This window comes from Bemisia tabaci, chromosome 10 (assembly GCF_918797505.1).
Source record: "Bemisia tabaci chromosome 10, PGI_BMITA_v3".
NCBI classification, from domain to species: domain Eukaryota; kingdom Metazoa; phylum Arthropoda; class Insecta; order Hemiptera; family Aleyrodidae; genus Bemisia; species Bemisia tabaci.
Genome location: NC_092802.1, coordinates 32,786,625 through 32,930,803, shown reverse-complemented (window position 1 = coordinate 32,930,803; position 144,179 = coordinate 32,786,625). Strand labels below are relative to the sequence as shown.

Here is a 144,179-nt window from a genome sequence, read left to right as displayed (position 1 = left end):
ACAGAATAAACACTGATCAAAATAAACAAGATCTGTGAACGTGGCGTTCTTAAGTATATTTCCAGCTATCAGGAAAGCTCAAGAAAACCTAATTCGGACGCATTGTGGTCTGGTTATGACCAAAATCCGGTTTCTAATCTAACAGACCTCGTATGCCTACGCAGATCTGCATGACTTAATTCGCTTTTGTGGGTGAAGCGTTTAATAGGCATTTAACAAGAGACCCTATAAAAAAAAAAGACTTCTTCGCGGAGTAGATATAGTGAAGAGTCTCTGTTCAGTGCGACTCTGCAGGATATCGGGATAAATAATTTTTAATATTTTTAACAATTATGTAAGGAATTTCTTATTGTCTTTATATTGCGCGGGGATCCTACAAGGTGTTGGAAGGTATCCTTTGTTGACCGCAAAATTTCCCTCCGAGGGTCTAATTGTGAGAAAAATGTCTGGTGCTTGTGACCCACGTTCAGAGTCCCGAAATTCTCGTTAAATGGGTTGAATAAAATCGCTCCGTTCGGACCATTCATATATACCATACAACTGTTCGCGAGAAATTCGGGACTCAAAACGAGAGCCACGTTTTCCACGTTATAGTAGAAGCCTCACAAAAAGGAGCAATCTCTGTCCTCGAAGCAGGCGTTCAATAAATCTGGACAGGCTATAAACGAACTTCGGTTACAGCTGATGTCTGCTCGCTTTGTAAAATCTACATTAAGATTCAATTTTCTGCCGAGTTCCATTTGTCTGTAAAAAAATTTCAATTATGTTAAAATGTATAATATGAATAAGTTTTATGAGACGAACGTTCACTGCTATTTTTAATTCGCATAGGAATTACACCCGCGAATATCTTATCCCCCTATTCCCCGTGATTAGGCGTGGTGCGTGGATGAGGGTCCACGCAGTTTAAAAAACTTACATTTTATTAACAAACTGAGACCGAAAAGTTCGGTGATATGGAGAGATCGTCGTGGTGCGTGGATGAGGGTCCAGTTCCCTAGCGGGCCGATTATTGCAGAGGAGTGGGCCTAACATCGGCCGGGGTGGGTAAAGGTAGGCAAAGGGCCTTTGCAGACATTCTGACCCCGGTGATAGAGGTCTAGCTTGCTTCGAAAACAACTGATCCTTGGTGGAGATTCGTAGAGCTTGGGAGACTACGCACCCTTCGGGCTTCCTAATTTCAGCTCTACGGGAGAAAGCCTCTGCGGAAAGGAGGCTGATGGGTCCGCAATCGACTCCGTTTTTTTGTTGCGGTGTTATAACAGGGTACTTGGACCACCGAGCCGTACTCTCGTGTCGCAATACTGGTATAAACTCAGCGATATTTGACAACACTGTGCAAATGCTGTCACCGTGGTAGAGGCTGTCGAAGGCAACTATGCAGTGTGCCGCAAAATCCACGCATAACAGTAGCCAGTGGTCTCGCGTTTCTAGATTCACAGGTATTATAAGGGTTTCTAGATCTAGAGCGTTCGTGCCTTTAACGGCATATTGATGTTTATAATGCAAGCAATTTTTCTTCCAAAAGTTCTTCAAGATCATTCGAGTGATGCCTGATGGACCTCCTCAACGATGTCAGCAGGTCGGCAGTAGACAGAGGCTCAGATTCTGCTAGGGCCTCGATGTGGGAGATAAGCAGCATCCACTCGACGAATACCTCACTGTAGGGCATCTTCTCCTGCTGTAACGCGAGCGACGTGAAGCGGCAGTACTCTAGAGCTGGCACTAATGCCGCGATGTACTCCCAGTCGTCCGGGCTAAAAATCCTTGCAACTTCCAGAATCGAGTCGTCAATGACAGGACTAACCACGCTCTGCTACCATTATGAGCCGATGCATATCTCTCAAAAAACTAGTTGGTGGGAAGCGTGAATAGAGTTGAGTTAGAGGCAACGGACCAAAAGAAAAAAATATACTACAAACTAAATTTAGGTATTGCAGGCAAACTGAATCAAAACAGAGATACTTTAGAGAGAGACGATAGATAGACTTTATTCATGCCTGAATGGCTTCAGCAGAAAAGACATTATCACAGATATAGATTACTTGGATAGGCAAATATCACAGGAACACAACTTTGGTTTAAATGGACTCATGGTGTCGCACACTCGCGTACACACATATACAAACTGCTAATCAAGGAATTAGCCTGATCAATAAATCTTGGCCGCAAAAGGTGAGAGAGAAACTAGATGACTTTGGCTGAAGGCCCAGAAGAAGAAAATACCATCAGACTCAGCTGGATGACGAAAAGTAACAGCGAGATAATGGGTCAGCAAATCAGCACATCTAAGTAGGTCATCGAATAAGGCGGTAAACGGCAGGAAAAGATTAACAGGAACTAGAGATCAGGAACTACAAAATCAGGAACTAGCAAGTGCTCAGGAGCTAGACAAAAAAAACCCCAAAATGGGGTTTGGAAACTGCTGTTTAGCAACTGGCGGCTGCTAGCATTGCCCTTCAGGTGCAGGTCTCAGGCTTCCAGGCTACGGGGAGTTGCTCAGACGGTGAGGAAACACGATGATTAAAACTTCGCACCAAAAACTCTCGGTCGGCCGACACAGGGATCAGAGAGAAAATTTATTTATTTATTATATTATCCTGGATTCGTTGCAGCACAATAAACTCGGAATCCTATCGGGTATCATTACTCATGATGGCACTTTGGCGCGTGGGATGTATCGCGGTATGTGTTAACTTATCGATCGTCTCGAATAAATCGACTTTACTTTCTTCTCCTTCCTTATCAAGCCATGCGCTCAATTTCTCTATTAGAATGTCTGTGGAATTCCTCGAATTCTTAAAATTCTTTTGTGCCTGTGCGAGATGTCTTACTTTTAACTCTGGCATTTGCTGGGTAAAATTTTTTGCCTAAATTCTCCCCACTTCTCCAGCACTATAGACCCTGTTATGTATCTCAAATGAATACCAAAACTTACGATCCATAGGTGAGTAATTACTTTGCTTGATGTGGTCTGGTGTATGTGTAACTAGAAATTTCCAAATTTCAGGCACACGCTAACACTATTGCATATGAGAGACTGACACTAGGTGCACACACACTTATTTCATACACTGATTTTAGTTAAACATTTTTTAAACGTAAATAACACCTCGAAAAATTCGAAAAATCGGGAGTGATAATGAGACGGGCTGATGTCAGCGGCATGAATATTTTAAAAAGAAGATTGCATTGGAAGCTTTATCTAGAAAAAGACGTTTTTGTGAAGCCAAATGTGCAAAAAGCAAAAGAATAGATGATAAAAGAAAACTTTTCTGGTCCAGCTGTTTCAAAAGTCTGGCCATTCTGACAGTTCTGAGTTTCCTCACTGCCAATTTTACTCTACCTATCACAGCACCTGAAACAGAAGAATTGCAACCATACAAAATTCCAGTACTTCATTATTTTTCATAAGCGTCCAAATAGTTAAAATTTCAAAGGTACGCCAATGCGCATCAATTCTCTATCTCTGTTAAAAATATTTTCGTGATTTCTTACAATGAAAGGAAGAAGGCAGTGCCAACTCCCAAGTAGGTTGCCCAAGTAGGTTGCCAACTCACTTATGAAAGGAACGTTTCAATTTTCCAACTGCAATCAAATAAAGGAACACAGAGTAGAAATAAAATACGGTAATTTAAATAGATTCTCAAGAAGTGGTATTTACGGGCTTGAGGAGAACTCAATGCGTCTAGAATTGCAAGTTGGAGGGTATGCGCCCCACATCGAATGGTGTTTGACCCCTTTCCTGGTCATCGCCTCCTCTAATTGTTTCAGTAATTCATCTAGTTCTGAGTCATTGATGGCTCCAAACTCATCCGATTCCTCACCCTCATTCCCTGCGAAAGCTGCAAAAATAATAAGAGACAGCGCCTACCTACGCTCATATTTTCTTGCCTACTTTGACAAGGGATGCAATTATGACCAAACAGTTGAAGGGCATCGACTTGCCAGCTCTGTCCCAAGAAAATTAGGCATGGACAAGTTAACTTTTAAGAAAATAGTTGACACACGATGTTAGAAAGCTTATCGACTCAGTGCAATAGAAAAAAGAAATGTGTTTTAAATTAATTGCTCTCTTGTGGGGTTTTTTTTTTTTTTTTTTTTTTTTTTCTTTTTTCTTTTTTTAAATTTACTTTTTCATTATAATGAGCCTTGCTCAATAGAACCTGGTCGAGATTCATTATTCGCAAAAAAAATATGCACAACTACTTGAGGCAATACAAGGACACTAAAACCTTAAATCGGTTGCCGATGGGTGAATAAGGTGGTCACTATTTTTCATTTTTATTTCTTCCAGGATCAGGAACAAGAAGACAAGGGGAAGGATTTCAAATCTGCAGCGTGGAATATTTTTTGATCCACAAGTCCCAGAATAATTTTAGGGCCGTCATTAGCTTCGTAGTTGTAACAGCTATCAGAACCCCCTAAACTTTCAGTGCTCCAAAATTCGCCCGTGATATGGTGGCGTTGAGAATTTGGGACCGCAAAAATTCGGTAATTTTTTAAGGATTTCCAAACTGCAACGTGGAGGGCCGTTATTAACTCCGGAGTATGTTGAGCACACTGGTTTTGACCCGTGAGTAATTCGCTCGTCCGAAGGTGGTTTGTACGCATGAAGTAATATTCAGCAAAGGCCATAAACGAAGAGAAATTAACCGTCATTCGACAGTTTTCAGAGCAGTAAGTCTGTCTAAAATCTTCTCTTAATTGACTGAGTGTTCGTTGGTTACCAGTCACAGGAACACATGGTCTTCCGCAACTCGACACTGGGAAAAAAAGTAGCTTGAATCAAATCATAATCCGCTTGAAGCAAGCTGGAAAAAATCTTAAATTTGCCGCCAAGAAACGTATAGCTTGAAATAAGCATGGCCGTGCTGCTTGAAATTAGCTACCCGGCGAAATCTTAATTATTTTTCGTTTAATGCTTGGATCCAATACTAAATACTAAAAGTTTTATTCATTTTTCATAAAATTCCGTAACGTCGGGATAAAACGTTACTGATTCTTCGACATGGATCATGTTGAAGTCGTCGTGCGTTGCCGCGGGTTTTGTTCTCGGTTTGCAGCACTGTTAAAATGCGCGGCTTTTGGAGATCTCCTGGAATGACTTGAGAACGTAGGAATGTATAACTTAATGCCCGTGTCGAAAATGAAGACGGAGTGGTTACAATCCAATGGAAACTTAATTCAAGAAGTTGGCTGCAAACTTAATTTAAGTCTAATTTTTTCAGCTATTTCCGAGATTCGTGTCATGCTTGAAACCAGGAATCTTGAATCGAGTATACATTATCTTGAATCAAGAAACAACTTCTTAGAATTAGCAGCCATGGTGGCTTGATGTAAGACGCAGCAGGTTTGACTCAAGATTTTTGTGCTGCTTAAATGAAGCTAGCAGGTGATCCAAGCTATAAGGTAGCTACAATTAAGAATCTCGAATCTTGAATTTAGCAATTAATTGCTTGTTTTAAGATAAAAATTCTTGAATCAAGCTGATTTTTGTCTCAAGATTCCGAGACGGCTTGACCGTAGCAGACTTTTTTTTCCCAGTGTAGAGTCCAGACTCTTGAAAAATCATCGACAAGAAAAAGGACTCTTGATTCAATCAGATTTAAGCTTAAATCTAAAAGAAATTTGCTCAAATTAAGAGGCTTGGTTTTTGATTCATACAAAAATCTGATCGAATCAAGAGTATTTTTTCTTGTCGATGTTTTTAAAAGTCTGGACGTAGATGTGTTTTTTTCCCAGTGTGCCTGAGGAACGACTGCGAATCGATGATCACGACCCTTAGCTTCGTTTCCTCGGTTACCAACGAGGCAACCCCGCTTCGATCCGTCGCGACGCCGCGCCGCGCCGCGTGGTGCAGAACAAATGGAGCAGCAACCAGGAGGCCTGACGTGTGATGCAACGCGCGTTATCAATTAATTCTCGCAGCTATCCCGAAAGCTCGTAATCAAACCCGGTCCGCACGAAAATTATGAGCCATGCCGCCGCTTCGCGCAAGTTACGAGCGTCTCTCCGCGCTCCGCTCTGCGTCGCACAACGCATCGAGTCAATGGGGAGTTCGGACGAAATCTGGAAACTTTGCAAGCTCCTAACTCCTTTAATGCACAACTTTGAGGTTCTAAAAGTGGCTCTATTAGTTTCCTCGTGAAATGTTCTTCTAGACGCACCTCTTAAAATTCAAAATGTGACGACTTGAACATCGAAATTTGCAGTTCTAGTTAAAATTTTCATGTCCTACCTCTCTGCTTGACCCGATCCACTGCGCATCGCGTCGCACACTGAGAAAAAAATATGGTTATAATTCCCATATTAGTGGTGTTCAATATGAACTCTTAATTAGTAGTTGCCATAACCAACAATAGAGTTATTTTTACCATTAAATGTTAATTTTACTACCGCACACTTGTAAAAGTACGATTGCTCTAGTAAAAATATCACTATTATTGGTTATGGCCACTTGTAATTAAGAGTGCATATTGAACACCACTAATATGGTAATTAAAACCATAGTTTTTTCTCAGTGCACGACACAGCATTTGCTACCCAACTCCTCGTCAGAATCCTGGGACTCACAATCCAGTCGTCAAATGCAAATCGTTTGTTTCCAAATGGGAGCAAAAACATATATTTGTGATTCTTGAAGTGCTGTGCACTTCCGATAGGAATTGTTTGACATCATATTTTACGTAGTTCAGAACTCCTCGTCAGAATCCTGGGACTCCCAATCCAGTCGTCAAATGCAAATCGTTCGTTTCCAAATGGGAGCAAAAACACTTATTTGTGATTCATGAAGTGCTGTGCACTTCCGATAGGAATTGTGTGATATCATATTTTACGTAGCTCAGGATATTGTTTTCATCTGGATTTATTTCAATTCGAAATTTCCAGTCCGAAAAGTCTCTCTTTTTTCGAAGATCTCTTGACCGAAGATCTCTTTCCAATTTTTCCTTCTGGATGTCGATTTCTCCCTTTCGTCAAATGTTCCGCATACCAAATGGAGGCATACCTCCCATTAGCGAGAACATTGTGATCGTTAGCTGCAGCACTATCATTATCCTCTTCATTGTCGGCCGGCTCCATTGCATCTCCGAGTATTCCCTCTAGAAGATCGGAATCTTTACAGCCTGTTTTGTCTTGAATTTGAAGAACCTGAGACAAAAATTCAACTAATTTTTCGGAATTCAGACCATCTGTTTCCTTTAAGGTTTTTAAAAGATTATCCATGGGATTTCTCATTTCACCATAAACTTTAGAATTGCGGGTCCATGTTGACTGCATTCTGCTGGGAAGATTCCAGCTCGCTGGAGGGTCAGTTTGATAGAGAGGATTCTCAGAGAAAATATGAGGATAAACCTCTACCTCTTCCGGCAGAACATCCACAAAGTCCTCATCCGAGTGGGCATATACAGAATCCTCGCACCTACACTTTCGGAGAGGCATGGGCATTAGGAAGTTGAACTCACTGTATGCTACCACATTTAAGTCAAGAAAACAATTTGTAGCTTTCTGAATTACCTTGTCATTTGCTATCCATTTTTTTCTTGGGTTTGGCGGAACTGCTTTTTTCTTATCATGTGAAGATGTTTAGGTCCACCTCGAACTGTGCTGTTATATCATTTAGAAATAACAAGGGAACAACAAAATTAGTCTGATCACTAGCGAAGATTTTGAGACAAAAGTAACATACGCAATGCTTGAAGTATTCCACTAGGTTTGTAGGCGTCAGTGCGCATTTCGAGCTGGCAACACGCAGCCCGCCGCGCTGCAGCGTGCCATAAACTTTCTATACACAAACTGAAGTCTTTGCTAAATATTTAAATAATTATCTAAATAATTGTCTACTTGACCGAGCAAAAAAAAAATTCCATAAACAACTTAAAATAAATCAAAGAATTCACGCGGAATTTTCACATTTTCACACGCTCACACAATGTCAACGGCCACAACTAGGCCAAAATGTCGTCGTTGTAATTGAAATAGAAAGCTAATGACTGAAAGTTGTACACCTAACTATACTCTCTATGGCACTTGATCAGTAAACAGTAATCATGTGACATAACATTATATGATCCTGTAACTTTATACTGTAAAAATTAGTTCTCAGAAAAAATTTTTTTGGAGGCATCTTGAAATAGTGCCGCAGGAGGAGTGCCGCCGATTGAAATGTCCATGATTTGTGATATGCGTCGAACAGATGAATGTCTATCTTCCCGAACAATTACACTGACCGTATTAATGTTTTCCGCAGTTAAAAACGTCAAAGGCCGACCAGATTTTGGGAGAACTTCAGCAGACTTCCGACCGTCTTTAAACTTTTTATGCCAACGGAAATCGCGGCCCGACACTAACACTCATCTCCGTACGCGTCTTTCATCTCATTCAGCGTGTCCGTTGCTGATAATCCGCGTCTAACACAATAACGAATGAAAAAGTGTTGTTCTTTTTCAACTTCCTTATCTTCTTCCATATCGACCGCACAAAAATTAGAGCAAAATGCAACAAAAATCACTAAGAGACTGCGATAAACCCGCGCGCACCTGTTTCGTCACAGTGTGACGTGTCACCGACTGAGGAAACTTCCCGAGTTTACGGGGTAAGTCTAGCCGATCGGGCTTCTTGCCCATTGGACCCGTATGTACCCTAGTCGGTCGACGATTACGGAAAAGTGTTTACACAGTGTGCTATTCATGGTTACTAAGTGTTTCTGGTAAAATGATGTATCAAAATGTATTTCAAGTGACAACTTTTGGCAAGCGAAAATTTTCAATAAAAACCGTAGGGGTTAAACCTACTTTCAAAGTTTAAACTTGCACAACTTTCTCAATTTTTGACCAAATGAGTTGATCTTGGTCTCAATCGGTAGATAATAAGTTGATCTTTAAAATGAAACCAAGAACAGCTATCTACATACATTGGTTTTCAAGTTACAGCTTCAGTCTACGTACTTTATGAACAGCCTTTGTAAAATTTTGGTTTCCTTGGCGACCGAGGGGGTTCCGCTTCCGTAGAGTCATTTTGAATTAAGGCAGGATTGGATGGGCTATTTTCGTTTGAGTGCAGGAGCGAATGGTGAATTTTTTGATTGCATTCTTTCCAGGCAATCTTTTCCTTCCATTATTTTTACATTAATCCTCATGCGTTTCTAAGCAGCGCTGGCAACGGTTCAGCGATTTAACGCGCTCAACTCTGACGTGAACAGGGTAACGTTTGAATCCGTCGCAGATATAAATCGAATGTGCAAATTTGCAAATTGGACAATCTCGATTTTTCGAATTAGTGTCGAGAAAGACTTCAGTTTGTGGAAGCTGGGTCTTCGGTTTTTCGTCCTTTCTAGAAGTTTGTGTCAGCTCTGCGATTTTTGCTTGCTCGCGTAAAAAGTCTATGAATTCTTTAAATGTAGGGACAGCCGTACCTTTAACTTCATTTTCACAAAGTCTTCTCACGTGATACGGTAACTTTTTCAAGCCGATGTTAAGCAGTATGAAATCATCGAGCTTTTCGAACTTTAAGTTTTTCAAAGCTTCAACTGAGTCGTTCAATGAATGTATTAAATTATTCAGGGACGTTGTATTTGCGGTTTGCATAGGAGGGTAAGTCAGCATCGTGTCCAGGAGATCAGATTCGAAAGCCCTGATGTCTTGATAATGATCGACCAAATTTTTCCAAACTATAGCGTAATTTGCTTCAGTTATTGGAACGTTCTTAACGTAACTTTCGGCGTGACCCTTCAGAACTGAACTCAAGTACGTAAGTTTTTGCAATCCGCTTAAGGATTTTTTATCATGAATCGACGACTTAAAATTCTTATAAAAAACTTGCCATTGTTTTCGCGTGCCGTCGAAAGTTTTAAGATCGATTTTCGGAAGTCGGACTTCTGAACTGGCCTTAGACGATTCGGCAGTTTCTGATGCCTTTACTACCTTTTTGCACTTTTGAACGGTTTGTGCAACAATATAATGAAGATCCTCGTACGCTTTACATTTCTCCTTATAAGAATCTGAACATAACTTTTCTTCGGCTTCAGATTTGGCGTCTTGCATAGAATATTCCCAAAACTTCTCTGCATACTTTTCGAAGTCTGCAAAATGTTCGTCGATTTTTGATGTCCGATCCAAAAAGTCCTCAGCATTAACAGATTTTAAATCCTTTATTTCGTCGTGAAAACGCTGAATTCTACTGAAAAGTTTTTCGAGTTGAAGCTGAGTAGCTTTCAGAGATGACATCGTGATCAAAATGAGCAAATATGAAAATACCCAAAAAAAAGGAAAGAGAAGTGAGACTTAAAAACTAGTCGCTAAGTACGTATTAGTTATTTCAGAGCCTAATATTGATATTTCGGATCTGATAACTAGAAAGAGAATCCGGCTCGGAGGACCTTTTGATTAAAGGAATAGTCCTATTGAATGTAAAGTATTTTTCCTCTCAAATTTTTTTAGAGTGTGGACTCTGGATCAAGAAGACTTTTTTTTTCCAGAGTAACTATACTTTCAACGTTGCGTTTGCACTCGCATGCTGAGTTGCCACCAGGAAACTGTTTAACTTTCCCAACTGAAAATCTTACCGATTTTTCGTCGTAATTCACTTATCAATCAGTATCTTTTAGTATCTCCTGATCTCACTAATGGAATTGCACCAGGCCTAGAAATGTTAATTTCTTTTTTAAATTTTTCGCGTGATGAGGATTTTCTGACGACTTTCTGAAGACAGGTGTACCTATTATTTCCTACACTGAGAAAAAACTATGGCTTATAAACCTATTAGTGGTAAATATGGAACACCACTAATAGTAGTACCTCTACATATAATAATAGCACATATGCCTTAGTTATGGTCTCTGTACCTTAATTAGGTACAGAGACCTTAGTATGGTTCACAGACCGAGAATCATTAGTTTATTTACGACTATTATAGGTGTTCCATATTTACCTCTAATAGGTTTATAAACCATAGTTTTTTCTCAGTGTAGTGAATGGGAGATTGGTCTGAACCGGAATTCCTCAATCATTCCCTCGTCAAAAATCGAGTCCTTTAAATCAATTTGGCAACATCGGAATGCGTGCCTCCACTTGGGAAACTACACATTGTAGCGTGTGAACTCGACTAAAGTCGAGCGTTTTGTCGTAAAATTAATCCCACTCGTTTTTTATAGCTGTTTTTGTTATGCGTTCGTTATTTTCCGAAAATTCTCCTGTCCACCACCCGATAGACAACTTTTTGTCCCTCGATTAATCGGCGCTTTTGAACGAGCTAGATTCCGATGAGTCCGTCGATGTATGACTATCTCTCAGGGACCATTGGCGTGGCGGGGTCTGCGATAAAACAATTAAGCCGCCGTTTAAACCTGTGATGAAGAATCGGTCATCAACATGATCGCATCAACCAATTTACGAATCGATTTTGTTCCATAGCTTCCAATGGGAAAATATCGTTAGCTGGGCGACGAAGTTACACCTCCCTCTCTTCGACCATGCGCTGAGTTTTGATTTATAGTGAATTTTCCTCCTCCTTCAGGCGTCCTCTAGGGTGTCCCTTATTTTTTAAATTTGCGAATTTCAAGTTGGTCAACCTCTCAAAAGTTTCTATGTGATGTAAAAACACACCTGCTTTTTTGAAAAAAAATTAAAAACAATTTTTACCCGCCGCCCAAGGGGCGAAAAGGGCGCATCCCGAAAATAGGTCATTTCACATTTTTGAAGAGTCATTTCCGACTGAAAATGTCGAGTTATGAGCCTTTGGGCCGAAATTTCATCCGTTTTGCTTGAAAATCAACCGTTTAGTAGATACAGGAGCAAACACCATGGGCGCCAGAGTCGCGTGAGCGGGGGCGCGCAACCCCTCGTTGACCCCGCGACGCCGCTGGCGCGCGGCCTCCGATGCAGCTATGAGGGTCAGTTAACGACGCGTGCGCTAAGAGATTGCACAAAAGTAACAAGCTTAAAACACTTTAACCTTCAGCAGTTTGATAATTCAAGCTGCAAAAATTAAATAGAAATGATTATGACACTTTATTACATAAAAATAGCACAAGGAAACATAAGGAAACATAATAAGACAGACATTAGGAACATATTGAAAAATTTCCAATCACATATCATGATTAACGTAATCTTCAGCGCAATGAATAAATTAACCTGCTAAAGATTCGAAGGAGTCCTGTTTAGGTTTCTTGGATCTCGCGATCTTCCGTTTAAAATTTGAGGATACTTGTAACAAATCTTGGAAGTCATCCTCCTTTGTTGTTATCTTTCGATTATAAGTTTGAAGTAATTGTACCGCTCGTTCGGCGTGATCGTTGACTACCCGTAGTGCTTTGACAGTCTCCCTTGCACTCAAATATTCACTATTATTGCGCCAATTTTGGACATCGTCCTCTAAGAAATTGGCAGAAATACCCAAGATTTCAAAAAATTTCATTCCGTTTGTCGTAAATAATTCAGGAAGAGGTGGGCACTCCTCAGCAAACATTGCGAGCCGAGCAGGAGGATCTGGAAGACCCTCTGAATTTTTAAGATTAAAGACGCATTTTTTCTTCTCTTCAAGGGGCACACGATCATCAAACAATGATAGCGGTACGAGCGTCTCGCTAACGTACCACAAATGGTTCGATAACTTACGAAGTGCAACCGTTGCACTATTTTTGTCTATTTTCTTAAAACTAATGAGATCTTCAATTAATTCAAGATCATTAAGGGGAGCACCGATTGCAGAGGGCGCTCGGTACCAGCATTTGGCATACACTTTTAAAATGAAATAATTAACACGAAGCAGTCCTTTTTTCTCGAAAGGTGTCAATTTGAATTGATCCTGGAACATCCAGATTTTCAAGGAATAAATTGCCACGCTCATCCAGCGCGTCTTATTAAACGCTCCCGGGGCCATGAACTTAATGCCTTTGGGTGGCACTCCTCCAACGAAAATGATGATCAGAACTAGCATTTCTCGAAAATCATCGCGAGGTTGAAATGACTGAAAAAAAAGAAGATACATACGCATAAGTTTATAAGTACCGGCAAATATAATTAAAGATTTTCACTCTTTATATTGTTCACGAAAAATGTTTGACAATATTTAAATGCAAAATTTTTACCTTTAACTGTTCGGTCGCAAACGTGATGATGTTATCTAATTCATCTCCTGAAAAGGTTTTAAGAAGATCTTTTGCACTTTAAAGCGCGACTTGTCAATCTCATTCCATGCTTGCTGAAATCGACCAAAAAGAGTGATATCAGGTCCTCCAGACGGCTGTAAATTAAGTAGATATACTGCCATCAGGATGATTTCAAATATATGATGGCGACAAGCTAACTGCAGGACTTGGTGGTCAAGTTTCTCTTGTAACAGAGGAGCTGCTCCGTTTACGATTCCTGAAAGCAGTTAAAAATAGTTTGTTGTACCATATCAACTTATTTTAGTTGTGAGTCAGTATAAGATAGACGTAGTTCAATTCATGACAATAAAGGATCGCCAAAATAAAATAAAATAATAATAATAAAAAATTAGTATAAAAGACAACTCAGTTTGAAGAAGAGAAATGTTAGTTATGAGCTTCTTACCTGAATTAACTGAGGTGGTGTCAAAGGATAATGCCTTAATGTTAGGACCTAAGTTCCAACTTTCGACGGCTTCAAATACTACGTTGGCAGTGGCTAATCCAGCACCATGTTCAATTTTTAGAATGCCTAATAATTTGTCTGTTGTTTTTCCTGTTACAACAACAGCTATCCGGTCCACTCTATTCTTCCCAATGAGGTCAGGGACAATTTTCCCATCCCAATGGAGTGTTAACACGTTGTCTGCTTGAAATGTCTGTCTGATATTTTGCGCAACATAAGATCGATTTTTAGCACGTTTCCTGGAGAACAAATTAAGGAAAAATATATTTTAAACTGAAAGTTAAAGTTTTTTTTCTTTCTTCATGATTGCACTGTTTTTAGCTTATCATAAGGATACTTTTCTGTAGTGTATCAATCATTAGTTAGTTAATTATTTTAATTTACGAATTATGTTTCAATATTATCCATCCCCTTTTTTTTCATTAAAATTTTGAACTTTAAAGAAATATCATTATTAGAAAAAAATAGTTAGAAAAGTATAGAATAGAGATGAGCTGGAAACCTGTGCACTGTTGATTTGTTGATGTTAAGTTCACCAACATCCACACCCAGACTTTGAGCTGTGCTCGCAACGAGCAGAACTGTGTCTCTACATGAGACTCCCAGAGCATCATAAGTCAAGGCTAATTCCGGGACGATTACATTTCTTGTGCCTCGTCGACTTTTGCCATCAGAGTCTTTTTCTGCTTGCTCTTCATCGGAAGAGGATGTCCTTAAAGGTGATCGATCTATGAAAAAATTAAAAAATTATGATAAGTGCGCGAGAATGCATATTGGGTCGTTCAGAGCTGAATCAGATAATTTAAGAGGAATACGTTCTAAAATATTAGGAAAGCAGCAGAATATGTATCGAAAATTCCGTAATCATAAGAAAAACTATAAAATAAATCAAAACTCACCTTCTATTTCGTGTCTCGTTTCATACGAGGCTTTGAACTTCTTCTGACGTTGAATTCGTTCTTCGCTGCGAGATTTCTTTTCTTCTGCTAACTTTTCGAGTTTGACAAGATTCTTGTCGGTGGCTGGCATTATGACTCCCTCCCGATCCGGCCTTCTCTGAGCTTCCAGGAATTTCCTATCCTCAACGTTTGGCATGATGCTTAACGCATCGGAAACGGCGATATCAAACAGTTTATTTAGAGCAGCTGAAAAATTCGACTCGTTTTGGATTTGCCTGTCCGTTCTTCGTAACCGGTGTTTGCGCAACGATTCCCATTGCCCATACAATTTCAAAATTTTTCAAACACATGCACTTCTTTGATAATCGGCACCCGACTCTTTGCATTCCAGAAAGGAATTACCTTCCTCGCAGTTGCCCACGCACTTTCTTTAACAGATCTAGATTCCACGCGCACATTATAAAAAAACACTTCCAACACTTCCTTCACCGAGGGTAACTTGGTGTTACGAAATTCATTCCGAACGCGGCCGACCAGATAAATTAATTCACGGCCCACACATTGCCCTCTAGTCTCTATTTTGGAATTTGACATTGTTAATTATAACAAATTAATTAAGTCACGAAAAACCAAATTGAAAACCCAGACATTACACAAACAATGAATTGCGCGGAATGACTAACGTGTCGAGCACGCGTGCTCCCGATGAAAACTGCCAAAAAACGCGGGGGCATTGTCTTAGTTGCACGTGCACCCTGTAGCCTAATTAATAATCAATAAACAATCCTAGAAAAGCTTAATAATTAATATTATATCAATAAAACAAATGGCAACCCTGGTGCGGCCACTGCCAAGGAGAAATGGAGCTTCTTCTTTTTCTTCACAATGACAGATTTTAATACTCAGCTGATCGATGCCACGATGCAACATCATATTTTGCCAGCTCTGATCCCTCATGTTCGCACGCGGAATTTGTAGCATAGAGCGCCGACCGGCGGCGTCGCGGGGTCAACGAGGGGTTGCGCGCCCCCGCTCACGCGACTCTGGCGCCCCATGGTGTTTGCTCCTGTATCTACTAAACGGTTGATTTTCAAGCAAAACGGATGAAATTTCGGCCCAAAGGCTCATAACTCGACATTTTCAGTCGGAAATGACTCTTCAAAAATGTGAAATGACCTATTTTCGGGATGCGCCCTTTTCGCCCCTTGGGCGGCGGGTAAAAATTGTTTTTAATTTTTTTTCAAAAAAGCAGGTGTGTTTTTACATCACATAGAAACTTTTGAGAGGTTGACCAACTTGAAATTCGCAAATTTAAAAAATAAGGGACACCCTAGCGTCCTCTTACTGACCTACTAAGTGCAATGTTTGACTTGGCGATCTAAGTTTTTTACGTACTTTAGATCTATTGTTAATTATATGAGGTTGTCTTTGTTGTGTCCTTTCAGCAACTTCCAGCTCTCAATGCTTTTCCTTCCTCCCATGTACGTGTCTATTTTGTTACAGCTCCTCTCCCAAGATTCGTTTAAATTTAAAATTTGATTCCCCCCTGCAGATGAATCTGCTTTCTACGTTCTGATGGCTTTAACCATCTTGAGAACGATATCATTTCGCCTGATGTCCTGCCTCATTCCTAGAGATCGGAACCTTTCGACATTGAGTCCTGCAGGTAGATCTCGACGCATATTTCGGCTTTGAAGCCATGCATCCGACATCACCCAAGGATGTTCCTCGTCGTCGCTTGCCACACAGGACCAGTTCCTGGACCTAGTGGTGTTTGTTTCGCCCGGGCCATTTTCTTTGTACAGCTGGAAGCCAAATATGATTGACGCTACCACAACTGAAACTGAACCTTCTTCTAAAGATGAAGGGGCCACAGTGCGTTCTACCCAAAGGTAGTTTTCTTCGCGAATGGACCAGTTCCTACAGGACCCAGTGGTGTTCGTTTCGCCCGGGCCATTTTCTTTGTACAGCTGGAAGCCAAATATGATTGACGCTCCCATAACTCAAACTGAACCTTCGTCTAAAGATGAAGGGGCCATAGTGAGCTCTACCCAAATGTAGTTTTCTTCGCGAATGTTTGGTCTTGTATTTACGACCTGCGTCGTATTACCAGCAGCTGAAAGTTTGCTGAAGATAACGACTTCATTCATGAAGGTGTTTGTTTTACCGTTTAACTCGGGAAGGTTGCGCAGGTACTTTATGTTTAGACGCGTGTTGTCGAAGGTTTCTTTGAAACCATTGGCGGTGATCCCATAGCTGTTCAATTTCGCTTGGACCTCTGGCCTTCGCGGTCCTAACATTAAGATGTTCCCAACTAGATTCTCGGTTAAGAGACTGAGGATCTCAAGAACTCAATTAATTAATATTAAGATATATAATAAGGTTCCAAGGGATAGGGGGGAATCAATTTTAAAATGTAAATTCGGATCTTTATATTTAACATGTTAACACAGGCCTTCGGGTGAAATCCTGTCCCATTTCATTCCACCTTGTCAAATAACTAAAATAAATAATTGGTTTATTTAAAAAAAAAAAAAAAAAAAAAAAAAAAAAAAAAAAAAACTAGATTCTCGGTTAGTCGAGATAGCTCTGGCACTTGAACTGGAATGTCCGGTGTGTGCACATCGGTTGTCGAGGCTGTCATCAGCACGTCTCCGTAAACACCCTAACAAGGCACTTCTTCGAATAAGTTGTGCGTTTGTTGAGTGAAGGCTGGGCTGTGATTTCCACCTCTACCTCCGGCTCGCTGAGTTGGTAAATCTGCTACGGATGGATAGGTTTCTTTTCCCATCTTATCAGTCACGCTTCCTATACTACGATAAAATTCGTAGAACGGTTGAGGGACGTGAAATTCGATATCTCGAAGAGCTTTTAGGTACTCTCTCTCCTCGTTACTGAGGGACTGAAGTTGCAGTTTGGATTTTACATCCAGCAACCTAATCCCCAGCTGGGCTGTTGAGTAGTAACCTACTTCAGGCAGTATGAGCTTCCCGTCCAGTGTGTTGTCATCTACAAGTAGCTGATCATATACTTCTGATGCTAGCGAATCGACCATTGCCAGGTTTACATCGAAGGACTCTTGAGGTTTGATCTCCTGAACACAGATATCCTGAACGAATATGGATTCAGCCAAGATCGAATCATTACGTTGTGGTGTTGGATTCCCCCTGCTACTATGCATTATTATAATCAAAATTTCCTTATAAGCGGCAGTTACCTATCGATAAGTGCAGGATTATTTTGTGTACCCTGCGCTTTTTTTTTTAGCCGCGGAAGATTCTATTAACAATCCCCGAACCTGAAGGAACTTGTGTCGAGAGGCTGGCTGATTATTGAAATCTACAGACAAAGCGATAGGTAAAAATTGTATTAGTGTAAATGGATGGTTCCCACCAACTAAGTGAGAAAATAAAGGCCTAATTAAAGGGTATCGTGAGTTGCCGTTAGTGCAGTGTGTCTATTACTCACATTGTAACCACCCGCCTCCACCAATAGGATCCCGCCATACGATATAAATGCCCATGAGATAATGTGAACGACGATTTAGAATCAGGCTGAAATAACGGGTACCGTTACCAGGCATTCATAACGCTCACCCATTCCGTCCTGTTAAAGAAAAACACTGTATGAGCCATCAGGTGTCGCCAAATTTCCTTTGGTAAAATACGAATGCACTTGCAAACCTGTGTTTTTATTTGCCTGAATTTTTCACAGTTACTTGTGCAATTCAATCTACCGTGTCCGAAAATTTCAAGGGGAAATATCCCTATATTTCCTCCGAAAACAATGTTTCATGGTGGGAAAGTTGGCCACGTCGGATGTTCATACGGCGTTTTTCCTCAGCGCGGGAGCATTGTTTTCCGTTTCAAGTGCATCGTGCAACGTGCATGATAGGCGTATTCGCGCGCTAATGGTTGTAATCCTCCCGCTATATTAGTCGGCGGGCGATGCCACGATGCGCTGCAAGGTCGCTCTTGGCGTGACTTTACGTTTTCTCGAGTTTGGAAGCGACCTCATCATGTCACCGCACTCGTGTCATCGTTTAACTGACTGGGCGCTGCACCAGGGTCGCCTGGTCCCCACGAGTTTCAGCGGGCTCATAATTGGAGTCGATAGACAAAGCACTTGACAATCTAGAGAAGGAGAAAAGGGGGCGATCTTATCGATAGAAACGGGTGGTTGCCATGGCCAACGCTATCAGACCCTATGTCTAGTTCATCATTATCCCTCCTAGTTGTTGTCGTGTTTGTCTACAGGTTTGTCTATCAATTTCAGTCATCCGCCCGCAGGGTCGCCTTGTCTTGCTAGGCTCCTCGTATACGCGCTCCAATATTGAAAGCGAAACGGGAGTAATCATATTCCAGTGAGCATTTCAGCAATTTATTGATGTGATGACAATTGTGACTTAAAATAAGTCGTAATAGTTTCAATGAATTGATATCAAACCCCGTAATCAGCGATTTAATGAACCATGAAGCGATGTTTCGAACATATTTTACTGCTAAACCCTTTCAACTTCTGTGTCATGATCGGAACCTTATTATAAACGATAAAGTTGTCTGCTAAGTTGTTTGAAGTGAATTTTTGAAAGCGTTGCTAAATTTTAAATTGAATTACTCAAGTCATATTCTCAATTCAAATTGATGCAACAGAGTTAGGTTCAGAGGTCAACGCTGGTTTCTTAACTCTGCTGTGTAATAATCAGACGAATCTAAGCGTTGGCTTCCTTCAGTAACTTCTGAAGAATAGAGAAGGTAGCAATGCGGGATCTTTAGAGTATGTCTTTTCTGGAGCCAAACTCTCTCTAACTGGGGCTAATTCGTTACCAGTTATGCTCGTTGAAGAATGTTGTTTCCGATTGTGACAGTGCTCAAATCTACATACATTCTACTCGCATATGCAGATTCAGAAATACCATAGACGAAGGTAGATCGAAGAGAAGGAAAGTGTTTCAGAACAGGTCTCAAGCGAACCTCGATATCACACCCGAAGAAGTGAGTTGAGCAAACCGGGAGAAATGAGATGAAGCTCCGTTTTATCCTGAAGAACTCCGAAACCGTGATTTCAAAGACTGTCACATTAGCGCGTCAAAATTTTATTGCTTACAAGTCGAATTCCGTCATTGATATTTACGCGCACTGAATAACGAAACTGGCTCTCTCGCAAGGACCCAAACTGCCGTGCTAAGGAAGAACGTCGTATGAACAATTTGCCGTTGCCAAATCTCTCCCGACAAAAATTTAATTTTTGTGAAAAGTTTTACATATTTTTCCTTGAAACTTTCAGATGTTTTAGATTACATTTTAAGCGAAATTGCCTGAAAAAATTGAGGGGAAATTTTTCGAATTTTTCTAGTTAATTGATATTTTATGGAAGGAAATATGGCAACGTTTGGAGGCTCATACGGCGTTTTTCCTTTGCACGGCAGCAAAGGTCTGCTCCAGGCACCATCGTGCTGTGAATACATCTCTGAACATACCAAAAATTTTATTTCGCCTCATTCCACTGCTGTCGCCGCTCTTGTATCATATCGACCGCGGTCTCAGAATGGTATCAGTGGCGAGGCGTAAATGATCGATTATCGATATTTCCCCATCTAAAGCTATAGTAAAAGATCGATTATCATAGTTTACGTTGCGAACACCTAGTTTATCGATCCTTTCCCTTAGGTTTTAATGGAAGATGAATCGATGTATCGCAAAGCACGCCTCGCCTCTGCATTCGATGCTTCACGGCTGTGCTTCTCTATTATTGTGTTCGGAATTGAGCTATGCGCATATCGTTGGAACGAACTAAATTGCTGTTGAGAACAGACCTGCGGGCCGATTATTGAAATTGATATAGACAAAACTATAGACATAGAGGACTTACGGAGTATGGAGTTACCCTATTGGTTGAAATGGGTAGTTCCTATTGACTTAAAGAGAAAATGATGGACCAACTGTTGGGTCCCTCGTGGGTTGCTGTACTTACAAGTCTATTATCTACTTTCGTTATCCATTGCAACGACCCGCTACCACCAATAGGATCACTCCATATCTCTTATCTTCAGCTTTGTCTATCAAGTTCAATAATCGGTCCGTAGTCAGGTCATTGCTAATGTTTTCTGCTTGAAATCGTGTTTTTGGGAGCTCGTTTTTTTCTTCTTTCAACCTCCTATCTTTTATCTAGGGTTGTTTTCACACTAAAGTGAGCAGGAAGTGTATGAGCCATGGTTAGCGCACGCTCTCATGTGTTTCGTGGGTCGTCCCCGAATATAATAAATAAATATATTTTTATTCGTTCGTGCAAATGGACGGCCGTTACAAATGTTCCAGAATTGAAAGGAACAATGAGGGGGAAACCCGTAGGAAATGCTTTTGCTAAAATTTTTGCTTTGCATTAGAAACTTTCATTTGTAAAATTTATTTCCAGCGCTGTTTTGAAATCCGTTTCCTCTAGGGTTGAAGTGGCTTTTTCCTCAACGCAGAGATTTAACGCCCTATCCGTCGCATTTATTTATAATAATATAATTTACTAAAGAAAAAATTCGCTTCCGAATTCCAATTTTTTATCAAAAAGTCAGTTCGAACTTTCCCCCGTAATAAGCATCCATGTAATTTCAAAACTTCAAACGTGTATTGCCTTGTCCTTCAAGCCCCTCAATTCTGGATCAAGTCCCTATAGTTACTATCACCAACTCGATTTTGTTCAGCAATAGAAAGGAGTTTGCACGCAGTTAAAGCACCCAAGTCTGTAATATCTGTCAATTTTTTCCACTGTTTGCCAAAGAGGTCAAATACCCTCGTCCGAGCTGTACAGTTTCTGAGAGGAACAACATTAATTTCTCCATTTCGTTGCGGGTGATCTACGGACTCGAACAAGGGAGTCAGAGTTTCGTGCAGTTAATTGGACATGAGTGAATCCCGAAGAGCCTCGCTAATTAATAATCTCTCACGAATTTATTGCCGCCGTCCGCTCGCGCTCTATAATCAAGCGTCCAGTTTACTTTCTTATCCCAGCGTTGAAGTCTCTCACTAACGGACTCGTGCCGGCCTGTCCGTTCGGTGTCGGTGTGTGATTTTGAGTATTCTTCATCAGTGGTGTGACGTGAATGATCGACTATCGACATTTCCCCATTTGAATCCGTAGTAAAGAATCGATCATTAAGGTCACCCTGTCTATCGATCCTTTTCCATAGGTTTAAATGACAGATCAACCGACATATCGCAAAGCAAGCTGCGCCACTATTCTTTATGCCGTTGACTGACGGTTTCCTCTACTGTAGAGTGGCAGTTCCGTTTCTTCCTCGACGCATTCTTCATTCCACCATTATGGCTTCGATATTTGAAAAAAAAAGCGGGCTGATTATTGAAAATACTAGATACAGCGATAGACAATGCTTCCTTTAGTAGGATCTCTTTTGTCTTCCTTTGTCTATTAGTTTCACTAATCAGCCCGCCGGACATAATTTACAGAAGCATGATTCAAACCGCTATTTGTCTATGAATGGGTTTTGCTGCAATGTAAAAGTTGAACTTTCATCGAATATTTCTCGGAGGAAGAGTCCACTTGTCGCATATAGACCACCTAAACGCTACTCGTTTTAAAAAGGGATCCTACGTATCCAGTTGTTTCTATTGGAGTTCTTTCCTAAACGATTCCTATGGAAAATTTTCACGAAAATAGTTTATTGCTCCACCGGAGAGTATTCATTGAGCTGCGTTTGCAGCGTACGGGAAATTGTAAAAATAAGATTTAAAAATGAGAAAATCTGCCCCCCTGTTGTCTTTTCCCATTTATTTTGGCAGATTAGGCTATTTGGTCATAATATCGTCTATTAACTGTTTATTCTATATGAACCAATGATATTCCTAGTTGTCTTTTCCCATTTATTTTGGCAGATTAGGCTATTTGGTCATAATATCGCCTATTAACTGTTTATTCTATATGAACCAATGATACTCCTATTATGTTCTGTTCTCTCACTAGTTCCGTCTTAAGCATGCGATTCACAAGACATCAGGCACTCGCAAATTCTCCGTTCTGTTTGAAATATCCGGAATTTACGCTCAGAAAATATTCCCCGGAAGTTTTTACATATTTGCTCCTTCTAAGACGTCATTTTTTTTTTTAAACTTGCTAGTTATCTCAGCCTAGTATCTTCTCCAAGATCGCGTAATCCAAAATCTTATGTACCTAACGACGCCGATCTGTTCCACAAATTGTTTCGCGGATATGATTCTGCGACCGTAGACCCAAGCACCGCATTTGCAGGTGGGTTTTTTATCCTCATACGTGAGTGTCGAAAGTACTCTAAATCATACTTTTATTAGGTCCGAACCTGAACGCGTACGTAAACTACCGCTCTACCTGTTGCGAATTAGTTACAGCCCGTTTTATTGGCCAATTATCCTATTAAATCTTCAAACAACCGCTGCTGCCGCCTCGTGGCTGACTCGAGTGCGAATTGTGTTTGTTAAGAAAGTAAGAAAAAATGCTACAATTTTAACAAGTAACTGCACTAAACTTTTTTTTTGAGTAACTACCTCTCAAACCAGATAGGTAAGGTGTTTCTTTTCGTGCTTGTAAGTGCGTAATTACACACTTGGATGTTGTGTCGTAAGTTCATCGGTTTCTTTTTTTTTGTTATGTTCTATTACTCCTCGAGCGATGTATTTTTTTCTATTTTATTTTCATCGAGTGTTTTGACCGATGATTTTCTTCTTACTTTCTAATCAAACTTTTTTTTACGAGTGTCCTCGAACTGGTAAGAAAGCTTCAAAGCTTTCAAAGTTACCTTTTGGCAATTTAAGCCAGGTACGTAAGTTTCAGGTCCGTGCAATGTAGAATTATTCGAGTTCTCGTTACCACTGAACGTTTTTGAAAATCAGCAATGTGCTTAACGCAAACTCATTGCGGTTGACGCGTGAGTCACTAGACAGCAAGTTGGAAGTCAACTTGCTCTGAAATCAGCGTAAAGCTGAAAATCTCAATACAGAGATATCACACGCTGTTTGGTGGTATACCATGCAGTACGAGGTTTTTCCCTACGTACTGAGATTTTCAGCTTCATGCTGATTTTTAACGCACGTTGGCTGACAACTTCCAACTTAGTGTGCATTAGCTAAAAAGCTAGTTAAAACTTTACTGTGATTCATCACAGTATTTGAATTCAATGTAAGGAGATCTCGAACTCTTGAGGAATATTATGTAGTTTATTTAATAATTGAGAAGGTGAAATTTTGGAATGACTGACGTTCCTCGTCTCTGTGCGACCCACAGCGATCGCGCACTACTTCATTAATCTTCCTCAGGCCTAGTTTTTTTAAATCCACATCCTATCACCATCCGTTGTGAAGCAAGCTTTCATAACTCCTCCAGCCGTAGCAGGCGTTTATCCTCTCAGAGACAGTTCGTTGCTCTTAATCCTCCACGAAATTAGAGTGAAGACTTTCGTCAATCATAGCGCCGTCACGTCGTGAAGAAATGTTTTACGGTGTTTTTTCCCGCTTTACAAGCAAGGTCGCTTTCAGCTCACAATTTGTCGGTTGCGGCGCGGCGCCCCCGAGCATGTCTCCGATACGTGTAGCAGGATGTTTTCTTTTTCAGAATTTATTCGGTTTTTTCAGTCGCACCGTTCAAACTATTACCATTATGTTCTCGTTATTAAGCATTTCACATATGGATTGCAATTTGCCAAAAGGAACCACTAGCATTGCAATGTTGCTAAGATTGTGCAACTTCTTTTGTCTTGGAGGAAAAACCCGATTATTCATTAATAGTTTCTATTTTACTCGCTAAAAACTGTAAATTTAAGACAAAAATTACCATCTAAATTTCATAGTTTTTCACAACTTCCGCAATTTTATTGCAAAATATGAAGTTGCACAATCTTAGCATCATTGCAATGCTAGTGGTTCCTTTTTGCAAAATACAATCCATATGATTTCATGTATGGTCTCATGTATGATCTCATGCATAGAGGTTGTAGGATTCACAGGACGAAACGAGACATGTATGACCTAATCTGTATGATAGCAATGTACACGGCTCATGTACGAGTACCAACAAGTTGTGAAAATAAAATTAAAAAAAACCAGCTGGAAAGGAACATAGGGAACATTGGGAACATAGGACAAACAGGACAGTACAAAATGAGTCCGACGCAACTGAGGACGGATAGGCTCGGTTTGGTTCCATTATCGTTTGCTCCTAGTTATAAGTAAGGATATATCGCTTGCCTGAAATAAGATAAAAACAGAAAAACGAACTATCTACCTTGCACATGGTTTCTAACTTCAGATCATAATGGTATGCGTGACGATATCGGATAGTTCTAAAGAAGTGCCGATCCAAGGGACGGTATCGATATTTTGTGTATTTGCCATCTTTGCTTCTTTATAAGGTGCTAAGCGTTTTCTGACACCAAAAGTTTTGAGGATAGAATAGTGATTGGCTCTATCCCCGGCTGTAATCAGTACCTGAAATAAAACCCATATCGGATAGTTAAATTTATTTTTGTGCTACGCTGATTGTGAGTGCAAAATCTTGCTTCTACAATGATTGTGAGTGCAAAATCTTCTCCTCGCTCTGTCTTCTCCAGAGATACCACTTGTTTCTACAGCTAGAAATTCATACTATGAGTGAAAATCCTCCCAACTGGGTACCAATGCGGGATTGTGGATCACTTGTTTAAAAGAAGGAACAATGACTACATTCAACTTTCAAGTAGGAGTTTTTTTTTTTGAAAAATCACGTCGAGGTCACCATTATGTGGATCACTTGCTTAAAGGAAGGAACAATGACCACATTCAACTTTCAACTAAGAGTTTATTTTATATCAATAGGTTAGGAAAGCTATCAGCTGATGATTTAACAGGATTGTTAATTACCTTTTTACTTTACTCAGTGGCACATGAAGGGAATATCCAATCGCTACCTCGAGAGTCCACCTCCATATCTTTTCTAACACTCCGTGCACGGATAAGAGATCGAATACATTAGCAGGGTTGCCGTGGTACCAGTCTTGGACTCTCCGAACTAAATGGCAACCCTGCGAATGTACTTGCTTCCTATCGGTGCATGCATAGAGATTTTGACCCCATGAAGGTGGATTCACACCGTAGCATGGGACATCACCTCCATTTCGGCCTAGACTTTACAGCTTTTTGGCGCTTGCGAATTTATTTCAGAGAAAGCAAGTTGCACCACCCTGTTTCCCGCGAACATCAACACGAGGAGAAGCTGTTAAATAAGAACTCCGTGACACATGCTAGGATTCCTTTACGTTACAAGCCCCCAAAGGGGGACATTCAGGATCTGTTAGATCACTTTTTCATACTGTACTTTGCTAAGATGCAGTAATTGCACCCTCTGAAGTTTCATGGAAAGGATTGCTGCCCTTCTACTAAACAAAATTATTTGATGTTAACAGAAAGCTGTGTAGAAACAACTTATTCTTCATGATAACGACATAGAAAATATTACCAGCATGGAGAGCCGCGGATAAGACATAATTTGGGGGTGGCGTGCCCCGGCGTTGTATCGCATTGCGGATAAGGCTCAGGGCCTGGTCATGGCGCCCCATGTCTGGGTTGACCTGGAAACAATCAAGAAATGACAATTGATGAAAACAAGTGAACAAATCAAACATTTCACTCCCGCATAATGAAGCATAAGGACTTGGGTACATGTCCGCCTCTGCGTCACGACGAACCACGCGTTTATCGCATTGTTACCGATGACAGTATCAGTTGCTGAATAGTTTCTGGATTTCTCAATGCGTTCGATACGCCGGCACATCTCATTGTACTCATACGACTTGTCGCCGAGAGTAATGCATCTGGAAGGTTGCCCTCGTCTACCACATCTTCAGAACAGAAAGTCACTAGGGTTGATTCTGGAGAAAGGGGTTGCTCCTAAAATCACATTTTGTCTCCTCCCCTCCCCCATCTTACTTTAACTGTTCCACGGAATGTCCTCGGTATTTTGGAAAAAGTTCAGCCTCTACAGACAATTACAGACTCCAGGAGGAAGTAAAATTCTCCTACTTGCAGAAATTAAAAAATTTGTATCCCTGCCATGGCTTGTATGTTTGTGTCGCACCTTGCGTTCACGAGTGTTGAAAAATATACTCGATAAATCGCTGAGGTGCTTTGATAATCCCATGATTTATTACAAGGCATTATCTCATTTTTTTAAAACTGAACGTCGCATCTATGAGGATCCGTATTCTTATTATTTTAACCTCCGAACAAAGAATAACAATTAAGCTTGTAATATTTTAAGCTACTCTGATTGTGGGAACATTTTCTACATCTCCAATGTCCAATCGTGGAGAATATCGGTGTTTTCCTCTAAGCCTGTTTTTTGCCGTTGATCGATTGCGCATGAGGGTGCACCTCCAGCACTTGCTGTAAAGTAGAGCGTCATGATCTTCGCGGTGTATGACGTTATAAAACGAGCTTTTTAAAGCATGATATCTCAGTTAATATTGAACTTCGAAAGTTACTGTTCGGACAGAACTCACAATTTTCAGCTAATCTACAAGAATCAAGTTTATAAATTATCAATTAAATTATCACAAGATTACATCACTAATAGTTTGCGTAGAGAATCGGGTAGATGTAGAGAATCCAAAACTTTTCTGAAGCACGCATCATCTGATTACTGAAGCAACGATCGAAACTGACCCTAAGTATCTCGACAGCTCTGTCGTCTTTAAAGTTGGGCGATGCCACACAAAATAAGCTCTCCTTCTTTCAACATGCCAGCATTTGTAGGTGCATTTGGCCTTTGTACTTATTTGCTGGCTGTGTATAATTATTCGAAAAGTATGACGGATATGTCTCCGCCTTCCTCGGGCATTTTACCTCTACAATGTAATCACCTAGAATGCCGTCTGGGAAGGCTCCGAAAATGGGTTGGGTTTGTAGGACCTTTAGAAGACTATAAACTGTAAATGCATGTCCGTCCCGAAAGCCAATTCACACGGGTCGGTCATTCCTGTGAATGTGTCTTGAGACTCTTTCTTCGCTGTAATGGTGGAAGTTGTAAATGCATTCAATTCCTTTGGGATCATTAAATCGCTATTAGCCCAATCTAAATCATTTGGGCCATGGTAGGGCGAGGGAGTGAATCTCAACGTAAAGGGCATTGACTATAAGTTAATTAATAAGACGTTTCAAAATGGCCGTTAAACTATTACCAATAGTTGTGAGTCAGCGGATTTTGTGAGCTTTGAATCTTTTCCTTCCTCACTATCATTATTAGTTATTGTGTCGCCGAAAGAATTGTTCTACTTTCGGTTCTTGATGAAGAAGTGAATATAAAGCCGAAGCTTTTTTTTTTTATATAATTATTTATTGGTGAATATACAAATTGTAACCATTTTAAACAGAAATTGGCACGAAGGCCTATATGTAGAGTCTAATTATGAAAAGAGTATAAAAACATAAGCAAAGATGGTACAAAGTTATTAAAAGAGGAATATATATTTAAAGTGATAAATTAAACTTTAATTATGCATTAAGTGGGGATTATATCACCGGAATCGCCTTGAGACATATATCCCCGCAATCGCCTTGAGGCATATAAAGCCGAAGCTAGGTGATTGATAAATACTATGAAAGGATGGATATTAGTGACACTCCAGGTTCGAAGTAAGTCGACGTCGTTGTTGCGTGAAACAACACCCTTCCATCCAATGGACAATCAGGTGGGAACGTAAGACAGATGATGGCTCCGCCGAATCCTCTTTCGCAAAAGCGAACTACGCCTTTGCCTACGAGAATCGGAAATGGAAGGTTTATTTCAACTAATACCTGATCCAAAGACCATGATTTTTCCCATGTTAAGGTGCCATATAGACCTGTTTCTTTCATACGATGTCCTGGAAACCTCTTCTGTACCTGTTGAATACATCTTTTTCTAAATTAGTGCCTCGCTCCATCGCATATGTTGCTTTAAATTTTCCGCCTCCTAAGACTCTATTTCGTAAAACACTATCACCTTTTTGGCATCGTGAGGCCTCCCAAACTTTCGATGACTCTTACACACTCGTAATAGGAATGACGAACGTATCACAATCTCTTTAGGGAATAATTAGCAAATGAAATAAAGTCACTATTGAAAATTATACCTGTTTCTTTCATACTATGTCCTGGAAACCTCTTCTGTACCTGTTGAATACATCTATTTCTTAATTAGTGCCTCGCTCCATCGCATATGTTGCTTTAAATTTTCCGCCTCCCAAGACTCTATTTCTTAAGACACCATCACCTTTTTGGCATCGTGAGGCCTCCCAAACTTTCGATGCACTCACCCGACTAAACCGTGCGTCATCCCAAAGAGGTGAATAAACTTGTGCCTTAGTCATCTTTGCAAACTTTCGTCAGTGCCAAGCTCCGTCGCATATGTTGCTTTAAATTTCCCTCCTCCAAAGACTCTATTTTTTAAAACACAATCACCTTTTTGGCATCGTGAGGCCTCCCAAACTTTCGATGCACTCACCCGACCAAACCGTGCGTCATCCCAAAGAGGTGAATAAACTTGTGCCTTAGTCATCTTTGCAAACTTTCGTCAGTGCCAAGCTCCGTCGCATATGTTGCTTTAAATTTCCCTCCTCCAAAGACTCTATTTTTTAAAACACAATCACCTTTTTGGCATCGTGAGGCCTCCCAAACTTTCGATGCACTCACCCGACCAAACCGTGCGTCATCCCAAAGAGGTGAATAAACTTGTGCCTTAGTCATCTTTGCAAACTTTTGTCAGTGCCAAGCTCCATCGCATATGTTGCTTTAAATTTCCCTCCTCCAAAGACTCTATTTTTTGAAACACAATCACCTTTTTGGCATCGTGAGGCCTCCCAAACTTTCGATGCACTCACCCGACCAAACCGTGCGTCATCCCAAAGAGGTGAATAAACTTGTGCCTTAGTCATCTTTGCAAACTTTTGTCAGTGCCAAGCTCCATCGCATATGTTGCTTTAAATTTCCCTCCTCCAAAGACTCTATTTTTTGAAACACAATCACCTTTTTGGCATCGTGAGGCCTCCGAAACTTTCGATGCACAAACCCGACCAAACCGTGCGTCATCCCAAAGAGGTGAAGAAACTTGTGCCTTAGTCATCTTTGCAAACTTTTGTCAGTACCAAGCTCCATCGCATATGTTGCTTTAAATTTCCCTCCTCCAAAGACTCTATTTTTCAAAACACAATCACCTTTTTGGCATCGTGAGGCCTCCCAAACTTTCGATGCACTCACCCGACCAAACCGTGCGTCATCCCAAAGAGGTGAATAAACTTGTGCCTTAGTCATCTTTGCAAACTTTTGTCAGTGCCAAGCTCCATCGCATATGTTGCTTTAAATTTCCCTCCTCCAAAGACTCTATTTTTTGAAACACAATCACCTTTTTGGCATCGTGAGGCCTCCCAAACTTTCGATGCACTCACCCGACCAAACCGTGCGTCATCCCAAAGAGGTGAATAAACTTGTGCCTTAGTCATCTTTGCAAACTTTTGTCAGTGCCAAGCTCCATCGCATATGTTGCTTTAAATTTCCCTCCTCCAAAGACTCTATTTTTTGAAACACAATCACCTTTTTGGCATCGTGAGGCCTCCCAAACTTTCGATGCACTCACCCGACCAAACCGTGCGTCATCCCAAAGAGGTGAATAAACTTGTGCCTTAGTCATCTTTGCAAACTTTTGTCAGTGCCAAGCTCCATCGCATATGTTGCTTTAAATTTCCCTCCTCCAAAGACTCTATTTTTTGAAACACAATCACCTTTTTGGCATCGTGAGGCCTCCCAAACTTTCGATGCACTCACCCGACCAAACCGTGCGTCATCCCAAAGAGGTGAATAAACTTGTGCCTTAGTCATCTTTGCAAACTTTTGTCAGTGCCAAGCTCCATCGCATATGTTGCTTTAAATTTCCCTCCTCCAAAGACTCTATTTTTTGAAACACAATCACCTTTTTGGCATCGTGAGGCCTCCGAAACTTTCGATGCACACACCCGACCAAACCGTGCGTCATCCCAAAGAGGTGAAGAAACTTGTGCCTTAGTCATCTTTGCAAACTTTTGTCAGTGCCAAGCTCCATCGCATATGTTGCTTTAAATTTCCCTCCTCCAAAGACTCTATTTTTCAAAACACAATCACCTTTTTGGCATCGTGAGGCCTCCCAAACTTTCGATGCACTCACCCGACCAAACCGTGCGTCATCCCAAAGAGGTGAATAAACTTGTGCCTTAGTCATCTTTGCAAACTTTTGTCAGTGCCAAGCTCCATCGCATATGTTGCTTTAAATTTCCCTCCTCCAAAGACTCTATTTTTTAAAACACAATCACCTTTTTGGCATCGTGAGGCCTCCCAAACTTTCGATGCACTCACCCGACCAAACCGTGCGTCATCCCAAAGAGGTGAATAAACTTGTGCCTTAGTCATCTTTGCAAACTTTTGTCAGTGCCAAGCTCCATCGCATATGTTGCTTTAAATTTCCCTCCTCCAAAGACTCTATTTTTTGAAACACAATCACCTTTTTGGCATCGTGAGGCCTCCCAAACTTTCGATGCACTCACCCGACCAAACCGTGCGTCATCCCAAAGAGGTGAATAAACTTGTGCCTTAGTCATCTTTGCAAACTTTTGTCAGTGCCAAGCTCCATCGCATATGTTGCTTTAAATTTCCCTCCTCCAAAGACTCTATTTTTTAAAACACAATCACCTTTTTGGCATCGTGAGGCCTCCCAAACTTTCGATGCACTCACCCGACCAAACCGTGCGTCATCCCAAAGAGGTGAATAAACTTGTGCCTTAGTCATCTTTGCAAACTTTTGTCAGTGCCAAGCTCCATCGCATATGTTGCTTTAAATTTCCCTCCTCCAAAGACTCTATTTTTTAAAACACAATCACCTTTTTGGCATCGTGAGGCCTCCCAAACTTTCGATGCACTCACCCGACCAAACCGTGCGTCATCCCAAAGAGGTGAATAAACTTGTGCCTTAGTCATCTTTGCAAACTTTTGTCAGTGCCAAGCTCCATCGCATATGTTGCTTTAAATTTCCCTCCTCCAAAGACTCTATTTTTTAAAACACAATCACCTTTTTGGCATCGTGAGGCCTCCCAAACTTTCGATGCACTCACCCGACCAAACCGTGCGTCATCCCAAAGAGGTGAATAAACTTGTGCCTTAGTCATCTTTGCAAACTTTTGTCAGTGCCAAGCTCCATCGCATATGTTGCTTTAAATTTCCCTCCTCCAAAGACTCTATTTTTTGAAACACAATCACCTTTTTGGCATCGTGAGGCCTCCCAAACTTTCGATGCACTCACCCGACCAAACCGTGCGTCATCCCAAAGAGGTGAAGAAACTTGTGCCTTAGTCATCTTTGCAAACTTTTGTCAGTGCCAAGCTCCATCGCATATGTTGCTTTAAATTTCCCTCCTCCAAAGACTCTATTTTTTAAAACACAATCACCTTTTTGGCATCGTGAGGCCTCCCAAACTTTCGATGCACTCACCCGACCAAACCGTGCGTCATCCCAAAGAGGTGAATAAACTTGTGCCTTAGTCATCTTTGCAAACTTTTGTCAGTGCCAAGCTCCATCGCATATGTTGCTTTAAATTTCCCTCCTCCAAAGACTCTATTTTTTGAAACACAATCACCTTTTTGGCATCGTGAGGCCTCCCAAACTTTCGATGCACTCACCCGACCAAACCGTGCGTCATCCCAAAGAGGTGAATAAACTTGTGCCTTAGTCATCTTTGCAAACTTTTGTCAGTGCCAAGCTCCATCGCATATGTTGCTTTAAATTTCCCTCCTCCAAAGACTCTATTTTTTGAAACACAATCACCTTTTTGGCATCGTGAGGCCTCCCAAACTTTCGATGCACTCACCCGACCAAACCGTGCGTCATCCCAAAGAGGTGAATAAACTTGTGCCTTAGTCATCTTTGCAAACTTTTGTCAGTGCCAAGCTCCATCGCATATGTTGCTTTAAATTTCCCTCCTCCAAAGACTCTATTTTTTGAAACACAATCACCTTTTTGGCATCGTGAGGCCTCCCAAACTTTCGATGCACTCACCCGACCAAACCGTGCGTCATCCCAAAGAGGTGAATAAACTTGTGCCTTAGTCATCTTTGCAAACTTTTGTCAGTGCCAAGCTCCATCGCATATGTTGCTTTAAATTTCCCTCCTCCAAAGACTCTATTTTTTGAAACACAATCACCTTTTTGGCATCGTGAGGCCTCCGAAACTTTCGATGCACAAACCCGACCAAACCGTGCGTCATCCCAAAGAGGTGAAGAAACTTGTGCCTTAGTCATCTTTGCAAACTTTTGTCAGTACCAAGCTCCATCGCATATGTTGCTTTAAATTTCCCTCCTCCAAAGACTCTATTTTTCAAAACACAATCACCTTTTTGGCATCGTGAGGCCTCCCAAACTTTCGATGCACTTACCCGACCAAACCGTGCGTCATCCCAAAGAGGCGAATCAACTTGTGCCCTAGTCATCTTTGCTAACTTTTCACAGTCATCCTCTGTCATCACGGAGGATAAGTATTGAATGAATCTCTCTCCCGAATGCTCATCTACTCTTGTAGGTTCCTACCTCTCTCTTGTATCTTAGTACCAATACGTGGACTCCCCAAGATCCGAGTTTCACGTGAAATAACCAGTGCAAACGTACTCACTAAATTATGAAAACAAGGTGGAGAAAACCAAGGGTGTTATTACAGCGGTGGATGATGTCAAAAACCGGACTTTTCAGAAACTAATATCGCGGGTAACATTGAACGCAGGAATTTGCTGTTTAGACGGATCATAATTTTTAGCTGGTCTACAAGAATCAAGCATCAAATCACGATTCTGTGACCAGCCACCAATGTATACCTGAAACGCTAATATCTTAGTTAGGATAACAATAAAAACACACCAAAATACAAAAAACAAATGGGTATACAAGGCTAGAGGAGACCAGGGCGTTTCGGGCCAATTACATGGTCATTCTCAACTGGAACAAAAGGTAAAAAATTTAAAAAATAAAACAAGAAAATGAGCATGCAACTGACGTAGGTAGGAATCAGTGCAAACTGAAAAACTGAGTAGGAGTTCAAAACTTAGTTAGGAGTTGACCAGGTTTTTTTCTTTTTCTTTTCTTTTCTTTTTGTCAAGATAAGTCATTTATTTAAACAAAATTGATAACAGAAAGTATTCAACAACATGGTAATAACTATAGTAATAGATGTTAAGTAGAGATATAGCTTACGTATATGGTATTTTTTTTTTTTCTTTCTTTCTTTCTTTTTGTCAAGATAAGTCATTTATTTAAACAAAATTGATAACAGAAAGTATTCAACAACACGGTAATAACTATAGTAATAGATGTTAAGTAGAGATATAGCTTAAGTATTTGGTATAGTAGAATAGTAAATAGCAAGTTGCAATTAATAGTGGTTGACCAGGTTGTGTCGCCACCTTATTCCCAGTCCATACAATCTGGATTAATGTTGTGTTCCCGTTACACAGAGGAGTTCAGGATTGAATGATGAAAGCAAGGTGGAAGAAACCGAGGGTGTCACTATCGCGGTGGATGACGTCATAAACTGAATCCTTCAAAGCCCAATCTATCAGCTTCAATCTATGTTTATATTGATTGTAAAAAGTTGCTGCGTGGACAACTCTTTACTTTCAACCATTCTTCAAGAATCAAACATCAAAACACAATTCCGTGGCCAGCGCAACTGACCCATTCTTCTCAACTCTATTACATACCGTTGCTCTAGAGGGGAAGTTGCCAATAACTTACGACCCGAAAAGCTCGTTTAAAATCTGCCTCTTCGGTTTATCGTTGATATTTAATTTTAACGTTTTCCGCATCCGTGCAAGATTCCTGATTCGTGAAACCGAATTCCAACCTGTTTACTAGCCCATCGCCCCAGCGTAGGGAATTATTAGCCGTCGAAAAAGATGCCGTTGTGTTACACAACGCCCCGAGCATTCCGTCCGTCCAGCAATCCTCACGGAAGCCTAGGCCAATAATATCAGCGCTCCATATTAGATGGCTATCGGTCAACCGGCGTCCTTTCTTCGGAATCTATTACCCAGTTATGATTTTTTTAAATTTTTTAATCGCAATTGAGGAATTTTCGAAAGTTGTTACGTCATTTTCTTGCGGCTCCATGCTTTAATATTTATTTACGGTGGAATATTTCCCTGAGGTCGGTATTTGGATGGGGCGTTGACTTTCGTTTTAAGCCCTAATTCTGATTGATACGTACATTAAACCGTTTTTATAGCGCAGCCTCACGCTCTGCGACACCCAATCGCTGTTGCCCCCTATCGTCTTAGAGACCATCAGGCAATTGGCACCTTCTGATCTCCTCCTCCACCCCTTGTCACCAACCTCTCAGAGGACGTCCACGCCGTCGCCTTCCGGGAGGAACCCAATCGAAAACCTGCTTGGGCAACCGATTGTCTGCCATCCTACCAACTGCTTGGGCCTGATATCGTGCACGATGTCCTGCTTCTCCACACCCATCAATGCGTTCAAGTCTATTGACCAGGGAGTTTTCGCGAGATCGATCAAAACATTTTCTCTGAATGTTTAGTTGTCTGTTGAGTACACTTATAGTTGCCATCTGTGCATCCAGCATTACCGCAATTTGAGACAGTTCCGTTATATTCTCATATCTATGTTGATATTTGATTCTTATTGATCAAATATTTTGAAACTAGATTTTACAGATATGACGTTTGAGGTGAACTCAATACTGGAGGTTGGCTTGGACGAAGCTAGGCTTGAGATAGGGATGGCCATCGTCGTTGCTTGGGTTTTGAGGGTGGTGAAGCTTTGCTAGCCAAGTACAAATTGTGTTCAACAAATCTCCTTTGTTCAAGTGCTTCCTCGCCCAACCTTTCCTTCGCCGGCTTGGATTTTTTTGAAAAAAAAAAAGAAGAAAAAAAAAACTAAGTGGATCAAAAGCGCATAAAATCCATAATCTCCCATAAAGCTCATTAATACCTAAATGAGCAAAGATTATTTTATTATAATTCGAATACACTTAAAAATTTTTATTTGTTATGAACATCTATACTTATTAATAGTTTCATAAGTAACAGTTAAACATAATCGGAGGTAAAAAAATTTAAAATAATGAAACTTTTTCAAAACGATAATTTTTAAGCTTTAAATGCTCTCATCAGACCTGCTCATGGGGAGAGCCAGAAATAAATAATCGATTGTGAGATCGATCACTTGGTGGATTTACTCGATGATTCCAGCAATCTGGCATCCATTGACGCTTCCAACCCAAACGTGGATCAGAAGAAGGGTTAAGACAATATCCCATAGTCTCCTCGAAGGTTTTTTTTTCATTATTTTTCCGGCCTGAGTCAAATTCTAATTTTATTTTGTATCACATAGTAAATACAGTGGAAACTAAGTGAAATCAAAACTTGTCGGGCTGAATAAGCACCTCGTAGAGTATTGAGTAAGCTGTACGCAAGCATCTCCGGTTGCTTAATTGGACATTCTGTGCCTGACCTTTTGATAGCAGAAAATCTCAATGCGACCACTGGGCTACGCCCGAAACAACAAACGCAGCTTTGCGTCCGAGTGATGTCACGAACGCTAAGCTGCAGTGATTAATCGGAACAAAAAGTTGAAAGAGCAAATGTGCAGTTTTCAACCAAAACCCCGTATGAACATTCCGATTTTGCCAATTTTCTTTCAATTGACTACTTATTTATGTGGATGATTGTTCCCTTTTTTCTCTCGAATTTTTTAAAGATTAGTGTTTTAGCTGTGTTTAAAATTCCCTGACAAATTCTATGTGAAATCGTCAAATGCTCTCCTAGAAATTCTTTCCCTATCAAGAAAAGTTTTGTTCATTTCTGGGTTGTTATACGATGTTCTTTCTTCGCGCAACAAGATTGTACCATTTCGATGCACTCAACGCAGGACGACATTTCAATCCCTTTTTTTCGCGCTCAATCTGTTCTGTGTGATGTTGCAGCGTAATGCCAAGAAGATTTACGCTGCAAATCGTTCTCAGAAATGATTATTGTGAAATGCGAACAGAGTTTGTTTTACTGAACCTTTTCAGCAAAGAAGATTCACTTATTTGTGGCATCTCAACGTGCCATTGACCCAATTTTCCATAACAAAGTGCGTTTACATAAAACGGATAAAGCCTGAACATACTCGAAGGTTTTGTAATCGGGTTTCACTTTCACACTCTACCGCCCATCTTAGTTACATGCACCTCGGAATCTGTAGACTACGCTTTTCCAATCGTTCTTTACGTCGAGTTTCTTGGGGATTTTTGTCTTTTTAAAATGTATCACGTTTCGCTTAAATGTATGGACGTGAATTTAAGTGGGCGGGGGTCACTGGCCGACGTAAGGAACCTACCATACGAAACCTTGCACGTCCTCTCTTCATTTCTCTAACTCTTTTGAGTCTTATTCCAATGGATAGTTCACAAAGTACGTTACGCTGAAAATCGGATACTGTTCTACTGTTCTCCCATTCCTTCGTTACACTGGAAAAAAACACATCGTATCCAGAGTCTAGTTCAATCAGAAATCATCATTACTGAGTCCCATTTGAGGGGAGAAAAGGACGGTAAGGTTAAAACCGACGTTGATGTCTTTCACAAAAGGGTGTACAGCTGCGTTATGAAACCGTACACTAGAAAAAAAAAAAAAAAACACATCGGATCTAAAGTCCAGATTCTTGAAAACATCGACAAGAAAGAGGACTCTTGATTCAATCAGATTTAAGCTTGAATCAAAAGGAAATCCTCTCCAATTAAGAGGCTTGGTTCTTGATTTAAGCTTAAATCAGATTGAATTAAGAGTATTTCTTCTTGTCGATGTTTTTAAGAGCCTGGACTTTAGATCCAATGTGTTTTTTTTTTTTTTTTTTTCTAGTGTACGGTTTCATAACGCAGCTGTACACCCTTTTGTGAAAGACATCAACGTCCGTTTTAACCTTACCGTCCTTTTCTCCCCTCAAATGGGACTCAGTAATGACGATTCCTGATTGAAAAACGGCACACGCTGATTTCAGCATTTCTACGAAACATATAGTGCAATCCTTGACTCCTGTAAAGCACCCTCAGCGCAGGCTCAGCTCCTGCGTTCCCTTAAGCGTTAAGCGTTACGTATTTGCGCTTTATCGTTACGTACTCAATGAACGACCTATTCTGCCGTGCACTAAAAAAAAGTAGCTTGGATCAAGCATGATAATTCTTGAATTTGCCGCCAAGAATTTTCTTTATCTTGCTTTAAGCTGACTTTTTCTTGATTCAAGAAAAATAATGCTTGGGTTAAGAAAAAAGTAGCTTATATTAACCAGCAAAATTCTTGATTTAAGAAGAAATACTTCTTGGCGGCAAATTTAAGATTCTTTTTTTTCCAGTGCGCTAATGAAAAACGCTTATTCTCTGGAAAACTTGCGAATATTTTCGCTCCAATTTTTCAGATAATTTTGTTCGCAATTTCACCTCAAGTTCCTGAAAATTTCGAGGAAAAATATTCATAATTTTCTTCATACCTGAACATTTAATCGAGGGAAATTTGGCAACTGTCGAATGTTAATACGGCGTTTTCCTTAGCACGGCAGTATTGGAACACAATGTTTAGACCATTTGGTGGACCCACTGGAGACGATTTCGATTTTGAAAATTTCTCATTTTCACGAAAAAATTGAAAATCACGCTTTCGCAACCAAGTTACAGAATAAACGCCGTACTGAGTATCGTATTGCTTTCCCTAGAAACATCAATGGGTGGTAGAAACGCGACGTTATTGCTTCGATTTCTCGCGAGAATTCGGCAGCCATGCGGAGGGACCACGCCCTTCAGAACAGCACGTGTTGCATCACGCCGTCTGCACCCTGCACACGACAACTAGCCCTGTCGAACCAGAAGCACGTATCTTCAATGAATTTCGCCGGTGGATACGTGGTTCTTGTGAAGGATGTCGGTGGCTTCAGTAGTGGGTTCGATTTTTAAATGTTTGTCAATATCATCGTATTTCGTCGAGTTACAAATTACTCTCTCAACCCGCTGACTCATCTAACAAAAAACGGTTGAAAGAGTGACAATCGAAGTCCTATTCTGCCGTGCGAGGGAGGAACGCCGTATGAACCTCTGTGCCTTGCCAAATATCTTTCGGTAAAATACGAATTTTCTGGGAAACTTTAATGAATTATTATTTATGGCTTTCTCATTATGATTATTACTTGTCGACAGCACATTAACGAATGACCAATGAAAAATATATCTAACCTAGAAGTGTAAGTATCAGCTGTTTTTACTTAACAAAACTCACTTTGAAATAATGAATAATCATTTATGGTTTTCTCACTATGATTATTACTTGTCGACAGCGCATAAACGAATGACCAATGAAAAATATATCTGACCTAGAAGTATAAGTATCAGCTGTTCTTACTTTACATCCTGTGTGAATGTTCCGTCCAATTTCTCAGAAAATTATATTTGCAATGTGATCTGAAGTATCGGAATATTTCAATCAGAAATATTCATTGTTTCTTTCGAAAATTAACACATTAGGAAGGAAAATTTGACAACTCTTGGACGGTCATACGGCGTTTTTTTTTTTTTTTTTTTTTTTTTTTTTTTTTTTTTAGCACGACAACATAGACTACCAACAGAGGTAAAACGTACTTTGAGCAATCCAACGTCTTCTCATTTCTCTTTGTAAAATGAGAAGTTGCTGCAGAACGGATGGAATTTTTCTCATGCATTTTTCCTTAAATTTTACACGTGATTAACGGTTGTCTTTGTGCGAATATCAGTTTTAAACGCGCACAAGTTCATTAAAAGTCTCGCATTTTATGGGGGGAGTGTGGCAACATTTAAGTGCTCATACGACGTTTGTCTTTGCTGCGACATTATCTTGGGACAATTTTGAACCATAAGAATGTTCCAACGTCGACCTTGAGTCCTGTAATTGGCATACGGTCACCGGAGCTCTCACTAATTATAGAAAAAATCTTTTAACCAACTCAGTTTGGTCCCTTAATCTCAATTGTGGGATGAAATATCTTTTCCACGAAACTGTTTCATTTCTTTCTCGTCAACGGCCGTTTTCATCCATCGTCTGTAGTTACAATTTACTGAGGATCCGGTCCTGAGCCTGAAGGTTCTCATAAGGGTACTTCCTTCAGTCGGGAGATACTACATTTTGCAATCAGGAACCATAATCTATCGGGATCATTCGTTAATGCAATTATGTGCATAGAGAACTAATCGCACGTATGACCACATTTTACCACATTATCCACACACACGCCAAACCACACCATAACCATCACCACCACCACACAATACCACATTTTACAATAAAGTACTAATCTATCTGGCTCATTTGCGAACTCACTTCTGTGCATAGAACTAATAACTCATACGATTCTGAAGGCTCTTTTACTGGGGCACCTCCCTAAGTCGGGAGATACTACAATTTGCAATTAAACTGCTAGTTTGGATCTCTTGGCTTCTGCACCAATCCTTTTTATATTTGTTAATGACGTGTTGCAAGCATCTGCAGCTGCCTCTTGGAGGGCTTTTGCGAAAAGAACACTTGGGTCTTTCAGCACTGCCAGGATGTACTAATAAACATGATACATTACTTTTTTACTCTAAGCTCGAGTGTATTCACCCATCTTCCGTCTGCTATTCTCACAAGCCTATCACATAGATGATGGTCAATCATAAATATTAATCATCAACACGCACAATGATTTACAAAAGAGAGCCCAAATCGCGGCCAACCACAAATGCCGTAAGTATATCGGTTAAAAATTAAGATAGTCGGATGGAATTTTTGCCTGTTCTCATCAAAATTTCCCGCCGAATCAAGCTATCTGGCTTAGACACTCATGTGCATAGGAGAATTAATGGCCCATACGATTATTCTAAACTAAACCACAATTTTTAGATCCTAATTGCCAAAAATAGTCCAACTGTTGTAGGGCGAAAGGAAGCTTTGACCCCCAATTTGAGCTTTTCCCACGCTCGATTACATTGCTGGGATTGTCTGAGTGGGTTATCCAAAATATAGTGTCTCTTTACGTGCAGTCAACACCTGGTTCGCGTGCCGCGTTCCTTGCCGGAGCGGGGCGGTCCGCCGAAAGTGGAACGGAACGCGAAACAGGTCGTTGGGAAACCAGATCGGAAGACTCAATTGTTTCTGTCGAGCGGGTGTTTTATGGATACGGCATCGGGAGTGCAGCGCACAGTGGTTCGAGTCGACGGGAGAGGTCGGACAAAATGTGGAAGCTTTATAGGCCTTTACGGCGAACCAACTACTGAGGTTTTCAGCTTAATGCTGATTCGTAATGCACGTTAGCTACGTTACCAACTTTCCATCGAAATGACTTGTGCGTTTACTGCAATCGGGTTTTACACAAGGATAGTGCAGTATAGCTTGTTATTATAATATCGCACAGCAGGAATATTTTTGGATTCGATCGATAAAGAAGACGTAAGGAGTATGGAGCATGGAGCGATCCTTCTGATTAAAATGGGTGGTTCTTAGAGACTTAGAGAGAAAATGATGGATTAACTGTAGGGTTTCTCGTGGGTTGCCGTTAATTAGTCTTTAACTACCTCCTTTGTCCATTGCAACCATCCGTTCCCATCAACAGAATCCTTCCATGTCACTTTTGTCCTCTTTGTCTATAGCTTTGTCTATCAATTTCAATAATCGCCCTCCTGCTCAGTCAAAGTAGTCACTCTGCGGGGTGATTTTAGAGATGCCATTCAGGGTTTCACCATTTCTACGATTCATCAATCCTAGAATTGAAGGTCCTAGGTATAGATTGGTTGAAAATTGTGTGCACCGCGGTAAGTCCTGCACCGAGGAATTATGAATTTCCAGCGATTAAAGCACGCGCCGCAGTGAACGTGCAATGCGTGAAGTATTCGTGCAGTCTTGTAGGAGCTCATGTGCGTTACGCGCAATGCGTGAAGTATTTCTACAGTCTTGTAGGCGCTAATATATCCTGCGCGCCGACCGCACTGTGTTTCGCGCCATTGGTATAACTCGCAGAGTCGGCGATTTTTAATCGATTTCAACTATCGGCTAGCAGCTTCGAAAAACTCGACGGAAAAATCGTCAACTACGGGTGGCGCGGGGAACGCGCAATAACAAACCGTAGAAACCTAAAAAATTAATCTCATAGTTTTTCAAGTAGCGCGTAAGATTTTGGCGCCGTTCGCGGATTGAATAACCCGACGGTCCAATTATTCTAATGCAGTCGGCGAGGGCTGCTTCTGTCGCGCGCTCATTACTCAATTGGGCGTCCTGAAAAAGAGCGAGGAAGAAGAAGGAGCGGCGGCAGAAAAAGAAGGCAAGAAAAAGGACTCTTGATTCAATCAGATTTAAGCTTTAATCAAAAGGAAATCCGCTCAAATTAAGAGGCTTGCTTCTTGATTTAAGCTTAAATCTGATTGAATCAAGAGTATTTTTCCTTGTCGATGTTTTTAAGAGTCTGGACTCTAGATCCAATGTGTCATTTTTTCCAGTGTCTAATACCGTACAGCAGGAATATTTTTGGATTCGATCGACAAAGAAGACAGAAGGAGTATGGAGCAATCCTTTTGATTGAAGTGGGTGGTTCCTAGAGACTTGAAGAGGAAATGATGGACTAACTGTAGGGTTTCTCGTGGGTTGCCGTTAATTAGTCTTTAATCTACCTCCTTCGTCCATTGCAACCATCCGCATCCAGCAACAGAATCCTTCCATAATCTCTTTTGCCTTCTTTGTTTATAGCGCTGTCTCAATTTCAACTATCGGCGAGCAGCTTCGAAAAACTCGCTTGGAAAAATCGTCAACTACGGGTGGCGTGGGGAACGCGTTATAACAAACCGTAGAAACCTGAAAAATTAATCTCATAGTTTTTCAAGTAGCGCGTAAGATTTTGGCGCCGCTCACGGATTGAATAACCCGATGGTCCAATTATTCTAATGCAGTCGGCGAGGGCCGCTTCTGTCGCGCGCGAGTCCCCTGCTCGCGCGCTCATTACTCAATTGGGCGTCCTGAAAAAGAGCGAGGAAGAAGAAGGAGCGGCGGAAGAAGAAGAAGGACCGGTCCGCAATCGCCGCCGCACCACCCACCGCCCGGCCGCGGCCGCTGAAAAGCAAAGGCGTCCACGTAACCGCACGGTAAAAACGGCTCGGGTGATTAAAGTTATGATTGGTGGCTCTGACAGGAACTGCCGTGTACCCTTAGACCTACGACTACGCACCCGCGGGAATTTATCGCCGCTCCGGATAAACTCAGCCACGATCGCCTCCTCGCGTTACGTTTTCCTCCAGGTCTTGTGTTTGGTTTTCGATGTCGATTCGCATTTTAACACATTTTACCATCGAATCGAGTTGAACGTCTTCGTGTCCGTTTAAGATAATATTTTTCACGGTTTGAGGCTGCTTTCTCCATGAGATGCTCTGGTACCAATATTTGTGTCAACTTTTGATTTATTTAGGAAGTGAAACGCAAACCAACCCGAATCTTGTGTCGATTTTGGTAGTTTGCGGTGAATTTAGCGCAATTTTGCATTGCTACACATTTTACCATCTTTTACCATCAATTGTGCTGACAGTTTCCTTGTATGTTTGCCCTAAATTTTGAAAGACCAGTTATATTATGCGACGGTCTCGTTCAGTCCTCTATCTACCACACGCATGCCATTTTGATCGTCAGATACTAGCATTGTGCGACTGCCATAACTTGAAAAATCAACGGGTTTAGTGAAGTACTTAGACAGTTCTTTTGCTAGTACGACGAGTTTGCCCCTGATGTCTCGGAAATCATCGTCAAGATCGGTCACTGGATTGTAGTTTGGTGGCATTATCTCATCAGGGTTTAAAAGGAAGGGTGCGGCCGGAACTACATTGCATCTAGCGCCAGGGATTGGATTATTTCGATAAAATCGAACCCTTTCGGGAAATGGAGTCTGCGGATCTGCTAAGGCCTCAACTGTTCGCCTTAAGTTTGCAAGAGGTCACGCATTCTGGACTCGCTACGAATCGATTCTCAGCAGCGAAAGCGCGGAGCGAGGTGAGCTGCATCTCTCTGCGAGTTCTACTGAGAAAAGTAGTAGACCTTAGATTTGGTCGGTAATAATCTTAGAGATGCAGTTAATTTTTCATACCTTCCGAACCATTTCCCCTCGAGCTTCGATCAGAATGTCTGTAGAATTTTAAGAATGAATTACATATGTGGAAATTATGACAAATCTCAATTTAAATTAAATAAATACTTGGTATTTAGTCGGAACTAACTAATAACTCATTCTAACTAATAATTTCCACGTATATAATTCACTCTTAAAATTCTATAGACATTCTGATCGGAACTCGAGGGGAAATGGTTCGGAAGGTATGAAAAATGAACTGCATCTCTAAGATTATTACCAACCAAATCTAAGGTCTACTACTTTTCTCAGTAGAACTCGCTGAGATGCAGCTCACCTCGCTCCGCCCTTTCCACCGAGGAAAGGCCTCTACTCTCAGATCACGTTTGCAGGGGTAATGCTCCTCAGCTCGGGCACCACGATAAATCTCTATTTAAATTAAATAAATACTTGGTATTTAGTTGGAACTAACTGATAACTAAGTATTTATTTGATTTAAATTGAGATTAGTCAATAATTTCCACATTTATAATTCATTCTTAAAATTCTACAGACATTCTGATCGAATCTCGAGGGGAAATGGTTCGGAAGGTATGAAAAATGAACTGCATCTCTAAGATTATTACCAACCAAATCTAAGGTCTACTACTTTTCTCAGCAGAACTCGCTGAGATGCAGCTCACCTCGCTCCGCGCTTTCCACCGAGGAAAGGCCTCTACTCTTAGATCACGTTTGCAGGGGTAATGCTCCTCAGCTCGGGCACCACGTCCCACGCAACCGAAACCTAAAAGGTCCAAAACTGGAGCAAATCTTCGGTAAAGCCTTATCCACCGTACCGCCTATTTGCTCCAACCGCAGACACAACAAGCCAGAATCGCTATAAGTAAGACGAGAAATGCAGGCTCACCTCGCCGCACCTCGATCGACGTACTTGATTACTCGCTAACAGTCTGCTGGATCGGAACAGCTGTCACCGGGCACAGCCGGGACCCCACTGTTTTCCAAATTTTCAAACAAACCACGGGCTCGAGTTCCGTTCCATTCCTTGAGCATACAAAATTTTCTTAAAAATATAAAATTTACATCATTGGCTTTGCCTCGACTTCTCTGATCGATCTATGCAATTTGAATTTAAATTACATTTTTTTAAAATTTAAAAAATAATGGAAACCGCTCACTAACCTTCAATAATTTCTTTTTTATCAGCTTCTAGAGTCTTCGCACTTACAAAATGGTTAGTTCCAGCCCACCTCGTGAATTCCGCCATGGAAGTTTGCAGCATATTGTTGCAAGTGGCGGTGTTCGAACGGACGCCGAACGTCAGCTGATTTCTTCCTTGGCTCGCCGGCGCGTTTTTTTTTTTTTTCGACTATCTACAACTTAAACTTAAAAACGGGAGAAACATTTCCCCGTTACAGATCTCCACCCCTTCGAAAATCAGGAAAAACGGGGTAGGAAGAGAAGGGATCAAGACGCAAGGATAATTTAGGAATTTATGGCTTTAATAGCCCTACAGAAATCGTTTGATTCTTCCAAACTTTCATACTTATTTTCTAAGTTCTTCATAAAGTGGCTCATTTACATAGAAATCGGAAGGACATTTACAAGTCACCAACAAAAATTACTAAGTTTAAAATTTTTTTTACAACTACATTATTTTCAATTACTACTAGGAGAGGAAAGCATGAATCAGGGAAAACATAACACTTCGAGGGGTACATGGATTAGGGAAAACGAATGATAAAGTGCAATACATTGCTAGGAAGTTATTTCTCAAAGATCTTCTCCAGTAATCTGACTGATTTTTCCCTGATTCATGCTTCCCTCGATGCTGGGCGGCCGGTTAAAGTTTAAAAGTACACCATTAACGTGTCAATTTGAGAAAAATCCATGGCGCACACGTTGCTCTGTGCAAAGTCGCAATACCCCACTATCATTCTAATTTTTCATTTTCTTAAGTTTGTTCCGGATTTGAAATATTGCATCGATCATGCATGTAGATTTCACCATGCAAGGCAGCGCTAACTACTCCACGATCATTCCAACTCAATATTCAAAATTTTAAACCAAATTCAAAATTCACATAATTCGTACGCACTGGAACATAAAACACATTGGATCGAGAGTCCAGACTCTTAAAAACACCGACAAGAAAAAATACACTTGATTCAATCAGATTTAAGCTTAAATCAAGAACCAAGCCTCATAATTGAAGCGGATTTCCTTTTGATTTAAGCTTAAATCTGATCGAATCAACAGTCCTTTTTCATGTCAATGTTTTCAAGAGTCTGGACTCTTGATCCAATGTGTTTTTTTTCCAGTGTGAAGAATATTGGGAATCAGGAACCTCAAAGGAACCGCAGGAGAGAGAATACTCACTTTTGGAAGGGAACAAACTTTTCTTATTGGTTGAAAACAAAAGAGCACACTGAGAATACAAGACCAACTTTTTTGCGACAACAACTTTTTTAGGTTAACAACTCTCACTAAGAAAACTCCTCTCTTTCCAAAGGTCCATCATCTGATGCCGATCGGGACTTGGACACAGTGTACATCAATTTAAAATCCATCGATCGCACCTATGTCGCCTTGCGCGAAAGCCGCAGTTCCTCCTTCGCGATTGTTATCCCGACGATCGATGGCCGTAAATCGCGGAATTCATCGGGCGCTCTCCGAAAGCCCGAGTAGCACCCGGCCAGTGGCGTGGCGTGAATTGCGATATATCGATTGTTATGCCATTTAAACCTATGAAAAAAGATCGATTATCAGGGTGTTCGCAGCGAACACCTTAGTAATCGATTCTTTACCATAGCTTCAAATGGCGAGATATCGATAATCGTTTATTCACGCCACGCCACTGACCCAGCGCGCCCGTAAATCGGGGAATCTGTCGGGGTAATTGCCTCCCGTGTCATTATAGTACGTATTTACGGAGTCGAGCGAAGCCGCAGCGGTTAAAGAGCTGTTAGCGCTCCCGTCTTCATCAGTAGACGCGTTTATGCTAAAACGAACTATGTGCATAGGGTTCGCGTGAGACATAGTTCCGTTTGACTTAAATACGTTCCGTTCATCATCAGTAGACGCATTTATGCCGAAAGGAACTATGTGCATAGGGTTCGCGTGAGACATAGTTCCTTTTGACGTAAATTAGTTCCGTTCATCGGCGAGTGCCCCACACGCGATCCTCGTTTCCGAGATCCCACGAGTGAAATTTATTGTTCCCCCCGTCTCTGATTTCGGCGCCGAAAGCCGAAGAAAGTTCCGCCGTTACCGTCATCTTCGCGGCGTACACTGGACCGCTAGTCGATAGGACACGGAAAAAAAAGTGTTGAGGGTTATCACCTAATATTGTGGTAGTACCACAATTTGTTGGATGATACGGAAATTCCTTATTAATTTTGGTAGAACCGCAACTGGACTGCATTTTGCAATTTGGAACTATAGATTCTGGCCCGGTTTAAAAACAACGTATGCGCAATTGGTTTCCCTATGCACGTAAGTGTTTTTTCAGATGAGCTAGAATCTATAGTTCCAAATTGCAAAATGCAGTCCAACTCAAGTTAGGGCAGTACCGTAACATTTGGGTTAGTAACCTAATTCCAGACAATATCCCTGTTTTTGCTTTCACAAAATTATTGACACTTAGGGATTAAAAAATAAATTCCTTTTTCTATTAAAAAAATACAGTGATAAGTAATGTAACTTACGCGAGGATAGTGCTGAAATAGATAATCTATTCGGTTGAGACTCTTCTCCAGACAGGTCTGGTGGATCAACATGGAAAGAACTCTCAGGTTCCATGTCTGAATCTGATGAAGATACTGATCGAGTAGACAAACACATACTTTCCCAACTAGGGGATAAACAATGATGGATAGGTTCTTCTTTTAATTCTCCCGTAATCGGACACACCTGAAATAAAAATATATACAGAATAACGCTGATTACATTGTCGTGAAATAAAGTTTAAAATTAATTTTAAAAGCAGCACTTGAGTAATTAACTCTATTTAAATATAAAAACAATGATTTATTATTACCAATGTAACTGTAGGTTCAACATCAAGCGAAGTTGATGACGCTGTAGGCGATGATTCTTCCAGGAATTTCACTATATTGTGACGCTCGTCTGAACCGTGAAACATAATGCTTCCAACTACTTCAGAGAGATGTTGGTACCTAAAGATGGATCGAGCTGAACCAAATTGAAATAATACCAATTAATTTACATTCTGAAATTTGCTGTTTGCGTCAAAAATTTCATGCTCGACCTCTCCAATTGATGCGATCCACTGAGCGGCGGTGCTCAGGTGATTGAAATAGACCTCTTCGCGGCCGAGAAACAAACGCAACTCGCGAAACAAGCACAAGAGCTCATGCAGGAGCCCAATAGTCTGAAGTAGAGGCCGACGTCACATGTTTTTTCTTCAAAACCTTACATTGAAAGCGAATTGTAGAATGGGAAATCTTAAAATAGACTTTTAAACAAGATTTTATCAAGTCTGTTAGACGCGGATCAAATGGAAGTTTGCTTTTACCAATGACGCTGGATCGCCATCGATGCAAGTAACAAGGGAGATAGCGGGAAATTTTGAAACACCTGGAAGTGATGTTACAATTTACTTTTATTGCTATCGTAAAGTTTGCTTGGACGGATGAAAAGTTGTGTATTTCGATTTTTTGTCAATTTTTACTCATGATGCCGTTAATTGGCGTTCAAAAGTTGCCCTTTACTAAAAATAAATTTAGAACTAATCACTTAACATTTTCATCAGCATTGAACTCGATTATACGCTGGAAGAAAAGGCCCTTGGATTTTGAGTCCAGACTCTTAAAAACATTGACAAGGAAAAATGCTCTTGATTCAAGCAAAAGTACGATTCAATCAAGAGTATTTTTTCTTGTCGTTCTTTTTAAGTTTGGACTCAAGATCCAAGGGCCTTATCTTCCAGCGTATAATCGAGTTCAATGCTGATGAAAATGTTAAGTGATTAGTTCTAAATTTATTTTTAGTAAAGGGCAACTTTTGAACGCCAGTTAACGGCATCATGAGTAAAAATTGACAAAAATTCGAAATACACAACTTTTCATCCGTCCAAGCAAACTTTACGATAGCAATAAAAGTAAATTGTAACATCATACTTCCAGGCGTTTCGAAATTTCCCGCTATCTCCCTTGTTACTTGCATCCACATCCTTTGCATCCTTGTTACTCCCATGTTACTTTTTAAGTTTGGACTCTAGATCCAAGCGACTTCTTTTTCCAGCGTATCTAATCAGTCATTAACAAATGCTTTTCAGAAATACTGAATGGTCAGAAGTTTTGGTACATGTTTTCAATCTTCCCAACGAGAGGTAATCACCCTGCATCTGCTCACATGCGTTAATCCACGAGATGCGACGTGACTCGCCCTCTGCAGGCCGATTATTGAAATTGATAGACAAAGCTATAGACAAAGTAGACATAGGGGGGTATAAAGCAATTCTATTGGTTGAAATGGGTGGTTCGCATCGACTAAGGGGGAAAATGATAGACTAACTGTCGGGTTTCTCGTGGGTTGCCGTTAGTTAGTCGATTACCTACCTCCTTTGTCCATTGCAGCAACCCGTTTCCACCAATAGGATCCCTCCAAATCCCTTTGTCGTCTTGTCCTTTGCATTGCAGCAACCCGTTCACCAATAGGATCCCTCCAAATCCTTTTGTCGTCTTTGTCTATCGCTTTATCTATCAGTTTCAATAATCGGTCCACTGCTCGGGTCGAATCTCGACGAAGAAATGAACGAGCGAGTGTGTCAGTCCTGCGAATGCATTCAATATGAAAGCGTTAAAAAATTGCTCCCATCAAATTTGTCACGGAACGATGCATAGCGCATACATGCATGCTCCGTTAGCGCTATTTTAGAGGCCCACTGAGCGCCGACCGGCCGCTCAGTGGTCCTGTACGGAGCTGTAATTTTAAAAACGTGAATTTTTTGGAAGTATCTGTAACTTCTGGACTCAGCGACCCTCAAGAGTCCCTAATAATGCATTTTGCTCAGTTTGAACATTAAATCTGATTTAATAACAGTCAAATCCGACTTTTTTGCGCGCAAAAATCGGTCGGCGCGCGTTGAGCGGAAACTTCAATCGATCATAACTCCGGAACCGTTCGGTTCCCCAGCTTATACGACCACTCGTTGGATGCGGAAAAAGACGAACAATTTAAAAAACTGGTTTTGGTTCAAATCAAAAAATGTGAAATTTCAGTTTAATCTGTTTAAAAGAAATTGTTTTTCCTCAAAAACTGAAAAAAAGCACATAAGTTAAGTTAAAATTTAATTTTGGGATTTTGACCTTTAGAATCTTAAAATATGCAATTTTAGACGGTTTTTCGTCCAAACCGGGCCTCAATATCTTGTTTCGTTCGAAAGATATCGAGGGTCACAGGTTTTGACTTCCGCCCCCCCTAGCGCCCCCCCAAATTTTTTTGGGGGTCTGAAAATTTGGGGAAAGAAGCGCTCCAGTATTAGTAACTGATAGACGAAGTTTGAATAAGTTTTAGTGGGGGGGCGAAAAATGTCGTTTTTGCATACGGCTCTTTTCCCTTCGTGGGCTAACTTGTTACCTACCCCAAGGTACCGGGGCAGGTGGCACCTGCCCAGTTACCCATTGTAAGGTTGCTGTGCTTCAGTCTTGTTTCCTTCTGCAAATGTCCAAATTAATTGACTATTGTGGACTTTTAAGTGCCGAAGACCAATAATCAGTGTTCCCAGCACACTAAACTTCTAACTTAGGTAAATTATACCATAACTGAAGCATTACTTAATTATATTTTTGCCGCTAACTGTTACGATATCACTTTTAACGACTTAAACATGGTTATAATAATTCAAATGAAATTATCTGAAACCTTCATGAGAAGGACATTCCTTTCTGGCCAATGAGAATTACAAATAATGCCCCCCTTAAAAATGAAGGGAACTTTTTGGCGCCTGACTCTACCCCAAATCAGCCTTCCGGCTTTATTTTTTTTTCTTTTTTTAAAAATTTATCATGCTTAATCTCACTAAAAGTGACCAAACAGTGTCCTGGTATACAATACGACTTGATAAGTAGTAATACAGAAAGTTGTAAGCATTTATGTACAAGGAAACAATTTTTTTTTACCGTTATTCAATTCTCAAATTTGAGGGGTTGTTTGCCGCTAAGTGTTACGACATCATTCTTAACCACTTACACATGTTTATTTACATTCAAATGACATTTTCTTAAACCTTCATGAGGAGGACATCACCTTCTGGCCAATGAGAATTAGAAATAATGCCCCCCTCCAAAATTAAGGGGGGTTAGTCCAGTTACCGCACGACGTTGGGTAACTGGGTCCAAAAAACGGGAAATTTTCGAAAATTTGTGGGAAAAAATTGAAAGATGAAATTCGACTTTTGACTCTTCCTACATTTAGACAATGTGTTGTACTCACTTAAAAAAATTTAAGTGTAGCATGGTTCTGCTACTGGGGTAGCTGCTTTGAGGATGCGAAATTTGACGAATAGCCTCGTGGCGAGGCAGGGGTCGTAATGGTTAGAATTTTACTCACCAGACTTTGGGGGCACCCCCCAGGTGGATGTTCACCGATAGGAAGTTGCAGTCTTCTAAATGGTAGGCGAAGACCGTGCCTGCCTTCCCGTAGTACAGGTACTGCGACTCGACCCCGGCTATCCTGCCGGCATTGGTGCCGTCCAATAAAGACGGGATCCTGTCAAGCTCCAGGACCTGAAGAAGCAAGGGAACAGAATACATAAAGCATATCAGTCTTCCGAATGGTTTTGCTAACAATTCACCTTCCAAAGAAGCACCATTCTTAACCACTTACACATGTTTATTTACATTCAAATGACATTTTCTTAAACCTTCATGAGGAGGACATCACCTTCTGGCCAATGAGAATTAGAAATAATGCCCCCCTCTCCTATCTTTGCATGGAGAGTTTGTCTTCATGTCGACGTGGACTCTCAGGGTAAGGTGGGATATCCCCTCCATTTTGGCCTCAACTTGAGAGCTTTTTTTGAGCTTGGGAGATGATTTCAGAGAAAAACCAGTGGCACCATCGTGTTTCTCGTGACCTTTTACCCAAGATTCAACAGTCAAATCGCAAATTCCTCACACATGCAACATCTCCAGTATGCCAAATGGAATTTCGATTATTTAGCCATGGTTTGGTAGCGTATAGCCATCAACTGTGACATTACATAAAGAACCCACACAGGTGCCTTTCGGAGGAATGTCGCCCTATGCATTCTTATAATCGAGTACAGTTAATAGCGTAAATAAGCAACAACGGTGGCCAAAATGTCAGACTCAAATGTGCTTTTGGCAGATTTCGCTCAAATGTTTTTATGGTGAGCTGATCCTAGAAATGTCTTAGTGTTTGAGGTAGAGTTGTAAGCTTGGAGTTTATTCACAGAACATATCCTCATTTTATATCATGGAGATTACAGCGATTATAAAATAAATCGAATCGGCCACTGGATATGTGTTTACCATAAAAATGATACAGTGCATATTTATGATTCTTCACATCTTGATCTATCACAGAGAGATAAACAGATCATAAGAACAGTATATCCAAACCACAAAGAAGGGTTGCCAGTTTTCAAAGTCGTAAGCTTCATACATTCATAAGTTTCGTAAAAATACAATTAAAATTTTTTTGCATAGGTCAATAGAGGGTAATATTTTGCGTCTTATTATTGTGCAGTACTGACATAAGCGTTGTAAGCAATATGAAGTCGTCTTGAGGATGCGAAGTTTGACGAATAGCCTCGTGGCGAGGCAGGGGTCGTAATGGTTAGAATTTTACTCACCAGACTTTGGGGGCACCCCCAGGTGGATGTTAACGGATGAGGAGGTTGGAGGAGAAAGCATCATTTGAGTGGACTGGAAAACGAAATATGCGCTATAATTAGAAAAAGGGGGTTTTGCGATAACTGCAATGGCCCAAATGGGCCTGTGTCAGTCCTGCGAATGTATTCAATATGAAAGCGTTAAAAAATTGCTCCCATCAAATTTGTCACGGAACGATCAATTTAATTTGATCTAATACGGAGCAGCAGTCGGACATCCAAAAGAAGCCGACGCATTTTTCTGAACCGTCGAAAAAGTCAGTCGTATCCCGCGGCTGTCTTGCACGGATTTGGCGATCCAATTTAATGCCCCGCTCAGAATACCTCAAATTCTGTTTACCCGATTCCACGCATGTTGAAACATGAAACTTCCATCTTCTGATGAGCCCTGAGCTCCACGAGAATGCACGTATTCGATAGTTTATCCGATGAAATGTATGATTGGTTTTATGGACCACCGATTCGGGTTCGAATCGATAAATCCTTCTTTTGAACGGCGCGCTATTCTCTGAGCGACGTATTGCTCAACGATCGGTTGAAAAACAGTTCGTAACGTGAAAAAATTACTATTGGAGGATTTTACGTCATACGTTACAACGGTTATTGAAACGTAGATTCTTCTCATTGTTTATAATTTTTTTTATCTGTTTCTCAAGACATAATTATTTTACACTTTGCCGTAACTGATACTTGTAAGAGATTACGAAGCTACAACAAGCAGTGCTAAACGCAAAAGAAAATATTCCACAATCTAAGCAATTTCTTGAGGTAAATACGGAACACTGGAAAAACAAACACATTGGATCTGGAGTCGAGACTCATACAAATATCGACAAGAAAAAGTATACTTGATTCAATCAGAATCTAGCATAAACCAAGGACCAAGCCTCTTAATTTATGCGGATTTCGTTTTGATTCAAGCAAAAATCCGATTGAACCGAGAGTATTTTTTCTTGTCAATGTTTTCAAGAGTCTGGACTTTAAATCTAATGTGTTTTTTTTTCCAGTGAGCTATGTATGAACTATGCAGAACTAGCAATATTGGATCTTCAAGCTCTTGTCAATAGAGCAGAATTGGTCGCCTGAGATTCGAATTGAACATCTAACCTTAATGAGCTCATCCCATCGATTCCTTGGCTGCATTGATATCGAATGAAAGCTTGCAGGCAACTTTCGTGCACTCGAAAATAAGTAATACTGTCTATTGTAATTTTTTTTGTCAGTTTTGTGTTTCTGTACGTACTTGAGTTTTTTACCTCGTTGATATTCTAAGGTTATCATGCCTCTTTAAGCCTTAGACTTCATCCAGGAATCGAGCCATTTACAACTCTTCATGGTGCAGGAACATGGGAAGCATCATGTATATGTATCCACTACAAAGTTCACATCACTAATAACTGTTCACGCCAAATGATTCTACCAGCTCGAACAAATTGATCGTATTTTGCAATATGGAACTAGTGTCTTTGGCTGATTGTGTCATTACTTTTCCTATACAGATAGGTGACCTTACGGATGAATCACAGATAGCAATACTAATTGCCAAACAGAAACCTCCTTCGGCTGTTAAATGCAGTTTTTAATGAGGTATCAGCCATTGTTTTTTTTTTTTTTTTATTATTATTATTTATTTTTACCATACGAGGGAGAATTTCACTATGGGAAAGGAAACTTGGGTGTGGGCCAAGAAATTCGGCCTGCTGTCAGCAATGTTATACTTATTACTAAAATGGTGATTGTAACTTATGTCAGCCTGTTGTTCTAATCTGCACGGCATCTAAGAGTGTTCATGGCTGTTATCGAAACTGGCTCCTTATGCGCACCTGAAGATCGCCAACAAGCGTAAAACCGGTAGGGGCGCTCACAACAGGCCTGCGGGCTGATTATAGGAATTGATCAACAAAGCAATAGATAAAGAAGATGCAGGGTCTACGGGACGATCCCATGGTGGAAATGGGTAGTTCTTATAGACTAAGGGATTAATGGTGGACTATTTATGGGATCTCTCGTGGGTTGCCGTCGCAGTTTAGTCTATTACCTACCTCCTTTATTTAATCGCAACCACCCGCTTTCACCCATCCATAGGATCCCTCCTCATCTTCTTTCTCCTCTCTGTCTACAGCTTTGTCCATTAATTTCATTGACCATACCCAACCCTCCTTGAATGAGATTCTCGCTCATACGATAAAAGTCCACGCTTAAAAAGATCAATGACTGATACCTCTTTAAAAACTGCACCTAAATTGTAAAATGTAGTCGAATTGCGAATATGGCGTTTCATGTCCTTTCGGACAAATCACCTATCATATCTCGGTTAGATTTTCAATCGCGTGAGCGAATTTTTTATTGGTTTTCTTTGTCTTTGGCTGTGTCCATCAATTTCATTGCCCATGCCCAACCCTCATTGAATGAGATTCTCGCTCGCACGATAAAAATCCACACCTCGTAACAAGGTAGATTTACACAGGTATGGAAAAGTTGAAAATTTCCCATGAGCCTCAGTACGTGTCACATGACCTTGTGACGTAGGTTAAGGGGCCCGTTTTTTAATTAAATTACAATCAAATTAACATTCCAACGTTTGTGCGTTTAAACGCTAAAATTAATGTCGCATAACCAAAATTGTGCAAAAAATCCCACAAAATTTTGACAAACGATAAACCGAACATAATAAATCAAAATAATCAAAACATCCAAAATGGCTGACGTTAAGGGGCCGCTAGAGAGCCAATCAGAGGCCAGTTGTTTAGTTCTGTCCATACCTGTGTAAATCTACCTTGCCTTGTAAGATCAATGACTGATACCTCATTGAGAACTGCACCTAAATCGTCAAATGAAGTCGAATTGCGAATATGGCGCTTCATTTCTTGTCGGACGAACCGCCGATCTTATCTCCGCCAGATTTTCAATCGCATGAGCGAATCTCGCCAAAATCAAGTGGGCCTAACCCCGGGATCACTTTCATCTCGATCACTTCCGCGACCACCATGGATGTAACGCACAACTACTCCTATATTTAGCAGATTTGTTTTTTTATCACTTCGGATACCACACGCTCTTTTTTCACTTCAGCGAATTCCGTTTGCGTCTCTGTTTTTTCTTCTCGTAACCCGTCGGCACCGGGTCCTTTCTCCGCGGAGGCGTCATGTCGCGGTCCTCCTCTCCACGCGCCAATAAATTCGCGCGGATCTCGATCATGTATTTAGGAAGTCGGTGTTTTGACACGAGGCATCTGGGTATCCCCTAATTTGGGAGCCCGATCGCGGCCGATTAGGTCGTGTAACGCGCTGTTGACAGTCGCGCCGGTTTCGCAACCGGATTTTCACGTCGGATGCGTCAGTCGGCGCCGGGTGAACGATGCTCGGGTACGTTCGACGCGGTTTCCTGCTAATCCTGAGAAAATCCGCCCAACCGCGCGGCATTTCGCCAGCGATCGGATCACATTTGAACGTATTACTGCTAAACGGAACTATGTGCATTATGACGCAAACCCTGTTATGAATATATTCTTATGGGTATCGGGGCTCATGTCTTAGTGCACATAGTTCTGTTTGGCAGAAATACGTCCATTTGTTTTGGGGACTTCGAGGTTTGTCGTTCCGAATCTTACGTTTTCGTCATGTAACAAGTTGAGTGATTGAGTCAGAGGTGGAATTTTAGTGCGGGAATCTCCTTGGAGACTGTTGGTAAGATTAGTAACGCACTGGAAAAAAAAAACACATTGGATCTAGAGTCCAGACTCTTATAAACATCGATAAGAAAAAATACTCATGATTCAATCAGATTTTAGCTTGAATCAAGAACCAAGCCTCTTTATTTAAGCGGATTTCCGTTTGATTTAAGCTTAAATCTGATTGAATTAAGAGTATTTTTTCTTGTCAATGTTTTCAAGAGTCTGAACTCTAGATCCAATGTGTTTTTTTTTCCAGTGCGGTCCATGATCGGGAGGGGGATTTGACTTGGCGCCTCTGATACGTTGAAAATGCAGAAGAGGAGTTTAAGGCTGCGATGTAACGTTTCTAGTTGAATGAGAGACTACACGGTAAAAATTACATTGCGGATTTAACAATTCAATTGCTAAAAAAAAGTGACTGCAATGTTTCAATGTAGATTTTACAACACATAAACGCTACTTTAACCACCCCCGTGGTAAAATTAGCGTACTATAGTGGTTAAAGTAGCATTTTTGTGTTTTTCCGTGTAGACAAGTTCTTAAGTAGAGGAAAGCTTCATATGGTTTCCTCTTTAAAATGGGACATTGATAACTCTTCACGCAACGGGAGGTTTGGAAATCAACTCCCGATGAAGATATTATTAAGTATCTGGCCTCTTAATAAATAACAATATGAGGCCTTAATAGGTAGCGCATGTTTATTTAGTAATGATATTGAAAGGTATATTGTTTAATATTTTTCTCTTTTTTTCAGGTGAGACGCATTCTGTGCTTATTCATTGTTCGGCTCTTACAATACGATTCACCTCCGTAAGTTTTCGATTAATTTTCAAGTTTTCCCTCCATCAGACTCAGTAAAAAAATCCTCCATTTCCACCAGAAATGACGAAAGTTTGCACAATACCCCACTTACTACTCTGGTATTTTCTGCCATACCTGCCATTTCGGAATTTGTGCAATTTTTCGAGTCTTTCCTCCAAATTTTCGGGATTTCTACTCTTTAAAATTTAGGGGGTTTCCGTTAGTTTGACCGATTATCAGATCAAAGACCATATTTTTAATCAAATTTGACAGTCTTCGGGAGCGTATCATGGAATCTTCACCCGTAAGTTCAGTATTCGGGGCTAAATTGGGGCGTATTATGGAATCTTTTCCCGGAAGTTTTGGAAATATTGGAACTTTTCTTGGAGCATTTGGTAATCACAATTAATTCCGAGAACCACAAAATCTCTGGTGGAATAGTACTTTACAGCGCTGCCATTTTTGAATCATGGCAACTTCTCAGATCTTTACTTAGAATCTTCGAAGTTATCCGAATTTCCCGCTTCTCCCTGACTTTTTCTGGAATTCAGGGGGTTTCCGTCGGTTTGACCGATTATCAGATCAAACCTGACTATTTTTGATCAAACTTGACAGTCTGCGGGACTAAATTGTTTCCGTCAGTTTGACCGATTATCAGATCAAACCTGACTATTTTTTATCAAACTTGACAGTCTTCGGGACTAAATTCGGGAGTATTGCGGAATCTTTTCCCGGAACTTCCGGCAAAAGTCGGAACTTTTCTCGGAACTTTCGGCAATAAGAATCGATACCAGGAACCCCAAAATCTTGAGAGAAATAAAACGGCCGCACTTCGTCTGGACACACTTATACGACAAAGCTCGCATCCAGTTTGTGGAATAGTATTTTACAGTGCTGCCATTTTGTAACTTTGGCATTTTCTCAGATCTTTACACAGAATCCAATCATCGAAGTTATCCAAATTTCCCGCTTCTCCCTGATTTTTTTTGGAATTCAGTGGGTTTCCCTCAGTTTGGCTGACTATTAGATCAAACCTGACTATTTTTGATCTAACTTGACAGTCCTCGGGACTTAATTCGGGAGTATTGCGGAATCTTTTCCCGGGACTTCTAGGAAAAGTCGGAACTTTTGGTAATAAGAATGAATACCGGGATTCCCAAAATCTTGAGTAAAATAAAATGGCAGCACTTCGTCTGGACACACTTATACGACAGACCCTGGATTACGCAGGTGGAGTTCGGATATCAATTGATGTACTGTAATGTTAAACGCCTTTTCGATAAAGTCTATATCTAATTGCGAGATTGTAGCCGACAATAGTATAGTTTGCGTTCCTTCCGGGTCGTTTACCCACTCATGGGCGGACAATAAAGCGTGTCTAAACTCAACCCCCCACGTAGGAATACAGTGAGCCTCATCGTAGACGATCATCCTACGCTCTTCCCTTCTCCTGCAAAATTCGTGAAAAACGGTTTGGTTCTGCAATTTTTCAGCGGTTGTAAAGAAAAATAGGGATCCACCCTCGTTAAGCACACCCTCAAGGCCTGACACGATGAAGGGGCATAACTCCGTGTCCCTTAAATCGACTTATGACTCAACGTGCTTCAATTTGGTAAACATGTCTAACAGCAGTGCCACTAAAGGGACTACGATTATCCGCGGCATCCAGTTTGATACCTGCCTGAAGAACAAACGGGAGCTTTTCGGTGGCGGTCGAGAGAGGTAATCAGGCTAATCGTGCGTCTTCGGACGGATACAGTGGTCACGGGAAATGATGGATCGAGTCCGGGAAGACGGATCATTCTTCCGCGACTCAGCGCTCGGTCTCGTAGCGCCTCGACGAGAAGAAACCGATGCCAACAAATTACGCACCTCACACATATCGTTTATACTTAATCCACCTCTCGCGGAGCAGACGCCGTTGTTGCCGTGTCTCCGGAAAAATAAGTGTAACACAAGCGGGCTTCATACATATACACATTAGTATCGATAGATAGATATATAGAATTTATTGATGCATACAGCCTCTAGTAAACAGAAAATTTAAAATTTTAAAAAAAATTTTAAAAAATTTACAATTTTAAAACTTTTAAAAAACAATTTGTGAAAACACTCACTTGCATAACTCTCTCTTGTGTACTCTTGTGTAGTGCTTTGAACTCCCTAACTGTTTTCATCTGGTAAACAGCTCTGGCACAAGTCAAATTTACAATTTATACAACAATTACAACAATTCAAGCAAAATGGAATTACAGGTTCCTCAAAAAATTCTTTTACATAATAATAAGCTTTATTTTTTGGTTTTATTTTCAATTGGTTAAGGAATATTTTGACGGAACTTTCCCTGTTCATTATTTTTAACTCGTTGGTCAAGGTGTTGAAAAATGTTACCGCTTGATTTTTCACTGATTTATTCTCCCTAGCTGTATCAATATTATTGTTCATGACGCAATGTCGGGTGCCATATCCATGATTAGGGGTCATTGAGCCATGGAGGGCCAGGGGTCATTGGAGTTAAGGGCCATCGATAAAAGTACACTTGAATAAAAATAGACAGGAAATGGCGGGAACGAGGCTGAAAAAACAAACAATAATTGCAAATCACAGGACGTTTCGACCGGTCTCCCAGTCATCATCGACCGTCAAAAAGAATTAAATAAATCTAAGCCTTAGATAGCCGCCACGACCAGGGGCCGGTAACATTGTGTAGTTTTTTTTTTTTTTTTTTTTTTTTTTTTTTTTTTTTTTTTTTTTTAAGATGTTTCCTAGTCTCTTTGACGGTTGATGATGACCGGAAGACCGGTCGAAACGTCTCGTGATTTGTAATTATTATGATCCAGGAAGGTCAGGAGGTTGGGGGGAAAATCCTCGCATGATCGAAGTAGGCATCTTCGGAAATGATGCCATCGGCATACGCGGTCGGAGCGTACGCCAAGGAGACGACGCACGCCGCCACCTGTGCGGGAGTCAGTGAGTTCCAGTATGAAACATCATGGGGGAGTGAGTTCGTTATGCTCACCCCTCTCCCATATCTAACGACAATAAGGTTCCTTTCGGTTATTGAGTCCGGAAGGCGCTCGAGGAAACGAGGAAGAAATTCTTCCGGATCGAAAGACGACTCCCACGTGTTTCTAACGATCGAAACAGAAGTCATCTCCCGATCCGAAAGAAAATCGCCCACGTTCCTTGCTAGCCTTTCAAAAACCAAAAGGTCCCCAGTGACGTAATCTAAATAATTAATTTTAAGGTATAAGCTGATGATGGCATTTGAATTTACATCTCGCACCGTCAAGTCATTTAAATCTTGGAGAGACAAGTCCTCGATTTTTATCAAAGAATCGTCTTCCCGTGAGTGTACTTTTTGGATAGAGATCTTTTCTTTTAACACAATGGGAATCCGTTTTTCTACAAAATTTACATGGACAGGAGTATAAGCGATACAAGGCTCGATGGATGGTGCCAAGGAGAGACAATTTCATGCATTCATCATGGGGGGGGGGGGGGGGGTCGCACTCCTGCCATCATGGACATGGTATACAAATGAAAAACAACAATTTATAAAATTAAAACTCACAAACTTGACAAAAATCTTCGCAAAATCCAAAGATCAAAGAGAGCGCCGAAACGCAGATGAGATGACACACTTTATGATTATTATTATCTGTATCCTGCCAGTGTCCAAGGAAAACTGTATGATTTCTGCCCCTGTGACGGTGTACGCAAGGGCGTTCGAGACGGTTACAGGTCTGAAACGAATATAGGAGTGTCACTGCAGTTGGAGAGAATTTTCAGTTTAAATTAACTTAATCATTAACTTAATCACTAACTTAAATAATTAAATTAACCAAATTCTAATCCGTTTGCACCTAGTAAGTCGATCAAAATCCTATTAAAAAAAGGCGTTCGCTACAGTCACTCGATGGTAACGAGCCATTACTTAAATCGCACTAATACGGGCCTCACATACTGGGTCGGTACACTCATAGCTGTCTCGGAGGGAGTCGAGCATGTTCTCACAGACAATAGAGGGCAGGCAGAAAAAACACGGACAGAAAAAGGAATGCTACGAACCTTCAAGTAGAAATCTTTAAAAATAATTGCAAATCGGACAATTAACTTTTATATACTACACTACACACATAGTTAATATCCATAAAATGAATTATTATATCACAAGAAAATATCAAAACGAGCACGACAAAATACATATTAAAATGAAGATTGATGTATCCGTGGCACTGTTAGAAAGAATTGTCAACTTTTGTGCCTTTGCGACGTGGTACGTGCTCGTTCAAATTCGCCTTCAATAAAACTCTCTTATCGAAATTTTCATCTGTTAACCTGTTTGAGCGTGGTGAGTCGATGAACGTCGCAATCGAAAATAGACGTTCTACAGGGCCAGACGATGGTAGGGAGGTATTAAGCCTAACAAAAACCGGCTTCATATACTTGTACCGGTTTAGCATGCAGATATCCCTTTCAGGATCGGAGAAGGATTTCGCCATCTCCGTCTCTGCGACGGTGTAAGCATCCGTCGCAGAGGGCACAGTATTTAATTCAAAAAAACTTAGCATTTTCGAGAGTTCCTGCGAGCTCGAAGATCGCGAATTTTGCGACTGCGATGACTGCTGTGAATTTGACGAGGGTGGCGTTGCCGCTTTTTCTTGGCGCTGAACCTCTTTGATCACTTCTGACCGAAGGCACGAAATGTAGAGATCGTGGCTATGCTCTGGTACCAGAGATTGCCACGTTTTCTTCACCCTCGGTGAGCATAAGGCGGCCGCAACGGCTTCCTCGCCAACGGCATCACTTTTTCACTTACATGGAACAAGTAAGAAAATCTATTTTTCACATAGACAATGCAGGACTGGGCAATTGGTCGACAAAATTCCATACTCGAGGCGACGATATTGCTTAACTTCTTCTCGAGGCTCAATACAATCGTTATAAGGTCCCCATAATATACTCAATATAACCTTACCATTTCCGTCTCCGCGACGGTGTAAGCATCCTTCTCGGAGGGTGAAGTGTCGAATTCGAAGAAACTGAGCATCTTAGACAGTTCCTGAGAGATATCCCCTCAGGGTCTGAGAAGAATTTTACCATTTCCGTCTGCGACGGTATAAGCATCCTTCTCGGTGGGTAAAGTGTCAACTTCGAAGAAGCTGAGCATCTTAGACATAACTTAAAATTTTAATAAAGAACAAATAGAATAACATAAGATATTAACAATACTAATCTTAATAATCCAAACCTAATAAAATTGCTAGGTTCTTGATCACTTCTGACTGAAGGTACGAAATGTAGTGATCGTGGCTATGCTCTGGTACCAGAGATAGCCACGTTTTCTTCACCCTCGGTGAGCATAAGGCGGCGGCAACGGCTTCCTCGCCGACGGCATCACTTTCATGGAACAAGTAAGAAAACCTATTTTTCACAGAGATAATGCAGGACTGGGCAATTGGTCGACAAAATTCCATACTCGAGGCGACGATATTGCTTAACTTCTTCTCGAGGCTCAATACAATGGTTATAAGGTCCCCATAATGTACGCATTATAACCTTGCCATTTCCGTCTCTGCGACGGTGTAAGCATCCTTCTCGGAGGGTAAAGTGTCAAATTCTAAGAAACTGAGCATCTTAGACAGTTCCTGAAAAATATCTCTTTCAGGGTCTGAAAAGGATTTTACCATTTCCGTCTCTGCGACGGTGTATAAGCATCCTTCTCGGAGGGTAAAGTGTCGAATTCAAAGAAACTGAGCATCCTAGACATAACTTTACATTTTAATAAAGAACAAATAGAATAATATGAGATATTAAAAATACTAATCCTAATAATCCAAACCTAATGAAATTGCTAGGTTCCTGAGTGATAGCCCTTCCAGGGTCTGAAAAGAATTTCTGGTACCAGAGATAGCCACGTTTTCTTCACTCTCGGTGAGCATAAGGCGGCCGCAACGGCTTCCTCGCCGACGGCATCACTTACATGGAACAAGTAAGAAAACCTATTTTTCCCAGGGATAATGCAGGACTGGGCGATTGGTCGACAAGATTCCATACTCGAGGCGACGATATTGCTTATTGCTAAACTTCTTCTTAATTATTCTTAATTGCTCAACGGCATCACTTACATGGAACAAGTAAGAAAACCTATTTTTCACAGAGATAATGCAGGACTGGGCAATTGGTCGACAAAATTCCATACTCGAGGCGACGATATTGCTTAACTTCTTCTCGAGGCTCAATACAATGGTTATAAGGTCCCCATAATGTACGCATTATAACCTTGCCATTTCCGTCTCTGCGACGGTGTAAGCATCCTTCTCGGAGGGTAAAGTGTCGAATTCGAAGTAGCTGAGCATCTTAGACATGACTTAAAATTTTAATAACGAACAAATATAATAACATAAGATATTAAAAATACTAATCTTAATAATTCAAACTTAATGAAATTGCTAGGTTCCTGAGAGGTATCCCTTTCAGGATCCGAAAAGAACCTTACCATTTCCGTCTCTGCGACGACGGTGTAAGCATCCTTCTCGGAGGGTAAAGTGTCAAATTCGAAGAAGCTGAGCATCTTAGGTAGTTCCTGAGAGATATCCCTTTCAGGGTCTGAAAAGAACCTTACCATTTCCGTCTCTGCGACGGTGTAAGCATCGTGCTTGGAGGGTAAAGTGTCAAATTCGAAGAAGCTGAGCATCTTAGACAGTTCCTCAGAGCTCGAAGATTGGGACTTTGACCACTGTGAGGTCAGCTTCGTTCACTTCTTTTCTCGTCTTCTTCTCTCCTCCTTCCCTGGTCTTCTTCTCTTCTCCTTCCCTTGTCCTCTTCTCTCCTCCTTCCGCGATGACTTTACGAGGGCTCCTTTTTCTTCCTCTTTTGCTGGTTACACTCGATCCTTCGACGGATTCTCCTGTGGAATTTTACAAGATAATTTCTTAAATACATTAAAATTGTTTATGTTTCTCACCGGTATCCCCCCGGGCGTTGCCGTCCTTTTTTTTTTGCCGTTGGGCCTCTTTAATAAGTTCTGATCGTAAATATATGCAATATATAGGTCGTGGTTATGATCAGGAACCAGTGGCAGGTCGGCTCCTGGACAGTACTCTATTTTAACAGCTGCAGTAGAAGGGACAAATTAGACGATAAAATTTGACAAATCTATTCAAGCATCACAAAAATCAAGAGGATACAATCGCTTATCAACTCTACGTTTCTTCAAGGGAAGACTGCTCTGTTTCAGAGTCACTGCTCTCAAGTACAGCCAATCCCAATGCTTGCCGCCTTGCCTCACGGGCTGCAGCTCTCTCTCTGCTCTGAAAATGTAAAGGAATAAAAGTTTGAAGTAGAATAATAAATGGGGGTTGGGGGTTGACAAATAAATATAATTACAGTAATTCACATCATATGTATATTACATAATAAATTAGTTACTAATATTTTAATTCTGGGGGGTCCTTTTTTTAAAAATTATACGAGAAAATCAATGGAACTACTTTTTAAACACCAACATTACATATCAATGAAGATAAATGCTTTTAAAGTTTTGAAATCATGTCCAACGTCGTTTATTGACACAATCCACTGTGCGACGCAGTATATTAAAACATGTTTTTACAGTCAATGTACCTCTGGCATCTCGAGCACTTCCTGGACAGTGCGATATACTATTTGGAATTATTCGAGTCCGTCTGACAACGGGAGATTCTGCGTAACTGCGATCAGTGCAAGTCCGATATCATTACGAATGTGCACTGATTTATATCTACTTAGCTCATGATGTATTCACTCTTTAAAATTAATTAGTCCGTCAGGAGCCCAATGAGTAAGCGGCCGGACTCCCCTCACTTTCGATCCTCTCTCTACTGACCGGTTGCCATGCAGGACGCATCGACGTAATTGGACGTATCTATGCTAAACGGAACTTTGTATAATTATTGAAGTGTATCAAATTTCACGGTATGTGTATCAAATGAAGCACAACGATGAAGCACAGAAAAACCTAGCCCAACAACGCGAACAAATAGGAAGGGATTTTAAACATGGGCAAACAAGGCCAACATATGAAAAAACACCATAAGGAAATACGTTTCGAGCTGTTATACCTACCAGCTCCTTTCAGCTGCTAAATCCCGAAAAATAAATGAAAAATCGAGTGGCGACCTGACGCCAGCCGTTACGAGCACAGGAAAAAAAACACTTTGGATCTAGAGTCCAGACTCTTAAAAACACCGATAAGAAAAAATACTCTAGATTCAATCAGATTTAAGCTTAAATCAAGAACCAATCCTCTTAATTTAAGCGGATTTCCTGTTGATTCAAGCTTAAATCTGATTAAAACATGAGTCCTCTTTCTTGTCAACGTTTTCAAGAGTCTGGACTCTAAGTGAAAGCTTTTTCTATTCTGCACGATTTCATTCTTAGTGCTTTTGTCTTCCCCAAGTTAAAGCTACTTACTAGTTCTGTCGCGAAAACATCTTGCGTGTAACTTGTCATTAAATGCGCCGTAATATTTAGGCAGAAAGTCGATTTTCCCAAAAAAATCTTCAATGGCGCCTAAAAATCGGGCTTGATGCGCCACATTGCTCCTCAAACTCTAAGGTGAGTTTCGAACACTGATTTCCACATACTTAAAATTAAATAAATTACAGCCGGAAGTGTGTAGTTCTGCGGAACAAAATACGTGATTTTGCTGTTTCACCGCTGGTTCATGAATTTTGTTATCCGGTCAATGACCATCCTACACCTCTGTTTGCTCCGATTCCTCAAAGATTTGGAGTCTCACGCATCACATTAAACAATTTTTGAACCATTTACGTTGCGCATACCGGTCCTCGTATGTAACTGATCCGTCCGGCCCGACCATCCAAAATGCGATTCTACGATGGACGCAACTGACCATCATGATGCAATTAAAATTCTCGTAGTTCCTTCGGCGGGGAATTCTTCCCGGTGAAAGGGCCGCTTCTCCCATCTCAGCGCGTCGATTCTCCGACTTAAAAGAGCGTAACAACTTTTTGAAGTGAGTCAAGTCGTCCGTGCAACTCCACGATTCCCACAGCTCGCGTGGCACTGGATATACGCCTCCTACTGGCGATAATGATAAACGCCGGATGAACATGTCTATAACTTCTTCTGATGAATTAAGAAGCTTCGAGGACAAGTGGGAGAAGTGCAATTTTAACTATTGATGAAACACGTGATTAAAGTTTCAAAGTTACACGGAGCTTTATGACATAAAGTAAATTCAAGCTCACTCTTTGATGCTGCAAAATGGATTTTAGTGTGAATTTACACACAGAATACACATTACGACTATTTCCAGTTGAGATCATTAATATCTCAATATTTTTCCACACCGCACCTATATTCCTTTTGGATTTAATTTTGCAATTGGGAAATTTAGGAACTTTATTTTCTGCCTCAATTCTGAAGTAACGTATGTACGTATATCTTCCTATGCACGTAAATGTTTTTATGGATGAGCTAGAAATGTTAGTTCTTAATTGCAAATTAAAGCCCACTTGTCTTCCAAGCCTCTCAACTACCAATTTTCTCGGCAACTTTTTCAATATTTTTATCTCAGCTTTTCAAAGAATTGTCTCCGTATTTATATCTAGAGCCCCTTTGTACTGAGAGCAAAGACAGTGCGAATCAATTTCCGATTGGTTCCCGTATTTAAGGCCTTCGTAGTGTCACAAACGGGAATAAAGAAAGAATTTTCATCAATTGCGAAGATTATAAGCTGGAATTGACCAGAGAATTGGAGGTACGGCAAGGAACAAATGAAATGAGAGTGGGAACGGAAATAGGAATTCGGGAATGGGTTGATCTAAGATCACAAATAACGTCCGGTGAGTGTAATCTTTATTCCCGTTTGTAACGTCATAAGCCGCGTTGTCTCAACTCTCCCTCTATAAAGGGACTCGATTTATATCTAGAATATCTGTGCATTCATGGAAAAAGCTTTCTACATTACCTTTCAAATCAAACACTATGTCGACAAAAATTTGGCAACAGTTGGTCGAAAGCTCCTCTCATCTGCGCGGCATTCTCGTCAGCGAAGCGAAGATGCGCAAAGGGAGTGGCAGCGTCCGAAGGCGCGGAAAGTTAGTGACCTAGCAGATCGATTAATCGATACTTCGATACGTCGATACATCGATCAATATCATTGCTGGGTCACGGTGCTCTCGATCTCGAACGATTCGAGAATCGACGCCGGAGAGCGGTAACCAGACTGCGAGGAAAAGAAGAGCGAGGGCTGTCAATCGCATCGGAACGAAATCGAACAGTGGCGAAATGTGAATGATCGATTATCGATTTTCCCGTTAGAAGTTCGGCGAAGAATCGAATACTACGGACACCCTGTCAATCGACCCTTCCCTATTGGTTAACAACGAGATGAATCGATGAATCGCAAAGCACGCCACGCCACCGATCGTGATTACTGATGGGAGCCGTATAACACGCATGGGTGAGGTCATGATCAAGTTCAATTAGGTGTGACGAGACATCTTATTTAATATCGAGCAGTCCGGCTGATCTTCGAGCTCCGGTCCAGGTGCATCTCCGCTCATCCGTGGAGCTGGCTCTGCTGAGTAAGAACTGCATGGTTCCAGTGCTGCCGTGCTACGGGAAAACGCCGCATGAACTTTCACACGTTGCCAAATCTGGAATGTGTGAATATGCTGAAAATCGCGTAAAAGCGAGAAGAGCCGTGAGAGTGAAGGCATGCGGTTTTGAAAAAATATGCTCACAACCAGTAGCGTCCAGATGGAAATGCTTGTAAAATGTAAGGAGCCTTCACTGGAAAATAATCACATTGGATCTAGAGTCCAGACTCTTAAAATCATCGACAAGGAAAAATACTCATGATTCAATCAGATTTAAGATTAAATCAAGAACCAAGCCTCTTAATTTGAGCGGATTTCCTTTTGATCTAAGCAAAAATCTGATTGAATCAAGAGTCCTTTTTCTTGTCAATGTTTTCAAGAGTCCGGACTCTAGATCCAATGTGTTTTTCTTCCCAGTGCTATTCGCAAATGAGGACTTATCTGTAACTATTGCGGATGTGAAAAACTACCATTTCGAAACACGCTTTAAAAACTGTTTGGTTCACACACAAATTTAATATGTTTGGCTCTGGCATAATGTACAGAGCTCGAAGATCACATCTCAAGTATTTTCTCATAATTTTCTCGATGCCAAAACAGTTTTTTGAATGTGTTTCGAAAAGGTAATTTTTCAAATTCGCTATTGTTACAGATAAGTCCTCAAATACTTCAAAATCCTTTTTTTTTACGTTACTGCCGTCCAGTCCGTTCGATCTGCGCTTAAACCTCAAATTTTTAAGATCGCTACAACCTATTCGCAAATACTTCGAAAACTCATCTTTACGTTACTGCCGCTCAGTTCTCTCGATTTATTTCAACCTTGAATGGATCAATCCCCCCTAGGTTCGAAGTCATTTCCGCGATGTTTTTCAAACGGAAATGAAAGTACGCGAAGATGTTTAATACAAACGCCGTAGCAGATCCCGATCACCGAAGCGGGGGCCCCGTTAATGTTCGGCTCCATCATGCTCGCAGAAAGCGAGCGGATTGCATTTTTTACCGAGTTTCGAATTTTAAATGTTAACGACTGAATAAGGCGCCGAATGCACCGGGCCCGCTTTATCTTGAGAATCGCGACGGCGCGCGGCGAGCCCCGGCCTGACGCGACGTTGCGTCATAGTTCAGCCGCTTTTAACCCACATTCAGGTAACCTGAACTGAAACGTATCAATCAAAATACTGGTCCAGTTCTCGGGATGCCCCCCGCATCCTCGCCCGCGTCGGCAGCCAGGAATCATCTCGATTTGACGGCGGAGTGCGTGGTGTCCGCCCTCGTTGCGTTCGTTGTGCGGACCAGTCAGGGGAAACCGGGAAATGTCAGGGAATTTTAAAAAGTCTGGGAAAATATGATAAATCACCTTCATTCACTGGAAGAAGAACACATTGGATGTAGAGTTCAGACTCTTGAAAACATTGACAAGAAAAAAACACCCTTGACTCAATCGGATTTTTGCTTGAATCAAAACGAAATCTGCTGAAATTAAGAGGCTTGGTTCTTGATTTAAGCTAGATTCTGATTGAATCAAGAGTACTTTTCCTTGTAGATGTTTTTAAGAGTCTGGACTCTGAATTCAATGTGTTGTTTTTCCAGTGTTTGCTTTCTGGAATGGGTTTCTTTGAACTAGAAATTTTGCCGGAAAACTATGTTAAATTATGCCTTCTTAACCATGTGCGCTGTGCGGACCAGTCAGGGAAAGCCGGGAAAAGTCAGTGAAAACCGGGAAATGTCAGTGAAAACCGGGAAATGTCAGCGAAAATTTGTTAAATCACCTTCATTTGCTTTCTAGAATGGGTTTGAGACTTTGAACAAGAAATTTAGCCCGAAAACTGTTTTCAATCATGCCTTCTTAACCATCCGTCAGATCTTCAATTGTCACAGAATTTCACCAAGATGTGTCAAGGAATTTCATTTTCTGAATCCTGTCGCAACCCTGCCAGTACCTGTGTAAAAAATCGTTTGTTAAGCGGACAGCAAGTGATTTCGCAGGTTTAGCGTTTGAGTCCGAAAAGTTCTCATGCGCTGAGCGGACAGTTTTAAAATATTGCGAATTACGGGGATTAAAAAGTAAAAATACTTTCCCTCGCATTTTATTCAGGCTTAAGACTGGCTGTATTTTCGTTTCGAAGTAATACAGGCGTATTTAATCGCATTGTAAGTTTGCCACCTTACTCGCCTTTTGATACTACAATAACTGATGATGCATTATTCTTACCTAGCAATAGAGCTGAGGGTGCGAAGATACTTTGGCAGGTCCTTTGTTTCTTCGAAACGAAGCAAGATTTTGAAAGTCTCTCGTCAAGAGCTTGATACTGTTTCTTTCTTTTTGCGCCCTGTTCACCGTACTCCAGAGACCGGGTAAAATTAACATCAACCGCTTCATTTTTAAGCTTCGTATTCAGGTAAAAAATGTTCGGAGTTTTGCAAGAGATCAAACCGTTGAACTTTCTGTTCCATCCTTCCACTGGGTTATTGGTTCGACGACGAAGACTGCGAACATTCCATTGGCTAATAGGGCGTGTAGACAATCCAACCAGTTAATCACCAAATAGTCTAAAAACTCGCCGAGCTTTCCCGTTGCTGGAGCTTGTTCTATCATGTACAGCCAATCGTCAACGAACACATTCAATAGGAATCTGAGCCAAGGCAGAACACATTCTACATATCAATCTCGTTTCAGCATCCTCCGTGTGCTTTCCTGTTAGACCAATTTCTTGAATTTTTCGCCACAAACATTGCCGGAAGTGGAAAAAGCAGTCAGGAATTTTAGCGTCCGGAAATACTTCGCGAATAGCATTAATGGCAGCACATTCGAAATCGCATTTAATCAGAGATGGTGACCATTTTAGCGCGAAACTTTTTAAGGTGATTCGATGGACGCCATATTTTGTGTCAGAACGGCATGCGATATATCGCATCAATTGATTCCATTTTTTCAGCCACTCGTCATTTTTCTCCAATTTTGAGATCGCAATTCTGTTATCAGGAGACTAAAGCACTCACTTACCAATTTTAACAAAGAAATTCAACGTAATAAAAGCGTGGTTTTTTCAGAGAGGAAACATCGCATTCGATACTGATATCGAAACTGCACTCGAATGGGATATTTTCTCTCTAAAAAAACCACGCCTTTATTACGTTGAATTTCTTTGTTATAATTGGTAAGTGAGTGCTTTAGTCTCCTGATAACAGAATTGCGATCTCAAAATTGGAGAAAAATGACGAATAGCTGAAAAAATGGAACCAATTGATGCGATATATCGCATGCCGTTCTGACACAAAATATGGCGTCCATCGAATCACCTTAAGAAGTTCATTAGATACACAATATACATAACTTTCTTCCTTCTCGTCTTGCTCTTATGAATTGCTCACCCGTGCCGTAGTATCGTTTTCAAAGCGGAAGCACTATAAAGCGAAAATAACTTGTGCAGATAGTGAAGTTACGAGTGCATTTCAGAGATTTCATCCTGATTTTTGAGACATTTCCTATAAGAAACAATTCTCATTTTTGCTCTAAGAAAAGTTTGAAACAGGTCCATTCTCATACCTGAAGAGAAAACTAACGGTTCGTCTGAATGGAACATGATAGAAATGCTCGAGTCAACCACAGCTAGTATGCACGGGGCTGGTATTCAGTTGGACGTATTCCTACCAAACGGAAGTGCATTAAGACATGAGCCCTGAGACCCATAAGAATACATGCATAACAGAGCTCACGTCATAATGCACACAGTTCCGTTTGGCAGAAATACGTCCATTTAATTCTATCCAAATCAGCAAACATGAAATTAACGACTCACCTGGCCAAAAGCGCTATTAATTAGCGGGGGACCCTCGAAATCGGAGCACGGAGTTTATTAAACCCGCGCTAAGAACGGTACCTATCGTGGTCGAATTATTTTAATGACGCACAGTGGGCCTCTCGGCACGTGACTATTAATAATTCAAGAAGCACGGAAGTCGGTCCAACCTGAAATTATAATTCAGTTTCGAATGAATACGGACGGCTGGCCAGCAACCAATGAGTGTGGCCGTAAATTAATCAGTGGTGTGTCGTAGTCGTTCCTCACGCTTGGCGGGCTGACAATTGGAATTGACAGACGTAGCTGTAGACATGTTCCAGGCAAACAGTAAAATCAGGCATTTTCTCTAATGCCTAGGCAAGTGGTCAAGAGTTCTTCTCTAGATTGAAATTCTGATTCTTTTCCTAATTTTAGACAACACTGGAAAAAAGTTCCAGGCAAACAGTAAAATCAGGCATTTTGTCTAATGCCCAGGCAAGTGGTCAAGAGTTCTTCTCTAGATTGAAATTCTGATTCTTTTCCTAATTTTAGACAACACTGGAAAAAAAAAAAAAAAACACATTGGATCTAGAGTCCAGACTCTTAAAAATATCGGCAAGAAAAAATACTCTTGATATAATCGGATTTTTGCTTAAATCAAGAACCAAGCTTCTTAATTTGAGAGGATTTCCTTTTAATTGAAGCTTAAATCAGATTGAATCAAGAGCTCTTTTTTTTCTCAATGTTTTCAAGAGTCTGGACTCTAGATCCAATGTGTTTTTTTTCCAGTGTATGTTAAATTATCGATTACCGTCTGAGCATTTGGCTCCTACTAGAATCGATACATTTCCATAGTTTTAAATTGAGATACACAATGTTGCCAAATGGCTGGATCCGCGAATGCGACTCGGGCCGCGGAACCGGTTGGCGGTTGCCCAATCTTTTTCGCGTGCCCACGGCCGATCGGATTGGGACGACGACGGCCCTAGGGCGCAGGGACACGCGCGGCGGGCGATAAGCACCGGTTGCTCAAACTCACCATAAACCGACGACGACGGGAGGGCAAAAAAACGGAGGTGTATCATTTCAGGACCTCCGCGCGAGTTTTTTCTCTCTCTCGTAGCGAAGCGTAATTACCGCGTTTGCCAATCGCAAATGTTAACCGCCGCCCCGATCTGCATCGGTCCGATTATGCGTGGCTTTTTATTCCGTTCTCAGCGAGTTTTTCAGCCACCGTCGCGCGTCGTGCGTCGTGTGCCGCACAGTGGATTGTAGTGCAGGGTGGCAAAATTTCATGTGACAGTAAATCTTGGAATTTCCTGTGAAATATTTCATGAAATGTCGGAAATTTATGAAAGGAATCGAAAAATACCGGTTCCTTTTCATGTTTCGCTAGATGTGTAGATTGTGACTTTCTTCTATTTTTGTGTGTTTGTGTGCGGGTTGCATACTGTAGCCTCTGAAATCTGAGAAATATTTCACAGCCTCGTGAAATTTCCTGAAATATTTCACAGCCTCGTAAAATTTCCTGAAATATTTCCTTGAATTTTCCAATTTTTTATTTTTTACTTACGTTTCATGCCACCCTACTGTAGTGTTGATTATCCCCAAAAATCGACTTAGTTTAAAGTGACGATTTTGTCCACAAAATTGATTATCCTAGGTTTTCCAACCAGGGGAATCTGGGAAAACTGAGAAATGTCAGGAAATTCAAAAGTCAGGGAAAATGATGATAATGTTTGGGAAAATTGTCAGGTCACCTGTATTTGCTTTCTAGACTAGGTTTGATGCTTCAATCAATAGATTTTCAGAGAAAACTATTTGAAATTTTGCATTTTTAATCATCTAGTATATTTCCAATTTTGAGGAATTTTACCATAATATGACAGGGAAATGTCAGGAAGTTTCATTTTTTAAATTCCGTGGTAATCCTGTATTCGCTGAAAAATCAAGACCTTCAAATCGATTTTCAAGCTAATCGCTCTGAAAAATGATCGATTTTTAGAATGAGCTTTGTGCCGTTCGTTTTTCTTAAATTCTCGCCTCACTGAGTGTTGAGTTTCATCGGAGTCAAATTAGAACACTATTAACGACTTCCTTTAACTTTGAGGAATTATTGAGTTTCATTGTAGTATAATTGGAGCAATATTGACGACTTCCTTCAGCTTTGAGGAATAATATAGGCTTGTTGCTTCCTTAATTATTCAGGAGTCAAATTTTTGTTCCTATAAAATCGACAAATTTTGATCTGTGAGTAGATAACCGATTCAGCTGCAAAATATCGTGCAAAAAATCGATTCAATTTTTTCGAATATTTTGTGCACAAAACGATATCACCAGAAAATCGAGAAAAAGTCAACAATAAAAGTATAGATTGAGTTCACAGGTGAGGTCGGACAAAATATGGAAACTCTAAACGCGTCTTACTCCGTTTATACATAGCGTTTGAGTCTTCAAAAGTGGTGCTTCCAGCACTGCTTTTCTCGTGATATTTTCTTCCATGTGCACCTTTGAAAGTTTAAAATGTGAAGAAATAAACAACAAAATGTGCAGTTGAGTCGGAACTTTAATGTCCGACTTCTTTTGTTGACTCGATTCACTGTGCGTCGTGTGCTGGTTGAACCCCCCGAGCGTTCACCGTATGGCGAGCAGAACGTTGCCTCGGATTTACGCGTCGATGCTTGATTCATTTTGAAATCTGGATTTGCTTCAGATTAGAGTGCTTCATGTCGAAATATGGAGCTTTTAGGGTCCAAAAGGGCTGCCAACCTTCAAGCAAGACAAATTTTACTGCCAATTTTCAGATCATACTGAGCTTTCTTCCGCCAAAATGAGAAAATGTATGCTGAAACCAAGTCAAATCGTGCTAATCGTGAATTCATAGGTTCACTGGAAGAAAAAAACACATTGGATCTAGAGTCCAGACTCTTAAAAACATTGACAAGAAAAAGCACTCTCGATTCAATCAGAATCTAGCCTACATCAAGAACCAAGCCTCTTAATTTAAGCGGATTTTGTTTTGATTCAAGCAAAAATCCGATTGAATCAAGAGTATATTTTCTCTTGTTAATATTTTCAAGAGCCTGGATTCTTGATTCAATGTTTTTTTTTTTTTTTTTTTTTTTTTTTTTTTTTTTTTTTTTTTTTTTTTTTTTTTCCAGTGTTGGTTACCTTCTAGGGCCCGGAGAGCTATACAACCTAACCTCGAATTTCCGCCATTTCCGTAAGCCTTCTATATTGATACTCAATTCAATATGTAGCGCCAACTTCGGCCGTAGAGATTTTATCTATTCATCCAGCGCTCCGAATTTGAATCAAAATGTTAACTTTTAACGGCGGGAAATCGAAATACAAAACCTCGGCATCTACCCATTGAAACCAATGAAACGCCAAAGAATGTTCCTTATCTGTGTCTAATTGCCTCACTTGTACTTAAACCCAAATGCATCTAGTTAATATGAAGCAGTGACGTGGCGTTATGGATCAATTATCGATATTTCTCAATTTGAAGCTGCAGTGAAGAATCGATGACAAAGGTGTCCGTTTTGAACACTTCGATAGTGGATCCTTTATCCATATATTCAAATGGGAGATCAATCGATGTATCGCAAAGCACGCCACGGCACTGATATGAAAGTGGAACGCAAGGGAGACTTAAACGAAAGGATAGGAAAGCAAGCGATTGGATGATCGCTGCGTTTGGTTGATTGGAACGGAAGGGAGACTTAAATGAAGGGATAGGCAGGGGTCTCAGATGTGCTGAAATTTCAGAAAAAGTGCTGATTTTTGGATTTTTTTGTGAAGAAATGTGTGAAAAACTTGTTTTGCTGATTTTTTGCCGTTTTCGCGGAAAAATTGAAAATAATTAATGTAGTTTGTATTTTACGAATTTGAAATAAATTGTGCCATCATACCAATGGAGGTATAAATTTTGTGAACCTTAGGTCGTTCGGACTGGAATTCTATATTCAAACTAGTTAAATAAGGCAGAATATGATCAAAAAACATAATGTATAACTTATCACAGCTTTGAACTGTGGTAGAATTTCTCTAGCTTCGGGTACTTTCTCTACTAACGCTTCATTTTGAAAAAAACAGGCGCAAAGCGGTCCATTGCTCTAGCATCCGTACTACACAACTTATCAGAGAGAGCCACCTAATGTCAAAGAATTTAATTATTTTGTGAGGTTTGATACCCAAAAAACCTTGAAACTCACCGAAAGTGCCGAGCCGCTTGCTGCTACAATGCAAGTACGAGTACGATTCTCTTAGCAGGTTTTCAACTGCTTCAGGAATTTTCTTACAGGCAAGCAGCAATTAGTGCTATAGAGTTGCATGTACACATGTGCGCAACTACTCTTAATATGTGGCGCCAGAATCAGCTAGGAGTATAGTTGGGATTGTGATACTTGTCCTTCGTTAATCCAACCACTGTTTTAGCCAACTTAACAATACCTCTGGATTGCGCAGCTACTCTTAATATGTGGCGCCAGAATCAGCTAGGAGTATAGTTGGGATTGTGATACTTAGTTTTCGTTAATCCAACCATTTTTTTAACCGACTTAACAATACCTCTGGATTGCGTAACTACTCTGAATATGTGTCGCCAGAATCAGCTAGGAGTATAGTTGGGATTGTGTTACTTTTTACTTCCTCACTCCGCTAGGGTAGAAGATGTATTGTCAACCTGTAAGGGGGAAAAAAGGGTTGAAATTTCATCATTTCTAGACGCTTTAAGGTCCCAGGAGTCAAAATAACCATACTTGAAAAAATGTGTGTCCGTCCGTCAGCTGTCCGCCAAATCTGTGCACAGCGATATCTTAGAATCTATCTGTTCGAATGCATTCGGAATTGGCAAAGAACACCATATCCACCATATTCACCATATTGGTTGAATCTGTTTGGAAATTTCACTAAATTTTATCGGCAGCACAAAGAAAATTCAGCGAAATTTTCGGACAGCTTCGTTGAACAATTTCTCTGTAAAAAATTAAAATGGCGGCGGAAATTTTAAACGTCGCATGGCGCTTGTGATACTTTGCCTGGAAGGTGACGATATCTATGGTCTCCTTTTTTCCCATGTCAAACGCTACGAAACTAAGAGCGTTCAAGTGCAACGAAAAACGATGGAACTTTCTTCCCAGTTCGCACATTGTCTCGGCTTAACGAGTTAATGAGGGGACTTGTAGACCCGGCTCGACCAGAAAACGGACGTGTTACGTTCCCGCGGCTTCGGCCGATTCGGCCGTTGGCGCGCCAGAAGTTGCGACCTCACCGAGTCGGCGCTGCGACCCGCCAATCGATTTCCGATAAATCGAGGCCCATTCAGTTCATTTACATCTCATTTTGCGCCGGGCGCTTTTTTGCCCGATCCTTGCCAATTCGGATCCAGATCGATCGCGGATTTCGCACTTCTCGAGGGGACCCCCGATACGGTGACTTAACGGCCGCCGCACACAGGAAAAAAAAACACATTGGATTTATAGTCCAGACTCTTGAAAACATTGACAAGAGAAAAGACTCTTGATTCAATCGGATTTAAGCTTAAATCAAAAGGAAACCCGCTCAAATTAAGAGGCTGGGTTCTTGATTTAAGCTTAAATCTGATTGAATCTAGAGTATGTTTTCTTGTCGATGTTTTTAAGAGTCTGGACTCTAGATCCAATGTGTTTTTTCCAGTGAACGGTGGATCGAGTCAATAAGAGAGGTCGGACAAAATTTGGCACTTTTAAAAGCTGATAACTCCGTTTACACAAATTTTTGAGGCTCTGAAAGCGGTTCTTTCGGCTTTTTCCTGAGTTTTTCTTTTAGAAGCACGCACCCCGTCAAATTTGAAATGTGGCGAAATTGACATCAAATTTTGCAGTTTTATGCTTTATGACCGACCTCTCTGATTGAATCCATCGGTCGATCACGTTAATAAGAGAGGTCGGACAAAATTTGGAAACTTTTAAAGCTGATTCCTCCGTTTACACAAATTTTTAAGGCTCTGAAAGTGGTTACTTCGGGTTTCCCGTGAATTTCTCTCCTAAAGTGGTTACTTCGGGTTTCTCGTGAATTTCTCTCCTGAAGGCACCCCGTAAAATTTGAAATGTGGCGAAATAGACATAAAATTTTCAGTTTCATGTTTCATGTCCGACTTCTCGTGATTTTTTTTTTATAGAAGCATTTCGTAAAATTTAAAACTGTGGTGAAATTTACATCAAATTTTGCAGTTTTATGCTTTATGACCGACCTCTCTGATTGAATCCATCGGTCGATCACGTTAATAAGAGAGGTCGGACAAAATTTGGAAACTTTTAAAGCCGACAAGTCCGTGTACACAAATGTTTGAGGCTCTGTAAGTGGTTCCTTCGGTTTTCTCGTGAATTTTTCTTCTAGTGGCACCCCGTAAAATTTAAAATGTGGCGAAATAGACATCAAAATTTGCAGTTTTATTCTTCATGTCCAACTTCTCGTGATTTTTGTTATCTAGAAACACTTCGTAAAATTTCAAATGTGGCGAAATTGACATCAAAATTTGCAGTTTTATGCTTTATGTCCGATCTCTCTGATTGAATCCATCGGTCGATCACGTTAATAAGAGAGGTCGGACAAAATTTGGAAACTTTAAAAGCTGATGACTCCGTTTACACAAATTTTTGAGGCTCTAAAAGTGGTTTCTTCGGTTTTCTCGTGAATTTTTCTTCTCGAGGCATCCCGTAAAATTGAAAATGTGGCGATAGACATCAAAATTTGCAGTTTTATTGTTTTGTGTCCGACTTCTCGTGAATTTTTCTTCTAGTAGCACGCACCGCATGAAATTTAAGATGTGACGAAATAGACATCAAAATTTGCAGTTTTATGTTTTATGTCCGACTTCTCGTGAATTTTTCTTCCAGAAGCACGCACCCCGTAAAATTTAAAATGTGACATCTAAATTTGCGGCCTTATGTTTTATGTCCGACCTCTCTAATTGAATCCATCCATTGTGCGGCGCGAAGCGCGTGCGATTTAATCGTCGCTCGAGTGTTCGAAAAAGCGTAACTTACACTAAGAGGTGAGCCTTGTCAAGCGTTGAGTTACGTGGACAAAAGGGTGCAGTCACGTCCTTGTTTCAGGAGCTCTGCGAAATGTCGATGAAAGAGACGAACGGGCCCGACAACAGCGCACAACGGATCCAGTCGATTGGAGAGGTGGGACATAAAACTTTTGACTGCAACTGCAAATTTTGATGTTTATTTCGTCACATTTTAAATCTGAAGGGGAACTTACAGCAGAAAATCACGCGAGGAAACCAGTAGAATCCCTATCTGAATCTCAAAGTTTTCTTCTAACGGAGTTGTAAGCGTTTGAAATTTCCGAATGGACCACTAGACAAGGTACGAGTTAAAGGATTCTAGTACATGTTTCTTAACCAGAATTTCACGTAGAACACGACTTGCGCAACGAAAATTACTGAAACCAACTCCTAACGAAGACATTATCGTTTTTATTTCACATTGGTCACGGGGACTTGGAACTGCCCGATCACAAGAAACTCAAAGCTCTACGTGAATCAAATCGCGCACTACGACGGTTTCAGCAAGCTTCTCAATCGATCGATGTTTTTTTCCCACCATGTGTTGCTCAAACTATAAGCAATTTGCTATAGCTGAGCCAAAGCGTCAGGACTGAGGTTGCCGGATTTATATATCGCTGAGACGTTGATGATAACGTTTAGCGCGCGATGTGAATCACGTAGAGCATTGAGTTTTCATGAGCGGGTGGTTTCAATTCACGCATCAAGAATCATTAAATATCTTCGTAAGGAGTTAATTTCGGTAATTTTCGTTGTGCGTATCGTGTTCTACGTGAAATTTTGGTCAGGAAGCATGTATCAGAATTCTGAAATTCATACCTTGTCTAGTGGTCAATTGTGTCGGACCTCTCGCGTTGACTCGCTCCTCTGTGCGGCGGTTGCGAGCGATTCGGCAGAAAAAAGGGTATAAAACCAAGTTACCGATCAAAAGATTCGAGACCGGGAGGTAAATCGGGCGACAAAATAAACGGATTTAAATATATGCTAATGATCTCCGAGTGCCGGAAGGTAACGACACGGCGAATCGTGACTGTGGTGAGTCACTGTCATTTTGAGAAAGGGGAGCAACAGTCCCGAAGTTTTGGCTTTTGTCTGATGCATGACCGAAGTACAACGAATCAAAAAACAGATGATTCACAGTGAAATGTAATACAATAAATGGTACACTTTCATCCACCAGTAATTTAATTAAACAATACATTTCTCCTCAGCACGGCAGAAATCAGATATTTATTATCGTTATCTTTAATCTGTTCTGAGAGGTCTTTCGTATCGTGATCCAAACAGTTCGAAAATTTAAAGGATAAATAAATTACTGTTTTCGCAATTTAATCTTTTTGAGAGGAAATTCTACAACATTTGAATGTGCATACGGCGTTTCTCCTCAGCACGGCAGTAATCAGATGTCTCTGTCATCGTTTTCTCTTAACACTGGAAAAAAGTCGCTTGGATCTAGAGTCTAGACTCTTCACAACATTGACAAGAAGAAATACTCTCATGATTCAACCCGATTTTTCCTTTATTTGAAGAGCCAAGCAGCTTGATTTAGGCGGTTTTTTTTATTCAAGCTAAAAGTCCGATTAAATCAAGAGTATTATTTCATGTCGATGTTTCTATGAGTCTGGACTCCAGATCCAAGCAACCTCATGATTTTCGTATTTTTCCAGTGAATCTTTTTCGAGTGGAATTTCGGCAACACACGAATGCTCATACGGCGTTTCTCCTCAGCACGGCAGTAATCAGATGTCTCTTTTATCGTTTTCTCTAACACTGGAAAAAAAGTCGCTTGGATCTAGAGTCCAGACTCTTCATAAGATTGACAAGAAACAATACTCATGCATGATTCAATCCGATTTTTCCTTGAATCGAAGAGCCAAGCCTCTTGATTTAGGCTGCTTTTTTTCTTTATTCAAGCAAGAAGTCCGATTGAATCAAGAGTATTTTCTCTCGTCAATGTTTTTAAGAGTCTGGACTCAAGATCCAAGCTCCTTTTTTTCCAGTGAATCTTTTTTGAGTAGAAATTTTGGCAACACACGAACGCTCTTACGGCGTTTCTCCTCAGCACGACAGTACTCAGATGTCTCTATTATCCATTGACAAGAAAAATACTCATGCATGATTCAATCCGATTTTTCCTTGAATTGAAGAGCCAAGCCTCTTGATTTACGCTGCTTTTTTTTTTTTTTGACTAGAGGGCTCCGCCCCCTGGCCGCTCCGCGGCCCAACCCCCTCGTAGATTCTGTCAATTCATGATGAAAATATCACACAATTTTTTTTAATTCCCATTATTCTTGTAATTTTTATTAATACTGCTGAAGTTCTGTTAGATACTTATTCATTCAAAACATCATCATCAATTTAGCTACAAACTTACTTCAATTAAGTTTGGAATTTTAAGATAAGGTGAATAATCTGTTTGAAACGGTTTATATGGGATAAAACATGATGGATGGAAAGTAAACATGATGGCCTTTTTTGTGTGTACGTCCGTGTCATTCCGCATTCTCATTGGTCTTTCATTAACCAATCAGAAAACGTCATTGAAAATCCCCGGGAAATTTAAGTGTATTCTTCCGTAAATCATTCGATATTAATGATAGGTAGACACGGATAAAAATGGGATGTATTTCTTCTAATTAACCAGGATAAAATGGAGGAATATTACCTATACAGGATAGTCCTGGAAAAACGGGATGTACCTCTATTAATAAACTGGGATGAAGGGAAGGATATCGATCTTCGTGTATCGCTCTTCGATATATCGTTTGATTTAAAGGAGTATTGATTGGGATAAAAGGTGATTTCTTCTCATTAACCAGTATAAAAGGTAGTAATATTACCTATACAGGATAGTCTTGGAAATAATGGGATGTACCTTTATTAATAAACCGGGATGAAGGGAAGGATATCGATCTTCGTGTATCGCTCTTCGATATATCGTTTGTTCTAAAGCAGTATTGACTGGGATAAACGGGATTTCTTCATAATAACCGGGATAAAAGGGAGGAATTTTACCTATACAGGATAGTCATGGATAAAACGGGATGTAACTATGTCGAGAAACCGGGATAACAGGAAGGATATCGATCTTCGATACATCGTTTGTTCTAAAGCAGTTTTGACTGGGATAAAACGGGATTTCTTCATAATAACCGGGATAAAAGGGAGGAATTTTACCTATACAGGATAGTCATGGATAAAACGGGATGTAACAATGTTAAGAAACCGGGTTAACAGGTCGGGCTTCTCCGATTTTATCCCGGTCGTGATCTAGGGATTTTATCGTCAAAAAATGGGAAAATTGGGGAGAGGAACGGGCAGCCTCGCCGTATTGTGATTATCGATACATGCGATTATCAGTTTGATGTGTTTTTTGTGTTTGTTGTGTGTTTAGTGTCACAAAAAACACATCAAATGCATCATGAAACACAGCAAACACATCCAACACATCATGAAACACAATCAAACACATCAACACATCAAACACATCATGAAACACAGCAAGCACATCATGAAACACATAAAACACATCAAACACAACAAACACATCATGAAACACAATCAAACACATCAAACACAGCAAACACATCATGAAAAACAGCAAACACATCAAACACATCATGAAACACAATCAAACACAACAAACACACCATGAAACACAATCAAACAAATCAAACACATCAAACTGACAATCGCATGTATCGTAACGAATGCAATTTTACCTAAACAGGATAGTCATGGATAATCCCGTTGTATCCCAGTCAATACTGCTTTAGAAGAAACGATGTATCGAAGATCGATACACAAAGATCGATATCCTTCCTGTTATCCCGGTTTCTTTATGTAGGTACATCCCGTTTGTTCCAAGACTATCCTGTATAGGTAATATTCCTACCTTTTATACTGGTTAATGAGAAGAAATCACCTTTTACACCAGTCACTACTCCTTTAAATGAAACGATATATCGAATATCGATAAAACACATCAAACACATCAAACTGATAATCGCATGTATCCATAATCGCAACACGGCGATGCTGCGGTTGCTTAGCAACCGCGGACCCGTTCCTCTCCTCAATTTTCCCATTTTTTGACGATAAAATCCCTAAATCACGACCGGGATAAAATCGGAGTAGCCCGACCTGTTATCCCGGTTTCTTAACATTGTTACATCCCGTTTTATCCATGACTATCCTGTATAGGTAAAATTCCTCCCTTTTATCCCGGTTATTATGAAGAAATCCCGTTTTATCCCAGTCAAAACTGCTTTAGAACAAACGATGTATCGAAGATCGATATCCTTCCTGTTATCCCGGTTTCTCGACATAGTTACATCCCGTTTTATCCATGACTATCCTGTATAGGTAAAATTCCTCCCTTTTATCCCGGTTATTATGAAGAAATCCCGTTTTATCCCAGTCAATACTGCTTTAGAACAAATGATGTATCGAAGATCGATACACAAAGATCGATATCCTTCCTGTTATCCCGGTTTATTAATAAAGGTACATCCCGTTATTTCTAAGACTATCCTGTATAGGTAATATTACTACCTTTTATACTGGTTAATGAGAAGAAATCACCTTTTATCCCAGTCAATATTCCTTTTAATCAAACGATATATCGAAGAGCGATACATAAAGATCGATATCCTTCCCTTCATCCCAGTTTATTAATAGAGGTACATCCCGTTTTTCCAGGACTATCCTGTATAGGTAATATTCCTCCATTTTATCCTGGCTAATTAGAAGAAATACATCCTATTTTTATCCGTGTCTACCTATCATTAATATCGAATGATTTACGGAAGAATACCTTTAAATTTCCCGGGGATTTTCAATGACGTTTTCTGATTGGTTAATGAAAGACCAATGAGAATGCGAAATGACACGGACGTACACACAAAAAAGGCCTTATTTTTTTTTACTATAGTAAGATTCAAGCAGATAGTCCGATTGAATCAAGAGTATAATTTCTTGTCGATGTTTCTATGAGTCTGGACTCCACATCCAAGCAACCTCGTGATTTTTCGTATTTTTTCCATTGAATCTTTTTTGGAAGGAATTTTGGCAACACACGAATGCTCATACGGCGTTTCTCCTCAGCACGTCAGTAAACAGATGTCTCTATTATCGGTTTCTCTAACACTGGAAAAAAAGTCGTTTGGATCTCGAGTCCAGACTCTTCATAACATTGACAAGAAAAAACACTCATGCATACTTCAATCCGATTTCTCCTTGAATCGAAGAGCCAAGCCTCTTGATCTAGGCTGTTTTTTTTTATATTTAAGCAAAAAGTCCGATTGAATCAAGAGTATTTTATCTGGTCGATGTTTTTAAGAGTCTGGGCTCAAGATCCAAGCATTTTTTTTCCGGTGAATCCTTTTTGAGTGCACTGGAAAGAAAAAAACACATTGGATCTAGAGTCCAGACTCTTGATAACATTATCAACAATAAGGACTCTTGATTCAATCAGATTCAAGCTTAAATCAACGGGAAATCCGCTCAAATTAAGAGGCTTGGTTTTTTTATTGAAGCCTAAATCTGATTGAATCAAGAGTATTTTTTCTTGTCAATGTCTTTAAGAGTCTGGACTCTAGACCCTATGTGTTGTTTTTCCAGTGTGGAATTTTGGCAACACACGAATGCTCATACGGCATTTCTCCTCAGGACGGCAGTAATCAGATGTCTCTATTATCGTTATCGAGGAGATTTATGCGGGAGCATAATTGTTGCGAGTGCGGGGAGGCGCAACCCCCGCCGGAGCGAGCGCCGAGCCGTCTCCTTTCCTTCTTTCTCTTTCATCGGCGCGTCGCGGGCCCGGGACTTGGAAGCGACCGAGCGACGGATTATGACTTAATTATAGAAACGCCAACTTTCAATCCGCGGCCGGGGCAGGGACGGCAGGGGAGGAAGAATAAATTAACGCCAAACTACCAATCAGCCACTCGGCAGAAACAATGAGTCGCGCGACCGGCGAGTCCGTCTCAGCGACGCACGCCATTTCCCATAGATCCGTCCACTCCGGCTCAACAAGCCGGTAAATTGGGCGCCTCGGGAGAGGTGCCCCCCTCCCCCTTTCCGATGCCACATGCAACGACCGGTGTTGCCTATCTATTATCTCCGTTTAGGTGGTTCAATCTCAGAGACAAGAGACCCTCCACTCGTATTTCGGCTATTGTGGAAGCTTTTACTTTCAGGACATCAACATAAAACTGTTGACTTACCTACATTGTTGATGTTCAACAACGTGTTGGCAGTTTCGTTTTGCAAACAAACCAAAACGAGCCGTAGTTGGGAAACTTGTTTGGCTCATGACGTCACCCGAAGCTCATCATCCACCATGTAAGTAGGTCAACAGCCGAAAATAGAGTGATGAATGTTGCTCCCTTATAATTGTCCATATGGAAGTGTTGAGTCCCCGAAAGTAAAAGCTTCCACCTGTCGCCAAGAGGTCAGTGGAGGGTCTTTTGTCTCTGTTCAATCTTGAGACCCTTTATAGAGAGAGTTGAGACAACGCTGCTTATGGATGTAACGAACGGGAATAAAGATTACACAAATAGGACTTTTTTGTAATCTTCGATTAACCCATTCCCGAATTCCTATCTCCGTTTCCTCTCCCAATCCATTTGCTCCTTACCGTACACTCAATTCCCTGGTCCATTCTAGTTTATAATTTTTGCAATTAGTGAAAATGTGATCGTTATTCCCGTGTGTGACACGGTGAAGGCCTCAAATAAAGGAACCAATCCGAAATGTATTCGCTTTGTCTTTACTCTTAGTAGAAAGGGACTCTAGTTCAATCCAAACGCTGAAAAAAATACTTCGAGCCGTGCTCACGGGCCCAGGATTAAATACGAGTATTGAAGGAGTTGATTCTTTGCGTAAAAAAAGACATTTTTGTGATTAAAATTTGCTTTTTCCAAAAGTTTTTCCCTGGGTGCTCGGCACCAAAAATCAGGCCGTTTCGAGCTGTTACCAGCTCATTTTTAGCCGCAAAAAACACGAAAATCTTGAGTGGCGACTTGACCGCAGCAATTCAGTACCGAACATCCGAGGCAGACTTAGTGGCTGCCTGCACACGAACCAGAGCGGAAGATGGGTAGGCAACCCCTGCACCCACACATCTTCCTGCGAATACGTGATAATGGCTGGGCTCAGGTCGCCACTCAAATTTTTATTTATTTTTTTTGGTGTTTTTTGCAGCTGAAAACGAGCTGTTACCAGCTCGAAACGTTCTGCCTTCTAGTGGTTTTAATGTTGTAGCCTTGTTTCACCATGTTCTAATTCCAACCTTATTTATTCGTATACTTATTCGGGGTATGTTATTGTGTCTTATCGTTTACTCGCAAATTATCGATAAATAGACGAAACAAAATTGGAATGGGTTACAGGTGGCACTTGACAGTCTGTCTCGCCGAACCTCTTCAAATCGTCGCCGCCCTGACTTGGAGCATGTCACTATTTCACCATGAGCTGCTGAAAGCTCAGCGTTGTACGGAGAACAGGGCTCTAGTGAAAATTTAGATACGCGCTCGAGTTAGAGCAGCGACGAAATCGTCCCGAAAATAACGCCACCGTGAATGGTCCAGCCGTCTAATACTGTTTGCACAGCGCGCACCTTCAACCATTGAGCAAGAATCGGTGTTTTAACCGATTCTTCACGGGTCTCGACGCGTTAGAAACGTAGCGCGATTCGGTTTACGCCTGTCCATCACGCGTCGACAGGGCTGCCGACGTGGTCCGGTGCGTAACGCATCCGTGCACGGTAGATGCGTTCCGTCTCTCGACTTGGCAGCCCCGCTGCTAAATTGAATTCAATTTTGTCGCAAGGAATTGGTCCAGCTTCTATGACGCTGAACGCTCGTTGCGATGTGCTGTGGAAAAACGTCGTATAAGCCCTCGGACATTTTCAAATTTCCTTTTAAAATGTACATTTTGAGGGCGGATTGTGGATTTTCATCTGCAGACTCCTCTAAGAATTTCATTCGCAATTGAATCTAATGTACCAGCAACTTTTATCGAAAAATGTTAACGTATTTTTTCTCAATTTAACTTTTTCCGGAAAAAGTTGGCAACGTTCGAATCCTCTTACGGTGTTTTTTCCTTAGCACGACAGTGTATTGCGGAGGTTGAGGTCCGTCGCGGCGGGCGGCTAAAGCTTTGCGATAATTAAAAAGCTGTCAATCAGACTTTTCTGCGGTCTGGCTTGTCGTTAGCGCAACCACCCACTAACCCAGAGGTTTGGAGTCGCATTGTTGGATTATGCCCGAGTATGATGTATTATTCTAATAATTGGTGATCGATCGTATCTGACGAAACCTGAAAGTTAATTTTTTCCTCCTTTGCAACAAAATGGTAAAAGTCCTAACCTTCATTTATGCACCTCTAGTCTGTACCGCTCTCATTTTTCTGCCGAGCATTGTCACATTCAACCTCACATAATTTTGGTCTCTACCACTTTCACACCATTTTGGCGGCTGTCGCGTAAGCAGTGCGAGTTATTCGATGGAAGTTCGCCGCCAGACGTCGTAAACGTTAAGGCGGTCCGCCTATTATCAAAAATTCCGTCTAGATTTCATCATTTTGAACCTGCGGTTTCTATGGCTGGGCGTTGATTCTTACATTTGGTCTTGGTTAAGTATAATCATCTCAGTGACAGTTCTTACGGTCATTAACTTTTACTTGTTTCCCTCGCAATCACTTGATCTTTGTCACAAAAATGAGGTTTTTGAAGCATTCTATGCTACTGCAAGCACCTGTCAGACATGCAAAGATCATTCAACATTACCTAATAGTTCTCATTGTCATTTGGACCGCGTTAAGCAGAAAGGAACCAAGCCACGTCAGCTGTTGCCAAATTTAATCGGGCAGTTTAATTTTTACATGAAAACGGTTGTGCGGATTTTTGTGCAAATTTCAATGAATTTTCTCCATAATACAAGGCAAATTCCTTAAAATTTTCAAAGGAATCTGCACAGACGTTCTCTCGTAAAAAATGAAATTTCCATGTTTGATTTGGCAATAGCTGATGTGGCTTGGTTCCTTTCTGTTTAACGCGGTCCATTTAATACTATTATTCACATGATCTAAGCATGTCGAATGGTGGTTGTGGAGGCACAGAAAGTAGAGAATTTGCTTTTTTGGTCTCTTTTTAATACAAATTTATTTGATCTTGGTTAAGCATAATCATCTCAGTGACAGTTCTTACGGTCATTAACTTTTACTCGTTTCCCTCGCAATCACGTTCATGGAATATCATTTAGGACTGATTTTCGGTGTATTCAAATTAATCTCTGTGTAGGGTGCACTTAAAGTCCCGAACTTTGCAAGTGTGAATGAGTAAAAAAGTGTGGCTCATGATTCCCCCTAAGGAATGAATGTCTGTGAATGCGGCCCTGAAATTTTTTCCGAGTGTTGTAATGATATTACCTTCGCAGACGATTTTCATTCATAATCGTAATGTTGTATAACAAGTTCATATTTTATGAGACTCTTAGCCACCTTGGTAGCATCGATGCCCGCTAGCGACGCAACATTATCGGCTATTAGATAATTTCTCTCTTAAATACGATGTAGACGCGAACAGTGCTAATCATAACTCCACAAGCTCGGCGCCGCGGGTGATTCTACATCCAGTTGAACCTTCGCGAATCTACATCACCGACGCCCTGAAAATTTATTGGATCTCAAGCACTCGAATCTCAAATTGCTTCAAGACCCTCCCTCTATGTATTCACGCAACGGTAGAAGTTGTACTTGGGTTGCCAGTCTATCTACTAGCTATCAATTTGCGGTTTGCATGGGCTTAAAGTAGATGTAAGTACATATAAAACAAAACCAAGAATGCTAGCTTAATAATTGACTGAGTGACAGGGTTTTGAAAATGATATGTCGAGGGACACCCGCCAGGATTTTTAGCTACAAATATGTGTGTCAAGAAAAAAAAGTTAAATGACAATTGAGTGTTTTTATTGAAAAAACTTACAAAATCTTGGGGAAATTGACGAACTTTAAGCTTCTTCATCGGATGACACGGCTGACTCATTATTCGGCTGTTTTTCGAAGTATTTTCCACCACTTTGAACACAAAGCTTCAGCCGTTCTACCCACTTTTCGAAGTCTTCTTGACGGAGGGTTTTGAAGAATTTTTGAACAGCGGTTTTGAGCACTTTTTGATCCCTATCCCTTAAAAGTCACATGTTGGTGCACACTGGTGAGATACCATTCAAAAGCTCCCATCGTCAACCTCTCTGTCAGCAGATAAGCTTTGAAGCTCCCATCGCTCACTTTCGCTGTCCAAAGATCAGCTTTAGATCACATGAGGTTGTACACGAGTGAAACACTATACTGCAGCTTATAGGTACTATTCAGCCTCTTACTGAAAAGATCAGCTTCGTAAGTCCCGAGTTGTTGCATTTAAGTGATGGCTTTTCTTTCATTTTCTTTTCAGAATTCACAATGTTTGTACTTAAATTAGTTTGAAAATGATCTAAAAATTCTCAGTACACTTTTAGCTTTTTTGCTGAAAGCTGAAATTGGATGAATTCTGAATCCAAACATCGAGCTTATTTTATACTTAACACTGAAATTCGGAAACCAGCCTATAACGATAACCATACGCTTTTTATAAAATCTTTAAATGCCTGTATTTCCTACCTGATTTTAATAAAATCTAAAAACTTATCCTCTGTAAAATATGCTTTACCGAAGTTAATATCAGAAACCAACGATAATTCTACGCTTTTTACAATATCTTTAAATGCCTTTTTTTCCTTCCTGATTTTAATAAAATCTAAATACTTCTCCTCTGAAAAATACGCTTTACCGAAGTACCTATACCCGTCTCAGCTCTTGCAGAACTGGACACAAGGCCACGAAGTGATACACTATTTGGACGTATTTCTGCCAAACGGAACTATGTGCATTACGACATGAGCCCTGGGACCCATAGGAATATATGAATAACAGGGCTCACGTCATAATGTACGTAGTTCCGTTTGACAGAAATACGTCCATTTCTTCCTCTCCCCTATCACACATGAAGCATATTGTACCATACGTATCTCTAACTGGCTGGAGAAGGGTCCAACTAGTGTATTAGAGTTGACTTTTGTTTTTCTAACTACCCCATTGATAGCAGTGGCTATGAAAGAGTTTAATCCACAATGATATCACTTGTTCCCGAGAAGCATCGCACCAACAGTTTTACCATTGTCTCAATAAGTTTTTCATTCTAGGCCTGCTACCACTCATGGCAGGTCAATCTATTGGAAGCCCGGGTTTCCTCCAACCGTAAACCCAGTCCATTAATTTTAACACACTCTTTAACGCCGCTTCATTGCCATCAATAACACCTAAAAATACGAATGAAATACAAATAAGTATTCAAAGCAGGAAACAAAGAACTTAAGGAGCCTAAAACGAAACAGTAGATTTTAAAACGACAAACAGTGGAAATAAGTCTAGAAACATGTAAAATTCATCAGAACGTTGTTGTACCCCACGGCACCATTATCAACCGCTAAAAAATTAAAATGCAAATAATAAAGAAAGTCTACACTGAAACCCAGCACGCACGCCGTTTCATTGTGATGATGTCATGAACTGCAATGATAACAGAAGTAAACATCTAGGTCCAAAATACAGCAACCACCGGAAAAACGAAGAAAAAAATACAATAAAAAAACTAACTACTCACAACAATAAATATACAAGTAACACTTGATTTTCGCCGGATCCTGTGAGGTGATTTCCTATATTTCTTCCATGCATTATTGACCTGATTCTGGTGATGACAGTCCACAATTTTTTCGATAGAATGATGAGAAAGATGAGAATTGTATGCTAGTGAATTGGCCAGGGAATCCTGGTAGCGTGAACTTGGTTGCGGAAATCCGCAAACAATCGGTGAGAATCCGGGTCAGATATTGATAGTGTCGGACTTCAAACAAATCTCACAGGACCTGGCGCCGATCAAATTCCTGTCAAAAGAAGCATGTGTAATTTCACTGCTCAAGTCCATGTGGAATCTGACCTTTAGGTGTGGGCGTTTGTCTCGGAAAGTGTCGTTAACTTACCCATTTTATACCTCAGTTTTGAGCCAGAGGTTATGAATGACTGCTGCTCGAACAGTGCTAGGATTGATTCCCCTAGATTGCGTTCACAGGCCGACGCCATCATTCAGCATTCGAATGTTAGGATTGAAAAGACCCTTATTATATCTATTTTTCGTTTACGTTCTTTGGCCATAAGTTTTATTAGAGCCCATTTGCGCGGGATTCTTCCAATTCATTTCATACTTTAATTTTGAACCAGAGGTCGTGATGGACTGCTGCTCGAACAGTGCTAGGATTGATTCCCGTAGATTGCGTTCACAGGCCGACGCCATCATTCGGCATTCGAATGTTAGGATTGAAAAGACCCTAGCATCTATTTTCAATTTCCGCTCTTTTGGCGTCACCTATATTGTTAGTGCTCTGAGGGCCTTCAATGAGAAAGGGATGTTTAGTATTAATAGAGTGCCAGTGAGAATAAGAGGTCAAATACAAATACGAACTAACTAGACGAATACTAATAACAATGGGACGACATAAATTATGAACAATTATAGGGCTGGGGGTCACCACATTATTATTTTTCTCTCAGAATTCAGCCTGCAACTAAAAAGAGCAGCTTTAAAAGTTCATATTCTCTGTCAGGAGATCAGCTTAAAATTACTTGGGATGCATACTGGTCTTGTATGAAGCGGTTGTGCTGCAATTCACATTATTCGGCCCCTTTCTTAATATAGAACAGCTTTCCGATGCTTTCGCATTTGGGTGGTGAATGGAAAGTTTTCATCATTTTTTCTCGCGGAAATGAGTCTTAAACTGCAAAGAGCAGCTTGAAAAGTCACTTGTTGATGCATACTGGTGAGAAACCATTCAGAAGCTCCCGTAGCTCATCCTCTTTTTCAAAAGAGCCGCTTTAAATGTTCAGTTTATTGTTCAGCTGCACAGGAACGAGCCGGAGACTTGGGTGAATTTAGAAGCTTTGATCATTCAGCGTCTCATTCTACAAGGCGATGTTAATGATAGTTCAGGCGTTACGCTATTTTAACGAAGCCCTGAAACGTTGTTTTACGAACGGAAAAATTGTGTCTGTCTCTAGGTCTATTTTATCCGGCCTGCGGACTGATTGTTGAAATCGATAGGCAAAGCTATAGACGATGAGGACATCGGGAATATGGAAAGATCGTATTGGTTGAAACGGGTCGTTGCAATAGATTAAGGGAGAAAATGCTGGACTAACTAAAGCTCTCTCGTAGATGGCCGTTATTTAGTCTATTTCCTACCTCTTTTGTCCATTGCAATCATCCATTTCCACCAATACACTGGAAAAAAACCACATTGGATCTAGAGAGTCCCGACTCTGAAAAACATCGACAAGAATCCTCTTGATTTAATCAGATTTAAGCTTAAATCAAGAACCAAGCCTTTTAATTTGAGCGGATTTCCTTTTGATTCAAGCTTAAATCTGATTGAATCAAGAGTCCTTTTTCTTGTCAATGGTTTCAAGAGTCTGGACTTTAAATCCAATGTGTTCTTTTTCCAGTGTAGCTTCCCTCCTCATCTTTTTTGTCTTCTTTGTCTATCGCTTTGTCCACGAATTTCAACGATCAGGCCGCTGTCTCATGCTCCCTATTAATTGACCTGCATTATCATCGATAAATGAGTTCCGCAAACATCTCGAAATTACTTCGATTAGGTCATTACTTTCTTTCTGATCAAATCGGCCGCAGCAGCGGCCGTGAAGCTCTACACACATTCAAGTGTCTTAATGTCACGAGACACCATTAAAACTTGAGTAACCGCCCGGCTATTCAGTAATTCGGTATCTATTGACAAAGCCATCAAACTTTTATCACGCTGTGTCTCTCTCTCGCTATCTTTTATTTTGACTTTTATTGACGTTATTAAGTCCGATTTTCGGCTAGGGGTACTCTCGACCAGCGCCGGCTGACATTTCGCCTCCATTAACAATTTAATTAGCTCCGATTTCTGAACCTACAAACTTCCGATTTTGGCGTGTAATCATGAAAAGGTCAGATTATTCTAACTTTTACCGCTGGTCGGGCTCTTATGTGAATACATTTTTTTTATTCTTTTCTGCTTGAATTTTTCTGAATTTGTTATATTAGTAAATAGTCCAATGGGGTGTTGAAATCGTAGCCGCGGAGGAAACGTTCAAGACTGCAAGTTCAGTGGGCCGATTATTGAAATTGATAGACAAAGCTATAGACAAAGGAGATATGGAGAGATCCTATTGGTGGAAGTGGGTGGTTGCAATGGACAAAGGAGATAGGTAATAGACTAACTAACGGCAACTCAAGAGAGACCCGACAGTTAGTCTGTCATTTTCTCCCTTTGTCTATAGGAACCACCCATGTCAACCAATAGGATCGCTCCGCACTCCCTATGTCTTATTTGTCTATAGCTTTGTCCATCAATTTCAATAATCAGTCCGCAGGGTGGATTATAGAGTCGGTTTTAATACAACAGCAGTAAAACTGGAACACGAAACCAGCCTGAAGATAGAACGCACTATTACAGGGTAAAGGAAATTGAGATACGCTGCGAGGAAACATCTTTCGTGCACACATCATCGATCACATCATCTGAGTAAGCGTGAATTTCGCGCTGGGATTTTTAACAGTGTATTTATTCTTACGGCCCTCTATTAACGAGCACATCCCTTCTCTCCCACCCGTCTCCGGTTCCGTTTAGCAGAAGTGCGTCCAAAATATGTCCGTCCACAAGACCGTCGTCCTAACAAATGAGATTGCGCGTTTTCGAAATATTCGATTCAATATCACGTCATCAGTATAATGCACGAACACATTTAAATCACACTTCAGCAATGAGTAATGTGCATTCCGAGGTCAGAACAACATTGGTTCGCAAATGGCGCACTGTTTTTTTCCGGGTCACTTCGTCGGACCGCGAAAAAAAGCACCGTACGCGTTGACCGTAAATCGCGGAGTAACCGACGCACCTTCATGTCCTAAATGTCACACTGGCGGCCTGGACACGTACACGCGGAGCCTTGCTTTGCTCCCAAAAGAGCCTCATTTCGTTTTAGATTCGTCGGTCGAAACCTATATGCAGCATTTGATCGAACCAGCCGTGACCTCAGCGAAATGTTTATTTTATGCTAAGTGCCTATTTTTTAAGCGGTGGTGCCAGCTGGAGGCATGGCCAATGGAGATGTTGCATGTGTGAGGAATTCGCGATTTGACTGTCGATCCTTTTGTTAAAGTTCGCGAGAAACACGATGTGCTACTGGTTTTCTCTGAAATCAACTCCCAAGCTCAAAAAAAGCTCTCAAGTTGAGGCCTAAAGGAAGGGGATATCCGCGCTATCCTGAGAGTCCACCTCTAAATCAAGACGAACTCTCCATGCAAAGATAGGAAGTAAATACATTGACGGGGCTGCCACTTTATTTTGGGACTCTAAAACTGAAAACACGGCGTCGCTGCTAAAGTATTTGCTCCCTATCTTTGCATGGAGAGTTTGTCTTGACGTAGAGGTGGACTCTCAGGATAGCGTTGGACATCCCCTCTATATTGGCCTCAACCTGAGAGCTTTTTTTGAGCTTGGGAGATGATTTCAGAGAAAACCAGTGGCACCATCGTGTTTCTCGCGAACTTATACATAAGAATCAACAGCCAAATTGCAAATTCCTCACACATGCGTCATCTCCATGTTCTGCCGTGCTAAGGAAGAACGCCATATGAACTTTCGAAAGTAGCCAAATTTCTCTGATAAAATGTTTACTTTTGAGGAAAGTTATGAATATTTATCCTTTAAATTAGATCCAATCACGAACGGAATCCTCTGTAAAATTGGAAGTGAAATATTCACAACTCTTCCTGTAAATTCGTGATTTGTTGGAGGAACTTAGGCAGCGTCAGATGGCTCATACGGTGTTTTTCCTCAGCACGACAGAATTGGCCTCCCAACGCTGTGCCACCGTACGGGAGTTAACGAGGTATTAGTAAGGTTTATGAGCTGAGTATTTTTAATAGAAACATCAATTCCAATACTACTTCCTACGTATACGTTGTGGGTACCTAATGGGTCGCACTAAACCAAGAATGAATTTTGACTTGCGAATACATTGGCTGAATGTAAATGATGCTTAGAACACGATGTGAACTTTATAGACGCCTAAGACGAACTCAGAATCGGAGGAATACGCAGTGCCGAAAGCGCAACTTTTGCGCAAATTTAATACAACAACAAATATTGTGTGGACAGTAACAATCTAACAACAATATTTTATTTATTTATTTATTTATACACTGGAAATATAAACACATTGGATCTAGAGTCCGGACTCTTGAAAACATTGACAAGAAAAACTACTCTTGATTCAATCAGATTTAAGCTTGAATCAAGAACCAAGCCTCTTAATTTGAGCGGATTTTCTTATGATTTGAGGTTATATCTGATTGAACCAAGAGTCCTTTTTCTTGTCAATGTTTTTAAGAGTCTGGACTCAAGATCCAATGCGTTTTTGGCGCGTATACGTAGTATACCGCCTTTGCGATCGTTTCGAACCCTGCTCGATACAATAACCGAGTCCCTTAGTTCCTTACCGAAAAGTGACTACCGCGAACTTTTGAGATTTTCTAAAGCGTGTAAAAAGTTTATTTATCCATCAATAATTATGATTTAAAGTTGTTTCTCATTCTGGGGGTCGCTAGTTTATGTGCAGTGAATACCAAGAGTCTACGTTACTTGGTTTTTTTAAAAAAAGCCTAAGAATGCGACGCGCTGATTTAAAATATGCATATATAAGCAGAATCAAGCGAATTGATTCGAGGATGGCTGAGCAGGTCGGCACTCTCGGAATGAGAATCTAACTCCTCCGTTTTGTTCAAAACGTTGCTTTGACAGATCTGTAACCTCGGTTATACTGTTCAAAAGTTGGTACCCGTGCTCTGAAAAACCCAAATAAGCCAAGTTCGTGTAACTATGGTGTCATTGCCTCGACCGGGCTGTGCTGTGTTGCCAATTGTTGGAGGATAGGTTACTTGCCCGGTGGTGGCTACCGCCACTCATGATAGTGCAATCTGTGTAAGTGCAATCTGTGATGAGCCTCGAGACTCATTAGACCATTAGCTAAACGTGGCTCATACAGGAATCCACTTACCCCTCTCTTCCCCACGCTCCTGATCACTGCGTCGGCGTCTCGACGAACAATACGAAAAACAACAGAAAAAGCAACTAAATTTGAGCTCAACTTAAGTAAGCTAAAATTCAATGGTATCTAAATAATATGGAATAATTCTAAGATAAAATTTGTTAAACTCAATTTATGTTTTAATTTTTGCATCTATATATAATACTCACCTTATATATAAATATCAAAGATTAAAATGCAAAAATGATAATAGACAACCATTTTTTCCATTTAGTAAAATATAGTCCATGACCTCTTTTAATCGCATTAAACTTACAAAGACTTGGCTAATGACGGTCGCCAAGCGAGGCCGGGATCCTCAGCCCCTCGCCCAATTACTTACGCTTCATTAACCATTTCACCGTCACGCTAGGATTCGTCCAATTTAAAAAAAAAAAATTGTTTCGCGAGTTTTTAGCAATTTTTTCCTTACTTTCCGTTAAAACACGAATTAAAAGAGGTCTCATTCATAAAAATCGGCCAATTAGAAGAGAAGTTACAGTATTCGAAATCCGAAGAAATCAACAAAACTTCTCCAAACAAAAAATAAAATGAAGGGGGAAAAAAGAAATGTATAAATTACAATTTAATATGATTGACCTCAGAATTTGACAAGCAATTCAATTATAAAAAGGAGAAAAAATTGAGTGAAATTACAAAAAATTAGCCTCTTGCAAGGGGCTTTCTTGTATGAGTTTTGACCTGAAGACAAGTAAATCCCGTTATATTATTAAAACGAAATTGACTCCATAGTTTAATGCCTTAGTTTCTTGAATACGATTATTTTAAGCACTCGAAAATTTATACCAGCAATTTTACCCATGGAGTGATTTCCTGAGAGCTGATAATATCACGAATTTCTCATAGAGCCCTTCAAAAATGGCTTGCTTTTTGGGCAGCCGATTCGGCCATCAAACCGGGGTTTAAATGGAAGCTGATAATAACACAAAGCTCTGAGAAAAATTTTGAGATGAGTATAGGAACGGTTTGTAAATTACGAGGAGAGGCGGGCATTCTGTTCAGCATATCGATACATAAGTATTTTCACACGTAGAATTTAATTTTCACGTCAGGGAGTCGACATATTTTGATTTTTTTTATTTTATACGGAAAATTTATGGTTTTTCGGGATTGAAATTACTTACAATTGTTTCATGAAAAATGAATGCACCCAAAATGACTATAGCATTTTGACTTTCACATACGTGCACTCACTAAATTGATTGGTAAATTCAAAGAGTGGGTACATCGACCTGGTATATCAAGTTTCTGCGATTTTTTACGGCAAATCGGTAGATTTTCGGGATGTGGATTGCTTACTTTCAATTCATGAATGAATAAAGCATGGGCATGGTTGAGCTTCTTTGCATGAAAAGACGTTTAAAATAACAAAATCAAGACATATTTAAGACAATGGACCACTAGACAAGGTACGATTTTAGGCATTCTGATACATGTTTCTTGACCAGAATTTCACGTAAAACACGATTCGCGCAACGAAAATTACCGAAATCAACTCCCAAAATAAGCCCCAAAATACCTTTAAATCGACTTTATCTTCTAGGAGTTCGACAGAATTTTTCCTTTCTTCGCTTAAATTTTTCCGTAGCACTTTTCTTCAAGAATCTGAAAAGATTTTGCTTGAGGCAGATCAAAAAACTTAAATTTGTTCGAATAGCTTTCTAGATTCACAATACACGGTCTCGTGAAGGTGCGTCGTTGACCTTGCAGTGTTGGATCGTGAATTCTCTTGTTGTGCTGCTTGCCTTTTTTGAAATCTCTGTAAATGAAAACTAAAGGGGTTGATATGTGCGAGTTAATGACGCGCCTTATCAACACATTGTGTTGGAGTTCACTGCTTGTTTTTCCAGTGTTATTCATTCTGTCTGTCTGCAAATTATAACAGTTTAATCACTGCTCGTCAGACGTGTGCATTTCTCCGGGAAAAAAGTCACCCCGCCGTGAAAAACGGTTGAACGAACGGCACCCGACGACATTGACCCGGTGCCCGAAAAGAGATCAAGGGTTCAGCGAACATGCTGAGGCCGGACCGACGATTGATAATTCAATCGGTCGGCCGAATGATGGATTGATCAACAATATTTTTTTATCCCTACTCCTCCATCTGTCTACGGCAAAATCGGACGTTGGTTTTTTCGGCTGATCTTTTTTATTCAAGTAGACGCAGCGCCGCCGTGACTTACCAATCGAGTTTATTAGAAAACGCGTGACGGGCAGTATCCAGACCAATACATTCGCACTACTTTGATTTATCGTTGGAATTTTTCACAGCTGTGATGAAATTTTTGATTAAGTGAATTCTCACCACGAGTGTCACCATCTTTTATAAAATTTAAAAGGTGGACTAGTAGACAAAGTACGAATTTAAGCATTCTGATACATTTTTCTTAGTCAGAATTTCACCTAGAATAAGATTCGTGCGTCAAAACTTACTGGAATCAACTATTAACTGTAATTTTAACGTTTTTATTTAACGGGAAATATGAATTGCCCGATCAGAAGAACGCAATACTCTTCATGCTTCAAGTCGCGCCTATAGCGGTAGGTACACTTGCGAGTTACAAGCGCTCACTAAAAGAGAAAGACCAATAGGAAACCAGGATTTCGATCGCTCGACGTCGAACTACCGAAATCCTCCTTGCTTATTGGTGTTTCACTTTTAACGAGCGCCTGTAATTCACAGGTGTGTCCGGCACCGGTGTATCTGGGCCTTCTTAACGGTTATGGAAGGCTTCTCAATCGAGCATTTTACCTCTCTCACTCTTGATTGTTCAAACTGTGAACAATTATGCAGTAGCTGAGCCAAAGCGTCAAGATTGAGGTAGCCCTATTTTAGCACCGCAGCGACTGCTACGGTAACATTTAGCGTGCGATTTGAATCTCGTAGATCATTGCATTTTCATGAGAGGGAGATTTAAATTCACGCGTCGAGAAACATCAAAATTATGGATAGGGGTTACTTTCAGTAATTTTTGTTGCGCGAATCGTGTTTCATATGAAGTTCTGGTTACGGAATATGTATTTAAAAGAATGCTGAACTTCGTAGTTTGTCTTCTGTTCCGTTATAACCATCCTTCTACTTGTAGATATCTCGCTTTATTTTAAACATATCATCCACCCTTCTACTCACATCAGTAGATATCTCGCTGTATGTGAAACATAATATCATCTCCCTGAAGAGATTCATTTTCAAGTTTTTTCATCTTTTGAATGGTCTAGATTTAACTTAATTTTTGGTATTACTCAGTATCATAACAGTAAAGTCCAAGTGGACTATATTTTACAATTCGGAACAACAATTTCTGGCTCATGTGTAAAAACACGCATGTGTATAGGGATACAAATGGCACATACGTTGTCTCCAAAATGAGTCAGAAATTATAGTTCCGAATCGGAAAATGCAGTCCAAGTGTCGTGACAGTTCCCCATGTGCGCTCATCTGTTTTTCGTTCGACTTTACCGTGCAGCTTATAACTCACAAACTTTTTCACAGTTTTTTGTTTCGATGAATTAATTAAACACATGCTTCCACCTACGAGCGCAGCGATACTATCGGAAAGCGCAGTGACCTCATAAATTTGGATCATTTTTTTGTCCGTCACCAACAAGTCTCGGAGCCTTGAAAAAATCGATTAGATCTCACTTGCCTGCGAGAAAAATCAGTTAACGGCAGTTTAGCGGTCAGAAAAAATCGCGCTTGATTGAATTATAAATAACAAAAATGCAACAAAAAGTCCCGACAAGTGAACCTGAGCCTCAGCTGCGTGGGATGTAATAAAACTTGAGACAATTAATGGTCACTCAGAGGTTTATAAGAAGTAATTTTGTCGTTATATCATCGAATAATCGCGGCTAAAATTTGCGCTAGCGCCGCAGTTCTTGACCTGGTCAGAAAATCTTCTCAATGTCGGGTCGAAGTAATGTAACGGCGTCGAATTTTTTTTTCCTAGCGACCTTCGAAATTGCAATATGTAAACCTCGGTTGGAAAAGGTAGAACTGTGAAATACAAAAAAAATGTGAACATATGTTAGAAAATATATGCGAACCGTCTCAAATGCAGATCATCAGCCCAACGCTAAAAAAAAGAACATGATAATCCTGTCCATGTCTTCGAAAGGCTAATTTTCCTCACACACTATATTACTCATGATCTGCATAAATGAAACTTAAATCGATAATCGATTGGTTGCATTCAAGGTTTCTGCATCAAGAGGGATTTCTCATTGCTATTTGAGATCCGAACTCGTAAAATAAATATTCGTCTATCGCAGTGTTGTGAGTGCATGTATTAGTGTATTTTATCCTATGTTGTGTAATATATTTTGTAGTATCCTGTATGTATATCTCATAGCCTCGTGAATTTCAATAGTCATCTTCCGGAAAGAGGCTACTACAATTGAAGCCTCTTCAATGGAAAAAAAAAGAAAGAAAAAAAAACCACATCGGATCTAGAGTCCAGACTCTTGAAAACATTGACAAGAAAAATGACTCTTGATTCAATCAGATTTAAGCTTAATTCAAAAAGAAATAAGCTCAAATTAAGAGGCTTGGTTCTTGATTTAAGCTTAAATCTGGTTGAATAAAGAGTACTTTTTCTTGTCGATGTTTTTATGAGCCTGGACTCAGATCCAATGTGTTTTTTTTTCCAGTGTTCCACGCGGGAGGGGCACTTGTCGCAATTCACTATTCTCGCTATTGAATCTTTGTGTTGAGGATCTTTTCCAAATCTGCGGACTACACGCGGATAATATCGTAAAATTAGTGCGGACTTACTTGCGGATATTTTTGTGTATCTCTTGAAAAATGTTTTTGATGCAGATCTTTTCCAAACCTGCGGGTAATATGGCCCATATTACCCGCAGGATGGCAAAAATTAGTGCGGACTATTTGCGGATCTTTTTATGCTCTTTTTGTGCACATGCACGGGAGCTTTCGTTGCACGTCTCCCCGAATCGACAACCGCGCTGGAGCGGCACACGCGACTCGGTGGCCGAGGATTGAGACACCGAGTCTAATGTAGGAGTTCTGAAAAGCGACCGGCCGTGTCAACACGCTGCTGCCCGTAATCCCATCCGATGGAGTCATAAAAGCAATAATTTCCTTCTTCATTGCACAAAATATCGATGGGAGCCCGAGATCCGCTCGACACACGTCGGGGTCCGGGGGCACAAGTGCAGCGGGACGATCGTTGAATCGTTATCGAATGAGTTTGATCGATAACCCCCTATCTTCACGATGGTATGTATCGATGAAGGTTATTCGATAACGATGAATCGATTAATCGACCCGCTGCGGTGACGCCCGCGAAAACACGGTGTTTATCCGATCGATATCCTGGATTCCGTCGAGACCGAGATGTGTGTCATTAGCGCAGTGGCTGCGCCGCGCCGCGCCGGAGGGGCACCAGCAGGGATTGTGGGTTCACCGGGAAAGAGATCAGCCGCTTGAACGCGAGACTGTCGGGGTACCGGATGAAATTATATCTCCCTAAAGGCGGGGATATCGGGAAATGTCAGGGAATTTTCAAAAGGACTGGAAAAAAAAAAAAAAAACAACACATTCGATCTAGAGTCTAGACTCTTGAAGACATTGACAAGAAAAAGGACTCTTGATTCAATCAGACTTAAGATTAAATCAACAGGAAATCCGCTCAAATTAAGAGGTTTGGTTCTTGATTTAAGCTTAAATTCCGATTGAATCAAGAGTATTTTTTCTTGTCAATATTTTTTAGAGTCTGGACTCAAGATCCAATGTGTTTTTTTTTTTTTTTTCAGTGAGGGAAAACGGTCCACCGGGATAGAGATCAGCCGCTGTGATCGAGATTGGAGATATTCAACTCCACTATTCTTCTTAAAATAGGAAAATCACAAAAATAGGAATAATTCCTACTAAAATAGGAATATCACAAATGAAGGAAACACATTAAGAACCATTCATGATGGACATCAAGGTTTGCAGTCCTGCTATATCTCAGAGCCAAGCAGAGTATATTGGCCTCAAATGAAATCCGTCCTAAGAAATTTAGTCAGTAATTGTGAGAGTTGTATTAAGTATTCGTATTCTAACATTAGACAACCCATTACTCCCCATGAAATTCCAGAAATCCCATGGTATAGATTACGCATTGATTTTGGTGAAATCATCAAAAATAATCAGCCGCTGTGATCGAGACTCGAGACAATTAACTCCAACATTCTTCAATAATAGGAATATCACAGATGAAGGAAACACATCAAGAGCCATTCATGAGGGACATCCAGGTTTGCAGTCTTGCTATCTCAGAGCTAAACATGTAGATATTGGCCTCAAATGAAATTCGACTCAAGAAATTTTGTCGGTAATTGTCGGGTTAATAAGTAAAAGTTGTATTAAGAAATCGTATTTAAAATTAGGCAGCCCATTACTCCCCATAAAATTTCAGGAATTTCATGGTATAAGTTAGGCATTGATCTTTGTGAAATCAACAAAAGTAATCAGCCGCTGTGATCGAGACTCGAAACAATTGACTCTCAACTTAACAATCTAACATTCTTCATAAAATAGGAATATCACAGACGAAGGTAACATACAATTTTGTTCCTGACTCCTAGCTTGTTGTTCGGTTGCCATTCTGTGACCAAAGAGAGGGAATCTTACCAATGACACTTGCCAAACAGCACTTGGGATTTGCAGCTTGTGGTTGCAGCCACAGTGCTGTTTGCAGCAGTGCTGCAAACAGCACTGTGGATTCGGTTGTCGTACTGAGGGCTTCACGCTCCTTGGTTGCAGCTTCTGAGCCCGGAGCTGAAAAAAAGGGGGGTTAAGTACATGAACATTTGATATCATGACAGGTTAAATCCTGTTTTCGTTGTATATATTTTTCAAATACTTCATTGACCGTAACTCACGATCGTATCCCACAGGGGGGGGGGGGGGGGGGGGTCCTTAGTATAACAACAATATAACAAAAAAATTCGTAATATAACAATTCATACTCGATACGCAGTATTATTTATTTTCTCGTGATAGTTGACCGATGGGTGGCGGATATCGAACCATCTTTTTTTTTTTTTTCTTTTCGATACGTTTGGTGCCTGGGTCGCTGGGTTTAATTCCTGCAAAACTCAACTATTGAAGTAGGGACTGGTATCGTGCAGCGCTTATTTCAAGTAGTTTGTATAAGATGAACTTCTCACCCTTCTTCGTGTGGTAGTGTCGTCTCTCTGGCATTTTCTTCTGCTTCAGGTAGTCCTGTTTATTTGCTTCCGCTTCTATTTCCAAATTAAGCTGCTCCTTGTTTAATGCCATAAAGTTGTCTCCCGGTACGTACCGGCGCTGCAAACCTCGCTCCCCCCTCGACTGGGCCTTCACTTCTCTAATCTGGTTGGTTTTTGTCGGGAAAAATTTCGAGGGATCCTCGGGTATCGGGAGGTTTTTTTGAGTGGCACATATATAGTGCGTTATGTGAAAGTCCTCTCTTAATACGTGTATGAATGAGGCAGCATCCCAGCTGGGATCACCATTTGAGATATAAAATAAGCGCTTCGAAGGGCACAAGTGCGAGTGTAGAATCAGGTAGGCGATTATTTGCTGGATATTCTGTAACAGAAAGAGGAATAAAAATTGTATCTGACATTGTGTTGGATGACACACGAGGCTTGAACAAAATCTCAAGTCCATTTATTTTAAACGATCGTTGTGTGTGGGTATGGTTCGTTGTTACAACTGTAGATTGGTCATCCGCACGACCGTTTCCACGTAGAGGAATTAATCGTTCAGTTAAATTTGGAAATAACCGGAGAGACTTTGTTCCTTCTTGTTCCTTCTGACCGGATACTCCTGCTTGTATGCATCTTTTAGCGCACGAGCGCGAGGGTCCCCGCATATTTTAAAGGTGGGGGGGAGGGGGTTGCTTAAAATACTGATCGCAGAGTGACTATTACAAAATCGACTGAGTCGATAGACGAAGAAACAGACGGGGGGGGTGTGTGTGTGTCTCGTCTTGAGTGACTGGTCCACAAGTGTCTATGTTACATTTGCCAAAAAAATTAGAACATCAACGGGAACTTATCTTACCTCGACTAACAGCTTTTTGTCTGGCTTTGCCTGGACCACATAAAAGCGATTGGAGTCGTGAAAAATTCCTCCTTCGTCTACATTTTCAATGAAACTCTCGATTGTTGGCATGTACGTTGCGGGGAACATCTGGACCGCAGCCCTCTGCAAGCTGGTAATTTTCATTGACTTCGTTATGAAAACGATCTGTCTCTCATTTTCTTTTGAGTGAACAACGAGGTGTTTGGATTTTATTTGCGGAACCACTATTGTTTTAACGTTTGCGCTTATAGCGTCTTCGCGGCAACTGAAACGAATGGAAATATATATATCGATTAGAGAGTCGTAGATATACAGCGGGGGTTTACCACACTTACTCTAGCGTATACTTTTAATACATCCTATTTTTTTTTTTTTTTGGTTTGCTTGCGTGGCGGATAATTTCCCTCTGCCCCCCTAATTTTATGATTAAATATTTTTATCGCCGGTCCCTTCACACGTTTCTTTGATCCCAGTCTCAATTTACTCCAAACGTTCACAATGTGGCATATGGTATGGTTTTCCGGACCAGTTTTTATCTTAGAAAAAAAAAAAGAAAAAAAAGGGAAATCAAACTTGACCTACGCTAGATTGCTTAATTACTTTGGGATGATCGCTTAATTAAGCGTGTGGATTGTTAGGCGATGGAGGGTTTTTTTTTTTTTTAAACAGGAAAAAAAAACACAGCAATGAAACAGAGTATACTCAAAATTCAATTTCAAACAACCTTATTGATTACTTGTTTTTATTTACTTCCTATTAAATGAAAGCTATTAACTTCAACATTCTTCATAAAATGGGAGTATCACAGATGAAGGAAACATAACATTTTGTTCCCGACTTGCCAATGTTGCCCTTGTTGTTCGGTGACGTTCAGTTGCCATTCTGTGACACATGAGAGGGTAACTATCCAACGAGAATTCATTGAATGTCATCGGCACACCGTGTAGTAATGTTAGACCACAATCAGCGACAACACGGTTCGGTGTGAATTTTGAGCATGTAAGTTTCCAACATCATCATAGTACTTCCAGAAATCGGATAGTCGATTTAAAGTTGCAGCTACACCGTGTTCTGATGACACCAATTCTGTTTAGGGAGCAATAATATCCTCTTCTTTTTTCAGCATTTTATCAACTCTAAACATGCGATGACCTGTCACAGATTTTTTTCAAACACTATAACAGTTCATTCTGAGTGAAGTACGACACACCTTTTCGCTGTCCTAGCGATGTCTACAGCTTTCTGGTACATTTCGTACCTCTCCTTGGAATTCAGAAGTACCTGAAAACTTCTCCTGATCATCAAATCCACATAGGGTCCTCTGTTGAATTCACTTTTCAAAGATAGTCTTGTCTAATCTTCTTTGAAGTTTCAATGAATGGCCTCTCTCCAACTTCCTGAACGTTTGCATATACCCGTGGGATTTATCAACGAGTATGACGCATTCTGAAGGTTGGTTTGCCCTCCCGCAACGGCCGCTCTCCTGAAGGAACGTGTAAATCGAATTCGGGTAACCAATGTGAATGACCGACTTGCATCTTTTGTTGCCCAGGTAATTTCCTTGCCGCACTAACTTCTTGTTCGTTCTGAGTGAAGTACGACACACCTTTTTGCTGTCCTCGCGATGTGTACAGCTTTCTGGTACATTCCGTACCGCTCCTCGGATAAAGTAATGCGTCCAATGAGATCATGACTTTCATGATGTACACATCCCTCTTCAGAACAACCTGAAAACGTCTCCTGATCATCAAATCCACAACAGGCTTCTCTGTTGAATTCACGTTTCAAAGATAGTCTTGTCTATGCTTATTTGAAGTGTCAATGGATGGCATGCCCAGATTATTGCCTTGCCGCACCAACTTCTTGTTCGCTTTATTCACACGTTCCTTGAAATAGTTTCTTGGTTTCATCGTCCTTAGCGCAAGCTGAACTTTTTTCTTCTTGGGCCATACCTGAGTCTGGATCTTGCCTCTCTGTGCTGCAATTTACATGGACCGCGGCGAGGTTCGACCCACGGTCAGCGAGAGGCGAGGTGAGCTGGAGTTCCTGCCCTGGGAATCCGATCAAACTAAGGAGCGGATTGCTGAGGTTCATTCGCCTGATCAGACATGGTGGGTAAAGATAGACGTCCTCCGTTAATGCGTACTACCACTTGAAATACACCAGACCCTTCGTTCTCGCGAGAATTTAATTTTGACGGAGTTTCTAACGTAAACCCTGTCATGAGCAAACACACATTTCACGTTTTTTCGAATTGAGGCAGATTTTGAATTTCCTATAGTTAGAAATGTAAACTAACTAACCTTCTTTGAAGTATCAATGGATTTTATGTCTAGATAATTGCCTTGCCGCACAAACTTCTTGTTAACTTTATTCACACGTTCCTTGACATAGTTTCTTGGATTCATCCTCTTCAGCGTACGCCGAACTTTTTCTTATCTTGGGCCATTTAAGATTCAAGATCTTGCCTCGTTTTGCTGCATTTTACACTAACACGTGTTGAACACAAAGTTTACGTTTTTTCGAATTGAAGCAGAATTAAATGTCGTGCATTTCGGATGCACACACTCTGCAAACGCCACACCATCGAACACATGCCCATGTTTATTCCTTGACGTTCGTTTCAGAGGACGCCATTCTTTTATGTTCTAGGACAGAAAAGTTTCCATGTGTTAAATGGACGATACATTGGTTTCTTGGTTTCATCGTCGGTACCCCACGCCAAACTTTTCCTCATCTTGGGTCATCCCAGATTTTAGATCTCGATTCTCTGTGCGGCATTTTACATGGGCACTAGCACTGCACACATTTTACTTTTTTTCGAATTGATTCAAAATCAAATGTTTTGCATTTCGGATGACACACACGATTCTCTGTGCGGCATTTTACATGTGCACTAGTACACACACATTTTACGTTTTATCGAATTGATGCAGAATTAAATGTTCTGCATTTCGGATGCACACACTCTCATACACTACACCATCGAGCTCACGCCCATGTTCGCTCCTGGAGGTTCGCTTTGGAGGGCACCATCTTTTTCATATTCAAGGGACAGTATACTTTCAATGTGTGAAATGCACTGTATGGTGACCCATAATATCTCTTGTGGAATGCCTGGCCATTCCAAACTTTTTCCAATCTTTACGGCAAAGTCGCACATGAGAAATCAGTGTCGCGGAGCCAGAAGCTTGGCGCCCCTGAATGGTCGCCTATGTGTAGGTCACCGCTAAGCTGGGATCAATGTCATTTGCTACCTGCAAAAAATAAAGAAAATACGACACGAAAATTTTTTGATGTGAAAAAACCTTACGGCAAGTGCGAAGCTACCTGAAATTTATTATATTTTGCAGTACACATTCCTTCGAATGTTGTATTTTTACTAGTGGTAAACATGAAGGGCGTCTCCATCTAGGCCCACAGTTCTGCCGCTCAATTTTTCTTGCAGTAAATTTTCTCTCGTATTTTATATTCTAAGAGGTGGTTAGAGAACATTATTTCATCTATCAATAATACCATCTCCTTGTTTTTTTTTTTTTTTTTTTTTTTTTTTTTTTTTTTTTTTTTTTTTATACATGGTAACATATTTTAGTGAGATGAGGGAGTGTCAACTCCCTGATAACCTGTGGGAAGACCGAGCTTTGTGGCGATTAGGTGTCGCAAAGCGCCAAAGAGCGCTATAACAGCGACTCGTATGTATGTATCATATTTTATTTGTTTCTTTTATTACAAATTGGAATGGGGCCGACAGCAGCGTGTTTGGGCAGAGGCCCAAAACAAAATGAGAAAATATAATGAAAGAAAGAAGATGAGCAATTTTGGAAAGTGGACTGTATGTTTTTAATTTATGAAAGGCTACCAGGCCGCGCGGGGCCGGCTACAGAACAAGTCTGGATTCCCTAATTGAGTCTTACGAGACGATTTGGAATACCAGGCTGCGCGGAGCCGGCTTCAGAGCGAGTCTGGGTTTGAAAAAAAAGGAAACGCGAGAATTTTGAATCTTAAACGTAAACAAAAAAGAAACTCATGAACGGAAGATTTAAACTAATTTAGATGAACATGGAGAAATTGATACTTACGCTATTGAAAAGAAGAAAAGATCAAGAGATACAAATTTGCCGAGGAAAACACTGATGAAATAAGAAAAACTAGCTTGAAGAGCTTTACTACGTTACAATTTACCTAAAGCTTGAAGAGCTTTGTAGAAACTTAATACTAAGACGCGGATCTGAATCGCTACTGGAATACCAGTAGGGCACACTGCTGGAATGCCAGCAGGAACCTAACAACGAAAATAAAAAAAAGATAGCAAGAAACTAGAAGAAACACTACTGGACTCCAGTAGGAAATCTAAACGTCACTGGATACCAGTGAGATGGCGAAAGAGAAGCGAAGAAAACACGAAACACCACTGGATTACCAGCGGGATAAGATCGGCAAACGAAGGCGAAAATTAGTTGGCCACACGGGGGACCCTACTTGGAGCTGTTTCGGCTCGATATTCGCGAGATCAAACAATAAACTAAAACCTGAACTTCTTATCGAAACAAAATGAAAATCTGAGTGAACTAAAAGTAACTGTATGGTGTCCTCCTTAGGATATAAAAGTAAGAATAAAAACTTTCCCGAGTCTTTTCCTGGAAAAGCGGGATCAAAAGGAACGGGATGGCTTACAAGACCCGCGCGCGATCTAGTGGATTGGCGCGGTACTAGCCTTTTGCCGGTCGAGCGCGGAGGGAAGGAGTGCGCTGGCCGACGCGGCGGTCACGGTGGCTGTTCGCACGCGTTGCAATGAAAAAGGATGAAAATAAAAATCAGTCCCTGACTGAACAGCAGCCCCACCCGAAATGAGAAGATTCATACACATACAAATTTGGAAGTGCTTGATAAATAGTAAAGGGCACTATTTATCCTTAATCTAGCTACAGTTTGATTTCTTATTACTATTAAAAATAAATTGTCTCTTGTCTCTAACTTATTATATCTAATTGTGAATAAAAAATTCAATCAAAATTACTTAAAAATACTAATGTTACCCGCCGGAACCATCCTTTGCTGATAATCTCCATAGTTACACCACTGAATTTTACGAAAGGTTTGCTCGAATGGTCCTTCTTTGTTCCTGGTACGGACTCTCCAAACATCCCCAAATCGACACCCTATTCGACAGCCTTCGGCCAGAAACACCAATCGCCAGCCTCCTGCACTGCCGTGCTAAGGAAGAACATCGTATGAAAAGTCGAGAGGGACCAAATTTCCTTCGATAAAATGTTAATTTATGAGGAAAGTTATGAATGTTTTCTCTTGAAATTTTAAGGAACTTTAAGTGTGAATTAGTGACCAAAATTACCTGATAAAAAAGGAAGAAAAATATTCATAAGTATCACGGGAAATTTGTGTTTTATCGAAGGCAATTTGGCAACCTCTGAAGGTTCATATGGCGTTTTCTCTTAGCGCCTAAGGCCACAATCGACCCGATTCGACATCCTCCGGCCAGAAAACACCAATCGTAAGCCTCCTGCACCGCCGTGCTAAGGAAGAACATCGTATGAAGATTCGAGAGGGACCAAATTTCCTTCTATAAAATGTTAATTTTCGAGAAAAGTCATGAATGTTTTCCCTTGAAATTTTAAGGAACTTTAGGTGAGATTGCGACCCAAATAACCTGAAAAAAGGGAAGGAAATATTCATAACTATCACGGGCAATTTTCGTTTTATCAAAGGGAATTTGCCAACCCCTGAAGGTTCATAGGTCGTTTTTCCGTAGGATGGAGCGTAGAGTGCTGGCCGGCGCAGACAGCCTCCGGCCAGAAACACCAATCGGCAGCCTCTCGTACTGCCGTGCTAAGGAAGAACACCGTATGAACATTCGAGCGGGACCGACTGTCCTTCGATGAAATGTTAATTTTGAGGAAAATTATGAATGTTTTCCTTTGAAATTTTAAGGAACCCAAGGTGAAATATCGACCAACATTACCTGGAAAAAGGATAGGAAAATATTCATAAGTATCACGGGAAATTTGTGTTTTATCGAAGGCAATTTGGCAACCCCTGAAGGTTCATACGGCGTCCTTGCTTTGTGTTTTATTAAAGTCAATTTGGCAACCCCTGAAAGTTCATACGGCGTTTTTCCTTTGTGTTTTATCGAAGGCAATTTGGCAATCCCTGAAGGTTCATACGGCGTTTTTCCTTTGTGCTTTATCAAAGTCAATTTTGCAACCCCTGAAGGTTCATACGGCGTTTTTCCTTTGTGTTTTATCAAAGTCAATTTGGCAACCCCTGAAGGTTCATACGGCGTTTTTCCTTTGTGTTTTATGAAAGTCAATTTGGCAACCCCTGAAGGTTCATAGGGCGTTTTTCCTTCGGACGGGAGCGTAGAGTGCTGAGCGGCGCATGCGCAAGGCTCGGCGAGTCGGGAAGAGTGAAAGTGTGGAGCCGGGATCGGAGTCAATTGGTCAATGGATCGGGATCGAGGGGCGTGCGCCGGAGCCCGAGTCGGAGCGGGGCAAACGGAACACCGGGAGCAGCGGCCCCCCGCCGAGCCCCCCTCCGGACGGCGAGCCACGCCACCGGGGTCCAGGGAACTTCGTGACGGGGCCATTCCGGTCTCCCGGTCAACTCGGGCCCCGCCAGCGCTGTCAGATGATGAGGTCGCGCTATACTCTGCCGGCTGGTCATTGGAATCGAGGATATCGGAAGGAAATCTCTGGAAAAATAACACATTGGATCTAGAGTCCAGACTCATGAAAATATTGACAATATAAAATACTCTTGATTTAATCGGATTTTTGCTTGAATCCAAACGAAATCCGCTTAAATTAAAGAGGCTTGGTACTTGATTTAAGCTTGATTCTAATTGAATTTAGAGTACTTTTTCTTGTCGATGTTTTTAAGAGTCTGGACTCTAGATCCAATGTGTTTTTTTCCCAGTGATGGAGCTATCCTAGCATCAGGATTCTCCCGATTCCATCAGGATTTAAACACGAATCCATCTGGATTTAAACCCGATTTCATCAGAATTTAAGGAAAAATCGGTCGTAAAATCAGGATTTGAGAAGTACCCGCCAGCGCTGGCAGATGATGAGGTCGCCTTTCGGAGCCGCGTTTCGTTCATTCTGCCGGCTGATCATTGAAATCGATGATATCGGAAGGAAAATGGAGCTATCCTGTTAGTATCAGGATTTTCCCGATTTCATCAGGATTTGGGGAAAAATCGGTCTTCTGCTTATTTGCCGTTGATTATCCGCTATCCGTCCGCAGTGTTCGAAACTCACTGGCGCCAACGCGCCAAATGCGCCTCAAAAATTGACCATGGCGCCTAAATAATGAAAGCTCTGCGCCAACGTGGCCCCTACAAATTGCTCCAAAAATCTGAATTTTCTTATCAGGTGATTATGCGAAATTCCTAATTTTTCTTCTTTGACTGTTTGTGTTTTTCCGATTCTTCACGATTTCGTTCTAAGTGCTTTTGTCTCCCCCAAGTTACAGCTACTCACTAGTTCTGTCACGAAAACTATCTTGCGTCTAAGTTTTCATTAAATGCGCCGTAATATAAAGGCCATAAGTCAATTTGGCCCCTAAGAAATCTTCAATGATGCCTAAAAATCGGGCTTGATGCGCCACATGGCTCCTAAAACTCAAAGGTGAGTTTCGAACACTGTCCGTCCGTTAATTTTCTCCACAAAAAATCAGGATTTGATCAGGATTGGGAAAAATAATTTAATCAGGATTTAGCAGTGAAAAAGCAGGAAAAGTCAGTATTTCATCAGGATTTGAGGAAAAATCGGTCGTATAATCAGGAATTGAGAAAAATCGGTCGTCCGCTTATCTGCCGTTGATAATTCGTCATACGTCCGTTACTTTTTCTCCGCAAAAAATCAGATTTGATAAGGATTGGCCAAAATAATTTAATCAGGATTTAGCAGTCAAAATCAGGAAAACTCAGGATTTCGCAGTAGAAATCAGGAAAACTCGGGATTCAATCAGGACTTCCCATAATGAAAAAAAACTTGACGCCTTGTGTACGCCGATTTAGTGGCTACGTCATTCGAAATAATAACTAATTTGTTATTTGATTTAAAACGTCTGAAAATTTCATGGAAAAATATTCATAATTTTCCTCAAAAGTAAACATTTTATCGGTGGAAATTTGTAGCCTCTCGAATGTTCATATGGGCGTTCTTCTTTCTTTCTTACCATTTGAAACCCACTTGCTTTCAAAGAATGTAAGAAGATCAAGTCTCGTTTAGAAAGTAACAAATAATTAAAGTAAGGAACAAACGTAAACAAACCAAGTAAAAAACATTACTTTCTCAGTCGGATTTCAATGAAGCGAGACAACGGTGTGTTTACCGAACTACTGACCACAACTTGCTTATTGAGAGCTGCCTTTATTTCAAGCGTTGTTGCTGGATTGCAACTCAACATTCAGGATTTTGTTTTCTAGAATTACTTATTTCAATGCACAATATCGTCCAGAAATAACGAACAACATGATTTTTGCCTAAAGCGCTTCCTCGGTTTTCCTCTCCCTTTGTTGCGTTTTAGTAAAACAAACCGCAACCAAGTCCGCTTTTGTTTCTGAAACGTGTACTGCAAAATTTTGCGACAGCAGGATCGACTGAATCGCAACCCAGTCACGTGGTTATGTCATTCAGTATATATATTTATTAAAGTTCGATTTTTGTCCAGTTTGACGACCACGCGTATCCCTCTGAGTATGCACTATTTTACGTGGACCGCAAGGTGGACACGTGCCACCCTTCATCCCGATTAAGTGCCTCCCACGTCTTTGAAGGTGAAAGCAAAATGGAAATCGCCCGTACTTAGTCGCTAAATTGGTACTTTAAAGAATGACCAAGGCCTTCAATTGCTTTCGGTCGATCGGTTTGGTCCGTACCTTTTCTCACGTTCTCGAAGATAGGGCTCAATTTTCACGTGCCCTTTGAATTAAATCAACAGCTTTGTCGTTTTTCTCACATGGAACATTACGAATCCTAGGGCGTGAGATGGAAATGTAGGCACACTGGAAAAGAAAACACATTGGATCTAGAGTCCAGACTTTCGAAAACATTGACAAGAAAATATACTCTTGATTCAATCAGATGTTTGCCTAAATCAAAAGGAAATTCACTGAAATTAAGAGGCTTGGTTCTTGATTTAAGCAAAAATCCGATTGAATCAAGAGTATTTTTTCTTGTCGATGTTTTCAAGAGTCTGGACTCAAGATCTAATGTGTTTTTTTCCCCTAGTGTGTTGTTGAATTTTAATCGTGACAATTAAAACAGCGTTTGGATTGTACGAAGCTTTTAGATCGAAGCATCTCGATAATTCAAGCGCGGAATTTCAATGCAGCGATTTTTATGAAATTTTTCGTTTCACGAGTGAATAGGGTTTCACACATCAACCTAAAAGAGCAGTATAAAACTGCTGCTTTGAGAACTGAGCTTCAAATTTCAGCTAGTCGCGTAATATGACAGCATTAATTTTTCGTTTTACAAGTTAATAGAGTTTCACTCATTAACCTGCACAAGCAGTATGATCCTCCTTCTTTGAGCTAATTTAGCCAAATATCGGATACTGCTTCTATGAGAACTAAAATTTAAATTTCAGCAAGACGCAAGTGATAGCAATTATTTTTCGTTTCACAAGTGAAGGGAGATCCACACATTAACTTGTTTGATCAGTGTGATCCTCCTTCTTTGAGAACTAAGGTTCAAATTTTAGGTATATATTCGCAACTGACGGCATGGCACGTTTTACCAGTGATACAGGGTTATTCCAAAGTCACGCACCACTGCACTGGCCATGAGGGTGGTAAGCCCCGCCTGAGCGGGTCCAAAACTTGAAAGTTCCTAAAAAAGTTTTCCCCTCGATTTGAGGAAAAACGTCACAAACCGCAAGTCGATATCTGAATTAGAACTAAAGTTATGGCCAGTGGTGCGTGACCTTTGAATAACCCTGCACTTTCAATTAATTTTTTTAATACAGTGTTCTAAACCCTTTCAATCCAATGCACTTATTCACTGTATGAAGTATTGTTCTCTCAAATCTTTATTGAAAAAATAATCGACCCTGTCCAAGTTTGTTCCTAGTTTTTAACGAAGTGGTTTGTTTCCTTTTTCAGGTAACTGATGGCAGTTTCTTCATCATTGCTTAGTGGCTGTTGTGTTATTAATGACGAGATCGACAGTATCAGGTTCAGAATTTTTTAAGATCTTTCTATTAAACCTCAATTTTTTCCGCCGCAGCCACGTACTTACATTTACCATCACGAAAAGCTTCTCTGAACCACACGTTGGCGGCTTGAGAAACTGATAACTTGCTGAGACAGCTTAACACAAACCACGCCTTACTACCACAACCTACGTTTACCTTTGGAGCGCTGTACACTATGAACGTAATGATACTTTTTTTGGGATTTGGGATTAAAAGTGTTCAGAGATTTATAATCGAAATTTCCACGCGGTTCGAGACTCTTCACATACCGTCGTCGCTCTGACGTAAGGGCGTGTCTCGGTTTCAGAATGAGCCCCAGAAAGCATGGACTCATATGTCAAACATGGCCAACGTGGAAATTAAGTTACGACCTTACGTCGGAGGGGCGACGATACTAACCCTGAACACAAAATAAATGTGTTCTCTAAACACTAGTTTCTGGTGTATTTATTTCATTTGTTGTACACTGGAAGCACTTAATCCGTCCCTCAATGTGGAAAACGCGCTGTTACACACTGAGAAAAAACTATGGCTTATAAACCTATTAGAGGTAAATATGGAACACCACTAATAGTAGTACCTCTACATATAATAATAGCACATATACCTTAGTTATGGTACCTGTACCTCAATTAGGTACAGAGACCTTAGTATGGTTCACAGACCGAGAATCATTAGTTTATTTACGACTATTATAGGTGTTCCATATTTACCTCTAATAGGTTTATAAACCATAGTTTTAGCGGCTCTGGTGCTTGCACTAGAGCTGCTATTCCGGACGGTCCCAGCTGGGGAGTATCAATGCAGCATGTTACATTGTAGAGACCGCGCGTTGGTTGATGGGAATCGGCGCCATTTTCGGCTATGTTCCTTGTCATGACTTTATTTTATTGCATACTGTTTTATTGTTAGTCAATGCTATGTTGTGTATTGTATTTTTGGAATCATGGTGATACAGTCAACAATTCAAAACTTGTTTGTGCTTTTATCTCGTGATGGAAAAAATGTACTTTACGTTCAAAATTTGAAAATTTGAATTTTAAAGTTTTCGCGGTTAAGGAAGCTTTAACTACTGGGTTGGAGCTTCCTAGTCATATTACTTGATATCAGCTGATAGCAAACAAAGGTTACCAGGGAAACCGTAAACGTCTAACAACTATCGTGGCCATTGGGGCGATTATTGAAATGATATCGACTGTATGTCGCCGCTTACGACAGGACATAGCCCTATCTTAACTGTGTAATATATCGCAATTCGATATTGTTTTGATTTTTAAAAGGAGCAATTCATTCATACAGTTCCGATTAGTTTTGGCGAACGGGCCCTTAACCTACGACACTCGGCTCATGGGAATTTTTTAACTTGTCCTGGACGGACTCGTCTGTAGCGCCTCGTTCTTCGTTGTGTGTGTGATTTCGTGAAGAAGTTTCTATGGCAATTTGCTTTTATTTGTGAGCTGTTTTTTCACGGGATTTTTGAATGTTCTGTACGAATAAATTCGGTGAGTACCTCATTTATCCCTCCTTCCAGTAAAATTATTTCAACTTTTCCTTCTCCCTCATTCTGGACCCACTCATGGGCTGATTATTTATGAAATTGATCTTCGAATACCTTTTGATGAGCTAGGGAAATGGAACCATCTGCATCTCATGGACAATAAATAGTTGCCGTAATTAAGGTCATCCCGTGATTAAGGTGCCGTGATTTAAGTCATAAATTCTTCATCTAATTCTTGATTCATCTCCAAAATGTCTGCTAAAGCTTTCATGCGCTTCTCCTTGTATGCATGAATGAGCAAATTGGGTATCGAACAAGCGGACACTTTTTGAAAATTTAGATGATTCTGGACAATATCGTACAGAAGTCCACGAGCTGCAGATAGAACCATTACCTCTAGCTCATCAAAAGTTATTCGAAGATCATTCAACAACCTCTTTGACAAGTTGCAAAAACTTTTCGTTAACAATAGTGTCACACGGTACTAGGAATATTTACTATTTAACGAACCTTATATTTCCCTGACTCAGTCCTAAATTATAGAAGTATGCGTTACTTTTCCAGCAATCCAAAAAAACAATTATACAAAAAACCAATACCTACACTTTCAGATATAAAAATGCAAATTTTTTGCAGCCTCGCTAAACGACTTATCAACCAGAGATTTTTTAGGAAGCGGACCTCCAAAGAGCTTTCAAAATTAAAAGTATACAACAAGTGATAATGCCATGTATTCGCCATATCAAAGCCCAATACACATTTATACACCGGCTACGTAAATCTGCTAAGTTACAAAACATGAATCGACAGTTGTCGGATTGTACATCAATGACAAAATGTGTCTAGGCCCTCATTCTTGACTACAACTACTGCCCCCAGAGCCGCTCTCCGACGCCAATGCGTTGGAGCTTCCTGCTTGTTTTCTCAGTGCACGCAGTGAGTAACTCCTATGAAACCAACTGAATTTCGATTTGCATGATTTATGAAGCTATCCAAACTTTAATTGCAACTTTTGGCTGTCGAAACGTCGACTCAGATGACTTAGCGTGTTAATCACCTCATACCAACCAGTGCCGCCGGTGCAATGCACACAGTGCTTGTATTCTGCCACGGAATTTTTATAGATCAGTGTTGGATGTGCCAATGGCTGGATCTGGGGTAGTTGTCTATAATCTTATGCATTTGCCGTAGTTTAAATTAATTTAGGCGAAACTCTAAAGCATGTGTAAAGTTCTCACGCAGATCGTAAAGTTCGGAATGAACGCGGAGTTCCTGATGATCGTCGATGATTTTCCAGCTCTTTTCTTGAGAAACGTGTTTTATAAACAGGACTTTGATATGCATGATCTACCAGGCAATGGTGCATATTTTGTAAATATCTCGAAAAATTCATGCGGCGGCGTTGCTGCACTGGATTTAGCAGTCAAAAATCAGGAAAACTCGAACTTCCCAAAATGAAAAGAAACTTGACGCCCTGTATACACTGATTTAGTGGCTACGTCACTCGAAATAACACTGGGGAAAAAACACATTTGATCTAGAGCCCAGACTCTTGAAAACATTGACAAGAAAAAGGACTCCTGATCCAATCAGATTTAAGCTTAAATCAAAAGGAAATCCGCTGAAATTAAGAGGCTTGATTCTTGATTTAAGCTTAAATCTGATGGAATAAAGAGTATTTTTTCTTATCGATGTTTTTGAGAGTCTGGACTCTACATAGATCCAGTGTGTCCTTTTTTTCCAGTATGTGGTGATGGGTCAAATAAAGGCTGAAGCCCGTCTTCAGTTCCTTTTCTGACTAATATGTTACATAGTCTCAAAACCAAATACTGGTTACAAATACCGACTTTCAACGCCTACATGGATCAATTAAAGTTGTTGTGGTGACGATTAAGCACCGACCTGTTCTGCAATATTCGTTGTCAGTTATCGCTCAGCGATTGGCGACAGCCGGTGTCAAATTTGCGGGATTCTTTGGCAAAATTCCGACCAATTACCGGGCGTAATGCCCGTAGCCGGCTGAAACGGGTTCCACCGCGTGTAAAGAACCGCGGTCGGTACAACAAACGTTCTGCTTGTATTACGCGATGTAGGTTAATTTTGATTGGTGATGGATGTACCGACTCCCGGGCTCCGTTGAGCAACTCACGAAAATGTTGCCGTGTCGAAACGACCCGGTCGCCGAGCTTAGACAGACGCGCTTTTTCGTGACCGTTCGCGTCTTTTTCGCCCCTTTTATTCTCGCTCCTGTCCCCGGTTTTAATTGTTCCTCCGACGCAACTAACCAGTCACTTCTCGCTGTAATGAGACAATCGCGAATTGGTACAATGGACCGACCGCGAACCTAGGGTAAGAATTCTGATTTCTGCCGTCCACAGCAAAAACGCCGTAACTTCACTCAAAATTACTCACTGGAAAGAAAACAAGCAGTAAGCTCCAACGCATTCGCGTCGGAAAGCGGCTCTAGCGACGGTAATTGTAGTCAAGAATGAGGGCCTAGACACATTTTGTCATTGATGTACAATCCGACAACTGTCGATTCATGTTTTGTAACTTAGCAGATTTACAAAGCCGGTGTATAAATGTGTATTGGCCCTTGATATTCAGAATGCATGGCACTATCACTTGTTGTATACTTTTAATTTTTTCAAGTTAAAAAAATTCCATGAGCCTAGTGACGTAGGTTAAGGGGACCGTTCGCCAAAACTAATCGGAACTTTATGAATAAATTGCTCCATTTAAAAATCAAAACAATATCGAATTGCGATATATTACACGGATAAGATAGGGCTATGTCCTGTCGTAAGCGGCGACATAGAGTCGATGTCATTTCAATAATCGCCCCGATGGCCACGATAGTTGTTAAACGTTTACGGTTTCCTTGGTAACCTTTGTTTGCTATCAGCTGATATCGAGTAATATGCCTAGGAAGCTCCAACCACTGCATTCTTCCAAAAAACCGCGAAAACTTTAAAATTCAAAATTTCAAATTTTGAACGTAAAGTACATTTTTTCCATCACGAGATTAAAGCACAGACAAGTTTTGAATTATTGACTGTATCACCATGATTCCAAAAATACACTACACAACATAGCATTGGCTAACAATAAAACAATATGCAATAAAATAAAGTCATGACAAGGTACATAGTCGAAAATGGCGCCGATTCCCATCAACCAACGCGCGGTCTCTCCAATGTAACATGGTCCATTGATACTCCCCAGCTGGGACCGTCCGGAATAGCAGCTCTAGTGCAAGCACCAGAGCCGCTAAAAACACATTGGATCTAGAGTCCAGACTCTTAAAAACATCCGCAAGAAAAATTACTCTTGATTCAATTAGATTTGAGCTTAAATAAAAAACCAAGCCTCTTAATTTGACCGGATTTCCTTTTGATTTAAGCTTAAATCTGATTGAATCAATATGTCAATGTTTTCAAAAGCCTGGACTCTAGATCCAATGGGTTTTTTTCCAGTGTTCTTCCAGCTCGTACTGCCCCTTTACTAGAGAATTCAATTGTGTCTCAAGGCTTCATTTTCATCTTTAGTTCCCAATGGTATGGCAGTTTTGTATTGAAAGAAGGAAAGATGAATTTTTGTTGGGTTTTCTTTGTAATACAGCATTTAGTCAGAAAAAAATTGAAAAAGTGTTGATTTGAGGTGCGGCGTCTTTAGTTTGGTCGGCAGAATGAAAGAGTGGCGTGGTGTGCTTTGCGCACTGGACAAAAAAAAAACACATTGGATCTAGAGTCCAGACTCTGAAAAGCATCGGCAAGAAAAAATACTCTTGATTCAATCGGATCTTGCTTAAATCAAGAACCAAGCCTCTTAATTTGAGCGGATTTCCATTTGATTTAAGCTTAAATCTGATTGAATCAAGAGTCCTTTTTCTTGTCAATGTTTTCAAGAGTCTGGACCCTAGATCCAATGTGGTATTTTTTCCCAGTGCGATGCATCAATTGATCTGCCATTTTAACTCATGAAAAAGGATCGATTGACAGGCTGTTCTCATCGAACACCTTAATCGATCCTTTTTACCAAAGCTTGAAAGGGGGAATATGCTCTTTCGTTGTTGGCAACACCTCCAGCGTTGAGCCGATTCCCGGATTCACTTTTACCTAACCAACGGTGAAATGATGGTCACCATGTATCAGGAACCGCCCATTAGATTGAATTTCTAACGCGCGTTTTCAGAAAGAACATTCCAGGAAGCTGAGGGAACGGAAAAGCAAAGCGCCTGCAAACTCGTCTTTATGCAACACGGACAGTCGTTGTGCTGATATAGTTGTATCTCAGCGCCGTGAAGTCGTCGACGATTTTTAAGTGGTTGTGCAAGGCTGATCTCATCCGTTTCCTGAGTGTTGTTTATTCACAAAGCGATAGACAAAGGAGACATAAGGAGTATGGAACCATCCTATTGTTTTGAATGGAGGTTCTTGTAGACCAAGGGAGCAAACGATCCATGCACTCAGAGTAACAGATGGTCAAAATAGCAACTGAGTAAGCGTGAATTTCGCGCCTGGATTTTTAACTGAGCGTTTATTTCACATCGAAATAAGGATTCAAACCTAAATGTTCAGCTCAACATCATTTCAGTATCGGCTGGGATGCTCCACTCGTGATTAAGGTGATTCGATGGATGCCATATTTTGTGTCAGAACGGCATGCGATATATCGCATCAATTGGTTCCATTTTTTCAGCTACTCGTCATTTTCCTCCAATTTTGAGATAGATCGCAATTCTGTTTTCAGGAGACTTAAGCACTCACCAATTTTTACAAAGAAATTCAACGTAATAAAGGCATGGTTTTTTTAGAGAGAAAACATCCCATTCGATACTGATATCGAAACTGCACTCGAATGCGATATTTTCTCTCTAAAAAAAACCACGCCTTTATTACGTTGAATTTCTTTGTTAAAATTGGTAAGTGAGTGCTTTAGTCTCCTGACAACAGAATTGCGATCTCAGAATTGGAGAAAAATGACGAGTAGCTGAAAAAATGGAACCGATTGATGCGATATATCGCATGCCGTTCTGGCACAAAATATGGCGTCCATCGAATCACCTTAACAGGGATCGACCGGTGGTTTGGCATGTAAGGAGGGGAGAGGGGGCTGGAACGCGATGCTTCAAATACAGGCGCGTCGCGTGCCCGCATTTGCAAGGTAAATGCGGAAGAAAGAAAGGGGGGTTATCGAGCGGATGACGACACAGTTTCCATTAGAGATTTGTCAACCAGAAGTGGGATTCGACCCCGACTCGGCGTCTGCGGTTTGCGGTTGCGAGAATCAGTCCCTAAACGACCGACGGAAGACCTGTTGACGACGGAACGTGCGGATTTGTCTCGTTACTTTTCGTCACGAACTTTGGAAATCGTAAGAGCAAACGACGAACTTAATTTTTAAGCGAAATCGACCAGATTTCATAATACTGTACAACCCAGAATCCGAAAATAATTGATGAGATTCATCCCAATACTTGTTTTCTCTAGAACCAAACGATGTGTTTCATTCATCTCCTGCCTCTGCTGCGACTTCTTGTCACTGGGGGAGAGGTGTTTTTTTTTATTAGTTACAAGTAAGCTTTCATTATGGAAATATACAATTTGTTTCTAATTTAAATGAAGAGAAAATACAAACAACAGAGCAGTTTGTAACTTGCTTACATATTATATATGTTACGGGTAATCTAGTCAAACCGGGTAATGTCGACATTACCGGGTAATGGCGGCAATAATTGACATTACCCAGGCCGTTTTGGTAATGTCGAATATCGTCGACATTACCCGGGTAATGTCGACATTATCCAAAGAGCGTTTGGGTATTGTCGACATTACCAAAATCGCTGTGGGTAATGTCAAAAGTAGTAGTTAGTTTTAGCATGAAATGAATCAAACGTGAATACGATGGGGTTCTATTTATTGTAATATAATTCAGAAAATAGATTTTCACGTCTCGTTAACATTTACAGTTACATTTTTAATTTTTAATTTTCAATTTTTAATTTCTCATCAGGAAGCAGATCATACAGGTCCGGAAGAAAATACTGCCACTCAACCGGTGACGCATAGCGTTTGTGATGATACACCCAACAATCAAAAAGACACGCAGAAGAAAATAACATGTTTCTTCCCTAAAATAGTACAAAGGGTTACAGGAAGTCCAAGTAATGCGCGAAGGGAAGAATCGCACTCCCCGCCCCAGGCGCATGCGCCGGTTCTGCAGGCGCATAACATAAAACCCGAATACACGTGTGCGCATTGCTCCAAACGTTTTCGAACAAATAGTAATTTGAAGAAGCACATAATATCGCACCGGGCACAATAAGCATTGGAAAGGCCTATAATTCATGTGGGAGATCGGCTTCCCAATGGGTGGTCTGTCCAATGAGTTTTCCGTTGGTAGTGATCGCTGTTCTTCCGTTAAGTACATACAAAAGCTGTTGAAACTGCTTATGGTACGTGTCAGGTGTTGTCCTCAAAACACTTAATTTAAACACATGCACAATAGAATTTACAACAATAATAGGTTAGTTTTCAATTGTTGAGTATTTAACAGTTATATACAGAAATTCCTCAGAAACAATCTTCACTCAGACATCTCTGTATTTAGCTATCACCTAGAAACTCATTTATGTGGTAGAACGCTTTTTCTAGGCAGAATTTTTTAAGAAGTTTAAGGAATACTTTTGGATGGTCATTTTTAAATGATAGTTTTAGTGAAAGCGGTAGGGCATTAAAGCAGGTATAGCAGATAAATTTACATTGCTTTCTGATTTGGTAAGTCTTATTCTAAGATTACTTATATTATAGTGCCGTTTTGCGTTTAAGTCTCATCCAATACAACAAACCTGTTCCCCGGGAATTTGACGTATTCTTCATGACGTTCCCGAGGAATCCCGGGAATTTGACGTCTTCTTCATGACGTCCCTGAGGAATTTTACACTCAGTTTTACTTTCCTCAGTTTTTTTAGGAGGGCAGTAGATTGCCGAGAAAATTGTGGGATTGGCTTTTAGAGTAAAACAGTTATTGCATCGTTGTATGTGGTCCGGTATAAAATGTTTCTTTTGCTGAATGTTTCTTTTAAATTCACCCGTCCCCTGAGTTAGAGGTTTCAGAAAACTCCGGTGTACAAATTTGAATCGACATTTTAAGTAGCTATAATATCCGTCGCGGCAGCTGTGTATCCACACTCGTCAAGTTCCGTCATCTGCGATATAAAGGAATAATTGTGTGGTAGTTGGTGTTCTGGTTCTTATGCGGGTTTTTTCTTTTCAAGGCTGTCACTCGTTCTTTTGGTTGAGACCGTTAGTCACGCATTTTATCACAGATCATAGAGGTTAGGCATGAAACAAGAATAAAGGAAAAGTGACAGAAACGAACCTTAGAAAAGAAGAATTTGGAGACCCAATCAAACTGCAAGAAGCATTTAATAATATAGAGGGGCACAGAACAACCTTACTTTACAATAAGGTATAAATGGAATGATAATTGATCAAATATAGCAAGTAAACTGGGATTTACGAAAACGGAGACAAGATCATACACAGAGAGATCAAGTACAGAGAGCAATACAGAAAAGATGGTAACTATGGAAATAACATTTGGAACATACGTAGTTCAGCGTATAATATTATGTCGGTTGGTGTCGTCTGGAAGAAAGTACCAGAAAATAATCGGTAATTATAAAATTTGAAATACAGTCAATGGAGAGTATGAAATATGATTAACACAATAATATAGATGAAGGCTGTAGGAAGAGGATGAAAGCGGAATTCATCAAGAAGCTGTCTTGTCTTTTAATACGCTTATTGTCTTCTTGGGTTCCAAGGGTTCTTGGCGATGCAATCTTACCGCCTGGTCCGTCTCAATAATGCATACTTATTTACATTTACACGTGATTGAATGCAGTTCCGCTTCTGTGACACGCAAAACCACCCCACGGTGGAATTATTCCCCTTTAACACATCCATTGCAGAAAAATCATCTTTTCGCTCTTTGCGTTTTTATGGAGCACATGCTTTTATAGGCATAAGAATTATCAATTAAAACTAGACATCGTGATGCTCGGCCCTTCCTACCGCACCTGCCTGATTGTTGTAAAAAATTGTAAACCGAAGGTGGATAGCCAATATGAACAATTCCTGCGCAATTAGGATTGTTAATCCCCAAAGATATCGCCGAAGTGCCAGTTATGATTTTGATGGACCCCTCTTTCCACTCTAGTAATCGTCTCTCTTTCTCAGCGTCGGCCCTATAAGAATACGATTGATGAAATAGAAAGAATGAAACATCTGAAGAAAAAAACGGAACACAAAATATCAAAACAAAAACGTTGAAACGTCTACCTTACCTAGGGACAAGTCACACTTACCATCAGTCATAACGCTCTAGTCTCAAAGAAGACATGAAACAAGATATGATAATGAAACTCAAGTCGAATAATACTTCAGTCATGAAGTGAATATGAAACAAGAGATGAGTATTGAACCCATCTATGTACTCTCGAGAGTCATATTTAATATTTTCTCCTTTGTTTGGTGATTTTGCCCATTGGCTCGTGCTTGGCCAGTGGGCTCGTGTATTATACCATCAAATAACTTATAGTTGGAAAACATTTTGCAATTGGGACCTATAGATTTTGGCCCGGTTTAAAAACAACGTATATGCATTAGTTTCCTTATGCACATACGTGTTTTATGGAAGAGCCAGAGCTAGTTGTTCCTTATTGCAAAATGCAATCCAGTTCATTCTCTTCTTTCATTCGTTCATTTGTCTCTCTCTCCAGATTATTCCCTTCGCGCATTACTTGGACTTCCTGTACGTACTATTTTAGGGAAGAAACATGTTATTTTCTTCTGCGTGTCTTTTTTTTTTTATTCTATTTCGTGCATACCTAATACACTTGCAATATCTAATTTCTGACGATGGAGGTATCTGAGAGTCATTATATCAGTATGTCATTGATTTCTTTCTCAACTCAGCTGTTTATCCTACGCTAATTAGCAAGTGAGCCCTCGCTCATTCATGAAATGTATGGGTAAGACTATAACAAAATATTAAGAAGCATCCACGATCAATATTTTCACTTAAGCTCAGGCAAGGCTGTAATTTAGATTGACTCTTCCAGTGAGGCCTGAAGAACCTCATTGACGATTATTGCGAAAGTGTAAAGAGCACCTACCCGAGCAACCAAATCGCTGAAAGAAAAAGTGTATTTAAGAAGGGTGATTCAGAATCCTACTTCTTGTTTCTTTTTTTCCGTCGGAACTTCGAATTAAGTCCGAATGGACCGCGTGTAGCAGAAAGAAACCAAGCAACATCAGCTTTTGCCAAATTTAATTGGGTAATTTCATGTTTTACAAGAGCACGCCTGTGCGGATCCCTTCGACAATTTTAAGGAATTTGCCTCGCACTAAGCAGGAATTCACCGAAAATTCCGCTAAAATCCGTACATTATTCACACGTTTAATATTAAAGTGCCCAATGTAATTTGGGAGTAGCTGGCGTGGCTTGGTTCCTTTCTGCTCGACGCGGTCCAAACGAGAGCATACTCGAAGATGACGTAAAAGTTACTCTTGGCCAACATTCCGGGACAGGTGAAGCTCCGTAGTTACCCTGGTTATTAGGAGAGGACCCGATCAACGCTGAGACGGCCGCAGGGCCGAATCGCGAATTTGCGGACGGCGTTGCACAGCGCCGAGACAGCCTGGCGCCCGAGATAATGACCGCTCCGGTCAGTCAACACACCGTTTACGCTCACACACGTCACTCTTTTACGGTGCCACAATGGACCACTCGACATGGACCCAAACCAAGGACCGCCATGCATGTATCTCATCGAATTTTACTCGGAATTCAATGGACACGTTTAAAATTTTAAAATTCTTTATTCAATTAAAAAAAATACGTTGTTCGTTTTACGGTGTCATTCAACGGACCATTTGACAAGGTCCGAAACCACGATCCACTATATTTACATACCGTATTGTTATTGTACCCGGAATACAATGTTTAAGTTTAGAAATTATGTTTTTCGTCTCATGGTACCAGAATGTACCACTTGACAAGGTCTGAAACAAAGAACCAATATTCATGTATCCCTCTTAATTTGAGCGAATTTCCTTTTGATTTAAGCTTAAATCTGATTGAATCAAGAGTCCTTTTACTTGTCAAAGTTTTCAAGAGTCAGGACTTCAGATCCAATGTGTTTTTTTTTTCCAGTGCTAACGAATTTCACTCGGAATACAATGGTCGCGTTTAAACTTTCCAAATTTAATGTGTAAGTTCCTAAATCACATGTTTCGTCTACATCAATTCATACTTGCGCTATGAACGGCACTTATTGATTGTGTGTTCTGAATTCTTCAACTCAGGTGTATGGTAATAGCACCTTTATCCAATTCGCCGAATTCCCCTTGTAACTTTCTGTATGATCTTGTTACTACGGGAAATTCCGATCAATAGCGTTCCACCTCAATAATTCGGGATTTAACATTAACAGTTGTTGAACAATTTCGCAAAGTTTGTTGGTTCCGCACCTCGGAGGAACGGTCTCTACAGATTCTCAGGGGGAGATTACATGCTGTAGCGCTTTACTACCAATGATTCGGGATTTGACATTAACAGTTGCTTAACTGTTTAGGCCAAATTTGTTAGTTCCGCATCTCGGAGGAACGGCGCTCACATTTTCTGTATTTTGTATTCTACAACTAAGGTTGTGTGTAATAATATTTAAACCAATCGACTCATTGTTCAATCCTGTAAGCTCCAACATTGAGGGGGCGCTTGCGTGCCCCAGTATTCCACCCAGATAATTCGGGATCTAAGAATAAGGGCCGTCCATTAATTGCGTCACCCCTCTTTTTCAATATTTCGACGCCCTCCATCCCCTCCCCTTTCTCCCGCAACTCAGCCGTATAATTGGGACTTTAGCCCATCGAGCTAAAATTTCCTAAAAGCTCTTATTGTTAGGGGAAGAGTCAGTGCTTACGATAGCGTTCCAGTTAAATGACTCGGGATGTAAGACTAGTAGTTGCTGTACGATGTTGGCGAAGTTAGTCAGTTCCGCACCTCGCAGTAAAGTTAAAACCTTTGCTCATTCGACTCGAATTTCCTAGAAGCTTTTATTATTAGGGGACGGCAAAAGCGTTCCAGTTAAATGGCTCTGGGTGTATGACCAGTATAGTTGTTGTATAATATTAGAGGAAGTTAGTCAGTATCCACACCTCGCAAAACTTGCTCTTCCGACACGAATTTCCCAGAAGCTTTTATTGTCAGGGGAAGATACCATGCTTGCGGATCGTCATTACACGTAAAAAACGGAGTTTCCGCCCTAATCCAGCAAACGGGGCTCTGGCGCAAGGTTTTCAGGTCAAGCGATGTTTTGAGTTTGATACATGGGGCTGAATGGGAGTAAAGTGCTGATTTTCCGCAGAATCTGGCATCAATGCTGTAGCGCTACTTCGCTATGATTTAGTGCTGGGCGGGTGGTTTTTTTTCTGTATCCCCGATGACAGTCGTTAAACGTAGGTAAATAACGGCCCGAACTTAGCGCGACTACAAGCGCAACCAGGTCGGTGAGTAGGGCATTGGACCGGAGCGAAGCTAAACCGATCCTGACATCACGTATGGTGTATATTGGCAATTCCTGCAAGTTGACAATACCGATTTCTTCCATTTAAATGTATGTTTAAACAATCGATTTGAGGTGAGGCAGCACCTAGAATCGAGATGGTCAGTGGATTTAATTGGAGTATTGTCATTTTTGCCAATTTTCTTGCATTGCCACCGGTGATACAGGATGGGAATCGATTGAACTTGATGAAAGGAGTCTGCGTGGTATCGATATCGATAATCGATTATTCATGCCTCGCCACTGGAAGTCAAAGGAGGAATTCTTGGCGGTCCTTGTGTGAAATACAAATTGCAGTGGTGTTGGTGTGATGCATCCGTTGCTTTCACTCCAAAGGTTTTTCTGCAGTGCTAACTCCAGTTCGGACGACATCATAGTGTGAACTTTCGGCGCTGCACGAATCAAAAATAGGGACCAGTAGACAAGGTACGAATTTAAGCAATCTGATACATGTTCCTTAACCAGAATTTCACGTAGAACACGATTCGCGCAACGAAAATTACTGAAACCAACTCCTAACGAAGATATTAACGTTTTTATTTCACATTGGTTACGAGGAATTTGAACTGCCCGCTCACAAGAAACTCAAAGCTCTACGTGAGTCAAATCGCGCACCACAACGGTTTCAGCAAGCTTCTCAATCGAGCAATGTTCATTTCCCACCATGTGTTGTTCAAACTATAAGCAATTTGCTATAGCTGAGCCAAAGCGTCAAGATTGAGGTTGCCAGATTTTTATATCGCAGAGACTGTCATGATAACGTTTAGCGCGCGATGTGAATCACTAGAGCATTGAGTTTTCATGAGCGGACGATTTGAATTGACGCATTAAGAATAATTAAATATCTTCGTAAGAAGCTTATTTTGGTAATTTTCGTTGTGCGGATCGTGTTCTACGTGAAATTTTTGATTCAGACACATAAATCAGAACGACATATAGAATCGTCACGGCGTAATTTTCTCACGGGTTTTATTTACATAAGCAGCAAAATTGCATCGGTATCTGAACCTCTGTCGTTTCACACCTGAGACTTCTCGCGCGAACAACTCAAGCTCCGGCGGGCGCGCATCTCGGGCGCTTTTTGGCGCCGGGAGCACCTGAAAAAAAAAATCTCTGTGTGTTTACTAAGAAAACGGTAAAATTACCAAGAATTCAGGGTTCTATTTGATCCCAGTTTTTTCTTGGTAAAATTACCATTTATGGAATTGGTAATTTTACCGAGAAATCTCGGTAAAATTATTGAACTTTCTCGGTAATTTTACTGGACCTTGGTAAAAACGCCAATATTTTTTATCGACTGTGGTAGAATTACCGAGATAAAATGGCAAAGTTACCGGGAATTGATTACCAATATAAGTGGTATTCTTACCTGAAAAAAAACAGTAAAAATACCGGTTTTTAGGTAAACCTACCAGTCTGTCTTGGTAAAATTACCAATAATTGGGAACAAAAAGTAAGATGGTAAAGGTACCAACGGACCTTGTAAAAACGCCGAGAATTTTTTTCCAGTACGGCGTAATTTTTTCACGGGTTTTATTTACATATCGACGGTGAAACTACCAAACCACGTATCTCGTTTGCGGTGTTTAAAAATCTACGCTCACATTTTATTTTTTTGAAGTAGACCAAATCAATATCATTCCTTGAAATTTTCACGGAATTTTCTCTGCATAAAGAGGAAAAATCACAGAAATTTTCAAGACTGGATGTTAAGTAGTTTTTCATTTAAAAAATAAAGTATGACAGGAAGTCTGCGACGTCGCAAACCGAGATACGTGGTTTGCTAGTTTCACCGTCGATATGTAACAAAATTGCATCAGTATCTGAACGGAGCATCTGTTGTTTCACACCTGAGGCTTCTCGCGCGACCAACTCAAGCTCTGGCGGCGCGCATCGCGGGCGCTTTTTGGCGCCGGGGGCGACGAGGCTACACCGGACACCTTGCTCGGCTACCACCTTGAAAAAAGCGACGGTAACCCACCCGGCTTAAGTGCCCCGTCCGGCCCGGGCGTGTCACCCGTCCCTTTACCGGCATCTCATAATGAACCCACCTGTAATTACATCTTTCTTGCGTTTGCTTTTGCTTTTGCGAGAGCCTCCTGCTTTCTAATAGGTGCCTTGCAGAGTGGCGATTCGGTCCTTATTCTGTACGGTGAGTTACCGTGCCCGGTTAGAGGAGATGCCTGAAAAGCTTTTAAGCCTTACTCGCTGTTCGTCGTTGCCGTTTGAGTACCTTTATGGACAGAGTATGGCCATTTCTGTACCGGTTTTTCATTGGTCGCGAGAAAATAGGCTGACACGATGTTCTTACGGCCGTAAATAAACAAAGGAGATGGCTGCTATCAGCAAGCAAGTTTGAGGATTCTACATCTGAATATAAGCCAGTAAACCAACAGAGAAGAAGAAGAGAAGTTTAGTGGATCTGCAGAAACAGATTCCACTCGGCCTTAATCCCTGAAAATTTGAAAGCCTGGAGCATGGATGTGCCTAAATCCCATGATGTCGAATAGTACCTCTAACCATAGTAAGGTACGGTGGTCACCTAAACCTTAGGTATGGACATCTTGCATCCTCCTGTGTTAAAGGCGAAAGGCGATTTACAGTGTTTTCATGTGTTATTCGTAGATATGCCAGTTAAATTTTTACTGCCGTATGATTGAAAAATTTGTCAAATTTTAGCTTCTCATCAATGTTACGGTGAGTCGCCATCACGTTTGTTTATTTACGGCCGTAAGAGCATCATGAAGCTTAAAAATTCGTTGACCACACTGGAAAAAAAACACATTGGATCTAGAGTCCAGACTCTTGAAAACATTGACAAGAAAAAATACTCTTGATCCAATCGGATTTTTGCTCTGAATCAAAACGAAATCCGCTCAAATTAAGAGGCTTGGTTCTTGATTTAAGCATAGATCGATTGAATCAAGAGTACTTTTTCTTGTCGATGTTTTTGAGAGTCTGGACTCTAGATACAATGTGTTTTTTTCCAGTGCGTGTCTGTACTCTCTCTGGTCCATCGGTCTGCGTTTTAGGATCTCTCGGGGGCGTCGCCCGATTCCTCCAAAGCTCCCTCGATCCAATCCTCCCAAATCCCTCCCGGATCCGATTCCCTCCCAATAAATTAAGTGTAAAATAAAAACCGCAACGCCGCAGCAGTGAAAACAGTCAGAACACAAAAAAAAAATGTAAACTCGCCGAGGTGTTCAATTGTGCAGCACACTGGAAAAAAAAACACATTGGATCAAGAATCCAGACTCTCGAAAACATTGACAAGGAAAAATACTATTGATTCAATCGGACTTTTTGCTTGAATCAAAACGAACTCCGCTTAAATTAAGAGGCTTGGATCTTGATTTAAGCTAGATTCTGATTGAATCAAGAGTACTATTTGTTGTCTATGTTTTTAAGAGACTGGCTTCTAGATCCAATGTGTTTTTTTTTTCCAGTGAATTGTGCAGCAGAGACTTTTTTTTCCAATGTGAGTATGGGGATCCCTTGGACCCTTGAATTTGGCGCTAGCGTGACGTCACTTGAGACCCGATGACCGCACCTCACGAGCGAGCTTCTACGGCAACGCTGTCGTCTGGACGGGACTCGTGTGAAAGTTGCGAACAAGCGCCTTCAGCCGATTCCTAATTGAATGGCGCTCGGAGCGCTCGGCGATGGCCGCTCCAGTCCATTCCACCACGGCGACTGCGCGAGCGTACTACCAAGCCGCCACCGTAGCGCCGCGCGTCCTGGACACCGATGAGGTTTCATTCTTTTCCGAGCACTGGAAATAAAAAACACATTGGCACTGGCAATAATATGAAATCAATCAAAATCAATGAGGAAAACAATTCACAAGCGAAATCATCCAAACTTTACTTTTTGAGAGGCGCAACCGATCCTGTGTTACTCTCTTGCGCGGCGTCATACAAGAAAAGACATGCCCACATTCCCCATACAAAATCTTGAGACGGAATTCAATGAAAACATTACCCCAGATAATATCATGAACATTATGTTATCTTCCCAAGAGAATTGGAACAAAATTCATGATTACATCAAAAAAGTACTGGAATCTAAGTCAACTAAATTGTACAATTTAACCAAAGAGAAATCCGCAACCACAACCCCTCGGACACAAGGTGTCCCAGCCGATGATTCTCCCCCCAGGGCAGACTTCGGCACTATCCGGGCAGATATGCAGCCGTGAGTTTGGTTTAGTTGGTCGGCTCGACCTCGGTCCCCGATCTCCCTAGCCAGCTCCTGATCAGAGCCTTTATTTAAACTAGAGCCAAACCAACATATGATAGTTTAGGCGATTAGATGACCATCCGGCCGAAACCCACCCCATGTGGGGTGGTAGTGCGAAACGGATGGAAATCGAAATCCCCGATTTTGGTTTACCACAACCGGTGGAACAAATCGCTTAAATTGTCATATCTTCGAGAAGATTCGCCACTTTTTCTCCCGGTAGAACTACAAAAAAAAAAAAAAAAAAAAAAAAAAAAACACATTCCCCATGACCCCGCGAATCGCGTGCAACTCGCAGCTTTGCCGGCTAGTCTCGCTTTTACGGTCAGGCTACCCGGGTAGCTGATATAAAACCAAGAAAAAAATCGACTCATGAGTGAGAAAGTGAATAACCCACCGCTCTTCCGTCTTTCGAGCGACATGAAACATTATCGACGAGTGAACGGCTTTGTGCAGAAAAAAAGGCTAGCGTCGTAGACCACTCGTTTGTTGCTCTGAATACGCAAAGCGTGGAAAGCGTGATTATGCCTTTCACTCAGTCCAATTCTTCGCCGACTTATCCATTTTTCGAACTGAAAATTAAAAGGGGGGGGGGGGGGGTTGTCGGAAAAACGTTTGTGCAGTCTAAAGTTGTCGGTTACCGAGGCCTACCAAATTCAGGGAACAAGGATTCTATATTTTCAGGTGCTTTTAAATCGGACGTTACTTTTGAATTTAGAATATGAGCATCCAGGCCAGGAACCGGAACAATGGGATTAGAATATGGAGAGCTTAAGCGCTCAAGTCGCTTTATTTCAGTACGGACTGTCACGTGGGTTGCAAACGGTATCGGACTAGAACGACTCATAAAAGAGTTTTATTATGAACTCTTAAATTGGCAAGAAAGGAGTTACAAATGCTCTGGTTTATCGGAAACAACATTTTTAAATTCGCCAAAGAGTATTATTATGAACTCTTAAATTGGCATCAAAGGATTGATAAATGCCTGGTTTATTGGAAAATAACATTTTCAAATTCGAGAAAGAGCTTGGCAGCAGACAACCTTTGATCCATTTTCAACTTAGCAAACGAAAGCTCGATCAGGATTTTTTCCTTTAGTCTGCTTCTTAGAGGGTTCTTCCGAGAATGCAAACTAAGAAAAATGGAGGCTTTTGATGCAGGAGAGAAGTAGTGTAAGAACAGTAGTGTGAAACAGAAATGTAATTATAAAAGCTAGAAGACTGGTTACAATTTATCCGTCGGTTTTAAGAGATGTTGCCGATGTAGCATTCCTGCCATGAGTAACGTTTTAATTACTGCGGTGAAACCGACGAAAAACGGGTGGCCATCACAAGGAGGTGTCCGCTGTTCAGAAGGGTTGTCCAAGGATGCAAAACTGAAATATTTGCAGGAGGTATTAATACCATACTTACATATGTTTTGATTGATAAAGAACTGATTAATTGATATACTTGAATAGGCCTCGCGTTTATCACTATGCCTTAGAAAGTTAAGTTACGGCTTAGTAAGTTCACGGGATCTTTCGTGGATTCGACGAGAAGGCCTTCTAAGGTATAGACTCATTTACCTAATTTTCGAAAGAAAGAAGAAAAAAAAACACAAACCGCAAAAGCCTAGGGCCGAGTGGAGCAAGCAATCCGCCTTCGCCACTAATCGGAAACTGTGTTTCATTTCCTCGGCTCCTATAATGAGACGCATGTAACGGAAATGTAACCGAAACCCTGACAAGAGCCGAACGTATGGGCGGGGTCCTACGCACAACAGCTCACTCACGAGTCCTGCCGCACGCACACAGTGAACGGAAAGCTCGAGAATCGCGGACCGTGAGATGCTGTCGCGGATAGGTCAATGATTCGAATGGTTTGGTTTGTTTTTTAATAACAGCGGGCTGATCGTTGAAACTGATGGACTTGTGAAGCGATGGGAAAAGAAAACGTAAGGAGGAAATAGGGATCCGATTGATTAAAATGCACTGGGGAAAAAAAAAAAAAAAAACACATTGGATCTAGAATCTAGACTGCTAAAAACATCGACAAGAAAAAATACTCTTGATTCAGTCGGATTCTTGCTTAAATCAAGAACCAAGCCTCTTAGTTTGAGCAGATTTCCTTTTGATCTAAGCAAAAATCTGATAGAATCAAGAGTATTTTTTCTTGTCAATGTTTTCAAAAGTCTGGACTCTAGATCCAATGTGTTTTTTTTTATCCAGTGTGGGTGGTTCTTAAGGGAGAAAATGATGGACTTACTATCGGGTCTTTCGTGGGTTGCCGTTCACGGAAAAAATTAAATTGCTGATTTAACAATTCAAACGCTAAAAAAGTGACTGCGACGTTTCAACGTAGATTTTGCAAGAAAAAAATGCTACTTAACCTGTATTGTATGCTAATTTAAAGCACGGGGGTAGTTATAGTCGCATATTTTGTTGGAAAATCTCCATTGATACGTTGCAGTTACTTTTTTAGCAATTGAATTGTTTATTGAACTTTGGGTTCTGTCGGCCTCGTTATGTCTCTAGCTGTTTTTATTGACTAATTATATTAATCTAATAACTAATTCTATTAACTTAATGGCGCATCTTTGGATGTCCACGAACAATCCAAGGTGTGAACTGAGCGGCGAGGCGCTACGCACACTGAAACCCGTCACTGACACGGCGCGGCGCGGCACAACCGCAAGTCTCGATGAATGAGTTGCACTTATTTTAAGGGTTATGTCATTTATTCCCGGCTCCCAGGACCATGGTTGCCGCGATCGTGATGACACCCTTCAACATCATGCATATCAGGGGAATAATTACTTCTCAATACAAGAGATGAAGCAATGCCATTCAAATAGGACTAATTTTCTATCCAGTATGATATAAATACATTCAGTCTTTTGATTATTTCGTAAGAATATACCCCGTACTTTCCGAATTTCATCCGTGGTTTGATCCACGTGTCAATGACCAATCCATGTTATCGATCCTATTTGAGCTGAATGTTTTTTGCTTTGCGTCTAATAATACCAATATTTAATATTACATAGCTGAGTGAATATTGGCAAAATATCATATATGCATAACAATCATCAAGAGCAAATAAGCCAAATGGAGTTGTACTACAAATAATTTACAAGTTTAATAAACATTCTACAAGTTTAATATTACAAATAGCAACATTTATTTCTCGATCGGAATAGATTCAGTGTCTGAAGTACCATAATCACATTTTATCTTGTGTTTGATCTTCCGCGTACGGTACCGTACATTCACCGTTGGCAACATATCGCGGACCAATCAGAGCTCGGTCCTCCAAAAACTGGGAGCGAAAAGTTGTTTCCTGTTCCTAATGTGGAGGTTGGGAACTTCCTTTTATCCGATTGGACAATTTTTCGGTCGGCGACCTAACCTCGGTGCTGTGCCTCCTCGTGGACTCGGGGGATTGTGATAGTGTGAAATGAGCCGTTGCAATAACTGGTAATTGATTCATAAACTTAAATTTAATTTAAAACCATAAAGGAAAACTAATGAAAGAACAAAAATCTACATTGTTTAAGAAAACACATTTAAATCAGAAGGTATTAAATTGTCCAGTCAGAAACCACATTCAGCGTAAGAGCGTTTATTTACTTAAAATCGATCAAATTGCTGGCTTAGTCCTGGCACCTCGGTGTCTACAAGGGCAGAAATTACTGGCTGAAAGCTTGACATTGCCGTGGAATTTGAAGAGCGCCGAGGCCAGCGAGAACGATTCCAAAAAATTTTCTCACGTGCACCGTTCCCTCCTATGTGGTGTGGGCTTCTCCTGAGAATAATCCTGCACACAGGTCTACTCCGAAGTGAACATCGATGTCAACTAGCGTGTGAAATTCTGGATCTGCCAGGAGCTTTCCCTCAAACATAGCTCTGAGCTTTTCATTTACGGGAGCTGCTGGTAATCTCTGGGCGGGATGATTAGAAACATAAGCAAGGTGAAACTCCCAGGAAAACCTGGCCTCGAGCTTATCAAGGGTATTAACGAGCATCTGGTAGGTGATAACAACGGGTCCATGTGGAAAATCTTTCAGTACCACCAGGTCTCCAAGGAATAAAATGTTTGGTTAAATCTTTAACGAGAAGCTCCTGTCTCCTTTAGACGCTTTTAGATCTATCGCATTGTGCAATTTAATGATGAAGGCCTTTTCTAGAGTGCTCCTTAGTACTGCTGTTCCTTTCAAATCAGCCAATCGTGTCTTTAAATGAGATAGATCTGCTGATGCAGACTCCTTTCGTCAGATGTTGGACTTGAATTTCAGGCTTTCTTCTATAACTTCCCAAACTAGATCAAGTCTGTCGATGTGTCTGCGGGGAGATAGCTCGATTTGCAAGTAGATAGCGCTCCAGCCAAGGGAAAATAGTGGTCTTATGAACAATTCCAGTGGAAAGATCTTTGAACTACGTAGGATCAATTTCAGGGGTCTTATGAACAATTCCACTGTAAAGATCTTTGAACTACGTAGGATCAATTTCAGGGAACCGAATGACGGCATAGTGTGGATATTTCCAGTAGAAGTCGATCTTCTCAGCGGGCCGATTGTTGAAATTTATAGACTAAGAAAACAAAGGGACATGGAGGGATCCTATTGGTGGAAGCGATGGTATGCATTAGATGTAGGTGATAGACTAACTAACGGCAACCCACCAGAGACCCGACAGTTAGTCCATCATTTTCTCCTCAGTCGATAGGAACCACACATTTTAACCATTAGGTAGTCATACCCCTATGTCCTTTTGTCTATCGCTGTGTCTATAAATTTCAATAATCAGCCGCAGGTGTGAGATCACCGTGACATGGCGGGAGTACTGATGGTAGTCCTTAGTGAGCCTTCTCTTCTTCTTCGGGGGAGGTCCCTCCATGTGTTCAAGTTTTCTTCTATATTTTGAATTTTTTAAGATTTTATGGACTTATTTATACCAAACGGAACTATGTGCATTTAAACATGAGCCCTGAGACCATAAGAATTTTAAGATTTTCATGGACTTATTTATATCAAACGGAACTATGTGCATTTAAACATGAGCCTTGAGGCCCATAAGAATTTTTGCATGACAGGGCTCATGCCATAATGCACACAGTTCCGTTTGGCAGAAATACGTCCTAATAGCAAGACGCAAATTCGAGAGAAACAGGCACCTATCCCTTCTTTCCTCGTCGCGTCGGCCGGGTCCAGAGAGACGCCGCGCAGCCCATCGCTGCTCGGGCAGACGCCGGCGCCGCGACGCATCGCGTGGCGTCGCGGCGCCGGTTCATCACTACTCGCGGGCCCGTAGGTCACGTCAAGGTCACGGTCCCCCGCCCCCACCCGTCGTCCGCGGAGACCGTATCATCACCTTCGCTCTTCGCACTGGGTCATCCTCGCATCGCGTCGCCCCACCCTCCGCCCGGACCACGACCACTTTCTATGCGCTTCACTTACTTTCGTTGACCACCGCCTGCCCCCCCCCCCCCCCCCCCCCTCTGCCGGCGACTCGCGATCGGCTATGATGAACGTCTTTCTCTTGGCGAACGCGTAGCAAGCATTGCCGAGTGGGTTTTCGCGGTCTTGTGCGATGCATCTCGCGAACGGACAAGGTACGAATTTAAGCAGTTTGATACAAGTTTTTTAACCGGAATTTCACGTAGAACACGATTCGCACAACGAAAATTACCGAAGCCAACACTGACTACTTGACTGGACAATTTATTTTTTTACATGAGAACGTTTGTGCGGATTTCTTTTGAAAATTTCAAGGAATTTGCTCCGCTCTATGAAAAAAATTCACTGTTTGCACAAAAATCCGCTCAACAGTTTTTGTGTCCAAAATTTAAACTGCCCGTTTGGCTCGGTTTCTTTCTGCTCTACGTGGTCCATTCATTTGTCACTCGGAGGAGGTGAGGGGAATCAGTCGATGCACGGGACCCAATTGGACTTACTTTTATTTAAAAGGAATTTAGTGCTCAGGAATCACGTAAGACATAGTTCCTTTTGACATAAATACGTTCAATTTAGAGTCAAGTGTGCCTTAACTTCGGCTTACTGATTCCTCATGGCAACATTGGAATAAAAAAATATATTGGATCTAGAGTCCAGACTCTTAAAAACATCGACAAGAAAAAAAACTCTTGATTTAGTTAGATTTAAGCTCAAATCAAGAACCAAGCCTCTTAATTTGAGCGGATTTCCTTTTGATTTAAGCTTAAATCTGATCGAATCAAGAGCCCTTTTTCTTGTCAATGTTTTCAAGAGTCTGGACTCCAGATCCAATGTGTTTTTTTAACCAGTGAATGAGTCTTCTTAACGTTTACCAGGTTTATATTAGCGACCAAAGGGGAGCGACTGCCTTTGTAATAATCTGATCGCTATTATACCCGATTTGGTCGTAGCGAGCCATATATTTTTAAAAATTACAACCGCGGGAAACAAGGCTTAAAATAGCACGCGCACAAAGACGTTTCGGCTGGAAAAACCACAACCTTCTTTAGTTAAATGAAATATAGAAAAATTAAAAATTACAAATTTAGTAGTAGGTTGTACCTTTCCAAACGAGATGAATAAAGATGACATGAAATTATTTTTTTTTAAAATTTTAATCGAGCATAATCTTTACGAGAGAAGCCTCATTGAGACCAGTTTCACCCAATCATAGTCTTTCGTGTCTCAATCATATCTAGAGTTACTCGTTTTCGTAAGAAAGAAACAAACGGAGTTCGAACACAAGTGCGTGTATTCACAAAAAAAGAAGAAAAGCAAACTCAATAACTGAGCAAAACTGAACTGAAAGAGAATGGAAAGGATAAGAAAGTTTTCTGAAGTGCAGTTGAATTTGAGAGGTTGGCAGAAATATGTGAATTACTGAATGTGGGATTGGTGGTTGTTACAATAGAAGTTGTGAGAAGGTTGAAATTGGTATACATGCTTGTGTGCTGAGGTTGCTCCGTTGCGGGTTGAGTTAGCTCTGGTAGATTGGGGTAAGTTAATGTTCACTAAGTATGGAGCACTGTGGTTTGCATTTGCTAGATCCTGCAGTTGTGAAGACGAAGTAACGATGCAAAGTGCGTCACTTAAACCAGAGATGTGCTGAATGTCAGTAGACAACTATGAAGCGGAGGAAAGTTGTGATTCATAAAGACAAGCACTTGCAGTAGGCTTGTCTTGCCGTAGGTCAGCGGTTTGTGATCTGCGTTGATTGTGAAATCCTAGCCTTCGCCGCCGGTCTGGTCATTCTTTACTTCATTTTGTCCGTTATCATCTTTACCTCTTTTTTCCACCTATGATTTAGATTTTTGATTTACTATCTGCACCTCTTGATCTAGTATCATGCTCATTTTGTGACTCATTGTTTGTAAATTCTCTGTTGAAGTTTGATTCGGCCGCGCTGAGAAGAAACGTCGTATTAACATTCGAGTTTCTTAACTTGCTCCTAGAAAATTTTTGATTTTGAATAAACTTTAGAATAATAATTCCAGAGAATTTCAGATTATTTACATCAAATCACAAGAAAAAATTCCCTGACAAACATAATATAATATCGAATAATTTGCCCCAAAATTTGCATTGTGTCAAAAGAGATTTTGCACCGTAGGAAGGCCCGTACGGCGTTTTTCCTAGCACGGCAGTATGCGAATCAAGCCAACGTTTAGAAGTATCCCTTCGCGTGGAATGAGGGATCGAACACATGAATATAATTAATAACATGTAGAATTATGAAGTAAATATAATAATAAATGGATACATATATAATAAATATAAAGATGTAACTTTCGGGTACATATCCTTTACACAGAGACAAAAAAGCTAGGTGAGAACACGTCATAATGAGTTTACTTTTTCCCCGCTGTAACGCGCCAGATCTATGAAATATCAGACGTTATCCAGCGGAGAAGATCGGACTTTCGTCGAAGAGGCCCTGAGAAAAAAAATGTTGACTCTCAGTACTTACAAAGATTTAGGACAAGAATTTTGACCGGCCTTTTGCGTCTCATCCATTTTATTAAATTGTTTCAACTGAATGCCTTTTTTTCTCTCTCTCTCGGAATTGTGGGAGATGTTGAAGTTACTATTTTTGTATTGATTTTCTTGTTTCAGGTAAGAATTTTTCCCGGCTATCATATTACGTTAGACACAACATGTTTACTCGTCAAAACTGCTTTTTGGGGTAAGTTCTTGTATGCTCTGTCCGTAGATAACGATGTATTAGGTACAGTCTATTTTTCTACTCCTTCGTTCAAGTCTCCTCGTTTTCATCGCGCAGCGGCGTGGCGTAAATGATCGATTATCGATATTTCCCCAGTTGAGGCTATGGTAAAGATTCGAATATTTAGAGTTCGTCGCGAACACCCTTCCTATCCATCTTTTTCCATAGATTCGAATGACAGATCAACCGATATATCGCAAAGCACGCCACGCCACTGTCATCGTGGTGTTCGCGAAATCTGGATATTCTAAGACACCAGATTCGCGTCTCGTAGGACGGTTATCAGGATCCTGTAGAATGTGCATCTGCCTACTTACAAGAACGGTTATCCGAAACATTGTATCAGCATTAGAACAATCATTGTTCTAAATCAACGCAATTTTAAAGTTACATGGATTCACGTTTGTTTGAATCCTCCAAATTTTAGTCAATTGAATGACTATTACCTACCTGAGAATAGAGCTCACTTGTTTCTGTCATTTTCAGTGACACTAAATGAAATATTTTCATTTTCAGTCGTATGTGGTGTACAAGCAGGGAATTGTCTTGACTTATGACAGGAGAAATATGAAATAGGCTTTTTTTTCTAACGATTGAGCGTGTTGACATCCTGCACAAATTAAGCTCACCCATACGATGTTCTTCTAGTTCTTGAAATCAAGCGTACGTGAAGTTGATCAGCAGGCTGATTATTGAATTCGATTGACAAAGCTATCGACAAAGGAGGCTTATAGGGAAAAGGAGTCAATCCTATTGGTTGAAACGGGTGGTCGTTATGGAGAAAAAATGATGAATAACGTAGGTACAAATTTTTACGATGCAGCCCGAGACAATGGTAACAGGAGAAAAACGTGGGGGAAAACGGGAAACAAGGTTAAAATATACCACATTAAAAAACCCGGCCCAAATCTGAGGGAAAATTATTCAGTTTTCGGTCGAAACGTCTCGGGTTTTTATTTTTGTATTTTGACCTCACTGGAAAAAAACACATCGGATCTATAGTCCAGACTCTTGAAAACATTGACACGAAAAAATACTCTATTCAATCGGAGTTGTGCTCGAATAAAAACGAAATCCGCTTAAATTAAGAGGCTTGGTTCTTGATTTAAGCTATAGATTCTGATTGAATCAAGAGTGCTTTTTCTTGTCGATGTTTTTAAGAGTCTGGACTCTAGATCCAATGTGTTTTTTTTCCAGTGCTCGTTTCCCGTTTTTCCCCCTCGTTTTTGCCCTGATAGACTAACTAGAGGGTCCCTCTTCGGTTGCCATCACCTTATCTAATACTATCCTCCTTTGTCCGTTGCAACCACCCGCCTCTCCTAATATGCCGCGCCATTTTCTCTTTTCTCTCTTTGTCTATAGTTTTGTCTATCAATTTTAGTGATCAGCCAGCTGAAGTTTCTAACTTCACGTCCGTGGAACGGCGGCGGCGATAGTGTGTGTGGTGGGGGGGGGGGGGGGGAACGTGGATGGTGAAAGAGTCCATCCGCGATGAAGTCGAGTCCATTCATCGCTCGGTCCAGTGCCAGTGTTCATTATGCAATTTAGGCGTATATTATGCAGCGGCGTTGCCAAATCTCCGGATTCCGCGCCGGGTCCCGACGGGGAACTCCCGCGGGATGGCAACGCCGCCCTCGCGGACTCCACCTGCGACGAGCGTTGACGCATCGCGCCGCACAGAGGAGCCAGCCGATCGAAGAGTTCGGACACGCACTGGAAAAAATCTCGGTGTATTTACTAAGAAAAGGGTAAAATTACCAAGAAATCAGGGTTCTATTTGATCCCAGTTTTTTCTTGGTAAAATTACCATTAATGGAATTGGTAATTTTACCGAGAAATCTCGGTAAAATTATTGAACTTTCTAGGTAAATTTACCGGACCTTGGTAAAAACGCCAATATTTTTTATCGGCTGTGGTAGAATTACCGAGATAAAATGGCAAAGTTACCGGGAATTGATTACCAATAAAAGTGGTATTCTTACCTGAAAAAACAGTAAAAATACCGGGTTTTAGGTAAGCTTACCAGTCTGTCTTGGTTAAATTACCAATAATTGGTAAAAAAAAGTGAGATGGTAAAGGCACCAACGAACCGTGGTAAAAACGCCGAGAATTTTTTTTCAGTGCGTTTTAAAAACTGAAAGCCTCGTCAATACTGAACGTAGAAATTTGAAAGTTGTTCCCTCGGGAAACTCCCGCGAGAAGCATCCGTTAGCATGGATAGTGCGGAGATGCGAACGTACGAATTCGCAGGTTTAGCCGAGGATTTAGTGTCCGAGCCCTGGCGTCGACTCGTTTTACCGGGCGCCGTTGACCGTAATGAGATTGACCTCCCGGTGACCTGGGACCCGGTCCGCTCGCGACCCGCCCGGCCGCCGGTCGCTAATTTCATTTTTTGCGCTACCGCCCGCTTTTTACCGCTGAAGCGGGTTCGGTTTCACTCGATTTCCACTCGCGAGCGGGCCTCGCAGCAGCTTCATTTCAATGGAGCGAATTTGCATTCGAACCGCGAGTCGAAAGCAGCGGCGTGGTGTGCTCTGCGATATATAGATTGTTATGCCGTTTTAAACCTATGTTAAAGGATCGATAATCAGGGTGATCGCGAACACCTTAATGGAGATGTTGCATGTGTGAGGGATTTGCCATTTGACCATTGATTCATATGTAAAAGTTCGCGAAAAACACGATGGTGCCTCTGGTTTTCTCTGAAATCATCTCCCAAACTCAATAAAATTTCTCAAAGTGAGGCCAAAATGGAACATATTTATTAGTTTAATTACAAGTTACAACCAATTTAGACAGTAATTGGCGAGAAGGCCTATAGTATACAGTCTAATAAGAAAAGGAATAAGGGCATAATTATGATTCATAGTGATATTGTTACAGAATTATTGGAAGAGGTTAAAATACTTATCGTGATTAATTAATTAAAACTATAATTAATATTTACACTAGGTTTGGGTTACAACACCGGTATCGCCTGAAGGCATTTCTTCGGTATGAAGGGTTGTCGATTGCACTAGACGGGATGTTAATGTCCTTTTCCTTGTTAGAACTCTTTCTACATATTGGCTGATTGACTGCCAGTTACTATTGGAGGAGATCATAAAATTAACGACTGTGGAAGGTTCTAGCCTATAAGATGTCTTGGATTCTAAGTTATATCTAAGGTGTACAAAGGCAGAACAGTCAAAAAATGTGTGATAAGCCGTGTCTTTTATGTCTTCATTACAGATTGTGCAGAGAGGGGATGTCTTTATTTTAAACCTATGTAAATAATCGTTAAAATCACCGTGACCAGTAAAACATTGTGAAAGATAATAATTTGTATATCCATGCGTTCTATTCATCCATGCATGAAAATCATTTATTAAAGTCTTAATCCATTTATTTTTAGTGTTTTTATACCATTCACACTTCCATTCATTCATGATTTCTTCCTCAATTTCTTTTCTACGATCTTTGTAAATCATCATGCGTCTTTTCTTTTTTACTAGTAAATGTGGAGGTTCTATTCTAGACAATGTATCTAATGCAAAGTCGGACACAGTACGATAAGCGCAGCATAATGATATTTTTAAAGGTCTAGGTGTTTTCTAATTCTGTCTTGGTTGTATTTTAACTTAATAGCATGTGACCAAATTGTTACACCGTAACAAGATAATTGACATAATTGCATGAAAAATAAGTAGTCTTTTGAGATAGGAAGGGCCATTAACATTAACTAGTAGGCTTCTATAAAATTGAGTTGCCTTTTTGCTTTTGTGCATACTGTTTCAATATGTTCATTGAACGTTAAATTTTTTCCAACTTGGAAACCAAGGTGACGCATTGATTTCGAAATTGGGATTTCAGTATCACCTACAAGGACCGTTGCGTCCTTCATATCATCAGTAGATCCGCAAATTTTCAAAAGTTGGACAGAAGAACTTAAGAAACTAAAGTCATCGACTAAATTAATTAAAAATATTTAAGCGAGCTGTCTTAAACTAAGGAGCAAAAAGACCAGAGACTTGATAAGCAAAGGCATAACTCCAGAAAAATGCTGAAACTATGTCGAATTTCCTATTTTATTAATCTTCTTTTACTTGATTGAATTTCAGTAAGTATAATTTGACTAAACAATCAGTATACGATGCCGAGAGGAAGTAGTGTGCTTACCGGTTTTCCTTTTCGGCGTCGGGTACATTTTCTTTTTCTTCTGCAGAGTAAGGTCGCCTCACTGGGAACGTGTTTTCATCAGACACCTCAGAAGATTTTTAATAGATCTCACAGAAAATGTCCATGTCTATGATACGCGCAGTCAATAAGTCCAAAAATTGGACCGTTCCTACTAAACATAGTATATTAATTTTATTTTTACAGAAATCTAGGATAAATTCAACACGGAAAAAACAAGACTAGTGTTGAGCACTACTGGCCGTTTAGTGGGGAGTAGTTGAGGGCTGGCGTCTAAGCGCTGTACAGCTCAACACCGGAAGGCAGTTCAGGTGGGCACTGAACATGAGTAGTGCTAATCAGATGCCGCGAGACGTAGTTGCGCTTAACAGGTGTAAATTCACCCATGAGACGTCGGAGTCACGATAGCCTGGTG

The 144,179-nt window shown here is 40.7% G+C and overlaps 1 long non-coding RNA gene across 1 annotated transcript; it reads right to left on the bottom strand.

Annotated features, from left to right (window-relative positions):
- Positions 1–47,706: 47,706 nt before the first annotated feature.
- LOC140225647 (uncharacterized) lies at positions 47,707–114,757 on the bottom strand. The gene is made up of 2 exons (XR_011900653.1): positions 114,537–114,757; positions 47,707–49,249 (listed from the first exon to the last, which is right to left on the bottom strand). It is a non-coding gene; the product is annotated as an uncharacterized lncRNA (long non-coding RNA).
- Positions 114,758–144,179: the final 29,422 nt, after the last annotated feature.